This window comes from Heloderma suspectum, chromosome 2 (genome assembly GCF_057233095.1).
Source record: "Heloderma suspectum isolate Gila_16-S chromosome 2, 16-S_ref, whole genome shotgun sequence".
Taxonomy (NCBI): domain Eukaryota; kingdom Metazoa; phylum Chordata; class Lepidosauria; order Squamata; family Helodermatidae; genus Heloderma; species Heloderma suspectum.
The window spans coordinates 314777122-314921300 of NC_139459.1; the positions used below are offsets into that span (position 1 = coordinate 314777122).

The 144179-nt window shown below is 44.0% G+C and overlaps 2 protein-coding genes across 2 annotated transcripts; both read right to left on the minus strand.

Annotated features, from left to right (window-relative positions):
* Positions 1 to 24095: 24095 nt before the first annotated feature.
* Positions 24096 to 57152, minus strand: EDEM1 (ER degradation enhancing alpha-mannosidase like protein 1). The gene is made up of 12 exons (XM_084840301.1): positions 56576 to 57152; positions 50824 to 50896; positions 49158 to 49261; positions 46235 to 46406; positions 45463 to 45646; positions 38261 to 38435; positions 37501 to 37621; positions 31753 to 31923; positions 30714 to 30787; positions 29129 to 29225; positions 28621 to 28806; positions 24096 to 27294 (listed from the first exon to the last, which is right to left on the minus strand). The coding sequence occupies exons 1-12, from the start codon at positions 57052 to 57054 to the stop codon at positions 27205 to 27207; spliced, it is 1926 nt and encodes a 641-aa protein (XP_084696427.1). The 5' UTR covers positions 57055 to 57152; the 3' UTR covers positions 24096 to 27204.
* An 8256-nt stretch (positions 57153 to 65408) lies between these two features.
* ARL8B (ARF like GTPase 8B) lies at positions 65409 to 100731 on the minus strand. The gene is made up of 7 exons (XM_084840303.1): positions 100434 to 100731; positions 74385 to 74465; positions 73263 to 73336; positions 71808 to 71901; positions 70571 to 70638; positions 70244 to 70314; positions 65409 to 67753 (listed from the first exon to the last, which is right to left on the minus strand). The coding sequence occupies exons 1-7, from the start codon at positions 100554 to 100556 to the stop codon at positions 67704 to 67706; spliced, it is 561 nt and encodes a 186-aa protein (XP_084696429.1). The 5' UTR covers positions 100557 to 100731; the 3' UTR covers positions 65409 to 67703.
* Between the last annotated feature and the right edge of the window lie 43448 nt (positions 100732 to 144179).

A 144179-nucleotide genomic window follows, 5' to 3' on the forward strand; every position in this document is an offset into this window, starting at 1 on the left:
GCCCATCTAGCACAAAATGCTAAAACAGAGTACGGAGAGGCTGTAAAAACCTCTGTTGCTCCCGCCGCTCCACCGGACTGCAGCTGACAGGGCTTCGGATAAACAGAGGACTCCAAGATCAGAGTTGCTCTTAAAGACAGCGCAAAACTATCTTTTGCAGAATACAGCAGCCAGAAGGCTTGTAAGAGCTAGGCGTTTGGATCATGTTACATCTATTCTGTACCAGCTACTTTGGCTGCCTATTCCTTGCCAGGACAAATCAGTCCATCCTAAAGGAAATCAACCCTGACTGCTCATTGGAAGGACAGATACTGAAGCTGAAGCTCCAATATTTTGGCCACCTAATGCGAAGAGAAAACTCCCTGGAAAAGACCCTGATGCTGGGAAAGACTGAAGGCAAAAGGAGAAGGGGACGGCAGAGGATGAGATGGCTAGATAGCATCACGGATGCAATGAATATGAACTTGAGCACGCTCCGGGAGAGAGTGCAGGACAGGAAGGCCTGGCGTGCTATGGTCCATGGGGTCACGAAGAGTCGGACACGACTGAACGACTGAACAACAACAACAACAAAATTAACCTTTAAGGCCCTAAACGTCTTGAGGAAAAGTTATGTGAAGGACCATCTGCATCCATATCAGCCTGCCTGAGCTTTAAGGTCAGCATTTGAGGCCCTGCTTTCTGGTCCACCAGTGAGAGCTGTGAGATGAATGAGCACCAGGGATGGGGCCTTTTCTGTGGTGGCCCCTCATCTTTGGAAAGCCCTCCTCCAGGAAGTATGTGTGGCCCTGTCATACCCTTACTGGGCTGCCCACATCCCCGCCATATCTTCTAGCTGATAAGGGGCCACATACAGAGTGGCAGCATTACTGGGGGGGGGGAGGCACGGTCTCCTTGGGTGTAACTGATGCCAATTGGGAAGTTGGGAGTAGGCTGAATGAACCTCAGCTGGATGGTGATTGAAGGGAGGCAGGGATTATTTATTTATTTATTTATTTATTTCTATTCTGCCCAATCCCTGAAGCTGTCTGGGAAGTTCACAAAAATTAAAACCACAAAGCACAGCATAAAACAATATAAAAATATGAAAGCTTAAAACCACAATAAAACCTAGCAGCAATGCAGAGATTTAAAATACAGGTTTAAAACATCAGAGCTAAAAGACTAGGAAGCTATACTGCTAAAATAGTGGGGGAATAAAAAAGGTCTTCACCTGCTGCTGGAGGGAATACAAGGTAGGTGCCAGGTGAACCTTTCTAAGGAGCTCATCCCACAGCCGGGGTGCCACAGCAGAAAAGGCCCTCTTTCTGATAAGAGCTCAAACACTGCCTTTAAAAAGGCAAAGTGAGAAGACTGGCAGGGAAATTCAATTCAGTTCAAGAGCACTGCTGCAGATGACTAGGGAAACCACAGCCCTCAACCTCTCTGAGGAATACAAGCAAGTTGAGAGATTGTGGAGACTGGAGGAAAGAGAAGCTTCTAGAAGAAACAGGGAGGAGACCTGAAAGCCACCCTAAACTTGGAGAAAGAGCCTCACCTGCATTCAGGCAAACCGGGTAATGCCAAGGGCCTCAGAGAGCCATTTCAAGCCATTCTTTCTTGAGGGGAATAAACACAAGAGGCAGGAGATCATACAAAGCCTTGGCTGGGTAAATAGGCAAGCGAGGAGCAACCACGAAAGGGTTTGAGAGCTGATCCTGTAAAGCAGGGCTGCAGAAACTCTTTCAGTCTGAGGGTCTAATTCCATTTTGGAAAAGCTTTTGGAGGCCACATTCCAGTAGTGGGCAGGGTCAAAGTGTGGGGTAAACAACTAAAAACACCAGCACATTTTAGCTTAAAGCCTGTCGAGAGGCCCCCTCTTTGCTGGCTGTTAGGATTTTATTCTAGTCTGCATTTAAGTGGTTTTGTTGTTGTTGTTCAGTCGTTCAGTCGTGTCCGACTCTTCGTGACCCCATGGACCATAGCACGCCAGGCCTTCCTGTCCTGCGCTCTCTCCCGGAGCGTGCTCAAGTTCATATTCATTGCATCCGTGATGCTATCTAGCCATCTCATCCTCTGCTGTCCCCTTCTCCTTTTGCCTTCAGTCTTTCCCAGCATCAGGGTCTTTTCCAGGGAGTTTTCTCTTCGCATTAGGTGGCCAAAATATTGGAGCTTCAGCTTCATTATCTGTCCTTCCAATGAGCACTCAGGGTTGATTTCCTTTAGGATGGACTGATTGGACCTCCTTGCAGTCCAGGGGACTCGTAAGAGTCTTCTCCAGCACCACAGTTCGAAAGCATCAATTCTTCGGCGCTCAGCCTTCCTTATAGTCCAGCTCTCACAGCCATACATTACTACTGGGAAAACCATAGCTTTGATTAGATGGACCTTTGTCGGCAAGGTGATGTCTCTGCTTCTTACTATGCTGTCTAGGTTGGCCATAGCTTTCCTCCCAAGGAGCAAGCGTCTTTTAATTTCATGGCTACAGTCACCGTCTGCGGTGATCTTGGAGCCCAAGAAAGTAAAATCTGTCACTGCTTCCATTTCTTCCCCTTCTATATGCCAGGAAGTGATGGGGCCAGATGCCATGATCTTCGTTTTTTTAATGTTGAGTTTCAAACCAGCTTTTGCACTGTCCTCTTTCACCCTCAACAAGAGGCTCTTCAGATCCTCTTCGCTTTCTGCCATTAGGGTGGTATCGTCTGCATATCGGAGGTTGTTGATAATTCTCCCGGCAATCTTAATTCCGACCTCTGATTCATCCAACCCGGCATTTCTCATGATGTACTCTGCATATAAGTTAAATAAGCAGGGTGACTATATGCAGCCTTGTCGTACTCCTTTCCCAATTTGGAACCAATCGGTTGTTCCATGTCTGGTTCTTACTGTTGCTTCTTGACCCTCATACAGGTTTCTCAGGAGACAGGTAAGGTGGTCTGGTACTCCCATCACTTTAAGAATTTGCCACAGTTTGTTGTGATCCACACAATCAAAGGCTTTAGCGTAGTCAATGAAGCAGAAATAGACGTTTTTCTGGAATTCTCTTGCTTTCTCCATGATGCAGCGAATGTTGGCGATTTGATCTCTAGTTCCTCTGCCTCTTCGAAACCCAGCTTGTACTTCCGGTAGTTCTCAATTCGCATACTGCTGAAGCCTAGCTTGTAGGATTTTGAGCATCACCTTGCTGGCATGTGAAATGAGCGCAATTGTGCGGTAGTTTGAACACTCTTTGGCGTTGCCCTTCTTTGGAATTGGAATGTAAACTGACCTTTTCCAGTCTTGTGGCCACTGTTGAGTGTTCCAGATTTGTTGGCATATTGAATGCAGCACTTTAACAGCATCATCTTTTAGGATTTTAAATAACTCGGCTGGAATACTGTCATCTCCACTAGCTTTGTTGTTATTAATGCTTCCTAAGGCCCACTTGACTTCACTCTCTAGGATGTCCGGCTCAAGTTCAGTGACTGCACTATCATGGCTATCAGGGACATTAAGATCTTTCCTGTATAGTTCTTCTGTGTATTCTTGCCACCTCTTCTTAATCTCATCTGCTTCTGTTAGGTCCCTGCCTTCTTTGTCCTTTATCATGCCCATCTTTGCACAAAACGTTCCCTTGAGATCTCCAATTTTCTTGAAGAGATCTCTAGTCTTTCCCATTCTGTTGTTTTCCTCGATTTCTTTGCATTGTTCGTTTAAGAAGGCCTTCTTGTCTCTCCTTGCTATTCTCTGGAACTCTGCATTCAGTTGGGTATATCTTCCCCTTTCTCCCTTGCTTTTCGCTTCCCTTCTTTCGTGATCTACTTGTAAAGCCTCATCAGACAGCCACTTTGCTTTCTTGCATTTCGTTTTCTTTGGGATGGATTTCGTTGCTGCCTCCTGAACAATGTTACGGACCTCCGTCCATAGTTCCTCAGGCACTCTATCTATCAGGTCTAATCCCTGAAATCTATTCCTCACCTCCACTGTATATTCATCAGGGATATGATTTAGGTCATACCTGAGAGGTTTAGTGGTTTTCCCGACGTTCTTCAATTTAAGCCGAAATTTTGCAAGAAGCAGCTCATGATCTGAGCCACAGTCAGCTCCAGGTCTTGTTTTTACTGACTGTATGGAGCTTCTCCATCTTTGGCTGCAAACGACATAATCAATCTGATTTCGATATTGACCATCTGGTGACGTCCATGTGTAGAGTCGCCTCTTGTGCTGTTGGAAAAGAGTGTTTGCTATGATCAGCATGTTCTCTTGGCAAAACTCTATTAGCTTTTGTCCTGCTTCATTTTGTACACCAAAGCCATGCCTGCCTGTTATCCCGGTGATTTCTTGACTTCCTACTTTAGCATTCCAATCCCCTATGATGAAGAGGACATCTTTTTTTGGTGTTAGTTCTAGAAGGTGTTGTAGGTCTTCATAGAACCGATCAACCTCAGCTTCTTCAGCATCAGTGGTTGGGGCATAGACTTGAATTACTGTGATGTTGAATGGTTTGCCTTGGATTTGTACTGAGATCATTCTATCATTTTTAAGATTGTACCCCAGTACTGCTTTTCCCACCCTTTTGTTGACTATGAGTGCTACTCCATTTCTTCTAAGGGATTCTTTCCCACAATAGTAGATATGATGGTCACCTGAATTAAATTCGCCCATGCCTGTCCATTTTAGTTCACTGATTCCCAAGATGTCAATGTTCAATCTTGCCATCTCATGTTTGACCACCTCCAGCTTACCTTGATTCATTGATCTGACATTCCAGGTTCCTAAACAATATTGTTCTTTACAGCATCGGATTTTCTTTTCACCACCAGACACATCCACAGCTGAGTGTCCTTTCGGGTTTGGCCCAGCCGCTTCACTCTTTCTGGCGCTACTTGGAAATACCCTCTGCTCTTCCCCAGTAGTATATTGGACACCTTCCGACCTGAGGGGCTCATCTTCCGGTGTCATATCTTTTAGCCTTGTGATACGTTCCATGGGGTTTTCTTGGCAAGAATACTGGAGTGGGTTGCCATTTCCTTCTCCAGCGGACCACATTTTGTCAGAACTCTCTGCCATGACCTGTCCGTCTTGGGTGGCCCTGCACGGCATAGCTTATGGCTTCACTGAGTTACGCAAGCCCGTTCGCCACAAGAAGGCAGTGATCCATGAAGGGGTTAAGTGGTTTTACTGCACTTTAAACTAAAGGTTTTATCTGCTGCTGCTGTTTTGTTATTTTAATGATTTAAATATTGAATATTGTTTTTAGGGTTTGTATTTTTAATTGCTGTAACCTGCTTTGTGAGGGGTTTTCTCCTTAGAAGTGGTCTATAAACGTTGTTAATAATAATAATGAAAAGGAAGCGTGCCTAGAGAAGCTACACCTTCCAATGTGAAGGTCTGGGAACCTCAGTCCTGGTGACCAAATCTGTCCCTCCTGTGTTCCCCACATGACCTTGCCTTCTTCCCTTGGTTCCACCTCCTTCCTCCCACCACCGATCAGTTTGGTGGCTCCCAAGCTTTTGTACAGATTTTTTCCCCATTCTAAAAGGTTGAACTGTCTCTCCTAAGGTTGAATTACTGGCAGTTAAGAGCTCTACACTACAACGTTCTGGTGTTTTGGCCCCACCCCTTTTTTCCTTTGGCCCCACCCACCCCTGGAATGTGGCCCCCAAGAGCTTCTCCAAAATTGAAGAAGGTTCAATTGAATTGAAGAAGGTTCTGGGGAAGGTTCATGAATAAACCTGAGTAAATGACATTTAAGTTGACCTGGCAGAAGTTATAATTACCAGAAACAGTTGCTGAAGTAATTTGGACTGAACGGGGCGGGGGGAGCGGTTTCCTTGGCAAGCCAAAGGTGATGAAATTGCCATTCCCAGGAACCTGTATATTACAGTCAAAACCTGAAAAAAAGTACTTCTGTGGTTTCAATTTTCATTCTTCCGATTAAAATTTTGGCGTTTCATAACAGATTCAAGCCAGTTTTGTCATTTTGATCATCAAGTTACCAGTATCTGGTAACCTTTGAATGACTTTGTATCTGCCTGATTGAGTCATGATTGTGTGTTATTCCCAAGATTTGATTACTGTCCTGTAGATGGCACTGGTGTTTCTATCACAAATCCTGGCAGACACACAGCTGGTCTTTTGAAACCACATGTGGTAGGTTTAAGGTCCTGGAAATAGCTGGTTTCCGTCTCAGTAGGCTGATCTGAAACTGCATTTTGCACATTCTGTTCATTGCTGAAGCCCCATCAAGAACTGACCTCTGTGTTCTCCAGAGTGACACATAACCCTAATTTTACCATTCTGAGAGTAGGAGGTCTCATTTTCTTAACAGCAAAACCAACATACAATAAGGCAGCAAAGCTATTAAATGTTTACAGCCAATAATGATGAGAAGAAAACACTCTACATACACTGGAAGTGGATTTCTTATCTTCATGTATCCCAGGACTAAGGACTAATTAGCAGAGTTGCTGCAGTGAGGCAGTTAGGTAATTCTCGGTGTTAGACTTAATGGTTTTATGGCACTGGAGCTCTTTAGATGGCAATGTGTATTACATAACTTAGTTCAAAATGTGGCCCTGCTGCATCTGGGGGCCCTCACGCTCATTCTGTTGAGTGAGGCCCTTGTCTTCTGCCCCAGTGTCCTACTCTGGTGGTGCCACTGGTGGCTACTTTCCTTTTTTTAAAAAAATTAGAATCTTTTCAGAGATAATAACCCAGTCCTAAACATGCTTACTTGGAAATAAAACAAGTAGGGCTTGAACAAAGTAGGACTTACCTTTGAGTAAACATGCAAAGGAATGGGCTGTTAGAATAGTTAGCCAGGAAGTCATGTCAAGGGAAAGCTGCTTCAAAACAAATCTATGCCTCAACACATACATATTTCCAGAATACAGAGATCTACAGAGCCATGTAGGGTGAAAGCCTTCATGCCCTGCTTGAAGGCATGTGGTTGGCCACATGGGAAGGTAGGACCAGACCAGGACTGGCCCAAGACATTTTGCTGCCTGAGGCAAAGAGCAAAATGGTGCCCTCTCCCCATTCCACCAATAGAAACTAACGGGACTGCCAGTAGAATCTTATTTCAAGACAGGTGATGGGATAGCATCCTCCACCACACCTGAGGGCAGCAGGCCAGTTTAGGGGCTGCAAGACAGGCTGTGTGGCACACACAACTTTATCCTCCAACAGAGGAGAATACCTGGGGGGGTTCAGGAAAAAGGTGGGGGCTGTTGCAGCTGCTTTCCAACAATGACCACCTGAGGCAGTTGCCTCATTCTGCGTAACGGTTGGTCCGACCCAAGTCTAGGTGGACCTTTAGTTTGACCAAGCAAGGCTGCTCTTAGGTTCCTTTTCTGCATTTCATGCAACCACAAACCATTTTTAGCTCTTGCGAAAAATGCCAAATCACAGTCCACTACTGCTACTCCCTGAAGAAAATTGATTCCTGGCATTGTATTTTCCATGAACTATTAATATTAAGAATTAAATATGGCAATAACAGGGTTTATTAAATATTAATGGTATTCAGTTTTCCATTACTACAGTCCTCTAGGCCTGAATATAGAAACTGAGCAGTTAATTTCAAGTCTTTGATTGACAAGGTATCTTAGTTCCCTCACTCTCACTGGTTCTACATGCATTGACAGAAGCCAGTGCCATTGAAGCCCAAGGCTCTTAGAGGAAAGGCCACGAGGGGCAGCTTGCAACTACATGTGCATGAGTTGATTTTTCAGCACTTGAAGACTTTCACTGTGGCTGGATATATGAACTAGTTTTACTGAAAAATGTTGCGTTTGAGATGGCACTGGGCAACCAAAAATCCTGTGGAATTAGATTTGCAATGGCTCATTTATTTATTTGGCAATATGATTTATTTAATTATTTGTGACAATTATTTATAGCCCGCCTTTCAGGATAAAATCCTACCAAGGTGGCTTACAAGTAAAACAATGCATTAATAAAAACCATTATAAAGCAATATTAAAAATAACTCATAAGGTACCATCCCAAGGGACAGTTGATCATAGAAGCCTTGAAAGGAAAGGAAAGGAAAGGAAAGGAAAGGAAAGGAAAGGAAAGGAAAGGAAAGGAAAGGAAAGGAAAGGAAAGGAAAGGAAAGGAAAGGAAAGGACGGTCTGGTTAGAGCAGGGGCCTGAGGTGATCTTTGCCTGTCCACCTCCCTTTCTGTTCTGGGATCCTTTGGACACGGCAGCCAATAGTATGGCTTCCACTTCCTTAAAAGCCAAGAAGCTGATTGTTCTTTTGGTAATGATCTACCCATGTTCAAATCCATTGTTCTAATCTACCTGACTAAGGAGAAGGAGGGAATCTAAAAAATCTTAATAAGCAACGATAAGAGGTAACTGGCCATGCTTTGAAATCCCATAGAGAATTCAGGATAGTCAGGAGATTTGAACACAATGAAGACTCTACTTGCAACAGAATCCCTGCACTGTTATTGCTAGGAAAAGATTTCAAGGAATCTACTTGTGTATTTGAAAAATATTAAGCTGGATTCCTGTTGAATTTAAGAACATAAGAACTATGCTGGATCAGACCAAGGATCCATCTAGTCCAACGTTCTGTTCACACAGTGGCCAACCAGCTGTTGACCAGGAACCCACAAGCAGGGCATGAGTGCAACAGCACCCTCCCACCCATGTTCCCCAGCAACTGGTGTACATAGGCTCACTGCCTGTGGTACTGGAGGTAGCACATAGCCATCAAGACTAGTAGCCATCGACAGCCTTCTCCTCCAGGAATTTGTCCAACCCCCTTTTAAAGCCATCCAAATTGGTGGCCATCACTACATTTCAAATCTAATGGGACTGAGGAACACTACAACATGTAGTGACCAATTACCTGTCAATTTTTCCTCTCCTTCAGATACGTATTTTCATTCAACAGAGAATCTATCCCCCTTGGTGGACCAGCTGAGTATCCTCACTTAGTGGTATCCTGAAATCTTCTAGAAGCTTCTAAGATGATGTAGTTGCTGTGCTATTGACTGAGACAGCAGCAGGCCTAAGTTGCTTGTGCCATATAGCCTGATTGCCCCAGAATTCTGTACTAATGTAACCTCTTTATCAATAGCATATCACATGCTTGCACCTTGCATCTGATAAAGTGGACTCCAAGAAAGCTTGCACTATAATAAATGTGTTTGTCATTAAAGTGCTACAAAAAACTTTGTTATATCACACAGTGTACAACTGCATGACATAAATGGAAACAAAAAGTGATGTTTTAGTACATCTTCATGGTACCCTATGAATTTTGCTTAGGAACATCTCATTCAGTTATTTCCCTTTGTTTTGCCTGAGTGTGCGCAATTCAGCTTTTGCTGACAATTTAATTTCCATTCTTCCCTTTGAGCCCCATTGTGGTGTCTCAAGGGATGTACATCATTATTCAGGAGAGATCCTTGCATGAAAGTGTAGGTTGTTTGTAGCAAGGCTCCTTCATTCGTAGCTTTGAGCGCTTACCAGGGATGATTCTACAAACTGTAACAAAAATTATTTCTCTTTTCTTTGTTAAACCTAACATCAGACTGCCTGATTTAGGCTAACCTGGACATTTTAAAACAGAGACAGAGACAGACACCTGTTATGTTGTTGTTCAGTCGTTCAGTCGTGTCCGACTCTTCGTGACCCCATGGACCATAGCACTCCAGGCCTTCCTGTCCTGCGCTCTCTCCCGGAGCATGCTCAAGTTCATATTCATTGCATTGGTGATGCTATCTAGCCATCTCATCCTCGTCCCCTTCTCCTTTTGCCTTCAATCTTTCCCAGCACCAGGGTCTTTTCCAGGGAGTTTTCTCTTCGCATTCGGTGGCCAAAATATTTGAGCTTCAGCTTCAGTAACTGTCCTTCCAATGAGCAAGACACCTGTTATAGGCAGCAATAAAACTGTCCAGATGATCAGTCTTGTTTCAGACAGGGATAAAATTCCTTGAACTGAAACACAGCAATCAATCAGATTGACAGGAATATTATACACACTATCTCTTGAAGTAGTATGCTTCCTAGCTAAGATTCCTAATTTGTCTTTTCTTTGCTGCCTGTCAGGCACCAGATCTGTCATTCATGCAGTTACTAGCCATAAGCAAAGTGTAGCTATGCACCTCTCCCATCTTCAAAGCATGCCTGTATTTTTCTGTAGTTAAAATTCTATTATCACAAAATGCTCTGTTTTCAGCCCTCCCATTCTTTTTCTCTCTTTCTCTGGGAAGAGAGGGGAGAGAGCAAGAGAGATACATGCACAGTATCTTTGGGATATGTGAAAAAGCTGCCACTTACAAAATATCTCAGAAGTCACAGCCTGGTGACTTCTACATGATCTAATCTAGTGTGATTAGCACCCCTTGGTTCTGTGTGCATAATATTTATTAGAGCACCTTTAAAGACATTTGGAAACTGCAACTGATCCAAAATGAAGTTTCCAAAAGAGCAAACTGGTTACACCAATCCTATATCAATTACATTTGTTACGATTCATTTCCAGGTTCTGTTTAAAGTGCTGGTGACTACCTTAATAGCCTAGGATCAGGTTGTGACCGTATGAACTTTTATCTGAGCCCTGAGGTCGGCAATACTGGAAGCCCTGCTCTCTGGCTTGTCATGAGTTAAGATCAGATTGGCAGGAACCAGAGACAGACAAGGTCTTCTCAGTAGTGCGGCCATGATAGTGGCACTCTCTTCCTGGGAAAATCCACCAAGCCCTCTCTCCTCCAGGTTTTAATTGGACTTTGAAAACATTTTCATTCTATCAGGCTTTTTATTGGTTTTATTCTTTATGTTAGTTCTTAGATTTCATTTTTACACTGGTATGTTTTTAAACTGATAGTTGATAATTTTCAACTGTCCTATTGTTTTGCGTTTTGCTTTTTTGTGAGCTGCCAGGGGGAGGGGGGGCATATTCATCTTGATTGCGAATATGTTAGTGAACCAAGGATGTTAGGGAGTAATGTCAGTTTTAAGAACTAAGTACTCCTGTGACACCTTAAAGACTAACAAAATTTATTGCAGGATAGGTTTCTGTATAATACAGCCCACTTTGACAGAAAGCTTCAAAATGTAACACTACAAGAAATGATCTTAGGGTGACAGAGAACGCTTTCATTTTTGCTACAACTTTGACAAAGTAGTGATAAACCAAATCATAATGTATCACTCTGAAATCAGAAGGTCAGGGGGTGGGGGTTCCATTAGCCGCAATACATATCTAGGCAGCTGAAGGTAAATTCAGTATCCTTCAGATAATACCATAATACGGTCTTAGGGTCTTGAGGTACTGAATAGGCTATCATCTCACTGATAGAGTTTAATATCACATTCCAGAAGGGATATGTATTATAAGACATGTCCAAAAAGACATAGAAAATCCACACACGCTGCCTTACAACACCAGTGCAAATCACATAATTGGTTATAAATTCAACTTAATTTGTATGGGGTCAAGTGCCACTAAAATTGGATCTGGATGGTGGTTTCTGGAATTTCACAATTTTAAGGAATCTTCAGGATGTGTTTTAAGAATTTGTCAGCAAAAAACCGACTTAGATCATTTTAAAGGTTGTCCCTTCTTTTACGCAGCCTCATATTTGCTATGGTGGTTGCTCCTGGCCTTTCCCCTGCAGTCCTTCCATCTGTCCTTTCCTTTCCCATCTGCATTAGGGCAAACTTGTCTTGTTTTTATTGGCATATCTAAAATTAAATGCTCATTCTCCAGCTTGCAACTTGGCAATCTTTTCTCCAGAGCCAATACAACTAGTTCAGGAACTTCTACTTCAGCCATGGGGAAAGGCAGGAGTTAAACTTGGTTGTCATGGCCTCTGCAGTACCAAGACTTGGAAGGTATTATAAAAGCCATTCTTAAAGTTATCTGGTTCAAACAATGAATTATTTGGTAGCTGCTAAATTGCCCTTTTCTCTCTTTCTCTGCCACCCTATTTTCTCTCTCTCCTTCTGCTACCCCCTTTCCGCCCTCGCCTTCCCCATCCAGAGGGCTGCTGGAGGCAGGACAGATCTTTTGCAGGGCCTTCAGAAATTAAGCCAAGGCCCACCTCTTCTTTAAAGGCTCCTACCCCTAAAACATGCAAGTGATTCTCATCCCTATCACTGTCGTTTAGGGGTACTCTGGCTGCATCTGGGTGTCAGTTTAAGCCATGGTGGCTTAATAAACTACTCACAGTAGCTTATTTTTTAAATAGTCCATGATGCGCCACCACACAACCAGCCTAATAGACTACTGTGAGTAGCTTATTAAGCTACTGTGAGTAATTTATTTATTTAATTATTATTAAATTTATAATTCTGGGCGATGTACAACATACAATAAAATAAAATCACTCTGGGCGATGTACAACATACAATAAAAACAGTTTAAAACAATAAAATTCTACAATAAAAACATTTTCTAAAATACCCTAACCCACCCCAAATGCCTGTCTGAACAGCCACGTTTTTAATGCATGACGGAAGCTCATTAAAGAGGGGGCATGACAGAGTTCCCTAGGGAGGGAGTTCCACAGAGTGGGGGCCACCACAGAAAAGGCCCTCTCCCTCGTCCCCACCAGTCTAGCTGTCCTGGCTGATGGGACAGAGAGAAGGCCATCCGAGGCTGATCTTGTTAAGCGGCCTGTCTGGTGCTGCTGGAGGCGCTCCTTAAGATAGGCTGGGCCGGAACCATATAGGGTTTTAAAGGTCAAAACCAACACCTTGAATTTGGCCCGGAAAACAACTGGTAACCAGTGCAACTCCTTCAGCACTGGAGTGATGTGATCTTGCCGGCAGCTGCCTTTAATCAGGCGAGCCGCCGCGTTCTGTACCAGCTGCAGTTTCCGAACCGTCTTCAAGGGTAACCCCACGTAGAGCGCATTACAGTAGTCTAAACGAGAGGAGACCAGGGCATGTACTACCGATGGGAGCAGATGGTCGGGAAGGAAGGGGTGCAGCCGCCGTATCAGATGGAGTTGATACAGTGCTGTCTGGCTCACAGCTGACACCTGAGCCTCCATGGAAAGCTGGGAGTCCAAAATGACTCCCAGGCTGCAGACCTGGTCTTTCAAGGGAAGCCGTACCCCATTCAACACCAAGTCAACATCCCCCAGCCTCCTCTTGTCTCCCACCAAAAGTACCTCGGTCTTGTCAGGGTTGAGCTTCAGCCTATTCCTCCCCATCCAGCCACTCACCGTCTCCAGACATTTGGACAGGGATTCTACGGCCAACCCTGGTGAAGATTTAAACGAGAGGTAGAGCTGCGTGTCATCCGCATATTGATGACACTGCTCCCCAAACCTCCTGATGATAGCCCCCAGCGGCTTCACATAGATGTTAAATAGCATTGGGGAGAGGATGGAACCCTGTGGCACCCCACAAGTGAGTGGCCATGGGTCCGAAACCTCCTCTCCCAGTGCTACCCTCTGGTACCTGCCGGAGAGGAAGGACCGGAACCACCACAATACGGTGTCTCCAATGCCCAACCCCTCCAGGCAGTTCAGGAGGATACCGTGGTCAACGGTATCGAAAGCCGCTGAGAGGTCGAGATCTGCATCATCCCCCCGTCCCCTGTCCCACTGCAGTCCTTCCGCCTGAGCAGTGGTGCTGTTTCACCCATTGACAACATTGCAACAGCCTGTTTTAACCTTCCACAATATCCCAATGAGAGGGGAGAGGTGTGGGATGAAGTGCAGTGCTTCCAGCATCACCCTGACAAGGGGGTGGCAGCTCTAAAGCACTGGAAATTTGCAGGATCAGGACCAAACATCATGCACAGCCTCCCCTAGTCAGGAGGCACCCAGTGCACCATTAAAACCCTGCACCATCAAAACCCTGCACGATTACTCACAAAGGAGAGGCAATCCCATGTGCACCAAAAAGGGGGTGGCGGCTATAACACCTTGGAGATTTGCACCATCAGGACCAAACTTCATACACAGCCTCTCCTAGTCAGGAGGCACCTGGTGCACCATCAAAACCCTGCGCAATTACCCCAGAGGAGGGGAAATCCCACATGCACCAAAAAGGGGGTAACACAAACCCTTGGGGGTTTGCAGAATTGGGACAAAACCCTCAATGGCGAATTCCCCCCCCCTCAAAGCCATTGTTGGCATAGATACCTTTATTGTCCAAAATCAACTACAGTAAAGTGGAGTTACGCATTTCACACACCCCTCCCAGACATTCCTAGCAGAGCTGCTTCTGTTCACTATAGTGCATTAGCTCTAAAATGAAATTGTGCAAAGCCCTCCCCCGCCCATACCCATTGCTGGCGTGAAGCCTTTATTGTCTCAAAATTGCTAAGCACTTTATAGTGGAGTTATGTGTTTCACCCACCCACCCCAGACATTGCTGGCAGAGCTGCTTCTGTTTGCTGTACCACTTTAGCGCTAAAGCAAAATTGTGCAAAAGTTAAATTCCACATTTCCCCCTCCTCCCCATAGCCATTTTGCTACTTCATGGAAAAGTGAGCAGAGAAGGAAAAAGGGGGTTAGAGCTAGAACTCTGACAGTTTGCTGGAATAGGGCGCAATTGCACAGGTGAAGTGCCTTCATGGGGAGCCTCCAGATGCTGTAGTGGATAACTGAGAAACTGCACTTCTTCATGGAAAAGTAAGCCGTTCCCTCCCTATTTCCCCTATTTCCCAGTTTCAAAGTAGCGATCTGGGAAGCCATTGTGTAACTTCGCTGTTGCAGGGTAGCGTGATAGCATGAGGCTGTCATTGTACTAGGGAAAAGCTGTCTTTTTGTAACTGTAGCACGCTATCAGGGAAGGCTGTGCTTGTTTGGCTGTGGTTGTGGGCTTCTTGTCAGATCTCGGAAAAAGGGCTCTGCAGGCTGGAGCAGAGCATCCGTAGTGGTTTTGTCTGCTCTTGCCAGCCAACTCTGTAGGCGATCAGAATAAGCCACGTTGGAACGCCAGACCACACGATAATCCATGGTGGGTTAAGAAACCCTTCCTGCAGACCGTTGATTATCTGAGTGGCTTATTTTGGCCAAATAAGCCATCATGGATTTAAAAATTCCCGACAGATGACACGATAACCAGCACTAGGTTAAATAAGCCATGGTGGCTTATTTAACCCTTAGTGGGTTATCATGTCATCCAAACCCAGTCACTGAGAAAGAGAAATGCACATACTGTAAAAGTTTTTTAAATGTTCACTGCAGCCTCTAGGGAGAGCTGTTTATGAGCATGTGGATGTGTACACATGTATATGCTGCATGTGTAAATCTATTTACAGTGTGAGCATACAGTAGCTGAATTTCACACAATTGCTCTAGTCAAGCAATGTCTTTTAGCTCACAGTGGCTCCCTGCTCATGGCAAGCAAGACATGCACCAAGGATGTATGCCGTGTTTCACACCATCACAAATGAAGCTGCCATCAGCTTGGAAAAAATATGCCTGCCATGACTTAGACCTATTATTATGTATACATATTGGCTGCTTAGCAGGATTAGCTCCCAAAGTGTGCAGCTTTAAAAGTGGGTGTATTTAGTGGGCAATTTGGAATGGATTTACTGATGAATTCTGGCATACACGTATTATCCCAGTGGATTTGTTCATTCATCTAACGCAAGGATGCAAATTTTGTACATCATACAAGGGGCTTGTGTGCTCTACCTGAATCAGAGCAATAAGCATTAGTCACAATCTTATGGAAATGGTACTATGACCAGTGTCCTTCTGAACACAAGGCAAAACAGACACAAAAAATGAATAACTACACATTTTGGGCTTTTCTCAACTTTTTTGGCCACCTTAGTTCAATGTCCTGAAAATTACCAGGGTTAACAAACTGTGAAAGCATGTTTGAAGTTAATGGTCAATAGAACTGACAGAAAGTGGTGTCTTGACACCTCTAGAGAAATCTACATGATCAGTGCCTTCAAAACCTAAAAGGGAGGGAGGAGGGGAAAATCAAGGCCAATTTTTATGGGTTCAACTTACATTTAAAATAAAAAGCAATGAACAAGTCCCACATGATACATAAATAAGGCACACTTTAGCAGCAATGAATATGCTGGGTAAATTGGACCTGAGCTCTTGTTGACTGATCACTGGCTGTTATCACTACAAATGCCTTTTGTAAATACATTTGCTTTGCAAGTAGACCACCTGTGTGTTTTATATTTATTAAATTGTGCTTCAAGAGCCTTAAACATTTTTGTTGAATAAGGGAGGCTCACCACCACACATGTTTAGAGGACCTCTGTGGTAGCAGCTGATCTTGTTTACATTCAAGGTTAATATAAAATCCCACAATGGAGCAAGGGATTGTGTGGTGGTGAAACCTCTTGATGTTTGACTGAACTGTTGCAATACCAGTAACAGAACACTCATGAACAACCCTACATGTGGCAACTAAAAGATCAGTTTGGCTGGGGCTATCACTGACTGAGGTATATGGGCAGCAGCTCAGTTAGAACAGGTCCCTGTGCGTAGACAGGGAGTCAAACCATTGAAATTTTGGTTCAGGTTCAGCTGCAACTGAAATTGTTCAAGTTTGGTTCCAGTTCAGACCAATAAAGATTCAGTAACTCGTTTGGTACAAACTGGTTCAGTACTTGTTCACATGAGAAACCTTAAATATAAAAGTACATAAAAATAAACTCTAATTAGCAAAAATGTGTTTTATTTCTATTTTTTAAAGTTTAATTGTACAAGCATCTGTAGTAGGTGAAGAACCAGTTTTAAAGAAAAAGGATGTAATAAATTAATCACGGAACAGTCACTTTGATTAGTTAACTTCAAGATTAACTAATATATTTTGCAGGTAACTTAAAATTAGAGAAACAGTTACCATCATTAAATGGATAGATCTTAATACTCTCTCATTGTACTCTTCATGGAAAACCGTCTGGTAGATACCAAATATGTCTTTCTCTTGCCTGCTATGTATTATCATCTCATGTAAGCCTTGTATGGTTTGCCCCTTCCATGTTCTGTCTTGTATGTTTACCCAACCCATCACAAAGGGGACGCAAGCCTCCAGTCCAGTCCTACATAATGCTTCCCAGATCCAGCCCTTGAAGAGGAAATAGTATAGGAACCTGTACAAACACCAAAATATAGTGTTTGGCTGGGGCTATCACTGACTGAGGTATATGGGCAGCAGCTCAGTTAGAACAGGTCCCTGTGCGTAGACAGGGTAATCAAACCAGATACGGGTTTGATTTTCTGTGCTTGAACCAGTGAAGTCAGTGAACGTTCCACATTACATATTTTTGTTTGGTTGAAACCCACCCACCACCACCTCCCTCCCTCCCACGCATGCACGCACGCACGCACACACACACACACCCCAGCCAATACCCCAGAACAACACTAGGCCCAGGATTTTGTAGAGGATGGAAAATAGGGGCTAGGCTGCCAACACAGATACTAACTCCTGCAGCAGCTGCAAAACCCCCCACAAAACCTCAAGGAAAAACCTCTGCTATTGCCGCTGCTGTTGGAGTGCCACCCTTGAAAAAACTGTTTAAGAATTTCTCCTCCCTGAAGAAATTTGATTGAATTGGTCCACACACATACCCCAATTTCTCTGCCCATATATAGGGTGAATTTCAAGATGCCATTTGCACAGAGCTCTAGTGGCAATTCTCACCCAGCTAAAACCCTTGCAGGATCTGAAATATAATTGCTGCTTCACAGGTTTTTCCTAAAAAATAATTAAAATGAAAAAATTCCCTTTTCTTGGCTGTCTACCTACCAGCTTAACTAAGGAAGTGGAGAGAGAATGCAAATGTGCACAGGCACAGATCCTTCATGCAGAATCCTGCTGCCTATTTCAAAAGGAGCCAGTACAGGAGCCATTTAGACCAGAGAGTCAAAATGCTTCGTTTCAAACTAAGGATAGAGCTTGAGTGTTGTGACTGTTAATAGAAGGAAGGTGATTTACAGTTACATATTGCCAGATCAGTTGTATTGTAGTACGCGCGTTTTGAATCTAATTCGTATACCTTTCCACACACTGCACATTTTCCTGACCAAACTGAACTGAAGGAAATGTAAAGCCTCTGAAAATAAATATGGTTTTCAAAAACAAGTATTTGAAAATGCAATTAAACTGTGCTGCCCCTTCAATGCAAAGCAAACCAGAGATGTAAATGAAGCCACAGTGCCCTCTTGTGGGAGCAAATCACATCTGCAAGACAAGAATAAACTAGAAGTTTGTAACTGATTCACACATATAGATAGGTACATGTACACAATGACTGGGTTTGGATCATAGAATCATAGGGTTGGAGGATGACATGTTGCAGCTCATGGTGGGTTATTTGAACCAAGATGGCCGCCAGTGCCTATGGACACCACTTGGTGGCTGTCATGTTGTGTGAACTCAGCAAACGTGTTATGCAAGGATTAAACAATAACCTTGGCATAACCCATGGGGGTTGCATATTCAAAATGGCAGCTTCATATGCCCTGCACATGCCGCACTTTCACTGTGGTTTACGTAACCCATGGTGAGCTGTCGTGCAAACAGGCCCAACAGAAGGAATTTAATATTGCACAAGCAACCTTCTGCTCGTAGGACTTTCCCCTCTGCCCCCCCCCTTATGAAATCGGCCTCCAAGGGCCCCCATCCCACCCTTTGGAGGTATGGGGAGAGGGGAATCCGTTCTGCTGATAGATGCTGTTCTGATGGCAGACAAAAAACCATTAGATTGCTCTCATTGAGTGTTCATTGCTCAGTGTCTTGCAGCCAAGTGTGTGAACTTCTCCCACCGACACTGTGCTTAACATTTTTTGCCAGTCTGGTATTTGATCTAAGTAACACACTTAAGATGTTTCACACTTCCAAAAAGTTATGGATCTCAAAATCATGAGTCCTTAAAACAACCTTCCCCAATCTGGTGCTCTACAGATGTTTTCAACTACAACTCCCAGTATGTTGTTGTTGTTCAGTCGTTCAGTCGTGTCCGACTCTTCGTGACCCCATGGACCATAGCACGCCAGGCCTTCCTGTCCTGCGCTCTCTCCCGGAGCGTGCTCAAGTTCATATTCATTGCATCCGTGATGCTATCTAGCCATCTCATCCTCTGCCGTCCCCTTCTCCTTTTGCCTTCAGTCTTTCCCAGCATCAGGGTCTTTTCCAGGGAGTTTTCTCTTCGCATTAGGTGGCCAAAATATTGGAGCTTCAGCTTCATTATCTGTCCTTCCAATGAGCACTCAGGGTTGATTTCCTTTAGGATGGACTGATTGGACCTCCTTGCAGTCCAGGGGACTCGTAAGAGTCTTCTCCAGCACCACAGTTCGAAAGCATCAATTCTTCGGCGCTCAGCCTTCCTTATAGTCCAGCTCTCACAGCCATACATTACTACTGGGAAAACCATAGCTTTGATTAGACGGACCTTTGTCGGCAAGGTGATGTCTCTGCTTCTTACTATGCTGTCTAGGTGTGCCATAGCTTTCCTCCCAAGGAGCAAGCGTCTTTTAATTTCATGGCTACAGTCACCGTCTGCGGTGATCTTGGAGCCCAAGAAAGTAAAATCTGTCACTGCTTCCATTTCTTCCCCTTCTATATGCCAGGAAGTGATGGGGCCAGATGCCATGATCTTCGTTTTTTTAATGTTGAGTTTCAAACCAGCTTTTGCACTGTCCTCTTTCACCCTCAACAAGAGGCTCTTCAGATCCTCTTCGCTTTCTGCCATTAGGGTGGTATCGTCTGCATATCGGAGGTTGTTGATAATTCTCCCGGCAATCTTAATTCCGACCTCTGATTCATCCAACCCGGCATTTCTCATGATGTACTCTGCATATAAGTTAAATAAGCAGGGTGACAATATGCAGCCTTGTCGTACTCCTTTCCCAATTTGGAACCAATCGGTTGTTCCATGTCTGGTTCTTACTGTTGCTTCTTGACCCTCGTACAGGTTCCTCAGGAGACAGGTAAGGTGGTCTGGTACTCCCATCACTTTCAGAATTTGCCACAGTTTGTTGTGATCCACACAATCAAAGGCTTTAGCGTAGTCAATGAAGCAGAAATAGACGTTTTTCTGGAATTCTCTTGCTTTCTCCATGATGCAGCGAATGTTGGCGATTTGATCTCTAGTTCCTCTGCCTCTTCGAAACCCAGCTTGTACTTCCGGTAGTTCTCGGTTCGCATACTGCTGAAGCCTAGCTTGTAGGATTTTGAGCATCACCTTGCTGGCATGTGAAATGAGCGCAATTGTGCGGTAGTTTGAACACTCTTTGGCGTTGCCCTTCTTTGGAATTGGAATGTAAACTGACCTTTTCCAGTCTTGTGGCCACTGTTGAGTGTTCCAGATTTGTTGGCATATTGAATGCAGCACTTTAACAGCATCATCTTTTAGGATTTTAAATAGCTCGGCCCTGGAATACTGTCATCTCCGCTAGCTTTGTTGTTACTAATGCTTCCTAAGGCCCACTTGACTTCACTCTCTAGGATGTCCGGCTCAAGTTCAGTGACCGCACTATCATGGCTATCAGGGACATTCAGATCTTTCCTGTATAGTTCTTCTGTGTATTCTTGCCACCTCTTCTTAATCTCATCTGCTTCTGTTAGGTCCCTGCCTTCTTTGTCCTTTATCATGCCCATCTTTGCACAAAACGTTCCCTTGAGATCTCCAATTTTCTTGAAGAGATCTCTAGTCTTTCCCATTCTGTTGTTTTCCTCGATTTCTTTGCATTGTTCATTTAAGAAGGCCTTCTTGTCTCTCCTTGCTATTCTCTGGAACTCTGCATTCAGTTGGGTATATCTTCCCCTTTCTCCCTTGCTTTTCGTTTCCCTTCTTTCGTGAGCTACTTGTAAAGCCTCATCAGACAGCCACTTTGCTTTCTTGCATTTCTTTTTCTTTGGGATGGATTGAGTTGCTGCCTCCTGAACAATGTTACGGACCTCCGTCCATAGTTCCTCAGGCACTCTGTCTATCAGGTCTAATCCCTGAAATCTATTCCTCACCTCCACTGTATATTCATCAGGGATATGATTTAGGTCATACCTGAACGGTTTAGTGGTTTTCCCGACGTTCTTCAATTTAAGCCGAAATTTTGCAAGAAGCAGCTCATGATCTGAGCCACAGTCAGCTCCAGGTCTTGTTTTTACTGACTTTATGGAGCTTCTCCATCTTTGGCTGCAAAGGACATAATCAATCTGATTTCGATATTGACCATCTGGTGACGTCCATGTGTAGAGTCGCCTCTTGTGCTGTTGGAAAAGAGTGTTTGCTATGATCAGCATGTTCTCTTGGCAAAACTCTATTAGCTTTTGTCCTGCTTCATTTTGTACACCAAGGCCATGCCTGCCTGTTATCCTGGTGATTTCTTGACTTCCTCCTTTAGCATTCCAATCCCCTATGATGAAGAGGACATCTTTTTTTGGTGTTAGTTCTAGAAGGTGTTGTAGGTCTTCATAGAACCGATCAACCTCAGCTTCTTCGGCCTCAGTGGTTGGGGCATAGACTTGAATTACTGTGATGTTGAATGGTTTGCCTTGGATTCGTACTGAGATCATTCTATCATTTTTAAGATTGTACCCCAGTACTGCTTTTCCCACCCTTTTGTTGACTATGAGTGCTACTCCATTTCTTCTAAGGGATTCTTGCCCACAATAGAAGATATGATGGTCACCTGAATTAAATTCGCCCATGCCTGTCCATTTTAGTTCGCTGATTCCCAAGATGTCGATGTTCAATCTTGCCATCTCATGTTTGACCACCTCCAGCTTACCTTGATTCATTGATCTGACATTCCAGGTTCCTAATATTGTTCTTTACAGCATCGGATTTTCTTTTCACCACCAGACACATCCACAGCTGAGTGTCCTTTCGGCTTTGGCCCAGCCGCTTCACTCTTTCTGGCACTACTTGGAAATACCCTCTGCTCTTCCCCAGTAGCATATTGGACACCTTCCGACCTGAGGGGCTCATCTTCCGGCGTCATCTCTTTTAGCCTTGTGATACGTTCCATGGGGTTTTCTTGGCAAGAATCCTGGAGTGGGTTGCCATTTCCTTCTCCAGTGGACCACATTTTGTCAGAACTCTCTGCCATGACCTGTCCATCTTGGGTGGCCCTGCACGGCATAGCTTATGGCTTCACTGAGTTACGCAAGCCCCTTCGCCACAACAAGGCAGTGATCCATGAAGGGGAACTCCCAGTATTCCTGACCATTATCCATGCTGGCTAGGGCTGATGGGAGCTGGAGTCCAAAATATCTGGAGGGTACCTGCTTGTGGAAAAATGCCTTACAATACTCCATCTTTTCTTTTAATTTAGAAGTAGAAAAATTACAACTTGGTCCGTTATATTCCATTCATGGGAGACTGAGATAGGCCTTGACTAGTTGTAGGATGAATCTTTAGAACCCTTATACTTTGGTCTCTTCTCAGTACACTTACCATTTCAGATCAGTTTTTCTTCCTCCATCCCCCAATCTTATGGAAACTCAAGTAGCAGACAATTTGACACTGCATATGAAGGAACTAGCTGGCATATCTTTCCTTCAGATGAGCGCTGCCATTTTGCGTGTTTTGCAATGCTCTTAACAATAAAATTCTTGTAAGTTCAAACAGGTGAGATCTGTATTCTGAACAGAATAGACCAGAAAATCCCGCTACAACATCAGAGCCTGGAGTTTAAGAGGGTCTATTGCCACACAGACTTGCTTGCTCTAGGTGAAAGACAAGGGCTCCCTCTTTTTCACATAAAAATATAACTTCCACAAATCTGTATCATGTATAACATGCACTAGACTCAGTTACCAGCACTGCAAAACAGGCAAGATTGCACATTTTATTCATTTTTATGTATTGCTTCTTTACACTAATTGAGTGATTGACTGAAAAAACATGTTTGAACTTGGGCTTCAAGAAACTGCATCCACAGCTAGATTGGGGGTGGGGGACGGAGAGAGCTTTAGGCTCAAAGGTGATGAATTGCTAACAGGGTCTCAGCAGATCAAAAGGACAATGCAGGTTTGTCCATAGGCCCAAGTAAGCTCTACCTATTGTGGCTACAATCCAGTACAAAGATAATACTTTGTGTCCAAATACCCACTGGACTTGTGTTTAGATCTTCAGAGTCACCTGGTATAAAACAAAGACTTTAGAAGTGATGGCAGAGATCTCCCTGAGGCAAAGGTGGACAGATTCATGTTGTTGTTTTTTAATTGCATTTCTATACCGCCTCATACACTCCGGGACAGAGCGGAGGACAGGAAAGCCTGGCGTGCTATGGTCCATGGGGTCACGAAGAGTTGGACACGACTTAATGACTGAACAACAACAACCACCTCATAAAGCTCTCTGGGCAGTTTACAGAAGTAGTTCTGTCATGAGAGTGGTCCTCATGAGGGCCTCCAATATTTAAAGCCTCCAGAAGGTAAAACTGAAGTCAAGCTTCCTCACTATCTGGAAAACAAAACCACTTTCCCCACAAGGTAATCTACACACGTCTCATTTTCTGAAAACGTTCAAAGACAGACACCAAAGAGTTAAGAAATTGTGCTTTAATACAAATTATACGTAAAATCTATTCATTTTTAAATCTTTACATTTCTCAGAACATCTGATTCTTTATAAACCTTAAGTCCATCACCCTATTAAATACGTTCTGTAACAATGCCAGTTAGGCTAGGAAAACACATATTGCACATTATGGTGAGAAATTCAATCAGGTTATATGAATTGGCAAATTATCCAAGCAATGTTTTAGACTTGGCCTTAACACTAATTTTGCAATAGAACAAATTAGTCACTTTTCATAAACTAAAGAGATATTTTACAGAATAGCATTACTAAAATTTCAAATCAAATTTAAGAGAAACTGGAAATTTCAGTTCTTTCAACTTGAAAGTTTGATCCTCGTAACTCCATAGACAGCTTTAGTGCAATCTATGCCAATATGTCAAATGTCCATTTGCAATAATCACACCACATATTAGCACCTACAGATGACCTCAGACAGCAGCCTCTAAGGAAAGATACAGCTTCCTCCATTTGCATTTTCATCTGTACCAAAACAGAATTAAAATGGTAGCTAAATCACATGGAAAGGACTATACTACTTCCATTGGAAGTACACTTGTTCTGGAAGTGCCCATGAAACTCAGAATTTGGAACTTTAGTAGCCTGATTAAATGAAAGCTATATACATCTGGGGGGGGGGGGATTCAAATAAATATATTTCTTGGCAAAACATGCTAAACCGTAAGTCACCATTTGGACACTCAACATTTTAGCAGGCACAAATTTTCCTAATTGGAGTAGCAAGACATGCAATCTGCACTGAAGAGGAAATGTAGTCATAAGCACTAATGTGGATCTGCTAGGGAAGATACACACCCAACAGAAGCCATTAATCATGTACACGCCCCATGCAATAGCATGCTTCATTTCACAACATGATTACAGCGGTGGTGAACTGAATTGTTTTGGTTTGCACTTTTCTTCACATTGGGAGCTTATTATGGCTAGGATCCAAAGAACTATAAAATGAATTCTGCAATCCCAAGGAAGCATAAGGGTTTTTTTCCAAATGCCAAATTGCACTCAAAATTCTCCTGTTTCAAAAGTAGTTAGTGATCATGACCAGGGATAGGATCCATCTGTGAAACCAAGAAATTCACTGGGCTAGTAAAGCTCTATAGATCCCAGCCTAAGTTTTTCCACTGGAAAAAACCTTGGGACATCATTCTGAGGTGTTCCGCTCTTTTACTTTAAATCTTTCCTTGTGAAAATAATGCACTTCTTTTAACATTGTGTTCACCTTTCTAGAATAAGCAGACTTGCCTATCCTGAACTGTTCATCGTTAGCACATTCATTTTTATCACCTGCACTGTCCTAATAACTTCAGGACACACCACTCCAGAAATTTTGCTTGGCTTCTAAATCAGTAATTGATCAAACATCCTAGGTATAATTTTGGGAGAGGGAAAACAACAAAGGCAATTAAGACTTGGCCTCATCTTTACAGGTATGACAGTTTTTATAGCATCTTGTATTCTTGGGATTCTGATCTAACTTTCTTAGAAATAGCAACATCATGGAAATAGGAAGGAAAACAGTAGGGTAAAACACAATCTGCTAGGCAAACAGAAGCCTACTTTGAGATCCCTGAGATTCACTTGTTTGCCCAAGAGATTAAGCAAGCCCTAATTATTTCTGATAAATATTACATGTTACCTTGAAATACATTTAGGAAAGCAATACATATTTTCTGAAAAATCAGATTGGATATGTAATAAAATGGGTATTTACACACTGCAGTATAAGATGTGATCTCAGTTGTTTTATTCTTCTCAAAAAGGAAAATGGTTATGCATTTAATTGGCGGGGGGAGGTTCTTTGACAAAAAGTAGTAATAATCATGTTTCAATCTACTGAAAAATCATCCTCAAGAGTGTTTAAACTGTGTTCTGTAATAAAGGGATGTAGATACTACTTTCTAGGCTTCCAGCTTCTGGAAAAAAACAGAGGTTAGGTGGAGAGGAGGAGAAGAGAAGCTTTATTCATCAGAAACAAACAAAGCCTTTGCTTACAGCCATTTGGGGAGTAATCTTATGGTCCCTAGACAGTGTCTGGGAGGTTAGAGGATACTTCAGATTCCTGGATGCAAGGACAGAAACCCTCCGACCTCAGACCCAAGAATCTCCCTGCCCCCTCCCTCTCGCAGCCAGCGTGGAAAGAATGCTGGCTGCCTCTCCGAGGTCACAAAAGCATCCTTGGAGAGAAGGTAAAGGGGGCGTTCCAGTGAGGGGGGAGGGAACTGGAGAGACTGGCTTTTGCAGTATCCTGAGTCCTCTCCAGCCTCCTTCCCTCCCCCTCTGAGACCCTCCGGCTAGACCGGTGAAAAAGCCCATCTAGCTGAATGCAGAGTGGGAAGCACGGAGGAGGCAAGGATCACCTCTGCTGCACCTCCTGCTCTGCACTGGATACTTGTAAGCCTCCAGGTATGAGGCTTATGAGGCCTCAAGGGTGCAGTCGATAGGACTGCAGCCTTTTGTTCTTTTCCCCGAAGGTGCTTCAAAATGATGTACCAAAACATTCACCTTCAGACAAATGACATTTTTCTCACAATAACTGAAATGGCAATCAAAGGCCGGAACATCTTCTGTGAATCAGCTTTGCTCCACCTCCTCTGCTATAAAAAAATACTTGTCCAGAGAAGGGGCTGCAATCACCTGTAAAATACTCAATTTACATTACGTGTGAAAGAGTGTATAACCCTCAAATACTACTTGAGATGTTATTTATTCATAATGTTTCAGCACAAAGTTGTTCTAGGTTATTTAAAAAAGTCTACGTCTTTTAAAAAAGAAAGAGCTAAAACTCTTGGCTCTACTGAGTGACAAAGTAAGAAGGCACTAGGTCCCAAAGCTTGCATATTAGAACTACAAGGAATGTAAATACTTGGATTCTGTATTAGTTCAGGTAGATCTCCAAGAGAGGCACAAAACAGAAGATATACACAGAAGAACGTTGTGAATCTCTTAAAAACAGCAATGCAAGGTCATCAGGTGAGTGAGATGAGTGGTTTTGTGCACTGACACCTAGTACAAGGCACCTCTTAAAATTACTGGTTTCAGAAACTAGTAAACTCCATACACCCTTGAATGTGCAATTCAAATTAAGAACACTGTTTTCAACATCAGCCTAGATGTTAGTCCTGAACACAGTGATGCAATACCATGGTTGGTATTACAAGTCGCATTTCAATTATGAAATGTTCTGCAAGACATTGTGTAAACCTAGGGATATTTTCCTACCTGAGCAATAATTAGTACTGTTTATTGCTAGTGAAACAAACAAGGTTGATGAAAAAAATTGCACATTCCCTTTTCTTTCCCCCACCCCACCCCACCCCTTATTTTTATTTTTGGAAATAAATTTAAAATTGTAGGTTCACTCCAAACATTCTCATTTAAAATACAAACAAGAGGTGGTGGCAAAGCAGCATTTCTGGCACAATCCACTTGCTCTTTTTATCCTTTTTAAAGCAATCTTAGACTATCAAGCCTTTATCAGCAATATGAGCTTTGAAGTTTCACACATGAGAACTTAGCTCACTTTATGCTGAACATGCCACTTTTTACTATATATCAGTTACAACAACTGCCCTCTAGCATGGTATCCTCTTTTCAACACGGAACTAAATCCTTCATTACAGTGAGTGGCTACGCTTGCACCTGCTGTAAGCTATGCAGCTCAGAGGGAACATCATCTTCAGAACAAGATGTTGCCTTGCATTTTTTTAGTTACACCACACGAAAAGTTGTTCAGATCAAGCCCACCATCTGATCAATCTGTCTCATATAAATACTCTTCAAAGGCAGCAGGTATCTCCTCTCATCTGGCACTCGGTTGCACTGCAAACAGAAGGAGACGTGTGTTTTTAAGTTGAAATTTCAAATAGCTCAAGAGTCAGGGTTGATTCTTACAATGTTTTTCAAAGACACAGATTCACTATGACAAGTAGCACTTGTCAACAATAGGACAGATCTCGGAAAGACAACGTAACTTCCAACAGCTTGCCATTCTGGGCCTTTTCTCCAAAACAGATACAGAGGAAACCGTGTGTGTGTACCTTTATGTATGGGATTACTCAAGCACAATGGTATCTCATAAGAAAGCAGTAACTGAGCAAACCCTTAGTATCTACATAGTTTCAGAGACACTGGGAGTAAGACCTCACTTAGAATAATACATTCAGTTCTGGTCACACACTTTGAGGTTATAATATTCAAGATAAAACAAGTTATGGGAAAATCTATATGAAATAATGTCAGGAAGGCAAATAAAATTTGAGGAAAGGCTGAAGGATCTACAGGATGGAACAGACTCAACTTTCCAAACATTTGGATGCCAAAACACAAGGAGACGTTGTCCTTTCTGCCACTACGGAGAAAAGCAATAAGCTGAAAGGTCACGAAGTTGGGCTATACATTAGGGAAAACCTAAACCACAGTTTAGCAATGGTCAGGTGCTGCCCCACAAAATGTTCCTCACTTGGACAGGAATTTGTTAGGAATGCTTTAAAGTAGGATATACTACCTTTAGGATGACGCAGAATACTCCCAATGCTATGCTTCAAAGCACTAGCTCTATCAAGCTTATGTCTGAAACATTACAATATTATTGAAGACTCAATTTTCTCCTCAGATCTTGCTTTTAATCTGCTTCCACATCTTGATCCTCAACTGGATAGGCAATCAACATTTCTGTTATGTATATGAAACAATGAGGCCTAGGAGAAGACTTGGCACCAGGTTGTCTAAGCACTCATGTTTGCTCCTAGTGAAATATGTTTTCAGTTCCCAGCAGGCTGGCACCTAAGATTTTGAAATTGTCTTCCAAATATCTCCCTGGCCCCTGGAAATAGCTAAGCATAAAATTACTATATAGCATAGCAGAAACTTTGACAGAGGCTGTTAAATGTTTGAACTCTCAGACTATTATCTATATTGCATTAGGTAAACAGTATAATAATTTCACTTCCACCATACAATATTTGAAGAGGACCTAAAGATACACTTGCTACAAAATAGAAATCCTCTTCTGTTTTAAGCCATCACGGTCTATTAAGACATTACAGAATACTTTATTGAAGATTACTTAGCAAAATTGTCTGCCGTTTCTCATTACCATACACAACTACTGTACACAAACCATATTAGGCATTTGTTTATGCTTACATTTGAAGTGGAGTTGATTGCTTTTAGTTCATTAGGCTTCTGCTTTTCGGGTTTTTTCTGTTCTTCAGAGAGGGTATCTTGCCATAGTGAAACACGAAGACGTTTGTCCAGTGACACTATGTGACCCTCTGTAGTAAACATGTATCTATTGCCCGATTTGTGCACTGGGTTTTCTTCATCAAATAGCTGAAACAGAAAAGATTGTCTGTGTGTGTGTATATATATATATATCCTTGATGTTCCAAGTTTGGCATACGCTGCATCAACATATTTGTCCAGCTGACACAGATCAAATGGCAGATTACATTGCAACATAGTGCCATACAGAGATTTCCAAAACAAAAAAATATACTGGCTTACAGACATGTCAATAATAAGCATTTTATTATTACAAAGCATCAATAATTTACACCATGAATCATTCCAGATAGGCCTAGGTTGCTAGTTCATTCTAAGGAACAAAGCTTTAAAAAAGAAATCTGCAAAACTGACCACTGAGGATACATACCAAATACAAGTATTTACATGTTTCACTAAGAAAAAAGCTTTCCATTCGATCTTCTTTGGACTTGTCTATGACATGATGCAGAGTAGCATAACCACATCTGAAAGGCAAATTTGAACACATTTTTCATTCCTTTTCTAGCCTCAACCACCACTAGAAAAGCCACAATGACCTAAGAAATTATGCTAGACATGTTTCAGAGATCTCACAAAACTATGTTTGCTATTATTAGTTTAGGTATTATAGCTTTTCTCCAGTTACCCCTGAATGTGCAACTGTAATAGAGAAGACCCAAGAGCAACTAAAAGTTCTAGTATCTCACAGAAACACAGTGCCTTTTGTGACATCTTTGTTCTAATAGCTGCCAAAGTTGACACACCTTACTTTGTTCCTCTCTGAAACGGAGGCTGACAGGTAGCCTGGGGTGGTGGTGGTATGGCACAGTGGCAGGCCTTCTGAAGCTGAGTTGAACAAACATGAATATTTCACATGTGCTCAGTCAAACGGGCAGGGGGGGGGGGTGTGAATCAGTGTATCACTTAAAGAGCAGGAAAGCTTTCAGACCACTGGAAAATACACCAACTATAAAGACTTCAAATAAATACCTGCAGGCAACACCAATATGTAGACTACAGCTCTAGAGACTTACTCCCTGGTGCCCCTTGTATTATACATACAAATGAAATGGGGGGGGGGGGGAGAGATTAAGAGTTCAAGACATTCTCTCTTTATGAAACATGAGAGAATGGGCGCTCAAGGGCTACTTTATGTGTGCTTAAGAGCTTCTTTTGCTGTGAACTGTCTTCCTTTCTACCCATGACATATAAGGCTCCTTCTGAAACTTCCGTCAGTTACTAAAGACATCAGTAGCAACAGTCTGGTGAGTAAGACCCATCCTGTAAGAGACAGTGTTATTTCCTCTGAGACCTGCTGTGGTCCAGAGATTCAACCACGGAGTAGCAATTGGAATATATGGCAACAGGAAGGCTTATATACACACCTTTGTTCCTCCCTATAACTCATCTGTTTTATTTTAAGCACTTTGTAAGCTGCCTAAATAACGTCAGCTAGTAGGCAGGATATCAATATGCCAAATAAGTTTATTTTATTTTATTTATTTATTACATTACATTACTACCCAATAGCCAAAGCTATCTTGTAAGATGTGGGATTTGCCACATGACAAGGGGCATACTGTTTAAAAAACACAAGTCCAAATATCCCTTGGGAGTATGGAAATAGTTGCATGATACTTTGTAAATGTTAGAAATGCAATGGCTTGGATCCAATCAAACAGTGCAATCCTACACATATTTTCTTGGAAATAAATCCAACTGGAGTCAACTGGGCTTGTTCCCATGAAAGTATGCATAAGATTCCAGCCTCAGTTGTTCAGATACCTATTAGATGAAACATTTAAAATTTATTCAAGACAAGTAGGTATATTTGTTTGAACTATGCCATATGCAGCACAATTCAAAATTAAGACTTATTTCAGATAATTGGAAATAAAGGGTTTCATTAGAAATTAGTCTCTATTTTCCAATAGCTAAGAACAAAGTTAATATTTAAAAACTTGAAAACTAACTTTGCTTTTGTGTATTTCTCCAAACTCTGAAGAATATCCATTCCTACATGAAGATAAAAAGGATTCTTTGTGGCCTGGATAAAGGAAGGAAATATATTTGAAGAAACTGCACAATACCATGTATATAAAAAGCCCCCAAACCCAAACTTCCATAATTTGGAAGTGACTACATAGCAGTACTTTTCCATACTGTTAAATAGTTTAGTCTCTAGTTACTGAACCATATGATTCATGTGTTAGTGCTCTGAACCCATGGTTTGATCCTAATTTGTTCTCACTAACTAGAATTTGAACAAGCCACAGTTCCCCTTGTTCAGGCAGTAGGCCACCCTGCCATATACAACTTTTTTGGGAAGTCCCTTGAGTTTAAAAAGTGGCTTGTCATGTAACAGCGAGGGATTGGGCAGTCAGAACATGACCCAACCCCTATTTGGCACATCTTTGGATCCTGGTTGTTATATCCAAGCAATACAATTCAGAACATAATTTAATCAATGCTCCCCTTAAATAGTAAGAGCAGCTCTCCCTAGACCAATAACAGTACTGTACAATGTTCAGGTGAACACTAAATTCAATTTTGGAAACAACACACTAAAGTTACATTACATAGCAAGAGTTAGCTCAGCAAAGGAATGCTGGGCTGACATACAGAAGCAATGTAATTGCCCTCTGGATCAGAGTCCTGGTCTTAAAGTAAAGGCCAGTCTGCCTGAACTTTGAGGTACAGTTTTACACTGAAATCTCTGCAAAATAAAGCCATACTGACTGATTAAAGTTTGACTGATTCACCATAACACCATTCAATTTAAAGTTTTTAGAAAATGGTATCTATGCTCTGGTTTGCCATATATTTGAATGCTTACCGGAATTACAACAGTCCACTAGCTAAGGAGGACTGTCCGAGCCTACCCAAAAATATGCAGTTGCTTATTTTAGACCACATCTATCAAGAAGCTGAAAGGCTTCTTAATGAAGTAAAGGGATACATTCCTCAAGACAATGCTCCCCCCCACCACCAAAGTGGGGGAATGTTAAATACCTGATAAAGAAGGTACGTAGATTCTACTAACTCTGGCCTTAGTGGATAAAAAAGGACATCAGGTGCCTGTAACTGCCAGTTGTACCTCTCCGGAAGAGCTCCAAATCGTTTCCATATCGCATAATAAAATGCATGTAGGCAAATGGCATCTTCTACATCACCTATTAAAACCTGAAGAGAAGCAACAACTATAAAACTGCATACATAAAAGGATAGCTCACCGGTAAAACAGTAATATTACCAATTTCCTTCGTCTAGGACAATGAAGTCCACATCATTTGTTAAAAGCCACAGAGGAAGTCTCCGTAGCCCAGGTGAACACTAAATTACTTTTTTGGAATCAGCACACTGAAGTTATGTTATATAGCAAGAGTTAGCCCAGCCTAGAATGCTAGGCTGACTTGCAACATGTAGAAGCAATGTAGTTGCCCTTTGGATCAGAGGCACCATGTACATGAAAATACACACATGGATCCTGAAAAAGCTATATATTGGGCAGATTCTATGGCAGGGGTGCAGAACCCCTTTCAGCTGAGAGTCAACTTCCATTTTGGAAAAGCTTTCAGGAACCGCATTCCAGTGTTGGGCGGTGCTGAAGGCAAAAGGGGGTGGGGTCAAAATTCCAAATATACCAGCATATTTTAATTGAAAGCTCTTACTGCCAATAACTAAGCCTTAGGAGAAGCATTTCAATCCTTTCGAAAGGGGAAACAGCTGCACAAAATCTGGGAAATCACCAAATGTTGATGGTTGCAGGAAAGGGGGTGTGAAAAACTGAGAGAAAGGTGCTATGTGCAAAAAACACAAAAAAGGAAAAAATCCAAAAGCACCACTGAGTATAGACTGTAATATTTATTTGTTGTGAAGATCTCTAAAATATTCATGGACTATATACAATTATTTTTTAGGCTGATCACTAAAATGCTCGATGAGTTTCGAGGCTATGTCTCTTCCTCAGGAGCTATTGATCTGTTTAAAATATATAAAATACATATTTTTGTTGTACAGTAACATTAACATATGTTAATTTCCTAAAAATTTTAAAAATTAATTCACCACCACGATATTTAGAGCTGTTGTCCTTTACAACATATACACTTCATGAAAACCATACTCGTATCATATAGTAAGTGAGACATACTTCCTTATATTGCTTTTTCCTATTGAATCTAATGATTATAAAATTGAAATATATACTTAATCTTTATCTCGAACGTATAGAGAGCCAGGGCCTGCAGGAGAAGCCACCACCACCACCACCACCGGGGAAGAGGCGTGCTTGCCGCCGCTGGGCCTGCTGCTGCCGCCGCTGGGCCTGCTGCTGCCGCCGCTGCCACCACCACCAGGCCTTCCTTGTGGACTTCTGCCTGGCAGACCGCCAGTCCCTGCAGGACCAGGCCCCCAGGTACCGAGCCAGCTGTGCTGCTCCACCTGCCCCTCCCTGGAGGGGCTACATAAGCTGGCTGGTTGAGGTGGCCTGGGAGAGCCAGGGCCTGCAGGAGAAGCCACCACCACCACCACCACCACCACCACCACCACCACCACCACCAGGGAAGAGGCGTGCTTGCAGCCGCTGGGCCTGCTGCCGCCGTTGCCGCTACCACCGCCACCAAGGCCTTCCCTGTGGACTCCTGCCTGGCATTTTTAAGGGGATTTTAATTGTTTTGTTTGTTTGTTTTATTTTGTTGGGGGGGATTTTGTTGTGTTTTTAGGGGTGGGTAGCCTGCCTGATAGGCGGGAGCGAGGGGGCATGTGTCCACCTGATGGAAGCAGTGGGGGGAGTGTTGGGGGCCAGAACATACCGAGGCTGGGCGGCAGGCGCTGGCGGAGCGCTAGGGGCAGGCCATGCCAGCTAAGGGGAACAAGGGAGAGATGTGTAGTATCTGTCCCCTGCTCCGGGCCTGTCCAGAGCCAAAAGATGGCTGGGGGAGGCGTGACCCCATCTTCTGGCCTTCGTTTGCTGCTCTGCAATGCCAGGTCTGTTACCCAGAAAACCTCCCTCATCCATGACATGATCCTGGATGAGGATGCAGACCTGGCATGTATTACGGAGACCTGGCTGGCCGAGGCTGCTGCTCCAACCCTTGCAGCCATGTGTCCAGCTGGATTTTCGTATGCACAGCAGCCGAGGGCTGGGGATCGGGGAGGGGGAGTGGCTGTTATCTACCGAGAGTCCTTGGTCTTCACCAGACCCCCTCTCCGGGAGACCAAGGTTGTTGAGTGCATGTACTGGAGGTTGGGCCCGAAGGGCAGTCTGGGGATTCTGCTCGTGTACCGTCCACCCTGCTGCACGACTGACTCCCTGGCCGAGGTGCTTGAGGTGGTCTCTGATGTGCGTGTAAAGTCCCCTAACTTACTGGTGTTGGGGGACTTCAACGTACATTCGGAGGCCATCCCCACAGGAGCACCTCGGGACTTCATGGAGACCATGGCCTCCTGGGAGCTGCACCATATTCTAACTGGGCCCACCCATGTAGCCGGTCATGCACTAGACCTTGTGTTTGTTTCTGGAGAAGCGGGGAGTGATCTGGAAGTCGGGGGTATATCCACCACCCCCTTGTCATGGTCAGATCACTATTTGGTGATGTTGGACTTCTCGGTTCCACAACCCCTCCGCAGGGGTGGAGGACCCATTAAAATGGTCCGCCCCAGGCGTCTTATGGATCCAAATGGATTCCTGAATGCGCTTGGGGATTCCCTGGGGCATGCCAACGGCCACTCGGTCGAGACCCTGGTGGGTGGCTGGAATGCCGCAATCACTGGGGCATTAGATCGGGTGGCTCCGAAACGCCCTCTCCCCCTGAACAGGGCTCGGACTGCACCATGGTTCAATCCGCGGTTACGAGCTCTGAAACAGGAGGTGAGATGGCTAGAGCGCCGGTGGCGGAAGTCTCGCTCCAAAGACGATCAGACACGGGCTAGAGCTATATCTTCAGCCTATCACGTGGCGGTGAAGGCAGCAAAAAAGGAATATTATGCTGCCTCCATCGCGTCTGCAGAGTGCTGCCCCAGGAGGCTGTTCCAAGTGGTCTGGAGCCTGGTCGGTCCTGTGGCTCCGGAACCACTGGAGCATTCTAAGGCCTCCTGTGAGGCTTTGGCAAGGCACTTTGCAGATAAAATTGATCAGATTAGGTGTGTTACTCTGCACACTGTGGATACAGTTAGTGAGCAAGAGGCGGCCTGTGGCAAACCGGTTTTGTGGGATCGGTTCCAGCTTCTTCCTCCTGATGAAGTGGACAAGGTGCTTTCATCTGTAAGGCCAACCACCTGCTTACTTGATCCTTGCCCATCTTGGCTCATTATGAGCTGCAGAGAAAGACTGGGTGAGGGGATCAAGGCGGTGGTGAACGCCTCCCTTGAGGAGGGAGTGATGCCATCAGCCCTCAAGGAGGCAGTGATAAGACCGCTCTTAAAGAAGCCCTCCTTGGATCCTCAAGTTCTGAACAACTTTCGCCCAGTCTCAAATCTGCCATTTTTGGGCAAGGTGATTGAGCGGGTGGTGGCGGTGCAGTTGAAGGCACACTTGGAAGAAACTGATTATCTAGACCCATTTCAGTCGGGCTTCAGGCCTGGGCATGGGAAAGAAACGGCCTTGGTCGCCTTGGTGGATGATATGAGGAGGGCTCTGGATAGGGGTGAATGCTCCTTCCTTGTTCTCCTCGACCTCTCAGCGGCTTTTGATACCGTTGACCACGGTATCCTCCTGGACCGCCTGGAGGGGTTGGGCATTGGAAACACTGTATTGCGGTGGTTCCAGTCCTTCCTCTCCGGCAGGTACCAGAGGGTAGCACTGGGAGAGGAGGTTTCGGACCCGTGGCCACTTACTTGTGGGGTGCCACAGGGTTCCATCCTCTCCCCAATGCTATTTAACATCTATGTGAAGCCACTGGGGGCTATCATCAGGAGGTTTAGGGTGCAGTGTCATCAATATGCGGATGACACTCAGCTCTACCTCTCATTCAAATCGTCACCAAGGTTGGCCGTAGAATCCCTGTCCAAATGTCTGGAGACGGTGAGTGGCTGGATGGGGAGGAATAAGCTGAAGCTCAACCCTGACAAGACCGAGGTACTTTTGGTGGGAGACAAGTGGAGGCTGGGGGATGTTGACCTGGTGTTGAATGGGGTACAGCTACCCTTGAAAGACCAGGTCCACAGCCTGGGGGTCATTTTGGACTCCCAGCTGTCCATGGAGGCTCAGGTGTCAGCTGTGAGCCGGACAGCGCTGTATCAACTCCATCTGATACGGCAGCTGCGCCCCTACCTTCCCGACCATCTGCTCCCATCGGTAGTACATGCCCTGGTCTCCTCTCGTTTAGACTACTGTAATGCGCTCTACGTGGGGTTACCCTTGAAGACGGTTCGGAAACTGCAGCTGGTACAGAACGCGGCGGCTCGCCTGATTAAAGGCAGCCGCAGGCGAGATCACATCACTCCAGTGCTGAAGGAGTTGCACTGGTTACCAGTTGTTTTCCGGGCCAAATTCAAGGTGTTGGTTTTGACCTTTAAAACCCTATATGGTTCCGGCCCAGCCTATCTTAAGGAGCGCCTCCAGCAACACCAGACAGGCCGCTTAACAAGATCAGCCTCGGATGGCCTTCTCTCTGTCCCATCAGCCAGGACAGCTAGACTGGTGGGGACGAGGGAGAGGGCCTTCTCTGTGGTGGCCCCCACTCTGTGGAACTCCCTCCCTAGGGAACTCCGTCATGCCCCCTCTTTAATGAGCTTCCGTCGTGCATTAAAAACGTGGTTGTTCAGGCAGGCATTTGGGGTGGGTTAGGGTATTTTTTTAAAAAAAAATTTATGGTAAAATTGTATTGTTTTAAATTGTTTATGGTGGGTTGTACATCGCCCAGAGTGGCTGGGTGACCAGTCAGATGGGCGATTAATAAATTTAATAAATAAATAAATAAATAAATAAATATCAAATACTGACAATATTGACAAACACATGGCAAATCTTTACCAAATATTTATGAAAATAATGCTATGTAACCCATTAGTTTCTTGCTATATTTTTTAAACTGTCTACCTATCAATGTTTTGCTAATTTTATTTCTTAACAAACTTTTAGTATACCTTATTTGTGATATATTAACATAAAACCAAATCAAATTAACCTTGGTCAAACTATCTTCTCTGATTGTAAAACTAGTCTTTAACAACAGTTATAAGTTACCCATTGAAAAGTAAGCTTTTCTTAAATCTATTTTATAGTGTTGCTTCTGCCAACAAAGTATAACTGATAACGCCACTGTTGTATATTCAACCGTCAATAAAACAAACCATTAGCTTCTAAAATACTTAGCAAGGGGGTGTGGCCAGGGGAAAAGGGCGAGGCCATCTGTGGAAAGGGCTGCACCCCTGTTATATAACATAACCTATACTTACAAGAGTCAGGCTAACATAACTGATGCAACTCAGTCAAACATTCAAGTGGAATTACTCCATATCTTTTGTGGTGACAGAAGGACATAAAGGATTTTACTGGAGGGGTCAATGGCCAAGGAACTTTAGGTCCAACACATCCTCTCCATTTTTGAGATTATCCTCCTCCTAACACCATAACTCAACAGCAATTTGAAGAAGTGCTGAGCAACTGGCCTAGCAACTTAATGCTCTGGGAGTAGGCACAGATATGCTCTTTGCCCCAAATTAGGATGATTCTAAGAGTGAATATGAATTGTGTCTCTGGAATCGGTGTGCATATTTTACAGTTCTCTCTCTTTCCCCCCCTCAATGTTAAAATACCTGAAGTCCAGGAAAAAAGGCTTGAAGAGAATCAATCCAGGTGTTCATTAACTGCCCACTGAACATATTTACATTAACATAGAGAGGTGGGTCCCCTTCACCTTCATTGCAGGCTTCCCTCCTAAAAAGAATGACAAGCAAGGTTTTGTTTCAGAACCATATATTACATGTATTCATAATTTACAATGGAACATGTGATGTAGCTGATAAGGAACAGATATTTGTATGTATGCAATTCCACTTTATTTTTTTATTAAATGTAGAAATCACACCTTCTGCCAACCAAGCACCCCGGGGTAATGTACAATAAAAATGTGATTAGAAATAATAGTTCCCATTATGAGAACACTGCTTGATCTTATAGACAGCATTCATAAACAGACTTAGCAGTAACTAAACATACCTTCCATTTTGAAAACCATGCAACCAGACATCTGTAATTTCAAGTCCTGAACCACAAGGTGGTTTAAAACAAGCATTACATTAATATGCACATACATTTAAAGTCTTGCACAGGGTATCAAAATATGCTATAGCTTTGAGCCTTCCAATATCAGCCAATACAGGAGACCACAGCAAAAACAGTAAATGGGTGGCAATTTAGTATTATTATTAATTTATATAGCACCAGTGTGCATGGCACTTCATGGAGTACAATAAAATGGGTTCCTGCCCAGAGCGTTACAACCTATTATATCTTCCAACCAGCCCAGGCTTAAGCATTGCATCCTCTTAAAAATAGCACCAATAAGCCACATACCCTCGCCGTAAGTAGTTCTGAATGCTCCGATAAGCATCACTGAACATCTCTAGATCTTCTTTTTCTCCAAAGAGGATGTAAGATTTCAAAAGATATTCATAGAAAGAGTCTAACCCTGCTCCCAAGCCACTCTGCTTTCCAACCCAGTGGCCAGTTTGAATATTCACAACATTGCCTATGAAGTAAGAACAAACAGGGACAAAAATTATCCAAGGGTAGCTACATATATTATTTCATTTATAACCTTCTCAACTGACAATGCTCAAGGGACCTTAAGGTTGCCAAATACCACAATGTAAGTACAACAAAACAAACTAAAACCCATATATTTCCCAGAAGTCACAAAGGACACAAACATAAACATTGAGCATTACATGTATTACAATATCCTGGGTGCAAAGCATTCAAGATAGGAAAACTTCCAAGCTGGACCACTTTGCACGATCTTCTAAAACAATGAAAAGTGGCTTGGGCAAAGGCAGATCTCCATGGGCACTCTCTCAATATAATAACTCATGGAAGGGATTTTGACCAGGAACTCCCCAGAATATCTCAAAAAGGGCTTATATGGGAATGGTGTCCCTTAAGGTATGTAAAGCACAAACAGTATAGCACAAACAGTATCCTTCCCCAACTTGGTGCCCTCCAGATGTTTTGGACTTCAACTCCTATCAGCCCTAGCCAGCATGGCCAATGGTCAGGAATTGGGGGAGTTGTAGACCAAAACATCTGGGGGGTACCAGGTTGGGGAAGGCTGGTACAGGACTTTATTAAAAAAACAGAACTTTGGCAGACAGTACAGCTAATCGAGAACTAGTTGTGGGATCTCTTATTATTCTCATCATGTAAGCATGTACAGCTAATCGAGAACTAGTTGTGGGATCTCTTATTATTCTCATCATGTAAGCATGTAGCTACATACTGTATTAGTGGCAGGAGCAACTCCCTATACAAGAGGTTACACTAACAGATACCCATGTTTGAGAGTTTTTTTAACACTGCTAGAGCACATTGATGGCAATTGTCCCAATAATCATTCACTAAACTAGGACTGCTTCACAAGCTATGCGACATGCACATTTATCAGGTCTACACACAGCAAGCGGCACAGCCAATCCCACCTCCCTGATGTGTTTCCACGATGCAGTATGAAGACACACACAGTAAGTGTACACATAAAACAGTATGTAAACCAGCTATCAAGTTAGGCTGTTTCACATATTATGTTTTTAAGAAATATACCGATAGATGTCAGAGAAATCCGCAACGGATTCAAATGAGTTCAGATTTCTATGAACCTGACCTGTGGATTCCACAGCAGACTGGATTTTTCTGAGCCACATGGACTTGTGGACTTCTTTTAAAAAAAACTTTTGGGGGATTGGCACAAATGGGTATTTGCAAACATAAACGAAATTCTTGTACAACCCTAAAAATATCCAATTCCGTCTATAAGCAGACAATGGAATGAAAAACACCTGACAATCCGCAGAACACAGACAGAACAGATCTAAGAAAATCCATGCATCCCTAAATATACCCAACCCAGGAGTGCATGCACAGCTTATATTTAGTGGGACTCCCAGAACATCTCCGTTCAAGAATAAGGTCACAACAGAGTTAAGCAAGACAGAGTTATTTTGTACCCAGCCACAATATTTGTTAAAAATATTTAAACAAGAATATTCATGTAAAAAAATCAAGTCACAGTAGTGGACATAAACGTCTCTGCCTGCTATGGTTTTTGATAAAGAAGTTAAAATCAAGTTGGTCTAGCACTATTTCTTATGGCAATCTTACGTGCTGGGGTATCAAATTCCCATGCATGCACCACATTGTTCTCAGTGGCAACAGCACTGTACATGAACCAGGCCAACTGTTACTAGCACAATTTTATCAGAGGCCATTTACTTTAATATGTAGTCTTGAATGTGCCACTGCTCTAACTAGTTTACTGTAGCATGAACTTCCATACACAGCTTTCTTCACTAGATGCATCCTTCAGGTATTGTTGTTCAGTCATTAAGTCGTGTCTGACTCTTCGTGACTCCATGGACCATTGCACACCAGGCGTTCCTGTCCTCCGCTCTCTCCTGGAGCATGCTCAAGTTCATATTCATTGCATCGGTGATGCTATCTAGCCATCTCATCCTCTGCCGTCCCCTTCTCCTTTTGCCTTCAATCTTTCCCAGCATCAGGGTCTTTTCCAGGGAGTTTTCTCTTCGCATTAGGTGGCCAAAATATTGGAGCTTCAGTATCTGTCCTTCCAATGAGCACTCAGGGTTGATTTCCTTTAAGATTGACTGATTTGACCTCCTTGCAATCCAGGGGACTCGTAAGAGTCTTCTCCAGCACCACAGTTCGAAAGCATCAATTCTCCGGCGCTCAGCCTTCCTTATAGTCCAGCTCTCACAGCCATACATTACTACTGGGAAAACCATAGTTTTGATTACACGGACCTTTGTCGGCAAGGTGATGTCTCTGCTTCTTACTATGCTGTCTAGGTTTGCCATAGCTTTCCTCCCAAGGAGCAAGCGTCTTTTAATTTCATGGCTACAGTCACCGTCTGCGGTGATCTTGGAGCCCAAGAAAATAACATCTGTCACTGCTTCCATTTCTTCCCCTTCTATATGCCAGGAAGTGATGGGGCCAGATGCCATGATCTTCGTTTTGTTAATGTTGAGTTTCAAACCAGCTTTTGCACTCTCCACTTTCACCCTCAACAAGAGGCTCTTTAGAGCCTCTTCGCTTTCTGCCATTAGGGTGGTATCGTCTGCGTATCAGAGGTTGTTGATAATCCACCCGGCAATCTTAATTCTGACCTGTGATTCATCCAACCCGGCGGTTCTCATGACGTACTCTGCATATAATTTAAATAAGCAGGGCGACAATATACATGTCAAGGGCTCCTTGGAGGTCTCTCTCTGTCTAAACCAGTAGCCAAGTCCAGACACAGACAAAGGAATTTCTTTCAAAGCTTTATTCTTCTTTTACAACTTAACAACTATACCGATTGCAACAAGATCTGAGCAGCACATTACCTATGTCCTAAGTTGGAACAGTTGGTCCCCGTTTGAAAGGGAATTACTGGCAGACCCCTGAACTTAAGGACTAGGGAGAGTCCCTCCCCTTTTCCCTTGGAGCCTCTGGGCACAGCCGTTGTTTGCGCGCCAACCTGGCACTTTGCCTCCTTTCCGCGCCCTCCATCTGGCGCCGCTCTCTGCGTCTGCGTCGTGCATCCACCAAGTCTGCTATCTGTGCTTGGTCACTCCCTGGACTGCTAACTAAACTAGGAATGCTGGTGGGAGGAATCTCCGTCAGCTGTTGGTCCTGGGAAAGAGGAGCGCGCTCCTCTCCCAGGAGCGACTGCTCTTCCTCAGAATCAGAACTACTCTGGGATTCTATGGGCTCAGTGTCCACCCTGACAATACAGCCTTGTCGTACTCCTTTCCCAATTTTGAACCAATCAGTTGTTCCATGTCCGGTTCTTACTGTTGCTTCTTGACCCTCGTACAGGTTTCTCAGGAGACAGGTAAGGTTGCCTGGTACTCCCAAATCTTTAAGAATTTGCCAGAGTTTGTTGTGATCCACACAATCAAAGGCTTTAGCGTAGTCAATGAAGCAGAAATAGACGTTTTTCTGGCATTCTCTTGCTTTCTCCATGATCCAGCAAATGTTGGCGATTTGATCTCTAGTTCCTCTTCCTCTTCGAAACCCAGCTTGTACTTCCGGTAGTTCTCGGTTCACATACTGCTGAAGCCTAGCTTGTAGGATTTTGAGCATCACCTTGCTGGCATGTGAAATGAGCGCAATTGTACGATAGTTTGAACACTCTTCGGCATTGCCCTTCTTTGGAATTGGAATGTAAACTGACCTTTTCCAGTCTTGTGGCCACTGCTGAGTGTTCCAAATTTGTTGGCATATTGAGTGCAGCACTTTAACAGCATCATCATTTAGGATTTTAAATAGCTCAGCTGGAATATTGTCATCTCCGCTAGCTTTGTTGTTAGTCATGCTTCCTAAGGCCCACTTGACTTCACTCTCTAGGATGTCCGGCTCAAGTTCAGTGACCGCACTATCATGGCTATCAGGGACATTAAGATCTTTCCTGTATAGTTCTTCTGTGTATTCTTTCCACGTCTTCTTCATCTCATCTGCTTCTGTTAGGTCCCTGCCTTCTTTGCCCTTTATCATGCCCGTCTTTGCACAAAACGTTCCCTTGAGATCTCCGATTTTCTTGAAGAGATCTCTAGTCTTTCCCATTCTGTTGTTTTCCTCCATTTCTTTGCATTGTTCATTTAAGAAGGCCTTCTTGTCTCTCCTTGCTATTCTCTGGAACTCTGCATTCAGTTGGGTATATCTTCCCCTTTCTCCCTTGCTTTTCGCTTCCCTTCTTTCCTCAGCTTCTTGTAAAGCCTCATCAGACAGCCACTTTGCTTTCTTGCATTTCTTTTTCTTTGGGATGGATTTCGTTGCTGCCTCCTGAACAATGTTACGGACCTCCGTCCACAGTTCCTCAGGCACTCTGTCTATCAGGTCTAATCCCTTAAATCTATTCCTTACCTCCACTGTATATTCGTAAGGGATATGATTTAGGTAATACCTGAATGGTTTAGTGGTTTTCCCTACGTTCTTCAATTTAAGCTGAAATTTCGCAACAAGAAGCTCATGATCTGAGCCACAGTCAGCTCCAGGTCTTGTTTTTACTGACTGTATAGAACTTCTCCATCTTTGGCTGCAAAGGACATAATCAATCTGATTTCGTCTTCAAGTATACTACACAGTTAAAAGTATACTCCGAAAACTAGGCCAAAACCATTCTTAAAGTTGCATTAAATATGATAGGCTGTTTCCAATTCTCCCCTTCCACTGACAGAAGGCTCTTTGATCTAGCAGAGTTTTCCATGAATGGGAAAGGGAGGCAATTTTTGTAAATTCCCCCTTTCTTCTGCAGCCCGACTCCCAACTATTGCAAAGGGTCCCGTATCGTCGTCCCCCCATCCTCTGGAGCAGACTTGGGGAAGGCACAAGGGGCAGCAGAGGTATGGGGGAATCAGCGAAAATCCTCCAACGTTGCAGGATCATAGAGCCTTTTGTCAGCCAAGTAGATACAACCGGACAGAGCCCATCATTATAGAGGATTTTGCTGAAGTATTTTTACCATGATGCAAATGCCAATTAGAAATTTTGAATTCTCTTTCTAAAGGAGAGAAATGTGGCACATTGCATACATTTTGATTAGAGACTGGTAACTGTATGACTTCATGGGATCAAGGAGCCATGTTGGCCTAGCTTTGTATTCCAGAATGTTCTATGTGCCTATGCCTCATGTTATGCTAATATTCCCAACGTTGGGCCTAGTGGTAAACCTGACCCTGAATTTCTGGAAAGTACATAGGCCTTGCATGGAAACAATTGAGCTGTTATGATTTGGGAAAGCCCAGAAATGAAAACATGCCGACCTCCTCAACATTCTTACAAACTGATTGACAGAGACCTAAACATGGGATAAGCTCCCTGAAAAATAAGAGTTCTTTGAATGTAAGAACTAATGGATTAGTGGGTGAGAAGAGAGAGTTCTTGAAATGAGGATTGTAATGTAAGGGATACAGTTGTAATGGAAGACAGAAAAAGATACTTTTTGGATGCTGGTTGAGACCTACTCCATTTGAGACTATTTTACATTTAGATACCTGATTGTGACTCCCCAATAAAAGGAGAGCTAGCAGGGTAAATGAGAGGTACTCTCATAACTTTAATACTTTGTATTATTCTTCAGCTGTTGTGGAGCTGGATGCTAAGAGTTTATAATGTAAGTATTTTCACTAAGAGAGCAACGCTATGGCCCCTAGCCAGAGTCTGGGGGGTGGGGAATAGGATACCTGAGATTCCTGGATCCAAGGTCAGAGACAATGCTCCGACCTCATACCAAGGAGTCTGAGCTCCCCTCCCCCGCAGCCAGCACAGAGAGAACTGCACTGGCTGCCTCTCCAAGGTCAAGGACAGAAAGGGGGCATGCTGGTGGGCAGGGAGAGGACTGGGGAAGTAGGGATACAAGCTATCCCCAGCCTCCTTCTCTTCCCCCTCCCCAATGCCTCAGGTAGATGGGCGAAAATGCCCATCTAGCTAAAATGCAGAGCACGGAGAGTGCAAGGACAAAGGTTGCCTCCGCCACTCCTCCCGCTCTGCATTGGATGGCCATAAGCCTCCAAGTTCGGAGGCTTATGGTCATCCCCATACGACTGTGCCCTAAGTTTTTTTTTATATATAGACACACAACAGGGCTTAAATTAATGAAATGAACCCCTATGCCTAAATTAAGCGACTTTTATCTCAAGGTGGTCCTTTCTAACAGAGCCCAGATTCTGCAGGTGGTTTCTTCCCAAATCCTTTCCATATTGTGGGGGTTCGTAAGATCTTATTAAAAGTGATAGAATTTGATAGAAACACCAAAAAAATGATAGTGCGAGAGCTAAAATTTAAGGGGATTTGTTGAATTGGATTAAATATGCCACCAAGTTGCCACCTTGGGCCACAATCCAAAGCAGTACATAGGCATGTTCCATGAACCTAAATATTTTTCCAATTTCCTTCCCAGAAGCTGCCTCTATAGCATCACTGTTATTTAGAGCTCTTGAGTTTCAAAAACCCAGTATCAACATTGCTTATTGAATTCAGAGTTTAAAGAACTGGGTGTTGCGGGGGGGGGGGGGGCGCTTCTGCAGGAGTGTTTTCTGAAAAGCACACTGCCAAAAATGCAGATGTGCACACAAGATATTCACATCCACCTGCTCATTCTGAATACAATATTTGCATTTTAACCTAATGTTAATTATATGGCATAGGAAAACTCCATTTACCACCACACTTGGTTCCAGTAGATAATCTAATTTAAAAATAAAGGGGCAACATCTTCCTTCTGCTGTACATTAAGACATCAGACATGTGAGAAGATCATTATGAAAAATGCCTTTGTAAAAGGGCACATAGTGTAATGATTAATATGAAATGGAGGATTCCTAAGCAATCGGGTACAAAGGTCCCAGTGCAAACATGCAAAAATTCTGGTGCTCTGGTTATTCAGTGGTACAAACCACTCTTCCTGCCATCTTAACTATACAAGTCTACAGGATCAGGCTATAAGGAAACTGTATACATATTCTGTTCTGATTATACAAGACAGCCAAAAACAAATTAAGCACCTAATAACCCAGTGTCATTGCTCCTTAAGCTCCAAAGCGCTTTCACAGCTCGACGGGCAACCCATTCAAAAGTTGAATCCCCAAGAAGCCGACTAAGTATTCCAAACTCCACCAGTAAGGATCCAGCTCCTGCAGTGCAAGTCTCATTATTGCTGCCAGAAGGAACTCCGGTTCTTAAGTTTACCTGCAGAAATAAGGTTAACAGGTATGTTTCTTGAGAAATAAGCAGTTACAATGCTATTTCTTGCAGTCTTCAAAGGACCCCCACCCCGCCCCCTGCTGCCGCTTTATAATCAAATGCAGATAATAAGAAGGTGACTCTTGTGTTTCATCAGTGCTCTGACATGAAGTTGCATCATATTCCACAGGGAAACTGTCTTAAAGGGTTTTCTAGATTAACATTAGGCATGTAAATATCCAGCCATCAGAAAACCAGGCCAGACTTCTGGAAGCAGCTGCATTAATCTAGCCATTTTGAGGAATTAACCATTGACCCAGAGCATCTGTTACAGAAGCTGCACCTCAACATATATTCAAGCAAGAGTAGTGGCACATTCAGCTGCCAGTTTCCTTACTATGAGGAAGCAGGGCCTATAAATGTGGATGTCTCAGAGCAGGCGTTACTGCCTCCTTAGAACTGCTATAGGGAGAGGATTTTTCAAAAACATATTTTTATAACTAAAGTTTTAATATTAAAGAGACATCTAAAGGTAAACATTGTGATGCCAAAGAAAGTAACTGGCTCGAAAATTGGCCTTCATGGTATACATACCCGAGGATAAGGAATTCCAGTTTTGGTGTTCTCAAAAGCAGGTAACAGCCTTACTGCCAGGTCATGAGCCATATGTAAGAGCTCATCATCATAGCCCTTAATAGTCATATCACCAAAAGGCTGTCTGGCATCTGTAATTATTATGTGGGCTGAAAGCAAACTTCCCAAAACCCTGCAAGAAAAGAAATCAGGGATTGTTTTAAATGTGACAATATAAAATGTGCTATATTTGTATAATTTATAGTATCAAATCTCAGTTATGCTCAAGTTTACGAACAAGCAGAACATTAGTTATATCACTGAGCAGGAAGGTCATCATGTAAGCAACACAGCATCTTAAGCTAGAGCTATTATGAAGCTATTTCTCATAACAGTTTTGTTTGCCAGCCCAGAACGCAGAATGTTTGCTGCATCAATTACTTGCCAAGTTTCCTACAATCACAATTTTTTGCCAGCTCTTGCTGGTCCATTAGCTGGACAGGGATAGTCTGGCCATAGTGATTCATCCTCTGGTAATCTCCTAGTTAGATTACTGCAACATGTTATATATGGGGCTGACCTTGAAGACAACTGAGAAGCTACAATTGCTGCAGAATATGGCCACCACAATTTTGACTGTTAGGGCCAAGGCTGTACATGTTACGCAACCTTTGAAAAAATGTAATTGGCTCCCTATTTGTTTCTGGGCCTAATTCAAAATCTTTGCACTTACCTGTAAAGGCCAAAATGGCTTGGGACCCAAACACCTGAAAGAGAACCTCTTCTCATATAATCCTGCCTGTGATTTGAGATCTTCTTAAAGCACCTTTCTCCAGCTGCCTCTTTTATCAGAGGTTCATTGTATAACAAGAAAGCTTTCTCAGCAGCAGCACCAAGGCTACTGAATGCCTTTCCTAAAAGCTCGCCTGGTGCCTATGTTACAATCTTTTTTATGCCAGGCAAAAAGTTTTACTCAACCAGGCATTTTAATTTGTTGTAAATTTTAATTGTTAAGGATATTAAGGATTTTATCTCCTGTTTTGTTTTATCATATAATTGATTGTATACCAACCTGAAACCCAAGTATGATGGGCAGCATATAAATGTTTTCAAATAAATAAAGTTCACACCAATACTTTACATATCTGAACTTAATATAAACCAACTTTTTAATAGTATTCCACACAGATATCCTACTCAGCTATCTGCTGAGGGTGAGTCAAGGTATTATATATCCTGAGCAAGGACATAAGATCATCGATATAAATATGTTGCCATGAAATCACAAGGATGGTAAAGCTGAATGATTTCTGGATTGAACTGAATTAACTCCAAAGTCTGTGATGAGCTTAGAATCTGACAAATTAGCCTCTAAAGAGGCTTCAGAAATTGCTAGCTACACAATCTGCCAAGCCAGTTTGCATTTCTCTCAACTGAGAAAGGAGCTGGTAGTACAGTAGGTTTATGTGCCCTCTACTAACCAATAGTCTTACTGTTTTTTCATTAATCAGCTCAATAGAACGTTAAAAGCCTCACTACTTGATTTAGTATCTTACAGGAAAACCAGTGCCAAAATGCTGGCAATTTGCTCAGCCACAAGAGGCAATGCAAAGTGAATCATAAAAAATGAACATGGCCACATAGCCCATGAGAAAAAAAAAATCCAAAATCCACACTTGGGCAATACCTTTATTAGGTATTAGGTAAAGCTTTCACACTCTTTTGTGGTATTTTGGTTGGTCCTAATAAAGGTATTGCCCAACTGTGGAATGTAGATACATCATGGGCCAGTTTGCATGAACAAAACAAGCCACAGTAGCTTGTTGTGAGCCAATTTCCATAATCACTGATCAGCCGCAGCTTATTGTGTCCTCCAATCCCAAGTGGCATGGCTTGTTGGAGGATTAAACAACTCTCAAATAACCCATGGGCTCACAACAAGCCACTGTGGCTTGTTTTGATGGTGCGAACGGGGTCCATGAGCTATTTTATCTAACAACAACTGGTAAACCACATTAAGGCAAGACTGCCATGTTATGTCTTGACTGCCTTTACGTTATCAAGTATACACAGTTTATATGTAAAGAACAAAATGGGTATTTTGACTTCAGTGATCAAGTCCTCAACTGAATTTGCTTAAAGTGGTTAAGAGTCAGGTAACATGCATTTTTTGCTTTTAAAGATTTAAACATGGCTAAAATTACAGATCTTGGAAAAAGAGTTGAAGGTGGCAAGTTTTCTGCTCTTTTGGTACACTGGAGTATTTTAACAGATTTAAGTAGCACCTGGAACACATTCACAGTACATCTGCATATAGTATGCAGTAAAAAAAAGAAAAAGGACAAGCGGTCTAACACAACAGAATGCAACAATTCTGTTAGTCATGCCTATGAATTTCTACATGCTCATATCCACTTCTAAGAGCAGCTCACTCAAACAAGGAATGTTTTTAGGGATTGGAGTGCAGAAGAGCATGCTGTAAAGAAGATACTGACGTATGTTCCATTTGTACTGCAGACAGATTTTGTAGCCACCTGTAGCAAGGTCTTATGCAGTTACACTTCAGTGCCTGGAATTTCATCTTATGGAACTCACGTGTGCACCTCTTCTTTGGTTTTAGAGGGAAGACAAAACATTTTTATTTTGACAAGGATCTGGCTTTAGAGGACTGATCCTAAAACTATAGTCTAATTCCGTGCTGGTATTCATTTACAATCAAGTGTGTGTCCCACTCACTGTAATATTTAACCCTCTATATTTATATATAACCTTCTATATTTTGCTCTAAAGTACCATTTTATTACACCAATGATATAAGAATCTTGCTGTCTACATGCTGTGTAGACAGCAAGCAAATATAATTTAGTTTTCTAGTTTCCTGAAATTGCCAAATTTACTTATTGTTCACATACAATGCTCCCAACAAATTTTAACAGCAACCTACCTAATAGTTGCTTCAAAGACCTGGACGGTTGAGTTTGTGTCAAATGATACGGTGTCTATCACTAGCTTCACTGCTTTCCGGAACTCTGACGAATTTCCCATTACCTTTGAGATAGAAAATGAGTATCAGATCCAATAATTACAAGTTTTGTAGTAAAATTATTTTAAACTATAGAATATAAAATCATAAATATCAGCAATTAATAAATATCTCACAATTTTTTTATCACAGTTGCTAGAAACCCAGCAGTATTTTCCGCCCTAAGTAATACCATTCTAATTTTTAAAAAATGAACTACTAGGACACAACAAAACACCAGAAAAGTCAAGAACTAGAATTTAAGTGGAACACTTTATGTATAGTAATATATAATTTCAACAAAACTGTGTGCTATGCAAACTTGCAAAATGTAAAGAAACAACTTCCAGGATCAAGGCTGCAAACCTATCAGCTGAGCTCCTGATTGACAGGGCTGTGAGTTCAGAATCCTCCACCTATCCTATACCCTGACAGCAAGACCCAGACAGAGTGAGAGGAGGATAGAGGCGATTTGTACATTTCAAGTGTAAAAAGCAGCGAGATAGGCCTCTCAGCCCATCTAGCTGACTTACTTTTAGTGGGTGGGAAATGGACTGGGGAGGCCATAGGATGCTGCATATTGCAGCCTCACCTCTCCCCATCCTGTCCCCCAGGATGCCCCCTTTTCTCCCTCTTCGACTTCTCATAAGAGAAGCTTTCCACGGTAGCTGGGAGGTGGGAGGGGGTGTGGGAAAGAAGATCCACAATTGGATCTCCTCCTCCACACTCACAGCTCTGTCTATGGGCACAGAGGAGGTGATCCACAGCCTCTTCTGGCGCCCCAGTCACTGTCCAGGGGCCATCGGGCTGCTGTCTAAGTATGTAAAGTGTAGTTGACTAAAAACACAATTCAGAGGAGCTATAGTTCTTTGTCCAGGCTAGAAACAGACTTGGATCACTACTTATACTGATACGGGGTGGGGGTGGGGGAGAGAGAGAGAGAGAGAGAGTGTGTTAAAGTAATTGGCATGTAATGGCATCGGGGCATTCCACTAGGAAGAAAATCATAAGAGAAGTCTACTGTAGCAAGTGATTTACATTCATAAATAAGGGTTGAATAAAAAGGATGAGATGTAGACTCAGGCTTTCTTGCCCGAATAAACTTACTTTAAAAAAGAATAAGAAAACTACCTTGGCAGCAAGACTTTCAATTACAACTGTTTGTAGTTGCCACTTGGCACACCTATCCCTAGAGTCTCTGGCACACATAATAGAATCTCTCTCACTGCTTATGACTATCTCCAAAGCCAGGCATGAGCTGAAACCAACTGTGTCTCTCACAGCAGACACAAAGCAAGACACCCCTCCCAGCGCTCTGCAATGTGTGCAGAACCCAAGAGATGAAGAAGAGGTCTCTTGCTTTGCACTCCATATCCAAGGGGAAGGCAAACACCGAAATGCGATTTATGGTGTGGACCTCTGCTCAGAACACATGCTTGTTTGCCAAGACAAGTTGGGGAAAATAATAAACAAAATTGCTTATCATCTTCCCTGAGATTTGCAGGTTTGTCTTCCGCTTAATAACTACCTCTGATAATATTTAATATTGGTTTTTTCTTCCAATAATTAAAAAAAACATTTAACTCACTGCTAGGGTATCCAATGCATCAATCAGAGTAAGCGAGTAGTTTCCCAGGACATCATTGATATTCAGATTTGAACTGAAATAAATTTGGTTAGAAGTTAGTTCTATCAGATTTCTTAAAAAATTAATGCAAGTATCTAATCTATGTATCATGTGGCCTGATCCTATGCATGTTTATCTGGAAGCGAGACTCAAAAAATTTAATGGAATATATTCCCAGGTAAATGCACAAAGGATTGCAGCCCTAGCTACATAACTTAAATCCCATATTAACATTCTCAGAGTAAGAAACTTCGTAGTTGCACTTTTAATTCAGCTTCCTACAATTTCTTTCTTACTAAGGCAAAAATCCTACTGGGGCACTTATTTACTGAAGTCATAAGCATGTTTAGAGACAGGGTATAAGGACCTAGTAGGGCCAGGGATTTTGACTCTAGAGACTGGACACATCTGAAATTGTATCGATAAAAAATACTACAGTCGATAAAACCTGATGAATAAAGTATGGGACTCTCAACTGAGAGATCCAAGTTCAAATCCCTACAGACCTATGGACAAATTGGGACATTTTCAGAAAATTGTTCATCCTGTGTGTCCTATACAATGTCCTATACAATGAAATGTAAGTCTCTCTCACAGGGTCATTGTGAATAGCAGAACATAGTAATTGTGCCACGTTCTCCTACTGGCCACTTTGATGTTATTAATACTATTGATTAGAGAGCATATACTCATGATCAATTAAGAACAACTGCTCATCACTTCTCTCTCTCTCTCTCTCTCTCTCTCACTCACACACACACACACACACACACACCCCAACAACCACCCTTAAACACAATGATGTAAAGGGGTGGATTTTCCTTCTTTCAAAGTATATGTAAAATGCCTCTTTAGGGTGATTTCCAAAGAAGGTATAGAAACTGACAGCAATGGCTCTGTTATTGTTTTTGCTACAGCAAAACAATAAACATGACATTCTAACATGACAAATCACTGTTCATCCTAAAAAGTCAGCTTGTCTCTTTTAAAGTGAGGCCTACTCCAACAAAAGCAGCAAGCTAGGTTCTCTAGACATACAGTTCACTCCCATGGACACATATCCTTTCCACTCCAGCCTTAGATTCTTAGCACTCCTGTTAGCTAGGCTCACACTATATGGCACATCTACATAATTTTCTAAAAATAACTCGAAACATTCATATAATTGCTTATGTTTGACATTTTCATACAAACATGAGTGCCAGTTGAATCACGAAAGCCTGAAAAGAATTCATGGACAAGGAACAAAGAAGCTGTTCTCTGGTAAAAGTGAATTTTCCAAAGCAAGAATAGCTGTGAACATGATACAGCCATGATACAGGACATTTTGACAAAAGCCTGAGTTTTGCCTTTGATGAACAAGAACTTCTGGCCATTTTGGCTTCTTTTTAGAACATTAAGGGCACAGTCCTATGGGATACACCCTGACTACTCATAAGCCTCTAAACTGGGAGACTTACAAGTATCCAATGCAGGAGGCGCGCTCATGCCTCCTGCTCTGCAGTTAAGCTAGATGGGCGATTTCACCCGTCTAGCGGAGGCTTTGAGGATGGGGAGGGAAGGAGGCTGGGGTGGCCATAGGATTCCTCATATGGCTGCTGCCCCAGTCTTCTCCCATCCCCATCCCCAGGAATGCCTCCTTTTCTCCATCTCTGCACTCTATCTGGCGAGCACGGAGAGGTAGCTAGAGTGGTTCTCTCTGTGCCAGCTATGAGGGGGAGGGGAACGCGGTTTCCTGGCTCCGAGCTTAGAGCCAGGAAACCAAACAATCCTATGCCCCGCCCCCAGACGCTGTCTGAGGGGGGCATAGGATTGCTCTCTAAGAACAGTTATTTTGAAGAAAGTAAGAGTTAGACAACTGTCAAGACACCATATTTAAACTTTTCCCTTTTCATGAAATAGAATAAAGTTATCAAAATTATTTTGAAATTACTGTCCTGGATTTAGTCAAGAGGTCTCGAGCCAATAGCAATGCTTCAAGAGATGCTGAAGTTTTAAGTAGACTACTTACACCCTGAAAAGAGATGCAGAATATGTTGGGCCACGGTTAATCTGTTCTATGAAAAATTAAAATATAGAAACAACAGACACCTCGGAGATCAGATGGCTTCCTCCAAGAATAGTGTTCTTTGGACCCGAAGAACCATGAAAAAATGAGCAAGACGGCAGAGGGCAAAGACTTCACTTTGCTATTTATAAAGGTTTTAAATTTTACTTTTCCACTACCCTGACAAGATTAACCTTGAACCACTTTCTAAGCATAAAATCAGAATTTCCTTCCTGGCACCTTTGTCTGGAAGTAGCCACACTTGACGATGATAGAATCTTCATCTGAAATAAAGCAGGCCCAATGTCCCCCACTGCTGAAAAGGGAGGGAGGGGAAGAGTTATAAAAAAGTGGTCTGCCACCAAGATTCAGCAACAAACTGCTAAAGAGGCTTAGATTTGATAAATTACGCTTGTTTTAAAGTTAAATTTGAGCATTCTAAGCCACCATAGCAGTTTGCCACCACATTTTGGCAGCAAGGTGCAATTTTAAAAAAACTTTTTTCCGGTTAAAAAAACAGGCTTGGCGGGAGGGCAGGGCGCATGTTGCCTACCCCCAAAATAAAGGTTTAAATTCCCCTCCTGGCACAAACCTATTACTTCCAGCGAGATAATTTTGAGAAGATCGTATTTAGTTGGATAGTATTTTCTTCTAACAGGTAATTAACAAAAACATTAATGGCTACTTCTTTTATTTTACACACAGCACTATAAAAACAATAACTAGAATTAAAAGCCCAAGCAATTTTTAGGCTAGATTTAGTTCAAATATAATTCCAGAAGTGAAGCTCATGTTGATTCTTTATGTAACCACCACTATCATCACAGGATGATGAAGGTAAGATTGTATTTTTAAAATGTAGTTCAATTATTAGACAAAGCAAAAGAAGGGGCACTATCCACTATTTTCCATTCAAAAAGCTTTTGACAAAGTTCCCTACCCAAGGCTCCTGAGCAAACGTATCAGCAATGAGATAAGAGGAGAGGTCCTCTTATGGATTGGTAACGGTTTAGAAAGAAGGAAGCACAGAGTAGGAACAGGTGGCCAGTTCTCACAATAGAGATGTGCAAACAGTATTAAGACTAGTGCTTTTTAACTTATTCATATATGATCTGCAGTTTAGGGTGAGGTGGCCATGCTTGCTAATGACACCAAATTATTTAAAGTAGTTAAAAGGGATTGTGATAAGCTCCAAAATGCTATCTATAAACTGGGTGAATGGGCATTAAAATAGCAAATGTGGTTCAGTTTAAGGAAGTGTAAAATGATACAGGGACAAAAAGGTCTTAACTTCACATATACAGTGATGGGATCCAAGGTGTTGGTGACTGATCAGGATAGGGAGTTGTGGTTGTTATTCAATGAAAGTGTTGATAGTAGTTGTGGCTTCTGTGAAAAAGGCAAATTCCAAGTTGCGCATCATTACAAAAGGGACTGAAAATAAAACTGCCAATATCTTAGTGCCCTTATACAAATCTATGGTGCGAACACACTTGGAATATACAGCTCTTGTCACCTCACCTCAGAAAGGATATTATAGAGTTGGGAAACGCGCAGACAAGGGCAATCAAAATGACCTTGCGGGCTGAAGCCACTCCTCTACAAGGGAAGATTGCATTTTTGGCTTTTTTTTAGGGCTAATAAGGGGGAATATGACAAACATACAAGTATATAAAGTTATTGTGCATGGTCTGTAGAAGGTGGAAAGAAACTTCTTTCCATCCCTTATTCCACTAGAACTCAGGCTCATCCAATGAATAGTGACAAATTCAGGTGACGGATGAAAAGTAGTACTTCTTCACACAGTGCATAGTTAAACTATGGAATCTACTACCACAGGATGTAGAGATGGCCACCAACATGGCTTTAAAAGGGGATTAGACAAATTCATGGAGGATAAGACCATTAACAGCGACATTCTACCTCCAGAATCAGAAGCAGCATGCTTCTCAATACCAGTTACTGGGAACAACATAGGGAGAGGACCATTGCCCTCTCGTGCAGCTTTTAGGCTTTCTACAGGCATCTGGTTGGCCACTGTGGCAAACATGATGCTAGACTAGATAGGTCTGGTCTGACCTAGCAAAGTTCTTATTGTTTTCTGAGGTGTGTGGACTAAAAACTTTTGTGATCATATTTTCAAGAATGCTCACTTCTAAATCAACTTGCAAGAAAGCATAAAGGATGTGGCTATGTCCCCACAGATCTGTTGGTCAACATAGTGTGCTGTGCTTAACAACACATATCATCAGGCTCCTAATGCACCTATCTTAACCTGTAGCCCTTCCCCAACAGAGAGAAACATCACAGAAAGCACACCAGTACTAATGTACATACAGTTGCAAGAGGCAGAGGCACACAGAGAACCTATTAGTAGCTCCCAAAGCAGCAACAAAGCCTTAGTGGCAAAGTTAGCCTTTACACCCAAGAAGGATTCACCTCACAAGGTGACTGCAGCACCTCCTGGGATGAATGAAGCAATGCTTGTGCAATTTTCAAAATACTCAAGGATTTTTACAACTACAAACAACATGCAAGATGGCATCACTAAGTAGAACACATTTTGGTCAGGTACTTCTGGACTATGAAATCTAACAGAAAAAACAAACTGAGGAAACAGACTCCAGGAAACCAATGACTGTCACACCTGAGGTAGTATTCTTCGTACTTTGGAAAGAAGAGTAGAAACAGGCAATAATTATATTGCTTTACTGATTGATTGTCCACCTTATTAACAGCCATACTTTTACTACCAGTTTCATCTCTCCTAAGTCCAGCTCTTCACATCTTGAAAGCAAGTTTTCCATTTTCATCTAAATCCATCCTGCTCCTTTTCCACTCCTACGTCCAGGCGTCTTCCCACTTCCCACTCCGTTTCCATTACCTTTTTGCACATGCATCTGGAGCTAGTTCTAAAGGCATTGCTACCTTCAGGCTCCTTAAAGTAGCATATGGTTCTTACAATGACGGCACTTGATAGTTTTCCCCATCTATTCAGAGGAAGATAATGGGTTGGAAATGCGAATGCATGTCAACAACTGATTACTGAACATGGGGGTGGCAGTTACTTTTGGCTGCAACTCTGCTCCCTTATTTACTCCCTAGATTAATCAGCTTCTCTTTACAGGAGAGCCCATAAGGTGTCTTTCACCTCTATGAAAAGGGTGAATCCATCCTACTTCCCATTGAAACTGCTAACCCTAAGCCTGCATTTCTATCCCCAAACCTCTCAACCCTTCTCCCCCTTCCGACCCAGTTCCATTTCCAGCCAATACTCTTCCACACACGCTCCCTTCACCTGGCACTATGCCCGTCTATCCTATCTTACGCACACACACGCACACACACGCGCGCGCGCCCGCCCATCTTCGTCCTCCTCTTGTAGGAAACCTCCCCTCGTCTCTTTACGAACTCACCTTCGATGCCAGGTCTCCCCCCTGAAGCAAGTGAAACTGCCACAGAGACTGGAGTGCCCCTGAGCACGTCCAGAGCGCATCCCCCCTCCTACACCCCCCCCCCGCAGCCACAGCCCCACCACGGACAGAAGACGGGGGAGAAGGAGCCAGCAAGGCACCGCGCGCGATTCCCCCGCTCCCCATCTCGGTCCCGGCCGCCTCAAGCCGCCCCCCACCCCGGCCGCCCCCGGCCTTCCGCGCGGCCACTCACGGGTCGGCTCGATCCGGGCCCCGCCCGCGGCACTCGATGGGGTTCAGCTCGTCCTGAGGGAAGGCGTGCGCCATGTAGTTGTCGTAGCCGAACGCGAACATGCCGCGGGCGGCGTCGCGGAGCTGGGCGCGCAGCTGAGGGGGGAAGGCTCGGCTGTAGCGCTGCTCGTACTCGTCGTCGGCGCCGCCGCGGCCACTCCCGAGGGCCCCGCCGGCAGAAGAGCCGCCGCCGCCGCCGTCATCGCCGCCGCCGCCACTACCGCTTCCCCAGGCTCTGCCCAGGAAAGAGGCCCAGTGCGGGGCCACCAGCCCGGCCCTGAGGCAGCGCGAGGTCGAGGCGGCGCCTTCCCTGGCCGGGCTGCAGGAGAAGGCCCGCAGGTGCTGCTGGCAGAAACCCAGGCTGGGGCCCGCCAGCCACACGAGCGCCTGCCCGGCCAGCCGCAGCGCCAGCAGCGCCAACACCAGCGACCGCCATTGCATAGTCGGAGGAGGGGCCGCCGCCGCAGCCGCCGCGCGCCCCGTCCGCGCGCATACTTCAGGCGGCAGCCTCGCTCGGAACGCTCCGCGCCTGCGAGAGCGGGAGGGAGGGAGCGAGGGGGCTGAAGGCGAAACCCCTCGACTCGTCCCGCCCTCTGATTCCTGGGCCAAAACAATGACGCGTCTCCTTTAAGCGCGACGGATGTACAGGCGGGAAGGAGGAGGGGGGAGTGGAAAGGAAATCTTGTGGCCCTTGACGAAGCTGGCCGCTTCGGATTCGCCTTTGCGGTCGTCATCACTGGGCTGCCGACGCCTCCATTCCCCCATAAGTGTCGGTCCAAGGAGCGGGCGAACGAGGATGACGTCATTTGACAGACAGGGAGGGGCTTGCGCGGAGAAAGGGTGATGTGGCGCGAGGCGATTTCTCAGCCCCGACGCAGCCAATCATGGGAAAGGGGTGGGCTTTGGGCGCCCGCAGGACCGTATTTTATCTGCAAACGCCGGCGACGGCTCCTTCTGCGTTGCGGCCGGCAGAGGGCGTGCTTGCGGGGCAGTTCGGAGAGCGGGAGGCGGCGAGAGATGGAGCATGTACGCAACGAGCTGGAGTAATAACAACAGCCGCTCCGACGAGCTAAACGCCTTTTATTCCTCCCACCCATTTGATTGTTATAGACGTATAGCAAGCCCTCACCAGTCAAGCAAACCGCCCCTTTCGTTCATGCGGTTTGTTGCAAAGGCATGTAATTGCCTTAATACTGGGTTTATTTAAAGTAGTTCATTTTTTTTAAGGAATACTTGCGGGGGAGGGGGAGCTTACAAACTAAATTGCTATTTATTTGCCACATTTATATACTGCTTCACATCTAGACAGATTCTGGAGCAGTGAACAATAAAAGATAAAAGAATAAAAATCCATATTAAAATTGCTGTTATTTGAAAAAAATAATAAGAATAAAGATAAAACCAGTGTCTGGTCAGTCAAGGAAGGCTTGACTGACCAGATACTGTTTTTATAAACAGCAAATAAAGTTGTTTTCAGGAGGTGCTGGAATCAACACAACGTTGGTGCCTGTCTGATGTCCAGAGGCAGGAAGTTCCGCAGGAAGGAGGCCACCACACTGAAGGCTCTTGGGCTCCAGTCAGGCCATAGGTCCATGTGAAACCACCAGGAGCAAGCCCTCCAATGACCTCAGTGACCAGGCAAGTTGGTAAGGGAGAAGGTGCTAGAGTTTTAAACACTAGTTGTCGTTCAGTTGTGTCTGACTCTTCGTGACCCCATGGACCATAGCACACCAGGCCTTCCTGTCCTGCGCTGTCTCCCAGAGCGTGCTCAAGTCCATATTCATTGCATCAGTGATGCTATCTAGCCATCTCATCCTCTGCCGTCCCCTTCTCCTTTTGCCTTCAGTCTTTCCCAGCATCAGGGTCTTTTCCAGTGACTTTTCTCTTCGCATTAGGTGGCCAAAATATTTCAGCTTCAGCTTCAGGATCTGTCCTTCCAATGAGCACTCAGGGTTGATTTCCTTTAGGATGGACTGATTTGACCTCCTTGCAGTCCAGGGGACTCGTAAGAGTCTTCTCCAGCACCACAGTTCGAAAGCATCAATTCTTTGGCCCCCAGCCTTCCTTATAGTCCAGCTCTCACAGCCATACATTACTACTGGGAAAACCATAGCTTTGATTAGACGGACCTTTGTCGGCAAGGTGATGTCTCTGCTTCTTACTATGCTGTCTAGGTTGGCCATAGCTTTCCTCCCAAGGAGCAAGCGTCTTTTAATTTCATGGCTACAGTCACCGTCTGCGGTGATCTTGGAGCCCAAGAAAATGACATCTGTCACTGCTTCCATTTCTTCCCCTTCCATATGCCAGGAAGTGATAGGGCCAGATGCCATGATCTTCGTTTTTTTTTAATGTTGAGTTTCAAACCAGCTTTTGCACTCTCCTCTTTCACCCTCAACAAGAGGCTCTTTAGATCCTCTTCGCTTTCTGCCATCAGGGTGGTATTGTCTGCATATCTGAGGATGTTGATAATTCTCCCGGCAATCTAGTACCAAAACCTTAAACCTGGCCTGTTCCCTCAGCAAAGGGAATTTTGCAAGTATAATTCACAGAGGGTAATTCCACAAGGGAGCAATCCTATGGAGGTAGTCGTCAGCATCTGAAGTTGGAGGCTGATAACCATCCCATGTAGGGCAGACAGGGCACAGAGGCAATCTTCGCTCCTGTGCTCCAGCCGTCCCGCTGCGTAACTTAGCTTCCATGGTCTCCCCAGGACCACCCCCTTTTCCCTACATCTGCACTCGGTTTCCGTAGCCAGCACAGAGAGAACCGTGCCGGCTACGAGGGGGAGGGGCGAGGAGCACAGTTTCTGGGAACCACGTTCAGAGCCATGGCTCCGACCTCGGTTCCCAGAAACCAAAAAATCCTATGGCCCTCTTGTGGTCACAGGATTGCTCTCTCCATCACATAACCAGTGGTGCTTTCAGAGGGGCAGCTCACATCATCCTTGCTTTTCATCCTAAACAACGTACAAAATTGCAATAGGCTTTCGGAGTGTGGGGGAATAACACTGTGTGTACATCGCACTCTGTTCAATCTTCATGAGTCCAGGGTCCTGCAGCCCTCTCCAAGACCACCCAGATTGTGGTGCCATGCCGGCACACATCGCAGGTGCTGCTGCTTTCCGTAACGTATTTTCTTCTTTTTAAAATATTTTCTGGTTAAAAGGTGGCCAGCTGGGCATGTGCATGATTATGGGTGCTCATTTTTATGATTTTCACTTAAAACATATATTGTGCTTTTCTACAACAAAATGGTGACTATTCCCAAGTAACTGTGTTTAGCAGCAGGGCAGCAGAGGCAAACTCCATTTTATTCCTGTAGTCATGATGGTGCTATTGTGATTTAATAGTGCAATCCTATGCAAGTTTAGACAGAAAAAGGTCCTGTACATGCTCAGAATGTTGCACTCATGTCCTGCTTGTGGGCTTCCCATTGGAGCATCTGGCTGGCCATTGCGCAAACAGAATTCTGGACTAAATAGGCCTTTGGTCTGATCCAGCAGGGCTCTTCTTATGATTAGAACTGGCTAATAAACATGCCCTTCATTGTAAAACTGAACTCTTGAGATAATCTTTCCACAGCAAACATGGATCAATATTCAGCTTTTGGGTTCAGCCATAGCAAGCAAAAGCCACATACAATGCACAAGATAAAAAATGTTTTTCTTAGCCTGTTGTACTTCCCAGGGTTGCTCTTTAAAGGTTAATGCTATAAAGACACTGCAGGGCTAATGAGTCATTGAGCAGCAGTGACAGACCCACTGAAAGGCTCACAGGGACACTAGATCTCCAACAGCAACTTGACCCTGTCTTTAGGACACATGGGTTGTCAACAGAATGATTTTTCAGATTTTTCCCATGCAAACATTGAATTATTCTTTTTCTTGTTTTTATTCTAAGGTTTGTATTGAAAATTAAACTTGTATTATGCCAGAGCATAGATAAGAACATAAGAAGAGCCCTGCTGGATCAGACCAAGTGTCCATCCAGTCCAACATTCTGTTCACACAGTGGCCAACCAGTTGGAATGGAAACTGCTTCGGTCTTCCTAATGGTTGACTTGTAGAGAACTGGATGATGGAAATGCAACTGTAGTGGTTCTACTGGACCTCTTAATGGCATTTGACACATTGATCATGACATCCTTAAGAACATATGCAGAGCCATGCTGGAACAAATTAAAGGCCTAATCTAGTCCAGCATTCTGATTCCACAGTGGCAAACCAGATGCCTATGGGATATCCACAAGCAGAATGACTGCACCACAATCCCATTCATGTTACCCAGCAACTGGATACACAGGCATACTGTCTCTGAATCTGGAGGTAATAAATAGCCATCATGACTAGCAGCCATGGATAGCCTTATCCTCCATGAGTTTTTTGAATTCCCTGTTAAAGTCATCTAAGTTGGCCATCACTACATCTTGTGGTAGCAAACTCCATAGGTTAACTAGGCACTGTGTATAGAAGTACTTCCTTTTATCTATCCTGAATCTCCCACCAGTTAGCTTCTTTGAATGATGCTAGGTTCTAGTATTATGAGAGAGGGAGAGGTTTTTCTCCCTATCCACTTTCTACACACCCTGCATAGTTTTATGTTAAACATCTTTAACATGTCCCTCGTTGCTTGCCTTTTTCTAAGCTAACGAGCCCCAAACATAAGAAGGCCTTCATAGGGGACTTCTTCAAGATCCTTGATCATTTTGGTTGCCCACTTCAACACCTTTTCTCTACAACATCCTTTTTGAGGTACGGTGACCAGAACTGTACACAATATTCCAAGTGTAGTTGCATGATAGATTTATATCAGAAGATTATGGCATAGGCAGTTTTATTTTCAATTCCTTTCCTAATGATCCCCAACGTGGAATTTGCCTTTTTCACAGCACCACTTTCATCCATCACAACCCCAAGATCTCTTTCTTGTTTGGTCACCGCCAGCTCAATCCCCATCAGTGTATACATGAGGTTAGGATCTTTTGCCCCAGCATGTATCACTTTACACTTGCTTGCATTGAACCACATTTGTTGCTTTAATGCCCATTCCTCCATTTTGGAGAGAGACTTTGGGGGCTCTTCACAATCCCTCTTTGTTTTAATCACCCTAAATGGTTAAAGACACACTAACAGAAGCTAAATTGGGCGGCTTTACCTAGTAGTTGGAGGGGATGAACCCTCAGAGAATAAAGTCCCAGCTTCGGTGGTATAAAATAGGTTTTCTATTTCTTATCAAAACTGGTCATATGCATTTGAATGCACTTAAAAACATGTGTAGTTTAATTGGCCATTGAAAAGTGAAGAGAACCAGGAGAGAGGAGAACATAAGCAGAGCCATGCTGGATCAGACCAAGGGTCCATCTAGTCCAGCATTCTGTTCACACAGTGGCCAACCAGCTGTTGACTAGGAAACCACAAGCAGGACACGAGTGCAACAGAATCCGAGCCAATAGGTGTGCGGAGTGTTGCTCTTCCATACAGAATAATGGGATCTGCATGGATAGCACAGGCAAAATCCAAAACTAAAGTTCTAATCTGAGAGGCATTGCTGGTTGGTACCTCTTCAGTCACACAAGGCCATCTTAAGGCACAGGCTAACTGGGCTGCAGCTCAGGGCTCTCACTCTCAGGGGGTCCACCAGTGTTCTAGGCTGACCTCCAAAATCTCATACATGTGTCTATTCTCACAGTGCACTATTTTGCTTCTGCCAACAAGCTGTTGATGGGGAACCCACAAGCAGGCCATGAGCACAACAGCACTTTGTTTTGTCCTCTGTATCCAATTCTTGAAGTTATTCTTGTCACAGGGGATGTGAGTTTTACAAGGCATATTACCTTAAAGCCAACCCATTCTTCTTCCCCCAAACTTCATCCACTAACTGCATCTTTCTAACGCCTCCCTTGAGGAGGGAGTGATGCCATCAGCCCTCAAGGAGGCAGTGATAAGACCACTCTTAAAGAAGCCCTCCTTGGATCCTCAAGTTCTGAATAACTTTCGCCCAGTCTCAAATCTGCCATTTTGGGGCAAGGTGATTGAGCGGGTGGTGGCGGTGCAGTTGAAGGCACACTTGGAAGAAACTGATTATCTAGACCCATTTCAGTCGGGCTTCAAGCCTGGGCATGGGACAGAAACGGCCTTGGTCACCTTAGTAGATGATATGAGGAGGGCTCTGGATAGGGGTGAATGCTCCTTGTTCTCCTCGACCTCTCAGCTGCTTTTGATACCATTGACCACGGTATCCTCCTGGACCGCCTGGAGGGGTTGGCCATTGGAGACACTGTATTGCGGTGGTTCCGGTCCTTCCTCTCCGGCAGGTACCAGAGGGTAGCACTGGGAGAGGAGGTTTCGGACCCATGGCCACTTACATGTGGGGTGCCACAGGGTTCCATCCTCTCCCCAATGCTATTTAACATCTATGTGAAGCTGCTGGGGGCGATCATCAGGAGGTTTGGGGTGCAGTGTCATCAATATGCGGATGACATGCAGCTCTACCTCTCATTCAAATCTTCACCAAGGTTGGCCGTATAATCCCTGTCCAAATGTCTGGAGACGGTGAGTGGCTGGATGGGGAGGAATAGGCTGAAGCTGAACCCTGACAAGACCGAGGTACTTTTGGTGGGAGACAAGAGAAGGCTAGGGGATGTTGACCTGGTGTTGAATGGGGTACGGCTACCCTTGAAAGACCAGGTCTGCAGCCTGGGGGTCATTTTGGACTCCCAGCTGTCCATGGAGGCTCAGGTGTCAGCTGTGAGCCAGACAGCGCTGTATCAACGCCATCTGATACGGCGGCTGCACCCCTTCCTTCCCGACCATCTGCTCCCATCGTACATGCCCTGGTCTCCTCTCGTTTAGACTACTGTAATGCGCTCTACGTGGGGTTAACCTTGAAGACGGTTCGGAAGCTGCAGCTGGTACAGAATGCGGCAGCTCGCCTGATTAAAGGCAGCCGCAGGCGAGATCACATCACTCCAGTGCTGAAGGAGTTGCACTGGTTACCAGTTGTTTTCCAGGCCAAATTCAAGGTGCTGGTTTTGACCTTTAAAACCCTATATGGTTGCGGCCCAGCCTATCTTAAGGAGTGCCTCCAGCAACACCAGACAGGCCGCTTAACAAGATCAGCCTCGGATGGCCTTCTCTCTGTCCCATCAGCCAGGACAGCTAGACTGGTGGGGACGAGGGAGAGGGCCTTTTCTGTGGTGGCCCCCACTCTGTGGAACTCCCTTCCTAGGGAACTCTGTCATGCCCCCTCTTTAACGAGCTTCCGTCATGCATTAAAAATGTGGCTGTTCAGGCAGGCATTTGGGGTGGGTTAGGGTATTTTAGAAAATGTTTTTACTGTAGAATTTTATTGTTTTATTGTATGTTGTACATCGCCCAGAGTGGCTGGGTGACCAGCCAGATGGGCGATTAATAAATTAAATAAATAAAAATAATCTTTCCGCTACCAATTTTGCCCATGGCGAGCCTCGACTTCATGCTAGTTTCCCCTATTCTCACGCCCCAGAGGATGATTTAGCTCCACAGTCCAACTAAGAAGCTATGTACACCATTACCAGTCTTTGCTGCAACAATGCTGTAGACCAGTAGATAATTTCTACTTTTGGCTTCCAAAATCCTAATTCAGCACTAGGGCTTAGCAAGAATTTCTGCCTCAATGTCTGTGAATACCTGAATATCAAATGGAAACAGCTATTGAACATAATTGTTCTGGTGAGCCTGAGCAGTGCACAAGCTTGAGGTATGGAGAGTCTTTGCACTCGTTCCTGTGTACTGATCAACACAGGTGGTGGTTTTAAGGCAGAGGTGGCAAACCCCTTTTCTGTCGAGGAATGCATTGACTCAGGGGTAATCTGTCAGATGCCATATGCCAGCAGTGGGGTAAGGCCGGAAGCGGGTACGGCCACCCCTTTCTCTCCCCACCCAATAGGCAATTGGGGAAGGGACAGATTGCTTTTGCCAGAGGTCTGAAATTAGGGGAAGGGGTGCACATTGCCCACCCTTGTTCTAAGGCATTGTTAGGTTAAGTACTTCTTGTAGGAAAGGCTTTTCTATTAGGGAGAGGAAGGTACAGAATGCAAGTAAACAGGCAGAATGTTTAACAGCAATCCTATGCATATAGGCTCAGAAGTAAATCCTATGGCGTTCAGTGGGACTTGGTCTCAGGTAAGTGTGTATCCGATCGCAGCTTAAGTGAACTGACTGGATAGTACTTCACACACTTAGGGCACAATCCTGTCGGGATAGGTGACCACCTATCCAATGCAGGGCAGGAGAAGTATGGAGGGAATCGTTCCCTCCGTGCTTCTCCTGCCCTGCACTTGCTAGACAGCTGATTTCGGCTGTCTAGCCACAGGAAGGTGGAGTGGGGGAGGAGGCTGCCAGATGACACATAGCATGTGTCATACCGGCATTTCCACCTTCCCTGCCTTGTTTTGGCCTCTCCGTGCTCCTCTTCTGAGCGCGGAGCACAGTGCTGCAGCGTGGAAGGGGGGAAGGTCGGTCCCCAGAAAACCACATACCCTATGGCCGTCTAGCTGCATAGGATTGCTCCTTCTGGGTGCAATCCTATGCAGTTACCTGGGAATAACCCCACTGAACTCAATGGGACTTAATTCTGAGAAGGCACACATAGGATTGCGTTGTAGGTTTAGACTGTATTCTATGCACAGAATACAGTCTACACTATAGCCTTTTGAGGACTTTGGCTACTTATGCCAGTTCCAGTAAGCGGAGGCTCACGTTTGAGTAACAGACCTGGAGTAGGATTATACTCTTCCCATATTTCAATTGCAGATCAGACCTTGAAGAGTCAAGCTACATACATGTCAACATGACCCTGAAAACTCAAGTTTATTGGATAAAGCTAAACAGCAGTAAACCAACAAAATGCAATCCACCTAAATAAAAAATGCACATATTTACAAAGTTTGGTAAATGTATAAGTTGTTCACATGCTGAGACTAATGCACAAGTTAAAAAGTTGGTAGTGGTTTTTGGATGTCAAAATGCAGAAAGCAGTGAAGTATACACACAAAAATCAAACACAGTGAATTCAGCAATAGGCCAGTTATCTAAACAATAATTTGGTTCCTACAGGAAATGTTGACACATTCTAGTTCCGCTTCCTTGTTTTTAGGCACAAGTAGAGTTGCTCTAGTCAAGTGTAGCAGTCCATAGTGAACTACAACTACAGCAGCAAGTTATTTCACTGACTCTACAGCACCCACAATACAGGGTTTATTGAAGCATACCAAGGTTAAAATTGCAAGCTCAATTTGTAAATGGAGGCAATACTTGTGTCTGTGCAACAGTGCAGTAATTTGTATGGGAACAGTAAAGCGATGGCAGTAAATCAAAACTGGTTGTCCTGGGGCACATCTGTTAGTTAACTTGGTCCAACAGCTGTGGCAAAGCTGCTATAACTTTGTACAAGTTCATACGTTGCACCTGCAATGCCTTAAAACACACAACTAGGCTAGGGTTGCAGCCACTGTGTGATCTAATTTTACTTCTCCCAGACCATCTGACAGAACTGTGGTGGTGTTTTACAAACATGCCATGTGTTGCTGTAAAGGCATGGTCTGTGGTCTTTTAGCAGAGAACCCTTTCAAGCAACCCCGGAATGCCTGTAAATGACTAGGAGAGAGTTGCCATACATGCAGGGTAGTAGTGGAGAAACATACTGTGGCTGTTAGCAGTGCTTGGTCCAGTATGAGATGCTTGCTTTTCAAGAAACCATTTTGTACTGGATCAGGCATATGTATGTAGGTATGTATGTGCGTGCACATGCCCCTAAAAGTACTAAATATGTCTCAAACAAGGACTCTCAAAGTGGAGCATCTAAGTACATGCAGATGCTGTTTTAAAAATGTCAACACAAAAAGGGGCAACATAAGCAGGTGTAACCATGTATTTGTTTGCATACGGTGGGCTACATTAACATTACTGTATGAACAAAACTAGCCTTAACAAGTCTGTCCCTTTAAATATTGACACTACTTCTGCAGCTTTACTTTCTTTGCAGTGTTACAGATTTTATAGTTCATACACCTCTATGATCTAGAAGCTAACCAAGAACAAGATCCATTCACTGATTCTCTTGTGCTTCGAAACACCATTTAACATGTCATAGCCTGTGAACTTTACACATGATTACACACCAAGAAAGGAGGCAAACCTGGCATTGCTGCAATAGCCTAGGTATTTCCTAGCACCAAGTGCAACTGTGCACAACTATTCCATTAACAACAGGACAAGCCAGACAGTGATAGATTTGTTTGTGCTGGGAGTCAGTGCGACACCAAAGTGCCATGCAGCTGTAAGACTTCGCAAAGCATTTCAAGGAGCAAGGTGTGATTGTTAGTCTAGACTGAGGTTCTTAAGTTTTACCTGCTTGTGTGTACAAACTCTTGAAAGCATTATTTTGAAGTATTCTATTCTGTATCCCTCTTAAGAATTTTAACATATATAAAGTTCTTAGCAATGGCCTGCACAGATAAAAAAATAATGTTGACAATTTGACATTTCTAATTCATTGGGATGAATGAAACTTGAGAACTTAAGATAATTTAGTGATTTAATATCTAGTGCCTGATACTTTCCATTGCAAACCATTTTACAATACACATCACATGCATCTGAGAGAAAAGTTAGTATCCCATTTAAACAGTGTTTGAAAAGCTTTATAAGTACAATAAGTGGTGCTAGAATCGTCGTGCTGGCCTGTGGCAGCATCTTCAGCAAGCCACTAAATGCAAGTATTAAGTAAGTTTGCTGAAAATCAAATATAAAAACCTGGCTCAGGAAGACCAGAGCAGAAACAAACTTTGATTTAATGGTAGCTTTTGGGAAGGGGGCACCCACTGCCACTGTTTAGGTGAACTTAATAAAAACATTTGCACGACTCATGATAACTGTTAGCTGATTCTTTGACAGAAGTAGGAATATAAGTCGTTCAGCAGTGTACATGGAGGCATGAGCTGTGAAAAAAAGGCAATTCCTTGGATAGAGGAAGACTATCCTGGATAACATTTCATCATGGAGCAGGTAGACAACTGAGATTATGGCCAACTGGGGGATTATCTGTAATATTTCAACTTCTTCTAGACTTTGAATGCTGAATAAGCCACTGAAGTGTGATATCTAGGAAAAAGAAAAGCATTGATCATTTGTCTTCAAGATATTCTACTTCCTGCAGTTGAGCATCCAATGTAAAAATGAGAGCTGGGCGCATTTAAACACATAGTTAAGTAGTTTAGACTAGGGCCTATACAGCTAAAAGGTTTTTTTTCCCAGATTCTGGAAATAGTTCACAGGAAGAGAGCAGACAGAGATGTTCTTGATGGCTGATCCAATAATGGAAATGCCTCTGAGACTTGCCAAGCCCCAAGAATCATAGCAGATGTTCCTTGGATAGGTTTCAGAGTGTTTTAGCTCACTCTATATTTATTTGTTTCTGAACTATTACTACTTCTCCTTGTTTTTAAAAAAAGATACACTACAAAATAAAACTACAGGACTGTTCTTAGGCAAGTTACAGGGCTAAGACAAGTTAAGTGCCAATTCAAATTCTCTAGACCAGTAGATATTACTCTGGGACAGTAAGGACTAAATGAAGGAATTACACATTGGTGCCTTTGATCTTTGACACACAGCCCTTGATCTATCAAGCTCCTTCATGTATGTTCAAGAGTTCGCGCTCACATAGCAGGTCATTTATCATCTATCAAATCAAATTTTATTTTATTTGCACCAAACCACTGGCCATTTTCTCATCTATAGAACTATCCCAAATTATCTAAGACACTTCATCAGAAACTGTGCATGCAAGAAAAACAGCTTCCGATAAAGAAAAATGTAAGCAGCTCTGTGGTGCGGGTGGATCTTGCTCTGTAGATATCTGGACTGGGGTCCTACTTGTAAGCAAGTTCCACTGATTTCAATGGAATTACTTTTCAACTATGAATACTTTGAACACAGAACGCATGGGGGCAAGTAAGTCCTTCCCCCTATGGAATTTCCATAGGATCTTCAAACAGGATATGTAAATGTGCTATTTTTCATTCAAGAAAATAACCTGAAGCACCATTAAGTACCTAAGAAAAATACACTTTCAAAATGGCCAAACAATACCACTTACAGTTGCCATCAGCCAAGATTGATAGATCTGGCAATGATAATTGATGGTATTGCTCTACAGATGGTAATGACCTGTTTCACATGTCATGACAATTGTTTAACCCAGGAATTGTCAGGGCTGAGAAGCGAGTGTGCTGCCACCCACACACTTGTCACTTTCACTTTCAATCAACAACCTAGGAACTTCCATGGTTTGTTGTTGGGTTAACTCTGGGTTGTTTAACCCTGAAACAACCCAGAGTTCCAGTTTCGGACATCACGATAAAAACCCAGGAAGAAAAGTGGAAGTCGTGAGCAGATGGGAGGCAGCGCACTTGCATGGCCACGCCAATTCCTGGATTGTTTAACCTAGCAATTGGGCATTATGTATGAACCAGGTCAATGACTTCTATTTCATGTGGTGGCTCTGTGTTGATGCTCAAGAAAATGGGAAGAAAAGCTATGTAACATTTCTTGAATATATTCCAACAGATCTGCTTTTATGTTTGCTCAGGTTTGTGCTAAATATTATTTCTGCTAAATTACATGAAGTAACATACTGCTAGACTGGTCTTTTCTATGCACTGGGCACTTCACGCTAGTCCTTTAAAACAATGGTTGAAAATTTTATGGGACTCCTATTAGTCAACAGCGTATCGTAAATCCCAGGATTTACTATAGTGACTGGAACATGGAATCCTGCGGTATCATAAGACATTTATCCATCTCAAAGTAAACGTTGAATGACTTAATCCTGCCAAGTGACTCTCAAGGTTAAAGTGATGGCTCCTTTGTTTTACTGTTCTTGTTAATTCCATTCCCAACCTATTTCACATTTTAACTGACATGTGTCTGATTAGTATTTTTTTTTTCCTTTCTACATAGTTTGTATTTACCTTTGATAAAAAATGAGACCTAGGAAATTCAAAAGACCAGTCTGACTGCTGGAGGGAAGACGAGGCACTTACCAAACACTGCCAGTTAAACCATACAAGGAAAGGTGTCTCACTTGAAGAGATTAATCTAGGTTAAGGGTTTCCATCCAATGTCATACAAGCAAACTTCTTCTCATGCAATGGGACTTCCTTTTCCTCGCCTCCTGCCGAGTCCCCAAAATCTGCTCCAGATGATCTCTCAATGCTCTGGGGCAGATTTGGGGGGCACATGGGGGGATTTGTTCTAACAGAAGTATCCATTCCAGTGACAGACAGACACAGTTGGATACAACCCAAGATTTACAATATTTTAACTCAAAAACTGTCCAAATGACCTGTATAAAACAGTGTGTTTGTCTGTGTAGTTACACATGCAACTTATTATAAATTATAAACAAACCTGGAAAATGTAGTTAATTAATGTACATATTAAACAGTTAATGTAGCACTGGGATATGTATTGGCAGGAATCTGCTAAGTGTCTGAAAGCAGTCGGAAGAAGTTTGCATATTTGGAAGCAGAACCCTATAAATCCAATTTCAGTGCCCGGTAACAGCTACCATTACTGAAGAGTAATTACCTATATTGTCTTTTTCTTTGCAGGAAATGGAGTAGCAGCAGATTTCTCTATCTTGAATAGCAGCCAGGTTCCTGGAAGAGAAGCAGCACAGAAGCAACTTGGTAATAATCCTTGGTAGTACCCTTCTTAATATGAAAGTATTGCAATCCACATTATAATTAACAGGACTATTTCTAAGGTAACCCACTGAAAGCTTGCATTCCACTTTTCCTAATTGTCGCAAGACAATATCTGACTTGGTCCTGCAATGTGTTACCTTACAAATTTAGTTTTGAGTGGGGAGAGTCAGCACACAGCATCTTAAGACATACTTGCTCAGCCACTTACATTTTTTCAATAAGTTGCTTCTCATCCAAAGCATTAGCAAGGTCTCTTTTGTTTCCAAGTACTAGAACCTGGAGAGAGAAAATAATGTATTTATTTGAACCCCACCTTCTCTTATGAAGGCAGCAGCTTACACTGGCCCATTTCTCGAAAAGAAGAGCGGAAAAGAAATAAAGCAGCTGTGTGAAGGAACGAAAGATTTAGTATCTCTTGTCTACATAGTTAACCTAAGGAATAGTGGCCAACCTTTCTTAGGAAGTGTCACTGAGAAGTGCAGAGTATGAGGTAATGCCACTCTAGGCTGCACTACTTTCATATGCAGCCCTCACACAGACCACCTCCTGGGTCTTTGTATGGTTTTACCTCTAACTTACTTAACCACTGAGCAAGTAGCAAAGCAGGTAACACAGACTGGAGTGCAGACCTGACTATACCATGGCCAGCACATAATAGCACACCACTAGTAATGTAGTCAGACGCAGCACATCAGCTGTATGCAGAGACCTTACTGGGCAAAAAGCAGGTAGAGCAGGCCATGAGCAGAGCTAGAGGGCTCCTGCTATTCTAATGTGTTTTGGTGACCATTAGGTGCTGTAATTCCAAGTACACAGGACATATATAATTGGCTTTAGTTAGCAGTTTCAGCTTCTTTTTTAATACTGATAGTCAAAAGCAATCCTTCTATTTTCTCCATGAAACAGTGTTCATAGTCTGCTTAATGATTTACACATCAAAGTTATTTTAAACCACTTCTCACGTTAGTAGCTTATACTTTTAGAAACAACGGTTTATGTTTTGAGAAAACGTCTGTAGCATATCTTTGTTTAGCATTGCGTCTGAACCCGGAACGCTGACTTGTCAGGGGAGAGACACGCCAGAGTTGAAACCCAGGGTTTACCTGGGTGTGTCTCTGGGATATTTAGCTGATCCCGCTTGCAGTTTAAGTGTTCAGGCACTGTGCACTAGCTCACTACCACATTCGTGACAACTCAGGATTTAAAAAAACATGCATGTGAACTGGACCATTGAACAAAGCAAGAGTTAATGTAAGCACGTAATGTAAGAGAAAGAGTTACATGTCAAAGACGTGGTTAAGTATATGGAATAGATAGAGCTAAGAAGCTTAGTATCTTCACAAGCTAAAGTTTATTTCAAACAAATTTTCTCCTCTTGTCCACCCCACTTCTGTCCCCAAATCTTAAGTCTGTATGGCGTATAAGACCAGATGATCACTACTCACAGGGATTCCTTGTAGCTGTGGTTTGTCTAGTAGATTGTGCAGTTCATTTCTAGAAGCTTCTATTTTTTCACGATCTGCAGCATCTACCATATATCTATTAAAAGGAATTAGTTTGACTCAGCCAGGATTATAGGTATAAAATAGTGCAATACAACCCTGTCCAAACCAAGTTAACCCTCAAAGAATTAACAAAACCCCACCAAACTACTATAGGTTCTGAAATGGCTAGGCAATTAAGAGTTAATAATGTAAAAGGTATGACAAACACAAGTTTCTCATACCTTTCACATTATTAACTCTTAATTCCTGTGTAAACCTCAGTGATTGAAAGCTGGGCAATATGACCCCAGAGGACTTGTCAGAACCCTGAGGTAAGCAAGTCGATAGATTAGGGACTTTACGGTACAGCATCAACTAGAATGTATTCTAATACAGTCTAACATTTCAAGCAGTTGTAGCTTATTAGAATCCTGATGAGAATCCCTGTAAGAGGTTACTGAATAATAGCCAAGTGGAGATAAGGAACAGAGTAAGGAAGTCTTGCCAAGCCTCATTTGCTAGAGAGACTGATCATTCCCCTTTGGGATCAGAGCCTTCACTAGATATTTCTCTACACTGCATGCTAAAAATAGACTTACGCCTCTATTTGTAATGTGTAGTTTCGATGGTTTACCTATCTTTGTTGTGGGTTGCCTCAGAGGCCTAGTCTGGGCTGAAAGGCATGCTAACTGTATCATAAAATATATAAATTAGTTTCTAAGTTTTCACTGGTAACCACAGGATCGAGTAACTTCATTTTAAACAGCAGCCATGATTTTTAGGATATCAGACTCCATTGCAGCTATACTGTGCACCCATGCAATACACAAAGCCATAGTTTTAACACACATTGGTCTGATTCGGACATCATTTTAACCATAGTTTAGATGAGAACAAATGTTAGTTAGCCTCAGTGCTCTCTCCTTCCCTGGTGAAGCCATGAGGAAGAGTTCCAGAGCTTTTACTTCACTGCAACGTGTCCTTTCACCTGGACTGATGAACCATAGCTAATGTTTTCTGGTTTGTTTGAAACAAGCCAACTTGAAATCAGGAAAGGGGACTCATTGCAGCTCATCACACTAAACTATGGATTAGCATGACATCCAAATGCAGCCATTCATTCTTTGTAGTGCTTGGCAGTCTCAGGTTTATACTTACTAAACCTGAGATTGCCAAGTACTTTAGATTAAATGCTACAGAGTAGTTAAGACATTTTCACTGTCCAGAACCCTCCACCCCCCAACACTGGTAGGGTTCAAAGGAAAGGAAGCCCAGGTCTGCACAGCCCACAGTGCAAGCTTACTCCTGAACAGCTAGAGATAGAATATAGCATAATAGTAACACACCTGAAGAACTAGGTATAATACACAACGAAAACAGCCACAACCAAGTAGCCCCCCTCATGTCTACACTTACACAATAGCATTAACTCCTCTGCAATAGCGCTCCCACATACTTCGGAATCGCGGCTGTCCTCCAATATCCCAGATCTTTTAAGAGATAGAAAATGAGAATTATGTCTTGAAGTTTTACAAGTCATAAAAGAAGCTGCATGGATCAGAAAACTAAATATGTTTGGTTTGCCAGGCAAAGCAAGAAAGCAGCTTTCCTTTTTTTACTGCAACATGGAAAGTGTTATCTAAAGATGTATAAATCTGTAGACTTCTGAATAATCTGAACAACACAAATAGGTGACTAGGCCCCAAACACAGTAACAGAATTATGTGTATACACAATCACCACTGTTCCTATCCAGCAAGAACTGGATGAACCAGTTCCAATTAACCTGCTCTTTGTAACTAACTTTATAGAAGCAGATCAGAAACACCAAGCTTTGATCCTCTGCTGCTTCCCATGAGTTGTCTACCGCTACATTCACCAGTTGCCCTCTAGCGACAACTCACTATGTGCCTTGCCGATTCTACCCTAATCAAACGGATCAAGACAGTGCATGCTCCAACTACACCCTAATCATCTGTTAAGGACCCAATAACACCATTTACCTGTCTGCCACTTTCAGTAGCCCACTGGTCCAGATCTGCAGTTTACTCTAGTATCCTTAAAATGAATATAATCCTACAAACAGCATTACTTTATAGTATAGTCATAAAAGAAGCATCTGGGGAAAAGTATTCACCACTTTCTATTGGGTACAGGCACTATACCATGATGGGCTAAGCAGTTCTCAAGTATGAGAGACTTGCCCATAAAGGAGATTTAAGAAGTACTCATTGTTTATACCTGATTGGAGGATCATGCCTCTTATAGAGTGGACTAAGTACACAGTTCTCGTCTCCTCCAGCCCAAGACTTGATAAAGTGTTATATGCAGTCCAACTCTATTGATTATAAGTTTTTGAACCCTGATAAATACAAATACAAATATATTGATATGAATGAGGAGCAATGCACTGAATAATTAGGTAGGATGGGAGGAGCCTCTTTATTCCTTCTGAGCATTGTCCAAGCTATTCTCATTTGTTCCTTTAGAAGTGATAGCAGTTCAATTCATTTGCCTTCACAACAGCAGAATACATACCTTTATTGTGACATTACCCTTGGTAACTTTCCGCATGTTGAAGCCCACTGTAGGAATCATATCTTCACTGAACTGACCTGACTGAAGAGAAAAGAGTACAGTCATTAGGAGGACAGAGAATCTCTCAAGTAGCTTTTCTAATAAGTCTGTGCCTACTACTTTCTGATGTAAGAATCATGGCTGAAAGTACCAAAGAACATTTAAAATGTAGAATGCTAACCCAAGATTTTATGCTTCTTCCTACCACCCTTTTCAGAAAGACAAAAATTGCAGTTAAGATAGCCAGTGAGCAAGTATCACATCATGTGAGACCATGAATGGGGGAGGGGGGGGGAGAGAGAGAGAAGGGAAGAAATGGCTGGCATAAACTGAATCACATGCAATGATTGTAGATTTACAAAGATAACGTGGGAAGAGTTCAAGCTTCTCACCATTACCTTGGAAATCAGGTATGCCACTCCCAAAAATATTTTCTTACAACTGTGTTAAGAAATTATATTACCCAACTCAGATAGAATGTCTCATCTTTTTGAAATTGGTTATCAACCCAAAAAGCAGTACTCCCAACCTCCTGGGGAAACAGGATAGCAACTGGAAGAACCTGAAGAGCATACACATCTCATAGGACGCTACACTGGCATCAAATTGTGTAACATCAAGATATCAAACTTGAAAGTCTACTCTAGGGTGTGTCCAGACCTGAAGCATCTGGGAAATATTTCAATGTGAGTTTTAAAACCAATATTGTACTGCGGCATGAATGATTGTGGATCGACTTAGTTGAGCAAGTATGCAGCAGTGGTTTCAGATACCATAGGCTGCATTTTACTCTCCACCATACACGTGAGCAGGACCAATATACAGAGCATTCCCTAGGTGTAGTCCAGTGGGCATCATTCTCCCTTCAAGATAAGATGCCTTTGAGAGTAAAGAATACTAAGCACAACCATCATCAAGTTCTTTGGACAGGAATCTGTAAAGGGAACAGGAAAGGCCTGAAAGGACTATCAAGCTGTGAATCCTGCAAGACCTGCTCCCTGCTTTCTATTTGGCTTATTTCCACTTGGCTTGGAAAGTAGGGCCCTGATTGACTCCAGCTACAAAGGCCAAGAACCGTGTCTTGTCAGAACAGTGTTGCACTTAACACTCTTCCTGCTCAGCAGCCAGCTCAGTCAGTGTCTGTCTGTCACACACAAGCCAGTCATCCCCAAGCGCAGCCAAGTTCCATCCCACCGCTACAACTGGTGTGCCAGAACAGAGCACTCAGCACAGGTGGGTAAGGGAAGGGAAACTCTGGCTAGAGTGTATAACCACAGCAGCTGCCTCTCAAGTCGCTTCACCCACATCCCTCTGCCGTATGTGAAAAATGCATCCTGTATGATCTGTAGCGCTCCAACACGCTTCCTTTGCAAAAGCAGGGCACAGCCTCCCCTGCACACAGTCATGTTCTGTCAGCCAAGGCCTGCCATGCCGATCCAACCATTCAGACCACTTGCCGCTCATGCGCACTTTTCCTTTACAGAATTACAGCCCGTATACAAGGAGCTCCTCTGTAACCCCCAAGGGGGAAGGGGTGAGCATACTAATGACAGAGGGGGAGGCTGAGTTATGAGCACAGGCTGAGCACCCCCTCTTCCCCCAACAAAACTTAGTGTGCATATGGGAATACTGACTATGTGCTCCACTGCTACCTATTCCTCATTGTCCCTCTCCTTTGCTCACCACAGACTGCTCTCCTATAGGTACAGGATCCAACAGCCCATTCTTGGCAGAGCAGGAAGAAGTCCCACTCCATGACCTGCAGCAATGGCCAGGATGCTTTAAACTATTGCTCTGTGTGCTCTTAAACTACTTGCTCCAGACAAGCTCCATGACAGCATTCCCAACTTGGGACAGGACTTTTTGCATTCATAACTGGGATGGGAGCTGCTGCCAGGGGCTATGAGGCAGTGACCTAGTTCGCGCGTAATGAAAAGCCACCATGGGTGAATTTCCCCACACGGCTTTTTGTTGTGGTGGTGGCTGCCATTTTGAATATTTGAGCCATGGTGGGGGCGTGCCATAGCTTGCTGTTACATGAGAACACAGCAAGGGTGGGTTGTGGAGGTGGCTGACAAGCCACCAGAACCATGGTCTAATTTGGGGCTGCGAAGGGGAGTTGATAAGTCCTGCTGAGATGCTACCCAGGCTGGCCCGCCTATCAGGTAACACAGAGAGGGCAGTGCCTTGGTCAAAAGGTTGCCACGGGCAGGGGGAACAAAAGGACTGGTTAAGTACCCTTCCTGACTGGCTCAGGTATGTCTGGATATGGGGCCTCTCCACTTGCGTCATATCAAGCTGGCCCCTGGATTCCAATCAGGGACCCCCAGAATGAAAAACATAACTTGTCCCACAAGACCAGGTGTTCCTGGCGTCTATGTTTGGGCACTGGGGAGGGAGAAAGACAAATGCCCCATGAAGTATGTGCTTACTGTTTGCTGCTGTGGCTGAGTGCTGCTCTGTGGCATGTGCAGAGAGGGTCAAGATCCAGGAATTCCCCCTGCTACCCTTTACTTGTGTTGCTGTTGTTATTAAAGGGAAGCTCAAACTCCCGCTTCCCGATTCTATGGAGTGTAGCACTGTGGTGCCATGATTGTGTCGTACGTAGGATTTGTTGCGATGCTGGGGCATGGCTAGATAGCTAGCACTGGCTGCCTCTCATCTTCACAAGTCATGTGGCCATTACTGCAAGCTGTAGGGTAGCTCTGAATTGTGCTGATGGTGTGGCTATTGCCCCTGCCCCCCGCTGTGTTTCCTTTTTTTTCTTCTTTCTGCCATATTTCCTCCTCCCAGGCTGAAAGGGCATAGGAAGAGGAGGAAGTTTTACCTTCACAACTATGGCACATTCTCTCCCCCACCCCCAGGCAGAGCCAGAAATGATATAGACCTTCTCCACTGCTATGTTCTGCTGAAGTTACTTCTTGCAAGACTAAAACCCACTTGCCAATGTGTCAACATGTACTTGCAAGACTTGTTTAGCTCATCGGGCTATTAGGACCAGTAACATATAACTACTATGCAAGAATTTCATTAACTGCAGAAATGAAAAAGGCATGACTTAAGTGGGCAAAGCAGCAAAGTCCAATATTATCATAGTTAAGCTTACACATAAATCACTAAAGTAAAATATATTTCCAGAATTTCTATAGGCCAAGACTAATTTTTAGGCTTTCTAATCCTGGAAACATTTATAAGAGCAGGACTGGCAAAAATTTAACCTGCCTGAATATATACACTGAATCAGTATCTATTCCACCATGGAAAGAGACAGTAGATTATTTCTTTCCATTCCTCATTCTACATTTGTCCTAGCTTCTGCTTTGAGCTCTTATTCAGTTTATAGCATTACCACTTCCTCCTCAGTTTAACCACTGCAACGAAGTCAGAGATGTCATGGATTTAAAATCCATGCTTGTGACTGTCATCACATGACTATTTAGCAGTAGCAGCAAGCAGCTAGAGACATGTAACAGGTAAAAATACTCATATACCATTATTAAAACCCAAGCTTCAGAATTACTATAGACAGCAATGAACCACTAATAAGATTTGTTAAATTTGGTGCTGTGGTTACAACACTCTGCTCCTTAAACAGCTCTGTTGACTATGATCCTATTTCATGTGACTACAGATACCACTAGAAGAAGTTTAAACAGAGCTGAAGGTGCATACACTAACTGATATTATAAGGTTTTTTAATCCAAAAGCCTGATAACTTCACATGCTGCAAATTATCTGCAGTGAAAATGAAATTCAGAAAATTGTTAAAGTTCAACAATTGTACAGTTCTACTGTAAACGATGGTCCAATCCAAGCTTTAGAACAGGGCTGGTAAATCTGTGGCTCTCTAGATATGGTTGAACTCCAACTCCCATCAGCCCCAACCAGCATGGGCAGAGATGATGCGTGTTCAAGTCCAACAACTTCTGGAAGGCCACAGGTTCCCCATTCCTGCTTTAGAACATTAAAAACATGGTAGGGATTTGGAATAAATACAAAGATAGAGAATGTCAGATAGGCTAACCCTAATTTGACTTTATCTCCTTCCAAATTAATCTTCAACAGTATGATACAATTAATTCACAGAACACAGAAGATCTGATTATTTGCCCTATGAAATGGAACAAGAATTACATGATTTACCTGGGGAAAGAATGCTGGAAAATGTACGTTGAGTTCATGACAAAGTGGTATATTATTCCAAAGAAGCTGAACAAACAAAGGTGTACTTAATTGTTGAAAGGAATAAGGCAGTTATTTTCAAATATGCTGAACTTGTCCTAAAGCAAAGAAAGTTTGCAACAAATAAGCAGTACTACTACTGAGATAGCAAACCGGCATATAACTACTTTTAAATGGATTGCATTTGTGAAATCATACTAAAGAGACATACAGTAAATGCTGCCAGAAGACGTATGCAAAGCACTTGAGACACATGGGAGAGATAACAGAGTGGAAGAAGTTATAGGTGTATGCCATGTCAGAGTTAACCAATTACATAAGAGTAAAAAGAAAAAGGATAAAATTATTTTGTTCAAAACTGGCGAAGACATCTACAAATGTGACCTATATTTAATTTACGGAGACAAATATGGGGTGTAACTGCTTTGATTACTGTTACAGTGGCTTGTATTCAGAGTTCCTACGAGCAGAATTCAGAGTCAGCACACAGGACACTCCCATCGAGCGAGCGGGGTGGAGGTGATTTTCACCAGTTCTTTCCTCCCTCTGCAGCCCCCTGAAGACCTGTTTCAGAAGGTTGAGGGGACCCTCCAGAAGAGTATAGCAGGTGGCAGAGGAGGTTGGGGGGGGGATCAGCAAAAATCATCTCTCCACCCACTTCCTCCAGAAGGAACCTCTTGGTCCCTACTGTAAACAGAAGGATTAAGCAACCAATACAGAGGAGAGAACACTTCTTGTAAATACAAAAGGCCACAAACAATTCAGAAACATGTGAAGTATATAGCAAGCAAGCAGTTTCATGCCACATTATAGGCGTTGAAGCAAGCAAGAATAAGAATATTTCAGTGCTTACGGTGCTATCTGCATGTTTATTTATGAATTGCAGACACACTGTATCATAGCCTGTGTCAAGGGCCTTGATGGTTAGCATTTCTCTTAGCCCTGCAGGAGATACCATAGGTTTAGAAGCAATCATGTTGAAAATTCATTTTATTTTTAATTTAGAATATTTTTATACTGTTATTCATAAATATTATAGCAGTTTATAAAACATACAATAAGACAATAAAGCAATTCAAACAATCTCAACAATCAGCTGTATCAGAACAAAAAGGCAAAGAGCATAAGAAAAAAAATCAAGGGCCCTTCAGATGGAAAAACAGCCTTCAGCCATCAGCCAAAAAGACAGTAGGGAGGGTGCTGAAAGAATCTCCTGGGATAGTGCTCCAGAAACACTGGGGCAGTCCCAGAGAAGGTTTGTTGCTCTTCAAGGAGAACAGGGTAAGAGACAGAGAAGTATCAGGATGTAAGCTAGTGAAAAGAGTTAAAGAGGGGCATCACCTAATAGCCAGAGCAATGAGCGTGATGAAGAATGGTTGTAGGAGCATAGTTCTGGAGAAGGATTAGGGGACCAAGGCAAAACCAGGGAGGAAAAGACTGCAGTATTCAAGGCAAGAGATGGCCAAGGCCTAAATCAAAACTAGCCCTGAAAAGCAAGAAAAGGAAAGGTTCCTCCTGTGCAAGCACCGGATCATTACTGACCCCTAGAGGGACGCCACTTGTGCTGGCGTTTTCATGGCAGACTGTAGTGGGGTGGTTTGCCATTGCCTTTCCCAGTCGTGACTACCTTTCCCCCAGCAAGCTGGGTACTCATTTTACCGACCTCGGAAGGATGGAGGGCTGAGTCGACCTGAGCTGGCTACCTGGGACCCAGCTTCCGCTGGGATCGAACTCAGGTCGTGGGGAGAGTTTAGGTTGCAATACTGCTGCCTACCACTCTGGGGAAAAAGGAATAAAATCAAGTTCTAGTAACTATAAGCTAAATTTGTTTTGAAAGAAGTTCTTTGCACCATTCTCTTTTTTACTTAGGGCAACTACAGGACTGGGATTTAATTACATCCAAATGTAGGGGCTAAGGGCATGGGCTGCGAAGTCCTGGTTCAATCATCAACTCTACCAGGAAACTCATTAAGTAACCACAGGCATGCCTTGATCTGTAATAAGGGATATAATATAGGGTGGCTCTAATGCTTCACATGGGTTGTGGGGTGGTTTGGAAGCCACCCCTGCCGTGCACTTCACCAGGTTCGGACGATACAACAACCCACACTGCAGCAAGGGCAATTAGGGAAATGGCATGCGCAGGGCAGGGAAAAGAAGCCATGGTGGCTTCTTTTCCCCACTGATCAGCTGAACCCAGCCAGTGTATATGAAGCGCTCTGAACACTACAGCACTATGTAAAATGCTAAGTACCAGTCAACCACCTTCCACTTTCCTCTGAAAGCACTCTGAGATGATTCCTGCATAAAGTTGTCTCTCTCTAACCTGAGTAAATTCTCAGCTTTCTGCACACTCAACACTTGGCTTTATAGACAACTTTCTTGGATGAAGTATCAAATTTTGTCTTACGATGCTGCAATCCTAAATTTTTGCAATTACAACCCCAATATAAGATGTCCAAGGAGGGGAAGTTATAGAGAAGAAATGCACAGAAGAATTCAAAATGCTATTTTATTTGTTTATTTCAAAGGGATATATAGTGTTCTCTGCCATCAGAACGTACACAGTGGTATACTATAGTAAAGAAAACAAACCACAATAAGAATACTAATTCTTAAAACCCTGAATCTAAAAGCTTAGAACAGCCAAAAACATATGTCAGCAAGGGTTCCAGCAAAGAAGGAAGCCATCCCCAATCATGTCAAATGCCTTCCTAAAATTCCATGTTGTGCCTGTTCACATGACACAACAGCCTACTGTGGTTTAATTTACCCCTGGGAACTGTCGTGTCGAGTGCCCAGGGGTGCCATTTTTGGATGGCACCTGGCTTGCCATGGGTTGTTGCGTCAAGTGAACCCATGCAGCAGGGGTTGTCATATTTCATTACCAAGCCCCCTTGCAGCTATGATAACCATTTAATTATTCAATATAATTCTATAAAACATATGGTACGTATTTCTTTAATGCTTAAATCTCATCACAGCAGCATCAGACCTGCATACCAGACAGACATCAATCAAAAAGATTACATGTTTAGTATGCACTGGAAAGACTGACAATTTTTAAGATGGTGAAAAGGTTTAGTCTCTAAATAGCACATGGGAAATCCACGTCCCTTTCCCATAGCTGTGTTCCTACCTGACCTGAGAATTACAGTGCTTACAAACCATAGCCGTAAACTCCAACTACATTGTACTGCACTGTGCCCTGCACTCAAAAGAACTTGGGATGCCACAGATGGGGGTTTCACGTGAGGTAGAGGTTACACAAAGATGAGAGTTTTCCCAAGGCCACCTAGGAAGCTTCACAGCTTAACAGGGATTTGAACCTTGGCGTCCCCGCTATAGTACTTCATAGTGGGGATATCCACTACTATGGCTTTTTTCTGTAATTGTTATGTTTTTATTGTATTTTAATGTATTGATTTAATCAGATTTAATTGGTTCTGTAAGCCACCTTGAGTGCCATTTTTTGGCAGAAAGGCAGGGTACAAATAAATAAATAAATAAAACATACTGCCTGTACGATGTAGCCCTACATAGATGTTAACAAAAAAAAATTGTTGTTCAGTTGTTCAGTCGTGTCCGACTCTTCGTGACCCCATGGACCATAGCATGCCAGGCCTTCCTGTCCTGCGCGCTCTCCCAGAGTGTGCTCAAATTCATATTCATTGCATCGGTGATGCTATTTAGCCATCTCATCCTCTGCCGTCCCCTTCTCCTTTTGCCTTCAATCTTTCCCAGCATCAGGGTCTTTTCCAGGGAGTTTTCTCTTCGCATTAGGTGGCCAAAATATTTGAGCTTCAGCTTCAGGATCTGTTCTTCCAATGAGCACTAAGGGTTGATTTCCTTTAGGATTGACTGACTGAACCTCCTTGCAGTCCAGGGGACTCGTAAGAGTCTTCTCCAGCACCACAGTTCGAAAGCATCAATTCTTCGGTGCTCAGCCTTCCTTATAGTCCAGCTCTCACAGCCATACATTGCTACTGGGAAAACCATAGCTTTGATTATACGGACCTTTGTCGGCAAGGTGATGTCTCTGCTTCTTACTATGCTGTCTAGGTTGGCCATAGCTTTCCTCCCCAGGAGCAAGCGTCTTTTAATTTCATGGCTACAGTCACTGTCTGCAGTGATCTTGGAGCCCAAGAAAATAAAATCTGTCACTGCTTCCATTTCTTCCCCTTCTATATGCCAGGAAGTGATGGGGCCAGTTGCCGTGGCAACATCATGGCAACTGGCCCCATCACTTCCTGGCATATAGAAGAGGAAGAAATGGAAGCAGTGACAGATTTTATTTTCTTGGGCTCCAAGATCACTGCAGACGGTGACTGTAGATTTTTTTAATTTTTTTTTAATGTTGAGTCTCAAACCAGCTTTTGCACTCTCCACTTTCACCCTCAACAAGAGGCTCTTGAGATCCTCTTCGCTTTCTGCCATTAGGGTGGTATCGTCTGCGTATCTGAGGTTGTTGATAATTCTCCCGGCAACCTTAATTCTGACCTGTGATTCATCCAACCCGGCGTTTCTCATAATGTACTCTGCATATAAGTTAAATAAGCAGGGCGACAATATTCAGCCTTGTCATACTCCTTTCCCAATTTTGAACCAATCGGTTGTTCCATGTCTGGTTCTTACTACTGCTTCTTGACCATCGTACAGGTTTCTCAGGAGACAGGTAAGGTGGTCTGGTACTCCCATCTCTTTCAGAATTTGCCACAGTTCGTTGTGATCCACACAATCAAAGGCTTTAGCATAGTCAATGAAGCAGAAATAGACATTTTCTGGAATTCTGTTGCTTTCTCCATGATCCAGCAAATGTTGGCGATTTGATCTCTAGTTCCTCTGCCTCTTCGAAACCCCGCTTGTACTTCCGGTAGTTCTCGGTTCACATACTGCTGAAGCCTAGCTTGCAGGATTTTGAGCATCACCTTGCTGGCATGTGAAATGAGCACAATTGTACGGTAGTTTGAACACTCTTTGGCATTGCCCTTCTTTGGAATTGGAATGTAAACTGACCATTTCCAGTCTTGCGGCCACTGTTGAGTGTTCCAAATTTGTTGGCATACTGAGTGTAGCACTTTAACAGCATCATCATTTAGGATTTTAAATAGCTCAGCTGTAATACTGTCATCTCTGCTAGCTTTGTTGTTACTAATGCTTCCTAAGGCCCACTTGACCTCACTCTCTAGGATGTCCGGCTCAAGTTCAGTGACTGCACTATCATGGCTATCAGGGACATTCAGATCTTTCCTATATAGTTCTTCTGTGTACTATTTCCACCTCTACTTCATCTCATCTGCTTCTGTTAGGTCCCTGCCTTCTTTGCCCTTTATCATGCCCATCTTTGCACAAAACGTTCCCTTGAGATCTCCGATTTTCTTGAAAAGATCTCTAGTCTTTCCTATTCTGTTGTTTTCCTCGATTTCTTTGCATTGTTCATTTAAGAAGGCCTTCTTGTCTCTCCTTGCTATTCTCTGGAACTCTGCATTCAGTTGGGTATATCTTCCCCTTTCTCCCTTGCTTTTCCCTTCCCTTCTTTCCTCAGCTACTTGTAAAGCCTCATCAGACAGCCACTTGGCTTTCTTGCATTTCTTTTTCTTTGGGATGGATTTTGTTGCTGCCTCCTGAACAATGTTACGGACCTCTGTCCATAGTTCCTCAGGCAGTCTATCAGGTCTAATCCCTTACATCTATTCCTCACCTCCACTGTATATTCATAAGGGATATGATTTAGGTCATACCTGAATGGTTTAGTGGTTTTCCCTACGTTCTTCAATTTAAGCTGAAATTTTGCAAGAAGCAGCTCATGATCTGAGCCACAGTCAGCTCCAGGTCTTGTTTTTACTGACTGTACAGAGCTTCTCCATCTTTGGCTGCAAAGGACATAATCTGATTTCGATATTGACCATCTGGTGATGTCCATGTGTAGAGTCGCCTCTTGTGCTGTTGGAAAAGAGTGTTTGCTATGATCAGCGTGTTCTCTTGGCAAAACGCTATTAGCCTTTGTCCTGCTTCATTTTGTACACCAAGGCCATGCTTGCCTGTTATCCCGGTGATTTCTTGACTTCCTACTTTAGCATTCCAATCCCCTATGATGAAGAGGACATCTTTTTTTGGTGTTAGTTCTACAAGGTATTGTAGGTCTTCATAGAACCGATCAACCTCAGCTTCTTCAGTCTCAGTGGTTGGGGCATATACTTGAATTACTGTGATGTTGAATGGTTTGCCTTGGATTCGTACTGAGATCATTCTATCGTTTTTGAGATTGTACCCCAGTACTGCTTTCCCCACCCTTTTGTTGACTATGAGTGCTACTCCATTTCTTCTAAGGCATTCTTGCCCACAGTAGTAGGTATGATGGTCACCTGAATTAAATTCGCCCATGCCTGTCCATTTGAGTTCGCTGATTCCCAAGATGTTGATGTTCAATCTTGACATCTCATGTTTGACCACCTCCAGCTTACCTTGATTCATTGATCTTACATTCCAGGTTCCTAAACAATATTGTTCTTTACAGCATCAGACTTTCTTTTCACCACCAGACACATCCACAGCTGAGTGTCCTTTCGGGTTTGGCCCAGCCGCTTCACTCTTTCTGGCGCTACTTGGAAATTCCCTCTGTTGGACACCTTCTGACCTGAGAGGCTCATCTTCCGGCGTCGTATCTTTTAGCCTTATGATACGTTCCATGGGGTTTTCTTGGCAGGAATCCTGGAGTGGGTTGCCATTTCCTTCTCCAGCGGACCACATTTTCTCAGAACTCTCTGCCATGACCTGTCCATCTTGGGTGGCCCTGCACAGCATAGCTTATGGCTTCACTGAGTTACACAAGCCCCTTCGCCACAACAGGGCAGTGATGCATGAAGGGGCACAAAAAAAAATAAGAATACATAATAACTAATATTCCCTTTAAAGAACATGGTGCTTCTCCCATTATAATTATTTGCTCTGCTCACACTGAAAGCAGATTGTTCACATATCTCACTTAACCCTCAAGTTTGTTCAGGATATGTGTAGTAATTTTGGTAACCATCCAGGGTGATAATCCCTAGGAAGGTGCTGAAACTAAAGTCTGATCCACTCATGCAAAGCGGCAACTGCAGTTAATGTTTCTGAAAGTTGTCCTATCGAGAGTCATTTACTTAGCCTACTCTAGCATATAATCAAAACCTGTTTAAAGAGGTAAACATACCCTTCGAGGGTTCTAGAAACATCATATAAATCAATGTAGTTTGACTGTATTTGGAACATTCCTACACTGAAAATAGTTGAGGTGCCAGAATGCTGGGGCAATACTGTTGCAAAACCAGTTTATGCAATAACAAGTATTTAAACCCTTGTACCAGATACTTCATCCAACAGCAGGACCAATAGTGAAAGCTTGGAACATCCTATCCTTAGGAGACACTTCTGGAGTTTGCTTAGTGCCTTACAAGCATCAGGGTCCTGCCAGACCCCTATGTTCATAAACTCAAAACAGACTAATACCTAGATAATTGAACAAGGACAGTTTTCTAACAGAACTTCAAGGACAGTGTAGATCCCTTAATCTAATGAAAAAACTGTTAAATACAAACACAGTGATCTCTGAGTAAGAAAATCTACATTACTGTGTATTTAATATAGCTGAACATTGACAAGAGTGGCACTTAAAGTGAAACACCAACAGGCCAATCCACCTGACAGAACTGCACCAGCGCAATGCAGGGCTGCCTACTGATGCACATATGTTTACACTGGTGTATGCATAGTTTGGCAATTTAGTAGCCTCCTTTACCCATCAGGAGATGTACAATATTTTATTGTACCAGGCTGGCTCCTTAAGTTAATGTGCTCTGTTGGGCCTGAAATTTCAGATGCTCCTTCCCAGTTTAGAGCTCTTGAATGCACGAAGTACATTAAACTATGAAGGTTAAAACGTGTCCATTTCTACAGTCACACACTTCACAGCTATCGAATAGCTGCCATCAATTCAGATAAAACTTAGTAGCAAGTTGCTTATTTTGTATTTATCTCTTGCTCAAGTTAATGTACATGGTTTTCTCCCCCACCCCATTTTATCCTCACAACAATCCTGTGAGATAGTGTGAAAGATAGTGACCTGGTTCACACACCACAACAGCCCACTGCAGCTTAATTTACCTGTGGGAGTTGTCGCTTTGTGCTGGGCACCACTTTTGTATGGTTTCCACTGGCTCCCAACTTGCTGTGACTTGTTGTGTCATGTGAACCCAGGCAACTGCGGTTGTCTGAGGGTTAGACAACCCTCAAAAAACCCATGACTTGTTTTAGGGTTGAGAGTTGTTTAACTCTCAAACCACCCCTGCCACTGGGGTTCAGAGGACACAACAAACCATGGCAACCCCATGCTGGGGGCTGAATATTCAAAATGGCCACCCACACATGCCACAACCCATCATGGCTTAAATAAGCCATGGTGGGCTGCAGTGATCATGCAGACTGGCCCAGTGACTGACACAAGGTTACCAAGAGAGCTTCATGGCAGAATGGAGATTTGAACCTATGTCGCCCAGGACCAAGTCTGACACCAGCTACACAAGACTACTGTATTCTCATAGGGGCTATTCATACGAACACTTTGACATACTACAAACCGACAGGTAAAATTATACACCACCACCTTCTGGTCATCCCCATATTTCAAAACAATTCTAGTAGGTGCAAACAGTAATTTTTTTCAGGTGCCTGTCACATGTCAGAACATTTGCACAAACTGTCATATGCTGTTCCTCTATGCCTCCCAAGTCACCATGTGCTGGCTTTAGCTGTCTGGAATGACATACAGTCATCTGCTTGGAGACCAATACACTTGTTGTAGTCCTTCACTTTATGTGGATATGTGCCTGGGTCTTTGAAAGCTCAGCACTTTCAGCTATAAGAGGCAAGGTGTCAAGACTCTTACAGTTACTGCAGTCACAGATCTCAGTGACATAATTAGTATCACTTAGGGATGTCAGCAAAATCCGCTGCGGATTCAAATGAGGCCGGATTCTTTGGAACCGCTCTGGAGGATTCCGCGGGGGGGAGGAACGGATCGTCTCCCCCCCCCCACGGATTCCCCACCGGAACAGACAGTGGGGAATTCATACACCCCTAGCATCACTAAGAGTATTGTCCCTCCTGCTCACTGGCAGTGTGGCCCTGCATTCTTAACTAGGGATTTAAAGTTAAGCAAGCACAAGAAGCATGGCTGCTGATCAACGCATGCTGCTTACGGAGTCACAGTGACACTGATGAGCCAGGTCAGCTCACTGACTGAGGGATAAACACACCAGTGGTGTTTGCTTTCAGCACTCATGAAAGCTATACCATACAAGCACCTTGCACTACATAGAAACATAAATCCTCATCAGAAGTGGATTCTGATTAGACAAGCCTTTTCTGCATGCTGTATAATCTCTCACTATTGTCTTGTCACACTTGAGCCTGAATTTTTACTTGCTTTTTCTTTTGGCTTCTTCACACATCTTAAAAACAAGTGACACAAAGCATATTGTCATTACAAGGATGAAAGCGAGTTTCAGCATAGAAAATTCAGGTGGAAAATTCCAAGACTGGGTTACAACATGGTCAGCATTGACGGGCTTGTTAGAAATGCACCACAGATCAATATATGCAGGCTGGCCACACCCGCTCCTCTTTCCAATCCTTCTAACCATCCCCAGATACAAGACTGCATGGCAAAATAGACCATGTACAATACCAGCAGATTACTGCAGCTCCAGAAAGTGCTACCATAATCCATGAACATTTAGAATGTGACGTGGCAATTCTCATGTTACATTTGCCCACATGATCCTGTGCCTGGGAAAGAATTAGATAAGAGAACAGAATGGCAATTAGCATCCATTTACTTGTGAGCAGTATTTCTCAAATCTTTACAACCTTCACCTTTCTCAGTGGTAGAACTTCTGTTAATTTTGCCATCTCTCCATTTCTCCTGATTTTACTTAGCTATTTCTTAATACTAGGAGTTGTCAAGGCTTGTCATTTGGAGGCAACAGAGTTCTTCACTTCCATTAAAAAGACTACAAATTAACATTCAATAGTCCTCAAAGAATCAGCAGTATATTCCAACAAATACTTATAGCACTGAATGGGATACTGTAGTTAGTCATTAACCTAATATGAATATATCTGTGGGCATATCCACTATAAATTAATCAAGTCAGCTGTTAGAGATACCAAAATTTATCCTGACCATTTGTACAGATTTTATATAACCCAGATGGTGTAAGATACAACTCTGCTTGCAGGGTGGGGGATCTGGTTTAATCTTGTAGCATTTTGGCCAGCAGACAGGCTACAAATCAGTGGGCAGGTTCACACTATTAAACAAGCCACCATGGCTTATTTTAATGCCCAGTGAGTGCCAGGCACCATTTCCCTAATTAGCCCCCCCGCCCCGGGCGCAGCTTGTCATGTCATCCAAACCTGAGCTGCATGGCTTGTCTGAAGGGGAAACAACCCTCAAATAACCCTTGTTTCCCTCTTGAACAAGCCATGCTGCCCGGGTTTGGACGAAACAACAACCTGCACCCAGGCAAGTAATGAGGGGAAATGGTACCTGACACACACTGTGATTTAAACAAGCCATCAAGGCTTATTTAAGCCACAATGGCTTGTTTTGATCCCCAGTTATTTAAGCTACCATTGCTTGCTTTAATCAGGTGAACTAGGTCAATGTAAAAATGAAAGCTGGAGTTTAATGGCCTGTGGGACATAACAAGTACTGCATGTTTGTCTACTTCTATTCAGTGAACAATACACTTATTGAAACCAAGCTGGTTAGAACTTTTCAGAATGAAGTAATAGATTTTTATTTACTGGATGAGACATAAAGGCATGAATAAAAAGGACTGAAATACTTCCCAGTGCTCGCATAGGTGAGATTTCGTTAGGTTAGCGAATCACTAACCTAATGAAATTCTCACCTTGTTTCTAATACCTCTACTGTAATACCCATGTCCACAGCTATGTACATGCCAGCTGTACATAGATGGATACGGAAGCAAATGCCCAGTTATTTATTTAGTTATTTATGGAATTTACATACCACTGAATAACAAAATCTCTCAGTGGTTCACAGTACTAAAATACAATATTAAAAAACAATATTAAAACACAGCATTAAAAACACTTCCAATTACAGTTAAAAAAAATCAAGGAGCAGTAAAATGGAGCAGCATGATTAACTTACTTACAGCCCAGGGAAAGCCTGGGTGAACAAGTGTGTTTTCAGGAGGGGATTGAAAGATGTCATGTTTTCTGCCTCCCAAACTCCAAGAGGGAGGGTTTTCCAGATGGTGGGTGCCACTACAGAGAAGGCTGGTCATCTGGGTATTTCACATTGACTTTCCGTTCATTTTGGAATGATCAGCAAGGCCTCCTCTGCTGATCTTAAAGGTCGCCTTGGTATGTATAAGTTTAGAGGACGACGCTGAAGTTATATGCTATATTTATCATGTAGGCAGGAATGACATATCCCTCTTACCAGCTCAAGGACCACCAGGGAAGGAGACATCAAAGGCTTTCAGGTCTCTATCACCTGCATAAGGGACAGGTGGAAGGACAAAGCAGGTCATGGGCCTCCCTTTTTATGCTGGATGGACAAGATGCTCCTTACTGTTCACCTGATGCAACCCCAGTTCCCCACCCCAACAGCTGTCATCTCCAGATGCTGAACCAGAAACCAGTTGCAAGATGCTTTTGCAATATTATCCTCAGGATTTGGAGATGCTGGAAGACCTCAGCAATTAGACATACTATTTGAAATTTATAACATATAATTGTAAATATCCCTTTCTGGTTCATATGTTTCCCTCTATATACTTACTAAAACAAATTTTAAAAACTGAAGCACTGAGAGCTCAGATTTATTCATAGAAATCCTAGTTTAAGTGATTCTGTATTGGAATTGCTGACAGCTAGGATCCAAAATAGTTCAGAGGATTCAGTGCATGAACCAGCAGCCTTTTAATTTTCTATTTGGGGGATTTATTCTGTACCCTTAAATAAAATTCCCAGGGAGGGTTACAAAATTTAATTCAGTTTGCCTTAGCAGGGAAACAAACTGTGCCAGTTACTCAGACAGGAAGCTCTAAAAAAAACCTATCCCAGGAACCACTGTGGATCCAAGCTGTTGCTCAGCCCACACTTTATGTGGTGAAAAGAAAATCCGATGCTGTAAAGAGCAATATTGTTTAGGAACCTGGAATGTAAGATCAATGAATCAAGGTAAGCTGGAGGTGGTCAAACATGAGATGGCAAGATTGAACATCGACATCTTGGGAATCAGCGAACTAAAATGGACAGGCATGGGCGAATTTAATTCAGGTGACCATCATATCTACTACTGTGGGCAAGAATCCCTTAGAAGAAATGGAGTAGCACCCATAGTCAACAAAAGGGTGGGAAAAGCAGTACTGGGGTACAATCTTAAAAATGATAGAATGATCTCAGTACGAATCCAAGGCAAACCATTCAACATCACAGTAATTCAAGTCTATGCCCCAACCACTGAGACTGAAGAAGCTGAGGTTGATCGGTTCTATGAAGACCTACAACACCTTCTAGAACTAACACCAAAAAAAGATGTCCTCTTCATCATAGGGGATTGGAATGCTAAAGTAGGAAATCAAGAAATCACCGGGATAACAGGCAAGCATGGCCTTGGTGTACAAAATGAAGCAGGACAAAAGCTAATAGAGTTTTGCCAAGAGAACATGCTGTTCATAGCAAACACTCTTTTCCAACAGCACAAGAGGCGACTCTACACATAGACATCACCAGATGGTCAATATCGAAATCAGATTGATTATGTCCTTTGCAGCCAAAGATGGAGAAGCTCCATACAGTCAGTAAAAACAAGACCTGGAGCTGACTGTGGCTCAGATCATGAGCTGCTTCTTGCAAAATTTCGGCTTAAATGAAGAATGTCGGGAAAACCACTAAACCATTCAGGTATGACCTAAATCATATCCCTGATGAATATACAGTGGAGGTGAGGAATAGATTTCAGGGATTAGACCTGATAGACAGAGTGCCTGAGGAACTATGGACGGAGGTCCATAACATTGTTCAGAAGGCAGCAACGAAATCCATCCCAAAGAAAAAGAAATGCAAGAAAGCCAAGTGGCTGTCTGATGAGGCTTTACAAGTAGCTGAGGAAAGAAGGGAAGCGAAAAGCAAGGGAGAAAGGGGAAGATATACCCAACTGAATGCAGAGTTCCAGAGAATAGCAAGGAGAGACAAGAAGGCCTTCTTAAATGAACAATGCAAAGAAATCGAGGAAAACAACAGAATGGGAAAGACTAGAGATCTCTTCAAGAAAATTGGAGATCTCAAGGGAACGTTTTGTGCAAAGACGGGCATGATAAAGGACAAAGAAGGCAGGGACCTAACAGAAGCAGATGAGATTAAGAAGAGGTGGCAAGAATACACAGAAGAACTATACAGGAAAGATCTGAATGTCCCTGATAGCCATGATAGTGCGGTCACTGTACTTGAGCCGGACATCCTAGAGAGTGAAGTCAAGTAGGCCTTAGGAAGCATTAGTAACAACAAAGCTAGCGGAGATGACAGTATTCCAGCCGAACTATTTAAAATCCTAAAAGATGATGCTGTTAAAGTGCTGCATTCAATATGTCAACAAATCTGGAACACTCAACAGTGGCCACAAGACTGGAAAAGGTCAGTTTACATTCCAATTCCAAAGAAGGGCAACGCCAAAGAGTGTTCAAACTACCGCACAATTGCGCTCATTTCACATGCCAGCAAGGTGATGCTCAAAATCCTACAAGCTAGGCTTCAGCAGTATGCGAACCGAGAACTACCGGAAGTACAAGCTGGGTTTCGAAGAGGCAGAGGAACTAGAGATCAAATCGCCAACATTCGCTGCATCATGGAGAAAGCAAGAGAATTCCAGAAAAACGTCTATTTATGCTTCATTGACTACGCTAAAGCCTTTGATTGTGTGGATCACAACAAACTGTGGCAAATTCTGAAAGTGATGGGAGTACCAGACCACCTTACCTGTCTCCTGAGAAACCTGTACGAGGGTCAAGAAGCAACAGTAAGAACCAGAGATGGAACAACCGATTGGCTCAAAATTGGGAAAGGAGTACGACAAGGCTGCATATTGTCACCCTGCTTATTTAACTTATATGCAGAGTACATCATGAGAAATGCCGGGTTGGTTGAATCAGAGGTCGGAATTAAGATTGCTGGGAGAATTATCAACAACCTCCGATATGCAGACGATACCACCCTAATGGCAGAAAGCGAAGAGGATCTCAAGAGCCTCTTGTTGAGGGTGAAAGAGGACAGTGCAAAAGCTGGTTTGAAACTCAACATTAAAAAAACGAAGATCATGGCATCTGGCCCCATCACTTCCTGGCATCTAGAAGGGGAAGAAATGGAAGCAGTGACAGATTTTACTTTCTTGGGCTCCAAGATCACCGCAGACGGTGACTGTAGCCATGAAATTAAAAGACGCTTGCTCCTGGGGAGGAAAGCTATGGCAAACCTAGACAGCATAGTAAGAAGCAGAGACATCACCTTGCCGACAAAGGTCCGTCTAATCAAAGCTATGGTTTTCCCAGTAGTAATGTATGGCTGTGAGAGCTGGACTATAAGGAAGGCTGAGCGCCGAAGAATTGATGCTTTCGAACTGTGGTGCTGGAGAAGACTCTTACGAGTCCCCTGGACTGCAAGGAGGTCCAATCAGTCCATCCTAAAGGAAATCAACCCTGAGTGCTCATTGGAAGGACAGATAATGAAGCTGAAGCTCAAATATTTTGGCCACCTGATGCGAAGAGAAAACTCCCTGGAAAAGACCCTGATGCTGGGAAAGACTGAAGGCCAAAGGAGAAGGGGACGGCAGAGGATGAGATGGCTAGATAGCATCACGGATGCAATGAATATGAACTTGAGCACGCTCCGGGAGAGAGCGCAGGACAGGAAGGCCTGGCGTGCTATGGTCCATGGGGTCACGAAGAGTCGGACATGACTGAACGACTGAACAACAACAATGAAAGAACAATCTCACTTTCTGCAGCGTACTGCTTCTCGTCCAATAGCAACACTAACAGTATTACTCTAAAAGCTATTAAGCAAGCCAAGAATATTTCTTACTAAAAAAAGACAGAATTTTCTCCAGGATCCTAAGCCTCTGGTCCAGCAATGATTATGTCATATGAACACAATTGTCCAAAGCTGCCCATAATCACTTAAGGAAATACCTTGCTTGCCATAAAAAGGTTATGAAATACAGGCAATCCAAACAAAGTATATTCCTAGATACAGAGATTAAATGTCACACTTCTTGTCATGAATAAGGAAGTGATATTAACTATCTGGATGAGTAGGAGATACAAGATTTGCGTATCTCATGGTCAGGCTTGCTTGGAAAAAAATCCTTGCCTGGTAGTATGTGCACATCAGCACCTCCCCATTCAGTGAAACCAGGAGAGTCATTTTCTCCCCTTTGAGGCCCACATGCCACGATGATTAACATTAGTGCATGTGGGCAGATTCAGATCTTTATTTTATTATTTGCTTAGTGGATTCTGTTGATTTATTCACAAGTGTGTTTTAACTCAAATGTACAGATAGTTCAAGCTTGCATCTGTAGGTATATAGTTTCATCACCACTTGTGATAAAGTGTACAGAGCTGTCATCTGACTCCTGCAAAAGCCACTTCATGATTTCCCTCATCACTTCCATTCCCACCCACAACTGCAACGTGTCGTAGGTCCTGCATAAGCCATTTGGAGACCCTACACAAAAGGTCTGCAATGTTACTGCAAACAGGCCAAGCTTCTCCTTACTAATCCTTCATACATCAAGGTTTCCACTTTTCAGGCTCAACCTCGAGTGTGTGCGCTAGCCCCCAACTACTGCAAGTTAGGGAAGAGCTAAGAAGCGCCAGTGGCCGGTCAGCTACTGCCAACGATGTTGAACAAGGTTAGAGGAAGAGAAGATAGAGCTATGCAACCTTTGCTTTATTTAGTTTTAAATTAATATCTTTTAATGGATTAACACGTAGATGCATTTTTTTTTAAAAAAAAAGTAAACTATTAACTTGCTAAATCAACTTTTTTGATTAGCAATAATAAATAGTTTCAGCGGCCTTAAATAGTCTCATTTCAGATGGATCAGGGAGCATCTTGCAACAAATGCAGACTTCAGCTTCATTAGATCATCTTTCATGAGTCATGTTATTGTTATATCTGTCTGGAAAACAAGTCATAATCCAGTTTAGCTGATGACTGGATAGAAGCCTACTCTGTGCAATGATAAGGTTTTCTCCTAGTATTGAAAGGCTTAGGAACGCAACTCACAAAGCATTTAGTCCCATCCTGCCTGCATTTAAGCCAGTTTAGTACTATTGGAACTGATCAGGAGGGCACTTGGTATCATTAAGCGTATATGAAAGTACAATTAAGTTTTGGAAGAATGATATTTTAGCCTCACACATAACTCCAGATAAGTTACCACCACATATTTACTATCCTGCCAACATATATCTTTTATACTGCAAACCTACATGTGTCTATTCAGAAGGAAGCCCCACAGAGTTCAACTGAACTTACTCCCAGGGAAGTGTTATCGGATTGCAGCCATATTCATTTCTAGATTAAATTGAGAATAAATGTCCCCACCTAGACACATTTTTTACTAACCACAGCCAACCAGCTATTTATACCCCAATGGTACTTCAATTCTCAAGCAATAGCCATGCCCACAACACAAAAATTACTGACCATATTACTGATGGAATAATAAGGTAGAGAGTTCAATACATTTTCAAGAATTGGTAGCATCAGCCATGTCTTTTCTATTAATGAAAATTTCAGATAAATATAAAAAATTATATTTATCTGAAATATACCTATATATAACCACATGAGCACTGAGTTTGGCAAGCTTTTAGCCGACAAGAATTTTTACTTGCCTTGGGAAAGTGCTGAACATCGATCTTAACAATGGATCCCTAATACCAAAATGAAAGTAAAAACCATAGTATCACCTAAGCAGCCTTATCGGTTGCAACTACTGCACTGTAGAGAGTCCCGTCATCACTAACATGCAGTCCAAGTGTCAGCAAGATAGACAAACCATTGTTGCTTAATAGTGGGACTAACAATGCTCTTTTATTTCACCCAGGAACACAGTTGTAAGCATACATATTTAATAGCTTTCACCCAGATAAGTCTAGAGATGTGTTAAAATCTGGGCAATAAGCTAGACAACTTCAAGTAGCATAACCAATCCCTCCTCATGCCTTCCAATGATTCATACTTCTACTGTAAGAAGTAGAGAGTTACACTTTTATTTTTAATTTTATACAAAGGGCCATTCCTGAACGTATGCAATTTCCACGTAACCAAGGAGGTATTTTGTCACATCTGAAAAGTGCTGCTTCCAAAGACATTTGGCAAACAGTCAAAACTGTTCCACTCTGTGGAAGTGGCATTATTATGTGAACGGAGGAAGTACAAGCTATCATTTCATTCATTTGGCAACTAAGTCTACCATCAAAAAAAGCCAGGGATTTCCTATCTGCTTCTCCTCTTGTCACTTGCCTTTCACCCTAAAGCACTTGTACACATATTGTACAAAGGATGGAAGTATGTATATGCCTGTTATTTCCTACATAATAATACATGAACCTCCCTTAACCAGGGATGGAAAGACATCCAGTGCTTGATCACCTGGGTGCCTAGATCTCCAATGCTGATTCTTGGGAATCGGCGAGGGGAAGGGGGGGGGGATGTTAATGGCTTCCAGTATTTAATGGACATCATTCTGGTTTATGTTATCCCAGTTTGGCTTTGTGATATACCAATTGTTGGGTGGAAATGATATAATTCTTCTATGTAGTTTTGAAATGCTCTCATCAACTATACCTCAATTTACAGAAGGAGAAGTATGTTTTTCCAGAGAAGCTGCTCCTTCTAACTCAACCAGGTTTGCTTCCAATTACCTGAATCGTTAATAAGAACAAAAATGTTCTATTTAAAGCTTTATCATCCAGTGATATGTTTGTTACATAAAGTCAACTACATATGCCAAGTTTAAGGTAGCTGCCAATTCTTGTGAAAGGTTACCAGAAAGTATCTGCTTACATTGTAGATGTTACTTTGAAAGGAAGCTAACAATGCAATAAGCGTTTCCCTCTCAAGACATAGAGCAAGAGACCAGCACCCGTCACCATGCCAACATGGCCTTTTTGCTTTACCATTAAAATTCAACAGTTAACTCATTTAAAAATAACAAACAAGTTACCTGGAAGTATTTTGAAGTGCAATCAAGGGTCAGATAAAACTAAATAGTAACACCTTGGAAAAACTTCAGCCCCTTGTCATACCAAATACCCTCCTCAGCACTCAAGTTCTAGGAAGGATAGCTTAGTTCTACAGATATTTTTGCTTACCCTTTGCTATATGCACTTCTGATTCAGAGGTAATGAAATCAAATCAACTTCAGATCTCATTCACAAGACCCCCTCCCTCAGAAGTTTCATAACCACGACCCAGGCAAGGTCTAAGCAGCAGCAGCAAACAGCAGCAAAATATCTACAGGCAAAGTTCATTATATGGCCTGCCATGCTGCCAGCACAGATCAAGAAGCATTTCCCAGGCCTTGAGGAAGCTGTACTTAGCTTATATTGTAGCTGTACAGCTTAGAAGCATATTATAGACTAAATCTAAACAAAGAGCTGGAAAAATCAGTAAAGAGCAACCAAACTAATCAAGGGGCTGGAGCAATTATTTTAACTTAGAAAAAGGGTAAGGGAGAGGGGCATGGTAGAAGTATGTAACATTATGCATGATGTGGAGAAAGTGGATAGGGAGAAGGTTTTTCCTCTCATAATATTCTACTTGTGGGCTTCCCATAGGCATCTGGCTGGCCACAGTGGGAACAGAAGGCTGGGCTAGATAGGCCTTTGGCCTGATCCAACGTAGATCTATTAATGCAGCAAAGTGCCTCCACTACAAGCTACAGCACTGACAACAGCTCACTGCAGCATCAGGTCTACCAAAGCACAAAGACCTTAAAGGTACAATCCTATGGTCTTGGGAGAAATTCCCAGGGGCCTTTGGATTTTTCAAAGTCCCCCTCCTGAGGCCATAAACACTGCTATAACCTCGGGGGGGAGGACCCTGCGTTCCAATCCCTCCCCCTGCCCCTTCACAGCTGCCCTGGAAATAACTGTGGCAGCTGCTACCAGAGGTCGCAAATGAGACTTTGGGGAGAGGGGAAAGGGGGTGTTCCAGTGATCGGGGAGAGGAGGGAGGAGGAGAGGCCAGAATACACTCCATCCTATGGACTCTTCAGCCCTGCCCCCATGACTCCACTAGACAGGTTCAGAGGCCTGTCTAGTGGACACATTTTAAAAGGAGGATGGAGAGGCAAAAACTGCCTTGATCGCTCCACCCACCCTGGTGGCAGCAGCCCGGCAGAGCACTGATATTCAGGAGCCTCCCAGATAGGTTTGCCTCTTAAGTGTACTAAGAAGAGGGTGCTGGTTTACTTAAAAGACAGAACAACTTTAAGCTTTAATCTAGTGGAGAATATTGTTCCATTTCAAGGGATATGCAGCACTGACACACCACAAAGTCAGGAAAACATAGCATCTTCTATTTGTTATACTGATGCAATCAGTCATTTAGAAAGAGGCTAACAAAGCCTTTTATGAGCCAACTTCTGCATAGATAAACAAGTTAATAGCCAAACTGAGAGAGGCACATTCTGCACCCTTTGTGGAGGCATGTCTCATCTAATTACAAACAGGTTTCCATCAGCAACTCACCCCCACCCTCCTATTGTTGCTGCATTGTAAAAAAAAAGTTACTTTGACCTTCCAGGAGGAAACTTTGTAATGGCACACAGACCAAATCAAGCCTGTTTATTTTTAACTAAGTGTTCCATAAGAAGTGGCCCCCAACTAACCATAACTAAGACTACTTGGAATCACTATACATACACACCAAAACAATAGGAGGGAGGAAAACACTGTTTTAAAATTAAATCAATTGCACGTACAAAAGGCATGCTAAAAGATAACAAGCCCGTGTTACAAATGCATATTCAAAATAGCTTGATAGAAATAAGTTATCACTGAACACGACTGACTCATCACTCATATTGCTAAACCATAGATACAGTATTTGGGGACTGATACTTTCCTACATATAACATAGGCTTTACCTATGCCTGTATGACTGTAACCCATATTAATAGTTAAGGGTGCAATCCTATGCATGCTTAGACAGAAAAAAGTCCTACAACTCCCAGCATTCCCCAGCCAGCATGGCTTGTTGGGAAATGTTGGTAGTTGTAGGACTTTTTCTGTCTAAGCATGCATAGGATTGCACCTCAAGGGATGTAATGGTATTGGTGGGTTTTCCAGATTAGGATTACAATTTATGCAAACTTGCTTGAGAGTAAACCCCATCGAATTCACTTCAAGTTCCATCAAGGTAAACATGCTCAGGGTACAGAACATAGTGATTGTAACTGCTTGGAAGGTAGAATAATGTCAAGATAGAACAGGGGCGCTCATATGAACACCTGTACATGGATGAAGTAAACAGATACCCAATTTCTCATTAAAGGGCCTCTAGATTCATTTAGATGAGAAACAACAACAGGCAGGAACTCCAACTCACATAAATTGCTTTATAACAAATAACAGTATATTGATGAGTAACTGCTACATTTATTTTTCACCCTTCCCAGAAAAAGCCAGACATATACAGAGTTCCTGGATAGTCTCTGAGTAGTGGCTGGGCCAGCTTTACTTAAAGTGAACTACATGAGGCACCTTCAGACCATTCTCCTGAGGGCACAGTGATCTTGCATTATGTGGCACTAGCAGTCTGGGCCAACACACCCTGCCATAACTTCTTCCAAAGAGGGGCAGGCTCGGGAACTCATCTCCAAAGGAAAGGAAAGTAGGATAAAGCATCTCAGGGTACCTCTGCTCACTGCACAGAGTGAAGGGTTCTCTTTGGGAAAGCCACACCCCACGAAGAGTCAGGATCACAGCAGCTGCAAGGCTGGGGAGGGAGGCAGAGCTCCTGATCATGCCCATCCCAAGCAGCACTTGATATGCAATGAGCTTCAGATCTGCCAAAGTCACAACTAGGCAAGGCAAGGCTCCCCTCCACATCCTTCCTCAAGAGCTGCTTAAATTGCGTAAGGACAATGAATTGGGTAAAGAGGCAACCTGCCTCTGGCTCAGCCCCACCCATCCCAACGACACTTCACCCAAGCCCAGTTCATGAATTAAGGAATAACACGTTTCCAGAACTTTAACTTGCAGGCTACAGGTGAGAGGTTGCACGACCCCATGGTCCTCCCACCAAGGGAAAGCCCACTCACTCCATGCACGTAGAACGTGCATATCCTGGCAAAGATGAAACCTTCTTCCTGGGATGCTATTTTCTTACGTGCTAGGACGGGGTGTTATGGGGGGGGGGTTACCCCGCATGGGGCAACATTCAAATATGCAACTCAGCCCCTGCAGCCCATACAAAAGCATTTACCCCTCCCAGAGCGCGCTGCCGCGTCCGCACTGTTAACAAAACAACTAAGAGGCGCGCTCGACCCCGTGGCGCACGTCCAGCGGAGGGCCGGCGCCACACGCGGGGAGGAGCGGGGGGGCAGCAAGAGGAGCAGCCGCCCACCCCCGCAGGCCACCTTCGCCCCAAGCTCGGGCAGGCCGGGGGCGCCCAGGGCCGGCGCGCGGGGAGGCGAGGCGAGGGGCCCCGCGGGGGCGCGTCGGGGTGTCTCACCGCGATGACGTTGACGAAGGTGGTCTTGCCCGAGTACTGCAGCCCGACCAGCGTCAGCTCCATCTCCTCCTTCCAGAACAGCGACCGGAACCAGTCCAGCAGCCGAGACAACAACGCCAGCATGGCGGCGGCGACAAGCAGCAGCCCGGCCGCGTCTCCGTCGCTCTACCCCGCTCCCTCTGCGCCCGTCTCGCCCCGCGTCGTCTCCGTCACGACGGCGCCTCGGGCCGACTCCGGCGGCGGCTGCTGCTCCCTCTCGCTCCGCGCGTCGTGGTCATATGACGGCTCGCCCCGCCGCGAGGCAAGAGCGGACTTGCCCCTCCGGCGACCCCGAAGCCCGGCCTCACGGCGACCCCTGCCGGCCAGGCCGCGCGCCACACCCGGGGAGGACCGAGACGCGGGCGGCGGGGAGAGACGAGGCGCCTCCGCCGGCCGAGAGCAGGCGCGGGAGGAGGCGGGGCCCGGCCGGGCGGGGCGGGACCACCCCGTCCAGACCCGCCGCTCGGACGCCGCTCTGCCCTGCCTGCTGCCTGTCCTTGACCGTTCGAACCAGATCTCAGTCTGAACTTGGCTTCATGTCGGAGCTCAGCCCTGAATTAAAATATGATGGTTGTTGCCCATGTTTCCCCGCTCTCCAGCCTCAAAGGCTCTCGGAGCAGCTTACAGATCAGTAGCGAGGGGAGGGTCCCCGCCCGCGGGCTTGCGAGCTAAAAGACGAGGCGCGAAAGGGACGCGCGGGGAGGGGGAGGAGGAGGAGGAGAAAGGCGAGCTCGGGCGTCAGTTCTTGAAGTCACAGTCCTCATGCGGAGATGGGACGGAAGCCATCCAGGTCGCCTGACGGGGCGGCTGCCGCTGGGTGATGCTTGAGAGAGAGGCCGCTGGTTTCTCAGCAGAGCTGATGGAATAGCCCCGTTTCTCTGCTCTGCCCCTCTGCGGTCTGACGGACTGCCACGGCTAGGTTGTTGTCGTTCAGCCGTGTCCGACTCTTCGTGACCCCATGGACCATAGCACGCCAGGCCTTCCTGTCCTGCGCTCTCTCCCGGAGTGTGCTCAGGTTCATATTCATTGCATCGGTGATGCTATCTAGCCATCTCATCCTCTGCCGTCCCCTTCTCCTTTGGCCTTCAGTCTTTCCCAGCATCAGGGTCTTTTCCAGGGAGTTTTCTCTTCGCATTAGGTGGCCAAAATATTGGAGCTTCAGCTTCAGTATCTGTCCTTCCAATGATCACTCAGGGTTGATTTCCTTTAGGATGGACTGATTTGACCTCCTTGCAGTCCAGGGGACTCGTAAGAGTCTTCTCCAGCACCACAGTTCGAAAGCATCAATTCTTCGGCGCTCAGCCTTCCTTATAGTCCAGCTCTCACATGGCTAGGTGGCAGTATGTAAAACAGTAGCAAAGGAAACTTGCCCCTGTGCATGTATGAAGTGCCTCACATCTAAATAACTACAGCAAGGATTCGCACAGGATTTGAGAAGGGAGAAGGCAGGATTTTCAGGTCAGAAAATGCGCCTGGGATGCCTGTTGCCCTCTGCTGTTCTCAGAAGGGCCCATTCACTTTAACTCCAATGTGGTGGGCGTTTCCATTCCTACTCTTCCGCTATTGTTTCTGTGCTGACCTCTGAGTTAGTGCATTGGCTGCTTTTAATATGCATTTTATCTGCTGTTTTTAGTACTGTGGTGGGGTTGTTGTTTTTTTAATCCTGTCTGCTAATAGTAAAGTCATTCCCTGAGTGTGGATACTTACATAACCAAAACAGCACCATCCACGCACAAGAGGAAGGTATCAGCAGCCTTTGATCACTCACAAAATTTTACTGAGGGATCCTAACTGGGGGGAGGGGGAGGAGAATAACCCCTCCAAACAGCCCAGTGAGGACTGATCATACTCACTGGGCATGGGATCCTCATTGATTATGAGGGTGGAAAACCAGGATGGCGAAGCAAGAATGAAATGGAATATCCTGGAATTTGGCATGGCTGGCTGGCATGGGAGCATTCTGTGCTACAACATTTCATTGCAGGTCATACTTGTATTTACTGTAACCAACTGCCTTGAGTCTTTTGCAGTAAGGTGGGCTTTACATCTCAAGATTAATAAACAAACAATTTGTCTTTTTTATATCCATTCCCATCACAATTGCAACTGATTCTTAAGCCTCTTTACTTTAGAAGGAAGTTCCATTGATTTCATACTGCCTTAACCAATGTTAGGACCATTGAAACTATTGGGTCTAATTCTGCATAGGATTGCAGTGCTTTTTGTCTAATATAACTAGGGCTGACTGATCCTATATCTGCATCTGTTCATGCATCAGGAGAAATGTATAGAGCATAATTTATTTTTTTTTAATTCTCCCATTACCATAATGGGGGAAAACACCACTTGGTGAAAATCTGCCTTCTATGAAATTGGCAAAAGTTCAAGAGATATCCTCTCAGGGCCTACCTACTGGGAACTGGATACTGAATATTATACAGAGGGATACAAATCTACAATATAAATAAACTCTATTTTCATCCACAGATAGTTCCGTAGGTAGTCAGATAACATAATATCTGAAATAAAAGGCAGTACCAAATAGAATGGGATCGTTAGACATGGATTCAGCAAGCACCACTGAGAATGGGCACCTTATTTAGAAAGGTCAAGCTGCTGGAGATGGATTTTTCAAAAGTATAGTGAAGGTTGTTTATATTAGAATTAAAACATAGAAGGTTAAAATGAAAAATTCATGAAGGATAAGGCTATCAAGGGCTCCTAGTCATGATAGCTAAATACAGACCTGGAGAAGCTGTGACGTGTGCCAGCCACCATTATGAATATGAACCCCTGACCGGGGGTTGTCGGGGATTGTTGTGTCTTGTGAACCCGGCTGGTGGAGGTTATTTGAAAGTCAAACAACCCTCACATAACCCATGGTCTGTTGTAGGGTTATGTGAGGGTTGTTTAACACTCAAATAACCCCCACTGGCCTGGTTCACACGACATGATAACCCCCAGCTCCTGGTCAAGTGTTGCATATTCATAATGGTGGCCAGCATGCGCCTCAGCTCCTCGAGGGTAAATTAACCCTTGATGGGTTTTTGTATCATGCGAACTGGCACACTACCTCCAGTATCAGAGGTAGTATGCCTTTATACCGGTCGTTGTGGGACATGAACGTGAGGGTGCTATTGCACTCATGTCCTACTTGTGGGCTTTCTACAGGCAGGCTGTTGGTTGGCCCCTGTGGGAAGAGAATGCTGGACTTGATAGGCTTTTTGTCTGATCCAGCATGACTCTTCTTATGTTCTTATCTTAGCAAGTATATACAGTGGAGACTGGTGGTTCCGATGTCAGTGGGGGTGGTGGAAGCACCTTGGATAGCTCCTTTAGAGTTCTGACTGGTTCTGACTGAAACCCGGAGCAGATTTACCACCCCACTGACATCAAAACCACCAGCCTCCACTGAATATATATAAAAATGGCTTGAAAAACAACAGGGAAGCCTGGTAGCCAGATGTGCAGCCTAATATGGGAGAGAGGAAGGCATAGGGGAAGTGGTCATGGGTAAATGAAAGGGTTCCTAAGGCAATGTGGGCAGGGAGGCTTAGAACAAGGTTTAGGGTACAAATGAGTTGAAGATTGCTGCAAGGAGGGGAGACGTTTGGGAGCAGAGGGATGGATATTCAGGGGTACAGGAGAAAGACACTTCTCTTGTGTAGAGAAGTGGGATGGAAAGAATCTTTCATGGCTCAGAACTAAAGACTGCCTCTCATGGGTGTTCAAGCTTTGATGAGTGCCTTCAAGCCAATCAAACTTGGTTAAAGGATAGAAACAGTTGGCAAATATTAGGGAAAGACAGAGAAAAAGAGTTCCAGCTGGCTAGTAACCAGTGGGAAAACAAATATAGAAAGAATATACTTGCCCTTAGTCTGTGCAGCATGTTTGAAGCAATGACTCTGAGCTTCCCTTCAGTGTCTACTTCTCTAAACGTACAAGCATCTTTGACCAGGAAGCCTACTTGGGGTTTTCAGGTCCACAAAACAGGAAGCCTTTTGATGCATTCAGTCTGCCAGAGATAGCTAAAACCATCTCCTTTTTAATTAGCCATTTTACTCCAGTTCCTAGCACCAAAAGGTATGGCAAGGATCTTCCTGTTTACATGCCCATCCTCTGATTAGAGAAACATGTTGGCCAGTCACCCCTTGCACATGCACATGAGTAGTAAAGGAGGGGGGCCCGCATCAAACACTAAACCACGCCCCGCTTTTGAAGGTGACAGTTGTGCCGCCCCCCATTGAGACAGGCAGTCCCGCCCTAGCCGGAAGCCCCACGTATGTGATCAGCTGACCCGGTCATATGACCTTCAGGGTCACCTGACAGGGGTCATGTGACCCCTCTATGAACTTGCCATGCCGCCGTGGACCAATAGGAATTGGTTCTAGAGCCCTAGCGCATACGGGTGCAGAGATGGCCCGCAGGGCCTTTTCCAATTGGTCTTGCGGTACCGACACGAAATCATGGAACTGACACAGACAGTGAGAGCATTTTGGAATGGTAAGAAGTATGTGAAGAAAATGTTAGCAATAGATCCATTCCAATACCCCACTCTGGCTAGTACATCTTTTGCCATGTATAGGTTTAAGTTTCTGACGGAATACACCATTGCCATACCCCCACCAGATAATTATCACCGGCAGTGTAAATGGTTTTCTACCCCTGCAATTCGGTGGTTGAGCTGCATAGAGCATAAAGAAAACATTCAGATTCAGCACGCCTTAAAGGGTGGGGAATTCAAAGCTGACCCTTATTTTCTAGATGGCTATGCGGTCATAGATAATAAGAAGACAGCCTTTGAATTTCACGGCTGCTTTTGGCATGGGTGTTTAGTGTGTTATTCTCCAGAGGATAAGAACCCCCTGCAGGGTAAAACATATGAATTCCTGTACAACTCCACACAAAAAAGGGCTGCTGAACTGAAACTGATGGGTTTTGAAGTCAGGACTATATGGGAACACAAGTGGAGGCATATGTTAAAAACAGATGAGGACCTCAAGAGTTTTCTTGCTGGTGCTCATTTTCCAGACCCTCTAGAACCTAGAGACGCTCTCTTTGGGGGGCGTACTAATGCAGTCTGTCTATATTATAAACCTGAAGATGGGGAACGGATTCATTACTATGATTTTACAAGCCTGTATCCCTATGTGAACAAGAATAAAGCCTTGTGGTGTCCCCAAAATAATTTATGAGAACTTTAAACCGCTCTCAGATTACTTCAGGATTGCAAAGGTTAAAGTTTGCCCACCCCGAGGTCTTTTCTTCCCGGTCCTCCCTACCAAGGTGGGCAGTATGCTCATGTTTGCCCTGTGTGCAACTTGTGCAGCAGCGCATCAGCAGGAAATGTGTAAACATTCTGATGAGGAACGGGCTCTGCTAGGAACATGGTGCACTGTTGAGCTGAGTGCAGCTGTAGAAAAGGGCTACAAGGTTGTGAAAATTTATGAAGTCTGGCATTTTGAAGCGCAGACCACCCGTTTGTTTTCAGATTACATTGACATGCACCTTCACCAAAAACAGGAGGCTTCAGGGTACCCACACTGGTGTGTCAGCACAGAAGATAAACAGCGATATATCGCTGATTATCTCCAAAATGAAGGGGTGGCATTGCGCCCCGATGAGATTGCCATGAACCCCGCAAAACAGCAAATTGCAAAATTATTTTTAAATTCTCTGTGGGGGAAATTTGGCCAGAGGACAAACCTGCCTAACACACAAGTAGTGAGAGACCCTGATGAGTTATTTCAGATTCTGTTTTCTGATGCTTATGAGGTTTCAATGTGTGAATTTATTGATACTGATGCCACATGTGTGTCCTGGAAACATTCTGAAGACCGCATGATAATTCTAGGTAGGAAGAACGTGTTCATAGCTGCCTTTACAACAGCATATGCTCGGCTGAAGCTATACACTTTGCTAGATGGTCTTCAAGATCGCTGTTTATACCACGATACAGATTCTGTGATATTTGTGAGTAGGGAGGGGCAGTGGATACCCCCTCTCGGTGATTACTTAGGAGACCTCACAAGCGAAATCCCTGCAGATTAATTTATCACAGAGTTTGGTCCTAAGTCCTATGGTTTTAAACTTTCAGGAGAAGGGAAAGTTTTTTTGAAGGTCAAAGGCATTACATTGAACACCACTAACTGTGAAAAAATTAATATCAACAATCTCAAAGACTTAGTTTTTGCCTACGTCTCAGACAGGGAGCACAGACTGCCTTGTGAGATTGTCGTACAGCAGCCAGGTATTGTAAGGAACAAAAGCCATTGGACTCTGGAAACTAAGACTCTCAGGAAAACTCAAAAGGTGGTATATGATAAAAGACTTATTACTGGAGGGTTTAACATACTGCCTTATGGATTTTGACTATGAATACACGCTGGCAACACCCCTTTTCAGCCATTCTAGCAGGGCCTAGCAAATGTGGGAAAAGCTTTTTCATCAAAAATATGCTGGAGAATGCTCACATTGTGTTCTCGGTTGTACCTGAAAATATTGTGTGGTGTTATGGTTGTTGGCAGCCTCTGTACAAAGATCTGCTATGTAAATACCCATTGATTCAGTTTGTGGAGGGTTTGCCTGCAAAATTTGATGATAATGATTTGTTACCCCTCAATAAAGTAAATTTTTTGGTGATAGACGGTCTGATGTTGTTGGCATCTGAGAGCTATGAAGTCAAAAAGGCCTTTACTCAGTATGTACACCACAGGAACTTGAGTATTTTTTTCATCACGCAGAATATTTTCTGCAAGGGAAAAAGCAACTGCTCCATCAGCCTAAATGCAAAATATATGGTGCTGTTCAAAAACCCCAGGGATAAATTACAAATTGCGATTTTAGCTCATCAAATGTACCCACAAAACAGTCAATTCTTCATGGAGGCGTTCGCAGATTCTACAAGCAAACCTTATGGTTATCTGGTGGTAGATTTAAATGCATCTACCCCAGAAACTTACAGGTTAAGAACAGGTCTTTTTCCGCCAGACTGGCCTGTAGTGTACACCATGAAAAAAGCTCCAGCTGGTTATAAAAGGCTTCGCCTTTAGTGCTAGCCCATCTATTGATGCCCAGCTCCTCTGCAAGGCAACATGTCTAACCGTGTAAAGAGAAATTTGGCACTCTTAAAAATTCTTATTAAGGCACCGCCACGCCAGAGGAAAGCCATTTTATGTGCAGCATCTGATGATCTGATTGCGGCCATATCAGAAATAGCACTCAGTACTTTAAAAGGCAACATTCCTCTATCTCCCCAACAGGTACATACATTAAGAAAGAAACGTAACGTTATTAAAAGCCTGAGTAACAAGAAAGTCTCTCTGAGAAGAAAGAAGCATCTGGTGAGACAATCTGGTGGGTTTCTTGGACCATTACTAAGTTTTGCAGTCCCCCTGCTCACCAGGTTTTTAGCCAATCAGTGATGGAGTATGCTGAAAAGACTTATTTGGACCCTAGCCACCAGGTGGAAAAATTAAAGGGGCCACCTCCTAAGGAGGAAAACATCAGAACTGCAGCAATCAGCTCACTAGATACTGAGATGCAGGGAATTCTCCACAGGAGCGACTTAACAGAACATGAAAAAGTTAAACGTTATGCTTCTTTGCTTCAAAAATATCTGACCCATGTAAGACAGAGGGAGGCAGAGAAAAAAAACCTAAACCTGTTTCTACCTCAGCCACAACAAGCCTCTGTGGAAGCGTCAGTAATCTCTGACAATGTCTTCCAAGAAGTACTAGACAGTCTTCCTGCTAGATATAAGAACAATGCAAGGCTCCTATTGATCACAATGCAGCAAAACAGAGATGTTTCTTCATGGGATGAGAAAGGAGCCTTTGTGTACAAGGGGGTGGCTGTACCTGGTTCCAGTATTCTGGATTTGGTGAAGGGGATCACACAGTCCCTGAAAACCAAGCGTACCCCAAAAGGATGGGATGTTTTTATGAGTGCTCTGGCTGAACTAAATGTCCCAGCATCTGTAGTGAGTAATCCTACCCATAGAGAAACCTTGGACTACCTAAAGAACCCCAAAGGCGTGACGCAAGTGCTGTTGCACTCCTCTACGAGTGCTAAAAAACAAAAGCGTTCTGATCCTCCTACCTGGTTCAGCTTGTGAAGTAACCTTTTGTGGTTTTTGTTTTATCAGGACTAAAAATAAATTAGTATTTATAAAAAAAACTTACTTAAAGTAATCTGTGCTGTGCCTGTCTACTTTAAGGGTAAATACTTAGAAAACATACAGACAAGAAATTCTTTGTTTTAAAAAACCCCAATAGAGGATGCTTTATTGGGAAATGCAGCTATGAAAATCACGGTATGATCTACAGCGTTGGGCAGGTTGGAACTTGTCTAAGGCATGCCTGGGCAGGTTGGAGCATGTCTATGTATGAAAGTCACTTACCTTATGACGAAAATGATTCATGGTGGGGGGGAGGTGCTCCATCCCTCCCCCCGAAATTCTGGCCGGGGAGGGAGGCGCTCCGTCCCTCCCCCCGAAATTCTGGCCGGGGGGGGGAGGCGCTCTGTCCCTCCCCCTGAAATTCTGGCTGGGGGGGAGGCGCTCCATCCCTCCCGCCCTGAATCCTGGCCAGCCGGGTGCGCAAAAGGCGGTGGCCGTAGCCGCCGCCATTTGCGTCCCTGCAGTCAGCCATGATAGGCTACGTAAATGTTTACAATGTTTGAAGGAAAAAAAACTTGCGCGTACGCAAATGGCGGCACCCATAGGCGCCACCATTTGTGTTCCTTATTTTGACACGTCTTCGTCTACGTAAACATTTACATAGCCTACGACGAAAATAAGGGGAACGCAAATAGCGTAGCGTCTACGCTATTTGCGTTCCCCTTATTTTCCCCGTCTTAGTCTACATAAATGTTTACGTAGACTAAGACGTGTCAAAATAAGGAACGCAAATGGCGGCGCCCATGGGCGCCGCCATTTGTGTACACGCAGGTTTGGTTTTTTTTACTTTAAATCAGCCATGATAGGCTACGTAAACATTTACGTAGCCTATCACGGTATTTTTTAAAAATCTAGCCGTGATAGACTACGTAAATCTTTACGTAGCCTATCACATTTTTTGTGTTTTGGGTTTTTTTTACTGGAAATGGTGGCAGTGGCAGCCGGTCGGAAGACTGGCCGCCGCCGCTGAACCACCCCCGGAGCCACCACCGCCAGGAGGATTCACCGAAGGTAAGTCCTGTCCTGGGGGGGGCAGGGGGCAGACCGTTTCACCACCAATTTCAGGTGGCTGAATGCGCTGGCATCCGGCCTCCCCGAGATTTGTGGCGAAATTCTCTGACATCCCTATGACTAAGGCATGCCTGGGCAAGTTGGAACTTGTCTAAGGCATGCCTGGGCATGTTCTTGTTTTTTACAAAATGATCCACCATTTGATCATTTCTTTCTAAATTGTGAGAATAGGGTAAATAGTTAGAAAACATACAGACAAGACATTCTTTGTTTTAAAAAAACCCCAATAGAGGGTGCTTTATTGGGAAATACAGCTATGAAAATCACGGCATGATCTACAGCGTTGGGCAGGTTGGAACATGTCTAACGCGTGCCTGGACATATTCTTCTTGTTTTTCACAAAATGTTCCACCATTTGATCATTTCTTTCTAAATTGTGAGAATACAGTTCTTGAATCTGTTTAAATGTTAGGCCTTTACAATGCTGCTGCAGGAAAAATACACAATGGTAGCCACAAACCACGGACTCATCGGCTTGGAGTTGCCTGGGTTGCAACACAGTCTTCCTGGCATTTTTTCTTAAAAAATTCATGATGGTTTTAGGGAAGAGGCGGTGGTTGGGCGGGTACCCGTAGGAATTAAAAAACTCTCCACTTTTATCCTCTGTCAAGTAGATGGCCAGCCAGTGTTCTCCAGGTAGGTTGTGGGGGTGGGTATTGACTACTAACCCCACAGGCCTTTGGTGTACCCTCCCACTGGGAAGCATGTCACAAGGAAACACGCCGTAGAAAATCTTTCTGGTGTAGGAGCTTGAAGATAGCACACGTGTTAGCTGCACGCTGTCCATGTTACATATAGTCAAACAGGACATTTCTCCTGTGATTTATTTCTATCATATTGTCAAAAACACCATAAACAATCATGTTGACCATGGCGACCAGGGCTTTAGCAAAACAGAATTCTGCTCTCAGGTTCCCAGTTTTAATCAAAGAATAGTGATCTCCACATTCTTGGTCTGGCGTCAGGTCGAATGCAAAAAGTGTGTAACCGCATACTCCTCACGGTTAATTAAAAGGGCCCTATCTTTCATATGTTTGCCAGCTGTTTGTACCAGACTCATGTATTTTCTTACACAGTTTCCATCTTCAAAATTGGGTTGGAGTGGCTTCGTGGGGATTTGCTCTCCATCCAGGTAAAGAGCTGCGAAATTAATATAATGCTGAAAATTAAATGGATTTTTATTGAAAGCTCCGCTGAAGGAATCATTATCCACTAGGCCTATAACGACCTGTTTAGGCAGTTGCCCCAAAAACAGGTTTTCCTGATTGGCAACGCGGCTTCCTCTTGGAATGCTAAACACTTTCATACTCACATGATCCACGGGGTATTTGACAGCGCTGGCTGTCAACAGAACCTCTGCATGGCTTAAGCGAACGCCAGGGGCCACCCTCACTTTTTTCACAAACAGGGAGGCTGACAAAACTTGCAGTCTGTAACATCTTGCTGCACTTTCTGTCGTTAAGCAGAAAGCATCTTTGCTGCATATAAGTTTAATTTTCACATCAACTCCATTTAACAGCAGTTTTTCCTGAAAAAACAGATCAGTGTGAAGATGTCCCAATAGCTCTATTTTTCGGCTTTGAGCTATTATTTGCTCTTTTAATGAAGCCTTGATTGTTTCCATCCAGACCCGCAGATTCGTGTTCCCCAGCTGTATCTTTGTAAAATAGGCCTGCTGAGAATTGTGTTGCTAGAGTATCCTCACTATAGTTCAGCACAGATTCAATGAAAGCAAGATAAGGGTAAGAATTATTACTCTGACTTATAAGTCGATCCCCCACCGTTACATCCAGTTGACTAAAGATGGATGCTATGGGGTAATTCACCAGGCCTACTGTCGCATCTGCAGCAATGTTGCTTCCATCTTCATTGACAATTTTGCAGCACACACAGAGCAAGGTGTTATTTAGATCCATATAATCTTCACCATTTCCTGCGATGAAGAAGTCTAGGGGTGCAGATTCTGTCAGGGCTGACAAGGGGGGTACTTCGATAAACAAACTTCTCTCAATACTGGTCTGCGTAGGACCAATGCTGAATAGATCCAATTCAGATTTAGTGCATTCTTCAGAACCGCAGTGGATAAAAGCCATGATTGAGTCTAAAATATATCTCTTTTTGATGCAGCTGGACGTCTCTTCTTTCTTACAACACATCACTTCTGACATCTCTTTCCTCTCACAACTTTTCTTTTAAGTGGGTGGGGTGGTCCAATCAATCTCACCCGTGATGCTTTTCTTTTTTGGCTCCTTTTCCTTTTAATATACATTAGGCCTGACCCCTCTTGAGAAAGTGGATTGTTCACTCTATTCAGAACTGCTTGAGTAACGTGACCAGCCACATCTTTAGCAATATTACATGCAGCAGTCTTCATGTGGGGTTTGATGATGTCCAAGCCTCGTCTCAAAAGGAGAACTGCTTTTCGGAAAAGGCTCCTGAAAATCCCGCCAATCCCCGCCCCGTACATAACAGGGGCACCATGGAATCCTGTCACCGCATTTCCGGCCTGGGCCCTATAATATCCCCTATACAGGGTAGGTTCCCCATATGTTTTTAGGATGACCATTTTAACTTTAAAATACCTGGGATCTCCGGGGGCGAAAGTGCAGCTTCACAACCACCTTACCAAAACGAAATGGTACACTTTTGTTCTGATTTGTCTTTATTTCAACAGTGATGGTGTCGATGTGATGCTTACTCACAGGTATGTAGTGAGGCTTGTCATACCCAATATTGACACATTCCTTGTTCTGTCCATGCACCGGCACACAGCGCAGTAAAGGTACATAAAAGTCCCTAACAATCTGATGGTCCACAATGTCGGTGTAGATATATAAGGTGTTAAAGCCACCGGTAATGTCAGAATTTCCAGTTAACGGCCCCAATATGCAGATCAGCTCTGTACTGGCTTCTACGCTATATGGTTTTGTGGCTTTAACAACAACTTTTCCAGACACCGCATCGTAGTGCATAATCATTTCCAGGCCACCTGGTTTATCTAGCTTGTTTATGTTTTCGACCAGATCAGGAATGCTCACATAATAGCCACTGCGCAGAAAAAAGGTCCACTTGCTTTTCCCTTGATGAATTTCAATGTGTGCATCGCTAGTTAGAGTGTACCAGCTGTGAAGATATTGTATCTCAACCAGTCCCACTTCCCATGACCCTGGAAGATCCAGAGATCTTGCTAGGCGTATAGTAAATGCAGAGATGGTGTTCTGTGGAAAAACCTCTGCACAGGCGTTACTAGGCAGGGTAATGTAAAACCCACTGTCACCCATCCTGTTCTGCCCTTCTATACAGGTTCACAAAGATCAGAAGTGAGCACCCAACTGTTGAACTTGCTAGGCCAGCCTAACCATTTCACTAGGTGATACTTTCTCCTACCCCTACCTTTTGTAGCCAGGACTTCTTCGATCCTGTACACCCTATCCTCCGTGGCATTAACCTTCTGTAATTCTTCAGGATAGAAGGCCCCCACTACTGTGTCTCCTTCATAATGTTTTAACTGGTAGACAGGTCTCTTTGCTCTTTGGATGACTTGATCCACTATAAATAACTCTGTGGTGAAATTCTGTTCGTAACCCTTTGCAAAGACACCCTTGCTTTTAGAAATCCGCACATGGTCCCCTTTTCTGAGCAGGGGTGCCTCATGTTTCCTTTTTACAGAGGTCCCATAGACTACTTTCCAAATGGCCAGGGAGTTAGACTGATTAACATCCACAGGCCTAGCTTTGATGGTTCTGTGAAAGCTATGGTTATAACTTTTTAGGAATTGCGGTAGCACGTCTATATAAGTGAAGGTATTGTTGGCTGTGAAATACCTCCACATTTTTGTTTTTAAAGTCCTGTTGAACCTCTCAACAACCCCAGCTTTTACCTCATTATTTGAAACAAAATGGTGTACCCCATATTTTTTGAATAGATGACCCACATCCTTGTTTAGGAACTCCGTTCCTTTGTCCGTCTGTATTTTGATAGGCTGCCTTCCGTCTTGTGTGAAAACTGCTTTAAAAGCTCCAGACACCTCCCTGCCCGTTTTGCCTTTTAGAGCGCAAGCCCAGGCATATTTAGACAGAAAGTCTATCACTGTTAAAATATACTTGTAACCGTTGTTGTATTGAGAAAATTGCTTCATGTCGACTAAATCGGCTTGCCATTGTGCATCCACTTCAGACACTATGGTCCTATTTCATTTAAAATGGATCCTGGCTGGTTTATGCAGTGTGTAAGCCTCCTGATCTGAGAGCCACTTGGTAACCTCTCTTCTGACCAGCATTTTGCTCTGTTTCTTTGCCTCCTGAAATAAGGGGTACACTCCACCCAAACTCCCAACTTCACCGGGGGTATAATAAATCTTCTTTAGGATTTCTTCATGCTCTGACATTTTGTAGGTTAACACAAGAATGGACGTGTAGGGTTACTACAAAGCATTTTTATTGGTGCAAAAGAAACAACCACCACAGAAAACATTATCTTTCTATGACCGTGTCTGGGGAAATACATGACAGGCAGGAAATGTTGACTGTCGGTGAACTCACAATGTTCAGGTTCTCGATATCATCGTACATTCCATGTTCATGTGTAAAACAATGAAAAGCTTAGAGTCAGCAGCATGTACCCCCACCCCTGGAATTGCTCTCTAAATACTATTAAGAACAAATCTCAGAAATAAACACTTACTGGTGTGCCTCCTTTCTCTGCCACAAATTCCATCTCCTCTTCCAGATCCTCAAGGGATATACGGAAAGTAGACCAGTTTGTGTCAGGATCCCTCAGCTCCATTTTCTCTAAAGGCGAGGTGGCTATTTTCATAAGCACCCCGCCATCCATGCCTTCCATAGGCTTCACCTCAGTGCTATCCATACTCCAAGCAGCATGTAACTCGGTTTCGGGAAAAGTTCTTTGCCCCATGGGAAATACAGCTAAAGGTAAGCTGTCTGTTACAGTCGCTGTGACAATAGCTCCCTTCCCTGGTTTACTGTTTATGACTCCAGGTTTCATAGGTGCAGTTTCCATCTTTCTGGGCTGAATGCACAAGGGTACCGGGAGATGAGTAAAACCCATAGGTCCCTCAGTCACTCTTGGCTGCGCCACGTTCTCTGTGCAGAAAATCTGTCTGGGCTTGATGAAAGGCTGTTTTTCTGGGGGCAAGGCTGTCCCTATTGGTCAATGGGGTTGCAGGGCGTGACCTTACAGGGCTAGGCTCTAAGACCTCTTCCTATTGGGTTGCGGTGGCTTGGCGAGTTCATAGAGGGGTCACATGACCCCGCAGGACCAATCTGGGCGCGGCTTGGAAAAGGCCCCATGGGCCATTTCCGCACCCATACCCACTAGGGCTCTAAAACCAATTCCTATTGGTCCACGGCAGCGTGACAAGTTCGTAGAGGGGTCACATGACCCCGCAGGACCAATCCAGGCGTGGCTTGGAAAAGGCCCCACAGGCCATCTCCGTGCCTGTACCCGCTAGGGCTCTAAAACCAATTCCTATTGGTCCATGGCGGCATGGCGAGTTGGTAGAGGGGTCACATGACCCCGCTGGGCCAATCTGGGGTGCGGCTTGGAAATGGCACCACGGGCCATTTCTGTGCCTGTGCCCCCTAGGGCTCTAAAACCAATTCCTATGGGTCCACGGTGGCATGGCAAGTTCGTAGAGGGGTCACATGTCCCCATCAGGTGACCCTGAAGGTCATATGACCAGGTCAGCTGATCGCATAAGTGGGGCTTCCGGCTAGGGCGGGACTTCCCATCTCAACAGGGGGCAGCGCAACTGTCACCTTCGAAAGCAGGGCGTGGTTTAGAGTTTGATGCGGGGGCCCCTCCTTTACTAATCACATGCACGCACACACACACACACACACAATCATAAGAAACCCGGAATATGGTTCTTTATTCCTTTGTCACTCTGGGTCATCATTTGGTCACTCTGGTTGCCTCTGCCTTTGACCAACCGAAGATGCTATATTGCAACTCTCCTGGTGACCTCTGCATTATGAGTATTTTACCTCAAAGGTTAGCAAGCTTTTAACTTTGTTTATTTTCAAGTACCCACTTTGCTTTCCCGTTTTGTCTCTTATAGTCCTTTAATAAAGATCTTCTCTCATTTTGGACCTGAGGTTGAAGTGCGAGTTTCTGGTAATTCCCAAAAGAGGCTTCTCTGCCCACTCGCCTAGCCACAATATATACTTATTTATGCCTACAGGAAAGAAAGAGGAAAGCAGGATGTTTGACAAAGACAAGAGGCCTCAGCTGATCACAACTTCATCCCAGGCAGAAAACTAGCTCTTAGCTCTGAGGTCCACCTACACAGGCTTAGAAGGAAAGGGAGGCAATAGGAGCATCCTACTGATAAGATAGATGCATACAAACTGGCCCACCTCACAAGGCAGTTGCAGCATGGCGAAGTGTTACAGAAGCATTGTAGGCAAGAGCACCCGGCAGCAACGAAGGGGGATGGGGGTGTTGGAAAGACAGAGACTTGCAAAATTGCATGATCTCAGTGATGGTTCCTTGGAGAAAAGACGTCAGTGGTTTGAAGCCCTGTTTTTATTCCTGGTTCTGGGTTTAATTATTGCAGCAAAAACAATAGCATGTCTTCATTTCCCTGATGTCTCATTGGATCTTTGATTAAAACATGAAAAGGCTCAAGAGGTTTCTTCTGGGTGGAAGACTGGCTCTATGTCTTCTTTCCATCTAGTAATCGATTGGGAGGGGTGCCTTTGTTTGGGAGGAATGCCTTTGTTACACTAACTCTTAAGCAAAATGCATTCCCAGCCAGGCTTGTTCTTTGGAAGGGGCCATGCCATGAGCATATTTAACTTTTAGCAGGCAATATAGAGGCAGGATGCAGAAAATTAGGCAGAGCAGACCAAAAAAAACCCAACAACACCCCAATTAACTTAGCCAGAAGATCTTGCACAACTGACAAGGCTGATGTGTGATTTCTTAACCCTTGTAATGGAGACTTCTTCTTTTCTTGAGACTGGAATGGAATTAATACAGGTCCATTCTACCACTTCTGAAATAATGGGGGGGGGGTATTTGGCAACTACAACTTGTAACTGCTGTAACTGTCTCCCCAGTTCTTTGCCATATGTGATTACATCTCTACAGCAGCCTAAAATCCAGCATTTAAAATGGGGCTTTCTGCTTCCGTTTTAAATGCAGGATCACGACAACTCCCTTTTTCACCTACTTCCTTTCCCCCCTGCCCTTTCTCCCTCCTCCTCCCCATATCTAGGGATGTACGAAAGTAACTTACCTTTTACGAAATTTGATTCGCGGTGGGGGGGAGGCGCTCCGTCCCTCCCCCTGAAATTCTGGCCGGGGGGGAGGCATCCCATCCCTCCCCCCCAAAATTCTGGCCAGGGGGGAGGCGCCCAGTCCCTCCCGCCGCGAATCCTGCCGGCCGGGTCTGCAAATGGCAGCAGCCGTAGCCGCCGCTGTTTGCGTCCCTGCAGTCAGCCATGATAGGCTACGTAAATGTTTACATAGCCTATCACGGCTGAGTTTAAAAAACAAAACAAAACCCACGTGTATGCAAATGGCGGTGCCCATGGGCGCCGCCATTTGCGTTCCTTATACTGGCACGTGTAGTCTACGTAAACATTTACGTAGACTACAGTGAAAATAAGTCACCGTATTTTCGCCGTAGTCTACGTAAATGTTTACGTAGACTACACGTGCCAAAATAAGGAACGCAAATGGCAGCGCCCATTGGCGCCGCCATTTGCTTATGCGTGGTTTTTTGTTTTGTTTTTTAACTCAGCCGTGATAGGCTACGTAAACATTTACGTAGCCTATCACGGTATTTTTTAAAAATCTAGCTGTGATAGGCTACATAAATCTTTACGTAGCCTATCACTTTTTTTTTTAACTTGGAAATGGTGGCGGTGGCAGCCGGTCGGAAGACCGGTCGCCACAGCCGCCGCCGCCAAACCGCCGCCGCAGCTGCCGCCGCCAGGGAGATTCGCCCAAGGTAAGTCCCATCCCGGGGGGGGGGGGGGCAGACCGTTTCACCACCAATTTCGGGGGAATCTCCCCGAGATTCGTGGCGAAATTCTCTGACATCCCTACCCATATCTGAGTCTTCCATTATCTTTCATTGATCTTGCTCCTCTTTCTACCACTTGATTTGGTAGCTCATTATCTGCGATCTATTTAAAAACGGAACAAAGGGCATTTAGTGCAGGGGATGCCCTGGAGGGTCACGGCATCATGTAAAGAGCCCGCAAACGTCCATGAAGGAGCAATCTCAATCGCAGGATAAAAGCTCTGTGTGAAGAAAGCCGGTGTCTTGTCCAAGCTATATTGCTTTAAGTTCCCCACAACAGTAGGGAGTGGTGTCTCCCACACACAGGGAAGGTGCCTCTCCTGACACAGACACAGGTAAGCTCTCTGTTGGCAAAGGCCAGACACACTGCTCCAACCTTTGCCACTGCTGGCCAAACACTCATGAGCACTCAGGTGGCATCATTCCCTCTTCCCTCTCACTAACTCACAAACACCTACTGTGCATGTCCATTCAGGGACAATGTGCTCTAGCTGCTGATTGTTGCTTATCAATCTGTCTGTGCCTCCCCATGCTCTCCGCAGGTTGCTCCGCCCTGAGCCATGAAGCCAGGCGGGAGTTCTCTCATGACCGGCAGCGATGGACAGAACTCTCCTCGCTGTTCCTCATGGGGCTGCTTCCCTTCTTGCTCTAGGCAGGCTCCTGTACCATTGCAAGCTCAATGACAGAGCGTTATGCAACAGCTGAAGGTTCCCCTGGTGACATCAGGGCACTGCTGCTGCACTGCTGCTGCTCCCCTGCTGTCTGTTGGGCCACCATCCAAAGCACAGGAGCCCTGCTCAGGTGACTGGTTGGGAACTCCACACACTTGTGTTCCCCTTTCACTATCTTCTCCATTCCAGATGCTGTGCAATAAAAAGACTTTCCCATAGGTGCTGTTTCTTTGTTGCTGGGGGTGGGGGTGGATAAGAGCCACTTTCCCACACTCTAGCATGATCTGGCCTCAACTGGCCACAGTATGGGACTTTGGTTGGGACAGAAGGAAAAGGCAAGGTTCGTCCTGTGCAAGCACCGAGTCACTGCTGACTCCTAGAGGGACGCCGCTTTTGCTGGCGTTTTCATGGCAGACTGTAGCGGGGTGGTTTGCCATCGCCTTCCCCAGCCGTGACTACCTTTCCCCCAGCAAGCTGGGTACTCATTTTACCGACCTCGGAAGGATGGAGGGCTGAGTCGACCTGAGCTGGCTACCCGAGACCCGGCTTCCGCTGGGATCGAACTCAGGTCGTGGGGAGAGTTTCGGTTGCAATACTGCCACCTACCACTCTGCGCCACACGAGGCCACACGAGGACAGGCACGGAGCTTAATGGGCTTGAGGGCAGGGGCCCTTCCACTGTCAGCTCACTCCGATTCCTGGGCTGTGAGGAGGCAGGTGAACAAGTGGGACAGTGCTTCTGCCAGAGCGTATGAGGCAGGCATTTGGCAGGGAGAGCGGGGGGAGCAATGACTCCTCTTGGGAGATCCGGCCAATCAGGCAAAAATAGAGGGGGGTGGGATGTGCCACATCAGTTGCCAGGGTGAGAGGTGGGGCAAAAGGGCTCATTGGCCCCTGCAGGGAAGGAGCAATGAGTCCTCTGAGGATGTTATCCAGCAAGACCAGCCTATCAGACAAAAGAGTTGCGGAGGGGAGGGGGCATATCAGATGGGTTGCCACTGGGAGAAGTGGGGCCAAAGGGCTAGTGGGCCCATGCAGTGCTCCTGATTGACTCAGGTGTGCCGGACGTGTGCATGTGCCCTCCACCTTGTGGGGATACAAACCTGCCCCACCCCTGCCTCTGCATGTAAAATAGGTTTTCCACCAGGCCAGGGTTCCTCCGGTAGTCCCTGGGCTCCTGATGTCTATAGCTGGATCTTGAGGTTGGGAGCATGGGAGACAAATGCTGCATGATGTGTTCTGATTCCTGTTTCTTAGGGCTTCTTCACATGGAGCTTTTATCCTGCTATTGAGATTGCCCACTCGCTGAAGTTTTCGGGCCCTTTAGATGACATCACTAACCTCCAGGGCGTCTCCTGCACTAAATGACCTTTACTCCATTTTTTTAAAGATTGGAGATAATGAGCTATCAAATTACCCTGCTTGTGTTCTGCTTGAGTTCCCTCCATGAAAAAGGAAAAGCTGCAAGAACAGGAACTAGATGAATGAAACATATAGAAGTCTCAGATAAGAGGGAGGGGGTGGGGAAAGGTGAGGGGGGGAAAGGAAGCGCATGTCAAGGGAGTCCGTCGTGATTCTGCATTTAAAATGGAAGCAGAAAGCCCCATTTTAAATGTGGGATTTTAGGCTGGTATAGAGATGGTCTTACTGTGGCTCTGTAGTTAGGGAAATGGATCCATTTCACTCAAGGCTCAGGTCGGATTTTGGCACAGAAACAGCCTTGGTAGCCTTGTATGATTACCTATGTCAGTAGTGTGACCCTGTTGATTCTCCTTGATCTTTCAGTGGCTTTCAGTACCATTAACCATGGTATCGTGGAACAATTGTCTGAGTTGGGAGTGTGGGGTACTGCACTGCAGTGATTTCACTCCTACTTGGATGCGCCAGAAGGTGGTATTTGGGGGATATTGCTCAGCCCCATGGATTCTCCAGTATGGGGTTCCACAGGGGTTGGTCTTGTCCCCCATGCTACTTAACATCTACATAAAACCACTGAGTGGGGACATCAGGAGTTTGGGGGGGGGGGTGTTGTCATCAGTATGCTGATGACCCTTAGTTTTGTTTATCTCTTCTTCCTCATCAGGTGATGCTGTGGATGTGCTAGATCAGTGCCTGGCTGCAACAATGGGCTGGATGAGGACTAATAAAGTGAAGCTCAATCCAAACAAGACTGAGATGCTGTTAGGGGGTGGTTCTTCTGACCAAATGGAAGGTGTTTTCCCCATCTCCTGTTCTGGATCGGTTGCACTTCCTCTGAAGGAACGGCTTGGGGCTTCTCCTGGAGTCATCATTGTCACTTGATTATTGTCACGTTAGATTATTGCAATGCACTCTCTGTGAGGATGCCTGTGAAGACGCCAAGACGGTTCACAAGTTGCAACTTGTGCAAAATGCAACAGCCAAATTGATAGTGGGGACCAGAAGGTCTGAACATATCTCACAGATTCTGCCCTACTTGCACTGGCTGCCTGCATGTTTCTGAGCCCAATTCAAGGTGGCTGGTTTGACTTATAAAGCCTTATACAGCTTGGGACCACAATGCCTGTCGGAGCATCTCTCCTGGTATGGCCCTGCTGCATACTTCGGTCATCATCTGATGCCCTCCTCCAAGGGAGTTTCTGAGGATGGCAACAAGGGAGAGGGCCTTCTTGGTGATGGCCCCCCAATTGTGGAATGCTTTCCCCACTAAGGTCCACCTGGTGCCAACATTCTCAGCTTTTTGATGCCAGGGCAAGAATTTCCTCTTCTCCCAGGCATCTGAGAGCATATGATAACGTTTTTTAATGAGTCCTGGAATTTTTATTGCTGATTATGTAAAATAAAATTGTTTTCATAGAATCATAGAATCATAGAATAGTAGGGTTGGAAGGGGCCTACAAGGCCATCGAGTCCAACCCCCTGCTCAATGCAGGAATCCAAGTCAGAGCATCCCCGACAAATGGCTGTCCAGCCTCGCCTTGAAGGCCTCCAGTGTGGGAGAGCCCACCACCTCCCCAGGTAATTGGTTCCATTGTCGTATTGCTCTGACAGTCAGGAAGTTTTTCCTGATGTTCAGCCGGAATCTGGCTTCCTGTCACTTGAGCCCATTATTCCGTGTCCTGCACTCTGGGATGATCAAGAAGAGATCCTGGCCTTCTTCTCTGTGACAACCTTTCAAGTACTTGAAGAGTGCTATCATATCTCCCCTCAGTCTTCTCTTCTCAAGGCTAAACATGCTCAGTTCTTTTAGTCTCTCTTCATAGGGCTTTGTTTCCAGTCCCCTGATCATCTTTGTTGCCCTCCTCTGAACCCTCTCCAGTTTGTCTGCATCCTTCTTAAAGTGTGGTGCCCAGAACTGGACACAGTACTCCAGATGAGGCCTAACCAGTGCAAAGTAGAGGGGAACTAGTACTTCCCGGGATTTGGAAGCTATGCTTCTATTAATGCAGCTCAAAAGAGCATTTGCCTTTTTTGCAGCCACATCACATTGTTGGCTCATATTCAGCTTGTGATCGACAACAATTCCAAGATCCTTCTGGCTTGTAGTGTTGTAGAGCCATGTATCCCCCATCTTGTAACTGTGCCTTTGGTTTCTTTTTCCTAGGTGCAGAACTTGGCATTTATCCCTATTAAATGTCATTCTGTTGTTTTCTGCCCAGCGCTCCAGTCTATCCAGATCACTTTGAATTTTGTTTCTGTCTTCCAAAGTATTAGCTATCCCGCCCAGTTTTGTGTCATCTGCAAATTTGATCAGCATTCCCTGCACCTCCTCCTCCAAGTCATTAATACAAATGTTGAAGAGCACTGGGCCCAGGACTGAGCCCTGCGGTACCCCACTCGTTACCTCTCCCCAGCTTGAGAAGGTCCCATGGATAAGCACTCTTTGAGTCCGATTCTGTAGCCAACTGTGGATCCACCGGATAGTTGTTTCATCTAGCCCACTTTGAGCTAGTTTGCTCATCAGGATATCATGGGGCACTTTGTCGAAAGCTTTGCTGAAGTCGAGGTATATGATGTCTACAGCATTCCCACGGTCTACAAGGGAGGTGACTTGATCAAAAAATGAGATCAGATTTGTCTGGCAGGACTTGTTTTTGACAAATCCATGTTGGCTTCAAGTAATCATGGCATTGTTGTCAAGGTGCTTCCAGATGGATTCCTTTATCATCTGCTCCAGAATTTTCCCAGGGATTTATGTCAGACTGACTGGTCTGTAGTTCCCAGGTTCCTCCTTTTTACCCTTTTTGAAGATAGGGACAACGTTAGCCCTCCTCCAGTCATCTGGCACTTCACCCGTCCTCCATGATTGCTCAGAGAGAATAGACAGCGGTTCTGAGAGTTCTTCTGCCAGTTCCTTTATTACTCTAGGATGCAGTTCAGTTCAGTTCAGTTTTATATGTGTGTATGTGAATGGTTTTACATTGTGTCACTAATCACCATATTACTCTCTGAAACTGACCATTCAGGTAGGACCAGAACCACTGTAAAACAGTGCCTTCAATGCCTAGCCCATCGAGCCGGTCCAGGAGGATACCATGATTGACAAGATCAAAAGCCAATTACAGATTGAGCAAAAGTAACAGGGTAGCATTCCCGTTGTCCCTTTCCTCAACAAAAGTCATCCACTGGGGCAACTAAAGGTGACTTAGTCCTATAATCAGGCTGGAACCCCAAGTGAAATGGGTCTAGATAATCGGTATCCTCCAGAAGTGCCTGCAGTTGGCTTATGGGTCAGGAGAAGCTGAAAAATGTGGGGCTAAACAAATTGGGGGAGGGCTAAGGCTTTCCAGGAAAGGGGGGGGCAGAAAAGGACAAGGCGGAGGAGGCTGGTGAGATCAGGAAGACCAAAAAGACCCACTACAGGTTGCCTCTAGCCACAAGTGAGGCACAGGAGCTAGTCATTGTACAGAGTCACCATAGCGAGAGAGGCAGGCAGGATGAATGGGGCAGCTGAACTCAGACCAATTTCCAGTGGCTTGTGACTACACCCTGCTTCTCCTAGTTTCCTTTTCCAGGTCTCTATTTTTAAACCTTGGGTTCACAGAGAATCCCAGTTGGGGTGCGTGATACCCAAATCCTCTAGAGGATTTTGGAAATCACAATGGGTGCAGGGCACGAAGAGGAAGCAAGGACCACAAAAAGGGACCCACAATTGTTCCCACCGGCTTAACAGGGAAAGGCTGCACTAAAGTGGCCAGGCATCTGACCCCAAGGTGCTTCAAAGAGTAAATCCCTACACAGACACACACAAAAAAGGAGGTAAAGGGGTAGAGGCTACAATTTGTATGGAAAGGACTACTTCCAGAAAATAGGCAGAACAGAAAGATACCTGTCCAGGGATAATGTTGAATCATCCTCAAGATACTTCAGAAGTCCTTCATCCAAATCTAATCAGGCCAGGACTTTTCCAAGATTGCTGTTCTCAAGGTTGGGGATCACCTCCTGACCACCATACATCAATATTTATGCAACACTGAAGAGGTATGCAACGGTTTGCCTGAGTGTACTCATGCCTATCTCTTGCTTACTGTGTCTTAATCTAATCGCGAGGCGCTCGATTTGTGTGGGCAATTAAGTCATATTGCTGAATCTTGACCTGATTGTGTGACCAGATATTTGGTACCTAGGAGGCGTGCCCTTCCTGGAACTTCTTCCTTTCAGCTAGAGGTGCAAATCATCCAGGCTTGTCTTTACTCGGGGTGCCAGGCAGAACTTCTTAAAGTGACAGCGCACAATGGTACACAAAATACTGGGGCAAAGTGTCTCTCAGGCTCTTATGCAGCCTGTCATAGCCCATGTCTTTTAACTAACCTGGCTCCTGAGAAGTCTTCCTAGCACTTCTGTTGCCCCAGCCCAGCCAGCCACAGGGCTCATGTTTCCTTAAGTGTTGTGAGTTTAGTAAACTCCCTCTCCAGATATTATATTGCCACTTGAATGCCAGAAAAGATGATATTTCCATAATTGAAGTCCTACCTGGAGAGGAGTTGTCCAGTATGATGAGTATGACCATATGATGAGATGGAAAGGGCCTTACATTCCAACTTTAAAGATGACTACTCAAAAGTAATTTCCATGGAACTGATGTATTTTAGTTCAGACTGTGTATATTTAGGACTGGAGCCTTCCATACCAAATGGAAAGCTATTTTCTGAAGCTGCAATGCAGGATGTTTCAAAAGCCTTTGGGGATATGGCATGTAGGCCTGCTGCTGTTGAAAGAAAATAGTAAATTTTGACATATGACATATGCAAGCCCCTCAGCTGGCCTATGGGCTTCTCTACACCGGTGTTTTGTTGTGCGTTCATCATTCCTCAAGCATGGAATTTTCCGGGTGCTTCACATGATATCGTTGTCCTCCAGTGGTTTTCCCATGCTTTCCCCCTTCTTATCTGCTGGATGGAGGCCTGGCAGGATGACATGCTGGTCTACCAATGTACTGGCATGCCACCATGCCATGATGCTGTAACTGCAGAGACATGACTTTGCGTTATGTTGCCTGGCAGAATGGCCAGTGCGGCGGCATTCCAGTGCTCCCCTGGGCAGCACGAGCAAAAACCATGTCACTGGGGAGCATGGGTTTGCCTTGTTCCCTGTCCGTCCGTACTGCACAGCTGTGTCAATCACAATGAAGTGACCAGTAACCTGCGAGGGGAGGGAAAGGGGCAGGTACCATGGAGGTAGTTACATGAGTCACCAGCCGCATGTCAAGGTTTGTCTTGCAGCATTGGCAGTGTTTACAAGATGCTCCGCCCCTCCATGAAAGGAAATAAACAAAATGTAGCGAGACAAAAACAGCCAGTGTACAGAGCCCATGCTTGAACAGGAAGTAGAAATAGTGGTACAGTGTTGGGATAAACTGGTCGTGTGGAGAAGCCCAACACGATCAGCCTCGGATGGCCTTCTCTCTGTCCCATCAGCCAGGACAGCTAGACTGGTGGGGACAAAGGAGAGGGCCTTTTCTGTGGTGGCCCCCACTCTGTGGAACTCCCTCCCTAGGGAACTCCACCATGCCCCCTCTTTAATGAGCTTCCACCGTGCATTAAAAACGTGGTTGTTCAGGCAGGCATTTGGGGTGGGTTAGGGTATTTTAGAAAATGTTTTTATTGTAGAATTGTATTGTTTTAAACTGTTTTATTCTATACTTTGTACATTGCCCAGAGAGTGGCTGGGTGACCAGCCAGATGGGCGATTAATAAATTTAATAAATAAATAAATAAATAAATAGGTCTTCTTTATTTCTTGGTCGTCATCTCTAGGTGCATGTACTGATAGGCCTGCAAACAAGAGTGTCTTTCTCTGTGGAGTGAGCTCTGTTTGTCACCCCTTCTTTCCTCCAATGACTGAAAGCTGATTGCTGGGCTAACTGCTTTCCCCCCACCCACCCAAGAGCCTTGTGTGTTTATCAGATTAAATGTTTGTTTGGCACTTTAAAAAAATCTGTTTAAACTCCAAAAACTGGCCTGAGGAAGAGCAGAAGGTGACTCCCTGATTGTCAGAAGACCCAGTCAATCAGCCCTATGAGCAAATCCTTCGACTCCAAAGAGGAACGGCTTTCCCTCTGAGCTTAACCCAGGAGAGAAGGTTGCGCATCTCTCCAAAACACAGGGAATGTCCTCCCACAGATGTTTCGAGACACAGGGGCCCTGGCATTAATACACATGAGGCATTGTGCAGCTATTCTGCCTTTTTTAACTTAACGGATTTTCTGTGGTAAGAAAAAAGACAGAAGCGGTGGGGAAAGTCAGGAGGGCTACGAGTGGAAGACGTCATCTGGACACCCTGTAAAATTTCATGAACAAGGCAGGGTATTGACACCATAAAAAACTAATCTGGAAGCACCTCACACTGGGTTCACCGCTGAAATTATATACATCTATACAGAGCACAAGAGCATTTTCAGTGCTTCTGGGTATGCAAGGCTACTTCTCCTCATGACCACTAGATGGTATCTCTACTCCAGATTTGATCAAAACTTCATCTTTCTCTAATTATACAGCTCATGGATACTTCAGGATTTACTTTTCTCTTCCTGCATCTTAAAAATATTAAATTTGTAATATTTACATGGTTAGACACAAGGAATTTGTGAGTCTGAAAGGAGTTCTACAAGTTTAGGTATTCAGAACTAAATAAATCTGTCAGTCTTTTAAGGTGGCACAAAATTCAGCTTTGTTTTTAGTGGAAGCCTAACACAGCTCCATCTTTATTGTTTACTGGCATTTACATCTCCCTATTCCACAAGGTTCTTGAATTGTGATATCTTGCAGTATTAAAACTACCTCATTTGGCCATATTTTCCATATGTCAGCCTTGTGATCTGCAGCTGAGCCTAGCCTTCCCCAACCTAGTGCCCTCCACATATGTTGGACTACAATCCCAGCATACCCCAGCCAGCCATGGAGCATGATGGGAATTGTAGTCCAACACATCTGGAGGTCACCAGGTTGGGAAAGACTGGCTGAGATGCTTCAGAGATAAGGGTATGGCATATTGCTGCCTTTGCTATTAATGTTGAGGAGGAAATAAAGTCTTTATTTATTGGGAAATTAATTTATATCCTGCCTTTTCCCCACATCATGGAACTCAAGGCTGTGTAAGGTATTCCCAGGCAATCTCCTCTTTCTGGCAGTGACGAGGCCCTGACCTCTGAGCTACAGAGACCCCTGAGCTACAGAAGGTGAAATGCATTGTGTGCCTCCAGACCATATCCTGGCATCTATAATAGCTGCATTTCTCTACTAGGTTTTATTCTAGTGCTATTTCAATACTATAAAATAAATACTGAATGGCTGGCGAAAACTAGGCAGTATCCTTAAACTCAGTAATGCTGGTGGCTCCAATGTCAGTGGGGTGGTGAATCTGCTCTGGGTTTCAGTCAGAACCAATCAGAACTCTAAAGGAGCTGTCCAAGGTGTAACTGCTTCTGACGTGAAAGCCGGAATGGATTTACCGCACCACTGGAGCCACCAGCTTCCACTGATTAAACTAGATGCAGTGCAGGTCTAAATTAAGACAGTTTGCAAAAAACCTTGAGATTTGAAGCACCCAGATGTCTTCTTATGGATACATGGCAACCATTTGACTGGAATTTACTAAAACAGAGATTCTCAAACTGCACAAGCTGCACACTAGTGCACAAAGTGCATAAGTCTGTAGTTACTTATACTGAATCTCTCCTTCCGTTTAGTTGCCCAGCCATTGTTTCACTGCCTGTTTGGGATTTCACCAGTGTCATCTGCAAACACGGCTACCTTTCACCACAGATTCCAAATATTTTGTGAATAAATGAAATAGCACCAAATCCCACTTCCTGCTTCCACCAGTGGGAAGGCTTAATTCATGTTCCCTCCATTATAACAACTGTTGCTTACTACAGACCTCTGCATGTTTCTAGGAAAGGAAAGGAAAGGAAAGGAAAGGAAAGGAAAGGAAAGGTTCCTCCTGTGCAAGCACCGGGTCATTACTGACCCCTAGAGGGACGCCGCTTACGCTGGCGTTTTCCTGGCAGACTATAGCGGGATGGTTTGCCATTGCCTTCCCCAATCGTGACTACCTTTCCCCAGCAAGCTGGGTACTCATTTTACCGACCTTGGAAGGATGGAGGGCTGTTTCTAACAACTAGCCAATTCATAAGGCGACATGTTCTCCTATCTTATAGATACTACATTTCTTTAGGAGGCTTTAGTGAGGGACAGTCAAAAGGGTTTTGTTTTTTTTAATTTAGGTATACAATGGCTTGGATCCCAAGTTCCCCTTCTGTGAACAGACGTGGCTTTGATCCAACAAAGGCTCTGGTTAGCAGAAGGGGAGGTGATTTTTGCTGAGTCCTCCTGCAGTTCCAAGTCCCACCACACATGCTGTTCTGGAGCAGATTTTTAGAGGACCACACATGCTGTTCTGGAGCAGATTTTTAGGAGGCTCCAGGAGGAAAGGGGAATTGGCAAAAGGGGAATTGGCAAAAAACAGCTTGCACTTCTTCTGCCAGTGAGAGCACTGTGTGAGCAGAGTTCTGCTCATCAGAGCTAGGATGCAAGCCAGTGCTCTGGGATCAACTCCCTCATCACCTTATTTATTTAGTATATTTTTGTATCTTTTGTGTTATTGTATTTCCATTATAAGAACTTGAGCACGCTCCGGGAGAGAGCGCAGGACAGGAAGGCCTGGCGTGCTATGGTCCATGGGGTCATGAAGAGTCGGACACGACTGAACAACAACAATTTCCGTTATATATTTTTGTAAGCCAGTCTGAGAATTTCTTGAATGCTGCAGTATTATTATTATTATTAATAATAATAATTTTACTTACTTGCTATATTTACATCTTACTTTCTTGTATTTACATCTTGCTTTCCTGTAAATCATAGCCAAAGTGGCTTATAAAACCATAAAATAAATAATTACAACATGATTGCTTGCTGACATCCTCAACAAGTTTTTAAAGGCTGATAAGGCCATTCTTCTCTCTTATTTTTCCTTGACAAAGCCTGTTCTTCACAATTCGACTCTTAATAATAATTCCAGCAGTTTACCTAGGAGAAAAGTTGGGCTGACAGTTTTGCAATTTCCTAGATTCTCCCAAGATCCATCATCATCCTAACTTATTCCCTGAGTGTGGAACCTTATGTAGCCAAAATGGCATGACCACACACAAGAGGCAGGTGTCAATAGGCTTGGGGAACCCCAAAGATTCCAGAAGTACCAGAAAATCTTTAAGAAAACAACTTGAGAGGGAGAACAAAACCAAAACAGCCCAATGAGAATTTGAGTGTGCTCACTGACTGTTTGAGGTACAAATGGAAAACCATAGGGGAGGAAGAATGGAATGTAAGAGGACATGGTTGGCTGGCTAAAGGCCTGAACAGGAGCACTTCACACTGCAACATTTTATTTCAAGCCCTAGTTGTTTGTTTGATTTTTTTGTGTTGGGTATAGCATTGGGTATAGCATTGTGCTAGTAGCAGTTACCAAGGCGGGTGTCAAGGGTAGGCATGGTTGGGCACCTTCCAAGGGCCCACACCCCAACAGGGGCCCACTGACAAAAGCCCCCTGAATTTGCTCCTCCTCTTCACCATTGCAACCTACTTGTTCACCTCCCTCTCGCTCTGGCCCAGACAACAGTGGTGGTGGAGAGGGGGAACAGTAGGGGGAGTCCTCAAAAACCTGGAGTGGCACTAGCAGTTACATATAACTGCCAGTGCCATATATATTTTAAAAAATCTCCCTGTAAAGAGACTTCATCTCACCCAATAAAAATGCTCTTTAATTTTATCCGCTCAAATATTGAGGACCAAATACATCGTTAAAATCAAATTTAAATGTGTGAACATCTATTTCAGCTCTAATCGGTATTACAGAATCTTTATATTTATTGGATGGTGTATATAATTATATACATATCCATTTATAAATATAAATTTTAACGATACGTAAAGGTTATGGCTCTTAAGTTTGTATGATCTGATATAAAATCTTAACTTTCCTGCTTCCCCCCTCCCTCCTATTTAATTTTCTGCTGTTGCATTATGGTCCTGCAGCTTTCTCTCTCATATATATAGAGGGGGGGAGAGGGAGAGAGAGAGATCCAGCAGAGGGGGCTATGATCCCATGAAAGCATCTTCCAGCCTCAGCAGCATTTTAAAAGCAAATCAGGCCACCTCCAGCAGGAAACGTGGTTTCCTCGTGATCTGGGGCCTCCTGGGTTCTCTGATCAGTGTGCTGCCCATTGCCTTGACACACAGCCAGCACGTGCTTGAGCAAATCTTATCTCTCAGCTCACATCATAAATCCAAAGCCAGTAACTCTGTAGTCAATAAGATGGTAACAAACAATGAATGAATATAACAGGGACACTTTGTTGACGTCTGAGTTTCAGCTTCCTTGGATCTTATTTTAGAAGCTGATTCCTATGCAAGACAACTGGTGGTGACTCCAGACAAAAAAGAAGGGGAGGGGATGGACGGACCGACACCCACACACACCCACACACACACACTTTAGTCTTTATCCTATTACTGCAAGGAATTATTTCTCTTCAAAGGTTTTTTCACACATGATGATAAAATACCTTTTAGCCTTCTTCATACTATTTGCACATGCATGTGATTTAAGCCACAATCCTCTGCAAGTTTAGACAGAAAAAAGTCCTACAACATCCAGCGTTTGTCAGCCAGCATGGCTGGCTGGGGAATGCTGGAAGTTCTGGACTTTGTCTGACAGAAGTTAGACAGAAGTTCTGTCTAAACATGCAGAGGATTGCACCCTTAATCAGTGCAACCCTGTTTTGAGTGGAAGGAAATCCAATTTTATAAATGGATGGAGGGCTGTGCAACATGGGTGATTTACAAGTGTATTTCAACTCCAGGTTGTTTTTGTGTGTCATCTATAAACAATGCATTCCTTTTCTACCCGAAGCATTTTATCAGCCTGGCTCCAATACCAGTAATTACTATGCAGCTGTATACTTTACAAATTAAGCGAGTGTGGGAGCAAACACCCTCATCACACTAGCTGGGAGTGTGGTGACCTTTACAGGAAGAGAAGGCCTCATCTGTGAACAACAGCAATGTGAACCAGCTGATAAGACAGAGGGGGTAAGAATGACATCAGTGTTCAGGTCACTTGGGAATGCTCCCTAAAGAATTCTAATTCCCCTACCATTCAGAAACTGCACACTTTTACATTACAAACTGCAGTCTATATGTCTTACAACCCTAGCATCCCAAAACTATTCCCACACAGAGCAAACTCCCGCTCATACCATTGAAACCTGTATGCTGCAGGAGCACCTTAACATATGCAAACTTCCTCTATTGTTAGATCTAGTATCAAACCAAGAAAACTAAACTTCTGTAACTGAGGGTGCCATCACACAAGGCTTTTATCATGCACTTGTGGTGGGCCACTCATGGACGTTTGAGGGTCCTTTTCACAACGTCGTCAACCTCCAGGGCACATCCAGCGGGATTTCCCTGTCATTCCATGTTTAAAAGATCTGGAGATAATGAGGTATTTAAATATCCCAGATTTGCCTCACTGTGTGCATTTGTTGTTGCTCTATGAAACAGCCACTAGATGGCGCTGTTTCATTGAGAACTATGGAACACTGAAGTACATTGAAAAATTCCCCTCGCAGCAATCACTGTAAACGCCGAAAGGCTCCACAACACAGAAAGCCTGGTAGGACTGCAGGTTTTTTCTTTAATGTAGAGACACCCTGACAGACAGATATGCTTGAAGGTTACAGTGGACTATTTCTTGCAAATTCAGTACATGCCAACAATATAAGCAATATGCTTCAATAAGCAATATGTTGTAAATTTGGGGGAATATTGGTATTAGACAACAAAGTTCCCCGCAGCCAAGAAAGCGTATTTGAGGAGACAGGTATCCCATATCTGTATCCCCTTGTCCCGCTTCTCAAAACCTCTCTCTCAAATTTTAGTATGTCAGAATTTATATTTCGGGGAATATGAACAATGTTGTCATATCTAGAAGCAAGGAAATAAAATCCAGTAGATACTATCCTGGCTAGAAAGACACAGCTGGGAGGAAGCTGCAGATTTAACTGTTGCTTAAGAAGACCTTGACAAGACACTCCGGAGTGTGTAATTTTTAACTGCAAGGTGTAAGGTTTGTTCTGGGTGAAACTCCTTGCAGTAGGGGTGGTGAAACGTTTTCCTGTCAAGGGCCACATTCCCTTAGGGGTGATCTGTCAGGGCCCACATACGAGTGACAGGTGGGGCTGAAGGCAGTGGTGGAGAAGGCCACACCCCAAAGTGGACTGGGCTAACTCCTGTCTTGCAGTATTCTCTCTCTCTCTCTCTCTCTCTCTCTCTCTCGCTCCCTCTAGTGCTCTCTTTCCCTCTTTCTTTCCATCCAGAGGGCTGCAGGAGAAGGAAGAAATCACTCTTTCCAGAGGCCTAAACGCATCACTTCCAGGGTGCTTTCGAAATTAGGCCTGGAGCCACAGTTTCCCCATGCCTTCCTTATGGCCATCCTACCTTTAATTTTTGGAACAGCTCCAGAAATGTCCCTACCATGAGGCACAGTCAGCCACCTCAGGCAACACAATTTGTGTATTGTTAAAGGCCAGCAAAAGGTCAGTTATTGAACTGTGATACACATTTGGATTTTCCACATCAGGCACCAAATTATATTGGGCAGTCTTGAATGAAACTAATTCAGTGCAGTAAACCAGAGCATATGTCAGCTATGACTGCTAATCATAGAATAGTAGGGTTGGAAGGGGCCTATAAGACCATCACATCCAACCCCCTGCTCAGTGCAGGAATCCAAGTCAGAGCATCCTTGACAGACGGCTGTCCAGCTTCATCTTGAATGCCTCCAGTAATCCACCCTACTTGGCATGCCTGGCTGCCATTTTAAAATCACCAAGCTTCATCATGGGTGAAGGTGGAGAAGTGAGTTAGTCCTAACTCGTGTGTGTGTGTGTATGTGTATGTATGTGTATTCATTTCTGTTGTCTGATTCTGTCTGCCACCCACAAAGCAAGGCTTGGCACATCTTTTCCTTGACCAGGCCCACACAGGGAGTGACTGTATTCCATCTGACATGCCTTTCTCCACCATTCCAGATTGTCAATTACAGTGTTTAAAGTCTTTGTTACCCAGCAGAGATGTGGTTACCCAGCTTGAGTACATGCTGCCATTGATTCCTCACATGTCTAGTTTTAATTGGTTCAGGGCACCAAGGCCTGGAGATCTGTTCTCTTTATGAAAGTGGGATGCTTTCATTTTTAAATAAGGCAGGATTGGTTGTGAAAACATCTCTCTGCCTTTTGTGTGGATTTTATTTCATGCCTACACAACAGATAGATGTGTAGTCCATGCCATATTGGACCCTTTGAAATGCCTCTGTAAAATTTTTGAGTCCTACTTGGTAAATCCATCAAAGCAAGTAAAGAAAAATATACCAGGTTGAGTAATCCTTTGTTTTTGTTAATTTATACAATATGATTTCTCTGCTTTCCCTCTATATTAAAATGCTTCTTGAGTTTTATGCTCTGGTATCAAGAGCATGCTCACACTTTAAAGGCCTTGCCTAGATTGCTTGGTTGCTCACTTTTTTTTTTAAAGGCCCTTGAGCCTAAATCAGTAAAGGGGAAATGAGACCTCACTTATCTCCCCACAGCTCATGCTTGTTTTCAGGTAGCCAGAGTACCTGTAAGTCTCTGGTGGCAACAATCTGGAAATAATCCATGCAGACAGATTCAGTTACCAAACTGGCTTGGACTGAGTTTTTACTCCTGTGAAAGCATATCTTCAGAGCTTAGATGCAGCAGCGAAAAGCCATTGCACCCAGTATCTACACTGGTTGGCAATCACTCTCCAGGATTTTGAGCAGAGGCCTTTGCCAGCCCAACTGGAGATGTCAAGAGCTGAAGTTGCATACACAAACAGTGCTTTGCCATTGATGTGGACTTTCCCCATAAGGTCTCCCACTCACAAATTTCTCACTGTGTGGTTCAAGAAATATAAATGTGTAGGGGGAAAGGACTTTACAATCCCATTTATGCTGATGGTTTCTTAGCCACACACCACCCTTTTCAGCTAATTCATGCCTCTTATGAAACCCATTTCCTCTTTGGCCCAAGGTCAAGCAAAAGGTTTTGAGTAACTTCATGCTAGTTCTTATTTTGTAGAATGCTGCTCAGGTTTCTCTGTAAGAATATTTTTTGAAGCAACTCCCACATTCATTGAACTGAGCTTCTTCTGAGGAACCATAAATATTTCCTCCTTGACTACACTGCCTGGGAATTGAACTCTACGTTCGCACCAACCATGGGAATTAACTGGAAATTGACTACGCTGCCTGGGAATTGAATTCTGCCTGGAAATTGAGCTGTACATTCACACCAACCTTGAGTGACACTGGGAGATCTGTGAGAAGATCTCAGGTGTGTCTATTTAGTCCAAAGCACCCTGCATCAAAGCAGACAAGGGGCACTTGGGGACAGGGATTTTAACCATTTTGCCTGTGCCATGTTCCTGATCTAAAGCATCCATTCCCAAAGGTGCTATTTGCCTCTTTGTGTGACACATAATGCAGGTGTCTTTACAGTGCCTGTTTTCCCTCAGGGACCAAACATCAGTCCCAGGAAGGGGCAATTTAAATGAGGAAAAGTGTACAGGTTGAAAGAATATTTAAAAACAAAAATGCACAGGCCTGCTTCTCTGGGTCCATTCTGGGGGCCCCACAGTTGAAGTGGAGGGGGAAAAGAAAAGAGATCTTCCAGTGCCATTTGTGAAAATACCTTAATGTTTGGGATGAATGTAACATGAATCCCCTCCCAGGCAGCTTAGCCAAAGAGAAAATGTGTGCAGGCCCTTCAGTTCAATGAATGTGGAAGTTGCAAAAATGTTAGTATATGATTTGTTCTAATAGAGAACCCCATGGCTGCTTTGAACAAAAACAACAATTACCCCATGGGTGATCCAAACACAGGTCTCCCAGCATCTTATCGTGTTTTGACCCAACAGAGCCCAAGCCAATGTCATGAGGGACACAATCTGTGTGCCAGATTGTGCCCGGTTCTCTATGAAGCAGAAGCAAGTGAGGGTAGCTTGCAGCATGGGTGGAGGAAAGGGGGCTGTTAAATCAGTACTCTCCCGAATTGTTTCTTCCCAACCATTTTTTACCCAATAAGGATTAGAGTCTCAGAGCCCCACTAGGAGAAAAATGGTTGGAGAGAAGACGTTTTGTGGAGGGACACGTGGATAGGGGAAGAATGCTACAGCCCTCCTGCCTAACTTGACATGTTTTAAATGTGTCACTTCCAAATGCTGTTATTGTGGTATAGAAAGTAGAACAGAGCCAATTTTAACTTTATGGATGTACTTTCCACACAGTGAAGCTTTTTATAATTTGCTTTAGAGATGGAGCAAATACAGAAACTGTTCATACCAATTGTGAAAGAGCCCTTACTCCACACACTAAAGATCTTCATCTAGCTGTGTAACAAGCAATAAACGGACATAGAAGTGGAGGAAGACAGACTTTTCTGAAGAGGGGTATGCACAGCCACCCTTCTCCATATCAGCTATTCTCTTTATCCGCTTCATGAGCAGTTATGATCCCATTTGTGAATAGCACAGGAATGAGGAAGCTACTCACTGAGAGCCAGGGTGCTTACAGACGGAGGATTCCTAGCACTCCCAGTTAAAAGACATTGTGCAACTATTCCTTCTTTTCCTCCTTAAGAGATTTTTCCTCATAAGAAAAAGGCAGAAGAAGTGGTGGAAGAGTACGGGAGCGTTACAAATGGATGAAAACATCATCTGAACCCTCTGTAAAATTTCATGAATGATGCAGGGGGTTGCAGGATAAAAGGCTCATGCGGAAGCACCCCCAGCAAGTTATAGTGGATTGAGTGTCAGAATACTGTCAGGCAAACTTGGGTTCAAACGTCCACTGAGCCATGAATAGATTGGCCTCTTGTGAATTGCCTAAAAAGAAGACATGCGTAACCAAAAAAGAGATTAAAAGAGGACACCAATTTGCATAAAAGGTGCATATGCTAATTTAGATGCAGAGGTGCACATTTAGAAATAATTATTGTACTTTAAATAGAAAAAACACCATCATGTGGAAAACTGTGACCAGGTGACCTGTGTGCCTCGCTCAGTCTGCTGTCCCGATGCTGTTGGTGGGCAACTTTGAGGCCCAGCTCTTCCGTCTAATGGTTCTTTGTCTTTAATCCAGGCTTGGACTGGACAGCCCTTCAAACAGAGGACCGTCCTCTGTACAAGAGGATACATGTCCACCCTTGGCCCAGTTACTGTCTCTCAGCCTAACCTCCCCCACAGAGAACCATGCGCACCCAGCCCTGAGCTTCCTGAAAAAGGAAGGCTGGGATAAAAATGATTACCATATAGGAAGACCTGGGCAGATCTGCTCTACAGCATTGTTGCTACGTGCTGGTGTGAGGGGAAAAATGCTGCCCTGGGCTTGTACAAGTCATGAAGCAGAAGATGGGCAAAATTGCCAGTCTTTTTTCTTACTACTTACCCTATTAAACCCACAGAATGCAGTAATGTGGATCTAATAAACTTGTTATGAAATACATTAATTTCCAGGGCTTTGAATGCAATTAATACATTTTTCACGTCTCCCAATAAAGTCCAGTTCATTAGTAGGTTTGTCCAAGAGCCAAAATGCTTCCAGAAACCGTACAGAACTCTTATCTATCTAAGCCTCTTCACAGTGCCAAGGCCTTCTTGTCTTCTGCATAGTATCACAGCTTCTTCGTTACTGTTCTGTTGACTTGGGGTGGCTCCTTATCTTGCACAGATCAGAAATTCCCCTCCATCACCTCCTTTTACAATTCTCTGATAAAATCTTGTCTCTCTTGTGACTCACACAGAGAAGAATGCCCACACTTCAGTGGGAAGGCTGCTGCCCCAGCCAGCATACCCTTTCAGGTGTCAAGAGACTTTTGTTACTTCTTTAGAACAACTCACATGCCCCATAATGAGATCATACCATTATATACTCTGTATTAACTTGAACAGCTCCTCTCTCCTTTTCATTCATCACTAAAACAGATTAGAATCCCCCATAGGGATAAAAGAGGAGTTTGTTCAATTTGCATATTATTGATACGAAATTACCAAATTCACACTTCCCAAATCAATATGCAAGCTGGAATGCAGTTGTCCTTCAGTACTTGCACTTCTCCAGATTTTGTGATGCAGGCCTCCGAACAAAATATGTGTACAAAATACATACATTCAGGAAAAGTGCATACATAAATGCGTATACTAGGGGAACCTGCTCAAAAATGGATATATTAGTTGACAAAACATACAAAAATGCATTATATAAAGGGAAACTGCTTGCAAAAAAGTGTATGTTGGGCAAATGTGCATACAAAAATGCAGGTATTAGGAGAAATGCTACAAAAATCCATAAAAAATTCTGCTTGGACTTTTAAAAAATCACAAACTAATGCAGAACTGGGATGGAAAAAACTGAAGGCTGGAAAAATGAGAAAATGACAGAAACTGAAACTGACAGAGTCACTCATTCCTAAACCCATGTTACTTCAAAATGCTTACTGAAAGGCTGAGGAAAATTGAACTGCCCTTATTGTGACTGTGATAGGGTTATTTATTTCATTATTATTTATTACAGTTATATACTGCTTAATATTCAAAATCTCCAAGTGGTTCACATACAGTATTAAAATTACATTTAAATACAATATTAAAACACTATTAAAAACTATTTCAACTAAAACAACAAAAATATGTTTAAAATAACACTATTAAAAACAACTTAAAACTACAATAACAGTACAAAACAATACAAAAGCCAATAAGATGGAGCATCATATGATCAATTGCAGTTATTTACAAGCCAGAGAAGGTTTGTAAACAAGTGCATTTTCAGGAGGCGTTTGAAACATTCCATATTTTCTGCCTCCCAAACTGCATGGGGGAGAGTTTTCCAGAAGGTGGGTGCCACCACTGAGAAGGCCCACCTTTGAGATATTATATGACGATAATCTGTTGGTCATGGAAAACCCAGCAAGGCTATCTCTAAAGATCTTAATGGTCAGATGGGTATATATAGGGGGAGGTGGTCTCCTAGGTATCGTGGTCCCAAGTTGTTTAGAGCTTTGTACGTCAACAACATAACCTTCAACATGGCTCAGTAGCTAATAGGCAGCTGGTGCAGTTCTTTTAACACAGGTCTTATGAGAACATAGCTGGGTGTCCCGCTGAGCATCCTAGCTGCTGCAGTCTGCACTAGCTGCAGGAACAGGCATAGTTGGTACACCAACCAAAGTTGGTAATGGGCACTTCAGGCCACTGAGGTCACCTGGGCCTCCGGTGACAAAGATGGATCCAGGAGTGCCCCCAAACTACATGCCCGTTGCTTCAGAGGGAATGAAACCCCATCCAGAACAGGCAAACAGCCCAATTCCTAGACCTAGGAACCACCTCTGTCTTATCAGGATTCAGCTTCAGTGTATTAGCCCTCATCCAAGCCATAATTGCATCCAGGCACCAGTTCAGGCCATGCACGGCCTCTCCTGATGCAGATGTCACAGAGAAATAGATCTGGGTGTCATCAGCATAGTGGTGACACCTTGCCCCAAATCTCCTAATGACCACTCCCAACAGCTTCATAAAGATATTAAATAACATTGGAGACAAGACAGTGCCCTGTGGCACCCCACAGTTCAACCGCCAAGGTGCCGAAGCACAGTTGCCCAATGCTATTCTCTAGAACCGACCCTGCACGTAAGAGCCGAACCACTGTAAGACAGTGCCTCCAACTCCCAACTCACAGAGATAGTCCAGGAGGATACTGTGGTCAATGGTATCAAAAGACGCTGAGAGATCATGTAGAAGTAACAAGGTTCTACTTCCACTGTCCTTCTTCTGAAGAAGGTCAGGGCAACCAAAATCGATTCTGTCCCAAAACTGGGCCTGAACCCAGACTGGAATGGATCCAGATAATCAATTTCATCCGAGAGCGTCTGCAGCTGAGACACCACCACTTTACCCATATTTGTGATTGGGTGATAATTGGCATTGATCTGTGGGTCAAGGGATTTTTTTTTTTCAGGAGTAGTCACACCACTGCCTCCTTCAAGGTAGTAGGGACCATACCATCATGCAGCAATGCATCCACTACCCTGATCCATCTGGTCAGTCCCCTACAGCTAGCTCAAAGAAGCCATGAAGCCATGAAGCATCAGGAAAACATGTGGTGGGTCATACAGATGCAAACACCTTGTCCACATCCTCAGGCTCCAGAAAATGAAACTGATTCCACAAAACAGGATAAGACAATCTACTAGAACCTCCAACAGACACTACATCAATAGTGAAAGTCAGTGTGAAAGTTAGTAGGTGGTACCTAATTATCACCTGTGAGAGGGTCCTGGAGGGGTCTGGTCAGGTTCTACTCCTGAGGAGAAGTCAGTTCTGGATTGGCAGTGGGCTCCATTGACCATGAAAGAAACAAACAGACAGCCCTAAAGTCGATGTGGCCAACTTGGAAGTCAAACTACAGATTAGCCAATTTTCAGACAGGGTGGAGTCAGAGACAAGTGTGCTGGGGTTTAAGAGGCAAGAGACAGCTAGAGAGGAGGACGGCCATACAGGATCGATGAGCAGGAGAGGAGATGTGGAAAAAAGAGGACTGGAGAAGGGAGCAGTACAGAGTGGAGCGATATAGAGGACACCAGTGGAAGAAATACGGGAAGGAGAGAAGTTGTGAAAGCATCCCAGTGGTGGGGGTTTGATTCACCAAAGCATTGCAAATTCCTTTAGTGGGGATGAAGAGATCAATCCAGCCCCACCTAAGGATGACTGGCAAGTAGAACATTCTCAAGTAATGCCAGGCAGTCAGTTCTTTCACACAGCTTTATTCCTGCTGGAGAGTCATTCTACTCAGGGAAGGGGTCAGCCAGAAAGCAGGAAAACTTATTATAGCACCTTATCCAGGGGAATGACTTCCTCATTTCTCAGAAAAGGCTTATAAGTACCTTAACCCTTGTGGAGTAAGTGCAGTGGATGTTAGACAGCCTTCGTTACCTTCAACCTGACTTACCTGATTTAATTATTTTGGTCGGATGAGCTAGAATTATTTAGCTTTTGTTGGTATAGTCTTGTTTGGCTGAATAAAGCTTGCTTTTGCTCTGAAGACCTGCTTGTTTACTTTACATACATGGAAACAATGGGGAATGGGGGATCTGATGTATCCTTGATCCCCAGGTCCCGCTACACTAATCCATGTTTATTAACCTTTGGCGCATCTATACCGGAGCCTCTTTTGTTTGTGAGGCATCATGTGCTGCTATTTTTTTTTTCTAAACACAATTGCTACTCGGTGGGTACACGTTAAGGAATATAGTGTGGTATCTGCTGTGTTGATAACGCTACCTGTCTCCACCTCACAGCCACTGCTGTTTTGCTTGTGGGACTGCAAAGGTGCGTGGTCAGCCATTTAATGTTTTTTAACAATATTTTCAATGTGCACCTAAAAAGCTCCGTACCTGCACAAGACCCATTTAACAGGAAAAATGTGTTATCCACAGAAGTGGAGCTCTGTGCGTTGGCAAATGCTGCTTTAAAAATGTAAAAGGCTAATGATGCTCCCCATTGACAGGGGTCAGCAAATGGAAGACAGACCACTACTTCCTCCCCACAGAGCCACACTCCCCCCACCACCAAAGGCGAAAGGTGAAGGCAGAAAGAAAGGTTGGTGAACCAGTTCTGTAGGCTGAAGGCCTTCCCACCAGGATAAGTTACAGTACCACAAGATAGCGCACACTAGACAGCACACATGGAAACTGCAAAACATTTTAAGAAAATGAAAAAAGTCTGAAGAAATCTGGAATATAAGGCAGAAATAGCATGAGGAGAGTTTGGGGAGTGCATCATGTGCTGTGCAAGTGAGCCCAGCATTACAATAATGGGGGAAAGCCCCTATGTAGATTCGCCCCTTGGGTATGAATCCACAAAAGCCTACTCTTAAACTCAGGAAATCTTTAATAGAAAACTCAGCATTACAGAACCTTTCAGTAGGCGAATATTTTTCATGGGTTCCCTGGTCCCTGAGGTGTTTATTCCACTCGATTCCTTCAGGACTAGAAAGACTGCTTACTTAATGGACCTTTGGCTGTGTGTTCAGAAGCTCCATTTTTAGACTCTCTCTCTCTCACACACACACACACACACACACACACTTCATACCCAGGGACCTTAATAATAGTAATGCAGCATTTACAGTATATTGTACTTTAAAATGGAAAAAAAACAATTCCAAAATTATTGAACTTTTTTTTGTTTAGGCTATTATGCCTAAACACTTGCCTCTGTGTACATGCAAGGCAGAGAGAGGGAGAACATCTCTGTAAGTGTGTAACAAGATGTGTGTGTCTGGGAAAGAGAATATAGACATGAGTGTGAAAGAAAAGAAAGAAAGAAAGAAAGAAAGAAAGAAAGAGAGAGAGAGAGAGTGAGAGAATTGTGTGTATGTGAGAGGGAGGGAGGGAGGGAGGGAGGGAGGGAGGGAGAAAGAATAAGGGTGTTTGAATGTAGGAGTGGGAGTGAGGAAAGAGAGCAAAAGGAGAACTGTTTGGTCCCACTCCTTGCCTCTCTTCCCCCATGGGGATTTCCTTATAGACCCACACTTGTAATCAACTTAAACCTACGTGGTTCCCTGACTTTTCTTCCCCTGCCCCAAATGCCACATGAACTCAATCAACGAGTGAATTCGGCAACCCATTGCACTGCCAGAACATAACACTACATTGTGGTTTTGCCACAAGTGTCTTCACCCTTAGCAGTAACCCCTGCTTAAACCCATTGACTTCAATGGAAATAAATATAATTCACAGGCTGTTGCAGCCGCTGGTCTCTTGATGAGTTACATTCTGCTGGGTATGCTTCCTTGCAGGTCTGATGATGTGGGTTAACCAACTGCTTCACCTGCACATCCTGATTCACAGCAAATCCACAAAGAACTGCAAGGCTTTTTGCATTGTGCAGTCTGATAACAGAGTTGCACGGGGCCAGATGGAGAGAAACAGATGGCCTGATTTGGCACATGAGCCTGAGGTTCCTCCTACCGGATCAGATTACATGTCCATTTAACCCAGTATGGTTATGGGTCATTGTCCATTTAACCTAGTATGGGTCATACCAGATCAAATTACTTGTCCATTTAACCCAGTATGGGCCTGGGACCCCAGTCTGATGGTGTCTCGCCAGGGTCTCAGGAAAGGGTCTTTCACATCTCCTACAACTCAGACTCCAGAGACTGGGACCTTCTGTGTGCAAAATATGTGTTCAAACAACCATGGTCCCTCGGTGTGGGGGCCCTAGAGTGAGTGATAAGGCAGTTATGGTTTCTCCTGCCCATTCATCTCTTGGATGTGTCATGAGCCCTTCGCTTTCCCACCTGCTGTGTGGCACCCCTTGAGTCCTACACAATGGGGCCAGCCCAAGACATTTTGTTGCCTGAGGAGAAGGACAAGATGGTGCTTCTCCCCCATTCTCTGTTCAGAAGCCAACCAGACTGACAGTTGAATCTTAGTTCAATAGTAGTGATGGGACAGATCAGTGATGATCTTCCACTGTACTTCAGGACAGCAGGGTAACTTAGGGGCCACAGGGTGGGCTGTGTAGCATACACAGCTCTGTCCTCCAACACCTTGCCATCGCTCCCTGCCCTCCCCCCAGCATGTGCCACCTGAGGTGACTACCTCATTCTACCTAATGGTAGGGCTGGCCCTGGTACACATTAACAGGCACAACGGAGGAGGGGGAATGGCAGAACTGAAAGAGGAGTGGATGGGAGAAGCTCTGCCTGCCTCCCTGCCCACTGTATCAGGGCACTTAAAGACATAGCAGCCAAGCAATCTTTCTAGGGTCTTTCTAACCAAAAGACCCCAAACCAGCTGCCTGAGGTGGCCACCTCACTCCACCTAGAGCCCCTTTTGCCCCACATCATTTCTTCAATGTAAATCCCCCCTACAGCAAAAGCTGAAAGTGGTTTGAATACATAGTCTCTGCCATAAAACCAATGCTTCTGAATACTGTGAATAAGTGCTCGATCAACCACTTCCACCACATTTTAGAATGTCTGTTTGTCTTTACCCTAAGGCATTTCTTAGAATCCAATGCAAATAGAGGATTAGTGAGGTATGGTTCATGCAAATATGAAATATTTGTTAGCAAAAGGAGCTAGCAGACTAACCCTGAGTAAGAAACGCAGATTCTTTGACGTATGCCAATTACTTTGGATTTCCAGTTAGCACATGCTCTCAAATGAAAGCACTTTGATGTCATGCAAATTATACCCTGCCTGAGTTAGCAGGGAGTCTGGTTTCCTTTCTGTTCTGGGCTGCCCCTGCCAGTCAGGGGTGAAGCCAAGGTCAGGCTGGGGACTCCTAACCTGTCTAAAAAACTGCAAGAATTGTTCTGGTGTTTTTGATCCTGCTCCTAATCCCCCCTGTTGTAGCTAATTAAATGCAGCAGCTCCAAGGTGGACTGAACAAACCTGTGGTAGTTGTTCAGGTCATATCAGCCCAATGAGTCTTTCCATCCAGTGAAGTGAAGTACTACCAATTAGTCTTATTAAATACATTGATTATGGTTGAGCAGCACACTGGCCACTGTGCTGATGCAGCAGCATGGCGGAGAGAGACTGTCTGGTCACAGCATTGGTGGGTGGCCTGCTGGCTGCTGATTGGCCTGAGGTTTATTATAAACAACCCATTAAGCAGTTCTCCTGCTACTTTAAGACGGAAGTGGAGCTGGGAGGACAGAAAGACCCCACAAAGATGGCTTTCTAGCCTCCTTGCTCTGCCTGCCTACGTGCATCAGGGCTGGCCCTCCCAGTAGGCAGAGTGAGGCAGGCGCCTCAGGTGGCACTGCTGGGGAGAGGGCAGGGAGCGATGGCAAGGTGTTGGAGGACAGACCTGTGTGTGTCACACAGCCTGCCCAGTGCCCCCTGGGTTATTTCATAAAGGAATGTAAGAAGAGCCCTGCTGGATCAGACCAAGGGTCCATCTAGTCCAACATTCCGTTCACACAGTGGCCAACCAGTTGCCTCTGGGAAACCCACAAGCAGAACATTAGTGTAACAGCACTCTCCCGCCCATGTTCCCCAGCAACTGGTGTACATAGGCTCACTGCCTCTGATATTGGAGGTAATATATTGCATTCACGACTATTACCACTGATAGCCTTATTCTCCATGAATGAGACTTA

Excerpts from the sequence above, each read along its gene's own strand:
- EDEM1 (XM_084840301.1), bottom strand. The coding sequence starts at position 57,054 with ATGCAATGGCGGTCGCTGGTGTTGGCGCTGCTGGCGCTGCGGCTGGCC. Across the intron at positions 37,622-38,260 it reads CAGAACTACTTACGGCGAGG|GAGGGAAGCCTGCAATGAAG; the intron begins GTATGTGGCTTA and ends CATTCTTTTTAG. Across the intron at positions 31,924-37,500 it reads CCTTTTTTCCTGGACTTCAG|GTTTTAATAGGTGATGTAGA; the intron begins GTATTTTAACAT and ends GCTTCTCTTCAG.
- ARL8B (XM_084840303.1), bottom strand. The coding sequence starts at position 100,556 with ATGCTGGCGTTGTTGTCTCGGCTGCTGGACTGGTTCCGGTCGCTGTTC. Across the intron at positions 73,337-74,384 it reads AGGGTAATGTCACAATAAAG|ATCTGGGATATTGGAGGACA; the intron begins GTATGTATTCTG and ends ATCTCTTAAAAG. Across the intron at positions 70,639-71,807 it reads CACAGCTACAAGGAATCCCT|GTTCTAGTACTTGGAAACAA; the intron begins GTGAGTAGTGAT and ends TTCTCTCTCCAG.